Here is a 144,179-nt window from a genome sequence, read left to right as displayed (position 1 = left end):
CCATTCTTGCCTCCCTCCCACCCCCCATTATGTATCATCATCTGCTTATCAGAGAGATTATTTGGCCTTTGGTTTTGTGGGATTGGCTTATCTCACTTATCATGATATTCTCCAACTTCATCCATTTGCCTGCAAATGCCATAATTTTATTATTTTTTATGGCTGAGTAATATTCCATTGTATTTATATATACCACAGTTTCTTTATCCATTCATCAATTGAAGGGCATCTAGGTTGGTTACACAATCTAGCTATTGTGAATTGAGCAGCTATGAACATTGATGTGACTGCATCACTATAGTATGCTGATTTTAAGTCTTCTGGGTATAGGCCAAGGCGTGAGATAGCTGGGTCAAATGGTGGTTCCATTCCAAGTTTTCTAAGGAATCTCCACACTGCTTTCCAGAGTGGCTGCACTAATTTGCAACCCCACCAGCAATGTATGAGTGTACCTTTTCCCCCACATCCTTACCAACACCTATGGTTGCTTGTATTCTTGATAATTGCCATTCTAATTGGGGTGAGATGGAATCTTAGGGTAGTTTTGATTTGCATTTCTCTTATTACTAGAGATGGTAAACATTTTTTCATATATCTGTTGATTGCTTGTAGATCTTCTTCTGTAAACTGTCTGCTCATTTCCTTAGCCCATTTGTTGATTGGGTTATTTGTATTCTTGGTGTAAAGTTTTTTGAATTCTTTATAGATTCTGGAGATTAGTGATCTATCTGAAGTATGTGTGGCAACGATTTTCTCCCACTCTGTAGGCTCTCTTCATATTGCTGATAGTTTCCATTGCTGGGGAAAAGCTATTTAGTTTGAATTTATACCAATTATTGATTCCTGCTTTTATTTCTTGTACTTTGGGAGTCATGTTAAGGAAGTCTGATCCTAAGCTGACACGATGAAGAGTTGGACCTACTTTTTCTTGTATAAGGTGCAGGATCTCTGGTCTGATTCCAAGGTACTTGATTCATTTTGAGTTGAGTTTTGTGCAGGATGAGAGATAGTGGTTTAGTTTCATTCTGCTGCATATGGATTTCCAGTTTTCCCAGCACTATTTGTTGAACAGGCTATCTTTTTCTCCATTATATGTTTTTGGCACCTTTGTCTAGTATGAGAAAACTGTATTTATTTGGGTTTGTCTCTGTCCTTTATTCTGTACCATTGATCTGTCTATTTTGGTGCCAATACCATGCCATTTTGTTACTATTGCTCTGTAGTATAGTTGAAGTTGTGGTATTGTGATATCCCCTGCTTCACTCTTCCTGCTAAGGATTGCTTTAGTTATTCTGGTTCTCTTATTTTTCCAAATGAATTTCATTATTGCTTGCTCTATTTATATGAGGTATGTCATTGAGATTTTAATTGGAATTGCATTGAATTTGTATAGCACTTTTGGTAATATGGCCATTTTGACAATATTAATTTTTCCTATTCAAGAACATGGGAGATCTTTCCATCTTCTAAGGTTTTCTTTAATTTCTTTCTTTAGTGTTCTGTAGTTCTCATTGTAGAGGTTTTTCACCTCTTTTGTTAGATTGATTCCCAAGTTTTTTTTTTTTTTTGAGGCTATTGTGAATGGGGTAGTTTTCCAAAATTCTCTTTCAGAGGATTCATCACTTATGAATAAAAATGCATTAGATTTATGAGCATTGATTTTATATCCTGCTACTTTACTGAATTCATTTATGAGTTCTGGAAGTTTTCTGGTGGAATTTTTTGGTTCCTCTAAATATAGAATCATGTCATTGGCAAATAGGGATAGTTCGAGTTCTTCTCTTCCTATTCGTATCCCTTTAATTTCTTTGATCTATCTAATTGCTCTGGCTAGAGTTTCAAGGATGATATTGAATAGAAGTGGTGAAAGAGGGCATCCCTGCCTTGTTCTAGTTTTTAGGGGGAATGTTTTCAGTTTTTCTCCATTTAGAATGATATTGGCTGTGGGATTAGCATAGACAGCCTTTACAATGTTGAGGAATGTTCCTACTATCCCTAATTTTTCTAGGATTTTGAGCATGAAGTGGTGCTGTATTTTATCAAATGCTTTTTCTGCATCTATTGAAATAATCATGTGATTCTTGACTTTAAGTCTGTTGATATGATGAATTACATTTATTGATTTCTGGACGTCGAACCAACCTTGCATCCCTGGGATAAAACCCACTTGATCATGGTGCACTATTTTTTAATATGTTTTTGTACACAATTTGCTAAAGTTTTGTTAAGAATTTTTGCATCTGTGTTCATTAGTGGGAATTGTTTTAACTGAACAAATTTGGGAGCTGTGGTGGACATTACTGAGGCCAATGTTGCAGGTTAGTCTTACCTTGATATGAAAGGTCCTAGTGATAATAATTTTGTCATGAAGACACCTTAGCCAAAGAGTCAAATGGGAGGGCAGAAAAAAAATTGATATTGTAGGCCTAGGACTGCTGTCCTTAGAAAGGCCTATTTGCATGGTTGACCCTTGGCTGGCATTTGGAACTTGGATTTGGAGAATGTTCCCATCATCTCCTAACTGATAAGGGTAACTTACTATGCCTAAACTATATATACAACATGAATTCTACTGAACACCTACTTTCCTTCTGGGAGTCTGCAATTTTACTACATACTGGGCATCTGTGTGATCAGTCAATAAAAACCCTGGATTCTTAGGCTCGGGAAGGCTTCCATGGTAGTTAAGGCTTCACATGTGTTTTTACAATCTGATACAACAGGAATTAAGCATATCATGTGTAACTCCAACAGGAGAGGACTCCTGGAAGCTTATGCATGACTTCTTCTGGACCATCAAATGCATTTTTCCCTGTTCAGATTTTACCGTGTTTTCTTTATTGTTATAAATCATGACATGAGTATAACTATATGGTGAATCCTGTGAGTCATTTTCGTGAATCACCAAACCTTATAACAACCCTCTCATCTCTGCCCTATCATCTCTGCTCTCAGCACCCTCAGCTTTTAATTAAGGAGATACTAGATGGGGTGTGATGGGATGGAGAAAAGACAGATAGACACACATAGGGGAAAAAAGGCAGGGGCCTGGTGGAAAGTCAAGACTTGACTCACCCCAGAGCTAGTTCAGCAAGTTTATTGTCAAAGGTCAATTGTGGGAAAGTTTTAGCAAAGCAGGCAATCTGAAGGATGCAGGACTGGTGAAACATTTGGGGTCATCTTGTTTTGCTCAGAGTCCTCGATCCCTGGGATAAAGTACTAACCTCAAGGCCTCAACTGATAGAACCATGCACCTTTCACAAGTAGCCACCCCTGGCCAGCATTACCATAGCAGCTGGGGCATTTTGACCTGCACCTTTGCACAGGCAGCTCCCAGCAAAAATGCAGCCATGAGAGTCAGACAGGCCATGATTTATATCACCACTCTCCACAAAACCTGGAGGTGATTTTATAGACCAGAACTATTTATTTGTTCCCTGACCTGAGAGATAAGATACATTATAGTAGAAACCCTGAAATTTCTCTCTGCCTAATCAAGATAATAAATCATAAGTTATACAGCATCCTAAGAGGGATTTTAGAGATTAGTACTCCTAAAACTTAATATATGCAGGAGAGATAGTCCCCATTATATCCTAATTCACTTGCCTACCCCCTGAAGAAAAAAACAGATGGATCGTAGTGATGACACAGGACTGCAATATACTGAACTGAGTGTTAGCTCCAATTGCAACTGCTGTGCCAAATGTGCTATTTTTATTGAAGCAGATGAATTTTACTTCAGTACTTGCTTGGTGGCTATTTTCTGGGGAATGTGTTTGTCCATTTCCTTAAACTCTATTAATGAATAAAATCAAAAGCAATTCATCTACTCATCCCAGGATAGTGGAACTTTTTTCACTGTCTTGATCCAGACCTATGCTAACTCTCTTGTTTTCTTTCCTATTTCACAACAACTTCAAAATTGAACACTAGCATATGATAGATCACTATATTGGTGAGATCATGTTAATTGGACCTAGTGAGTAGTAGTAGGTGGAAAGAACCCTATATAGCCTAATAGGATACATGAAAGTCAAATAGTAACAGATTAGTCCTATTAATATTCAGGGACCTAGCACATTAGTAATACTTACAGCACTCTGGGAAATGCCAAGAAAGGCCATCTGAGATAAAATATAAGTTGTTGTCCCTTACATCTCTTGCCACTAAGAAAGAGGCACAGTCTTTTGGGCTTATTTGGGATTTAGAGGTAGAATATACCATGCCAGAAACTCAAAAATGCTATCAGACTGGAGTAGGAACTAGAGTAAGTAAAGTATATGCAGCAGATACAGATGATGGTACCAGTCAATTTGATGGGATCCAGCAAAACTCATGTTAACAGAAATGTCTACAATGGATAAGGATGCTACGTGGAGTTTCTGGCAAGACATAATAAGAAGGTTAAAGTATAAATATTACAGTACAGACCCATACCATCTATACTATAAACCAACTGCATTTATAAACAGATCATATTCCTGGACCCTAGATGAGACTATGGGACATCAGGTGATTATGCCATCAGAGATGCCCATCATGGGCTCTATATCATTAGCTCCATTCAGTCATAAGGTTGGGTAGGTGCAGGAGAAATCCTTTATGTAACAGAAACAGTATATTCAAAATTGACTCCAGGTTGGTCCAGAATGAATTCTATGAACAGATGACACAGACTCCCATTTTACCAACCTCTATGGCACCAGTGCATCTCCCAATTCACATCTACACTTTCACAGGAAGATTTCCTATGACCAACTGACAGAGTAGAAAAGATCTTTGCCCCAGTTACAGATGGTTGATATACATGTTGACACAAACCAAAAATGCTTAAGTGCCAAATTATAGGACTACTGAAGGTTATCTCCAAAGGTCAATGGTGAAGGGGACTCTTCTAAGTAAGCAGAGATGTAAGCAGTACACTTCATAACCCACTTTGAATGAAAAGAGAAACAGGGTGCAATATGGCTATACATAGACAGTTGAGCAGGGGCACATGATTGGCTCATTGGTCCAGCATCTGAAAGAAACATTATGTTAAAGACGAGAAAACTGGGAAATAAATATATGGAAGGCCCATAAAGTGGGCAAAAAATCACATCTCACATCAATGCTTACAGAGACTTCTATCAAAGGAGAGGGCTTCAACAACAGGTGGAGTGAATGACTTATTCCATCAATATCAGCAAGACTCTCTCTTCAACTGACTCACTGATAGGGCAATGTTAGTCTGTAAGCAGAGATACCATGGAGATGAAGATGGATGCAAAAGCATGGGCACAACAGCATGGACTCCCTCTCTTACCAGTTCTGGGGTGAATGCCAGCAGAAAAAAACTGACTCCACAATATCAATTTTTGAGGAAACCAGGTCGACAGGTTGATTACATCATATTCCTCCCATTCTGGATATAAGTCATGCATCCTTACTAGTATAATATCTGCTCTAGAAAGAGTTTTTCTCCCTCTCATTGTGATGCCTCTGACAGCAATTTCATCCCAAAACTTAAAGAATGTATAATCTGTCAACATGATATCCTATAAAACATTGATTAAGACTGAGGGATCCATTTTGGGAAAATAAATAAACAATTAAATGAGGCAACAGATACATGACCAAGAGATTCACAAATTTTCCATGTATACCATTACCTCCAGAAATAACCAACCTAATAAATTATGACATGGTCTATCAAATAAGCATTAACCCTGAAAAGTCAGGCTGCTGTCTTCTAAGATGTAGCACATAAGCTGAACAAATAACTCTGCCCAAAGAAGCTAGAATCCATGTGTCCATAAATCAAACAATAGGATTAACCCCTCTCACCAATGCTTCCACTGACATGAATGTGACATTTTTGCTTCCCATTCAAAAAATCTTTAGACCTTGGTGCATTTCAGTTGGATTTATATGGCTACCACCTGGTCACATTGGTCTGTTCATATCAACTATGCAAGCAGGCAGTGAGATGAACCATTGAGATTACAGAGGAAATTGACTATGGAAGATATTGGGTGAATAATGATATAATTGGTACAAGCAGAAATATGTCTGGAACTAGAAGATTCACTAAGGTATCTCTGGGTGTTTCCACTGTTGATGATAAATGGGCAACTGCAGCAATCACAGTCTGGCAAGGACCAGACAAGTAAGGTTTTTAATCCCTCAAGGATGAATCTCTTGCCCTTCCATTAAGCAAGAACATTGCACTTGGCAAAATTAGAAATTCAAAATGGATGGTTCAGTAGGAAGATGATGACTATTGATTAAGGTCTCAGGTCCAAATGATGTAGCAATTACCACTGCTTATCTCACCAACCCTCTTACATTAAGCCATTTCAGAAATTGTATTTGGTTGATTATACCATAGAGGAAATGTTTTCATGGATTGTATTTCTTCTTATGGCAACTTTTCTCATATACACACACAAAAAATGGAAGCACATGTTGCAGTATGAAAGCCGGACACAACAGGGAGCATGAACTGGGCCTTCAATGATGCAGTGGGTGCATTATATCAGATACCTCTTATACTCCATTTTGAACCCCCTCATCCTTACCCATATTTCAGGTGTGGCTGGTGGCAGCCAGCTCCATGTGGGCACTAACAAATTTCATCAGGTGCAACCTGGGAGCACTTTGTCTTCATAACTGGGCTTTATGTCTTTTGACCCACCCCAAATTCTTTCTGTTGAAAATAATAGATGTATCCCTGTTCAGCACCCACACACACAAATTAGAGTGAAGTAGTTAATGCCTGTAAACTGAAATTTTGACCAGTAAAAGGTGAAGATAAAAAATAAAAGTTTCCCCATCTTCTCTTCCCCAACCAACTTTCCTCAAATGACATACATAGTCTTCTTGGAGAATTTGAATTAAGAAATCAGTTGCAATTGATAATAGCCAATTCAACACTGGATCTTCAAATTGGCTCTTCCCCTTTTCCTGTCCCACTTTCCTGGTCCCTAACATGTTTCTACAAATGCACTCCCTAATAAATTAGCAGCACATAAACCTTTTGCTTTATCCTTTCTTTGGGGATGAACTTAGCCTAAAACAGATTTTCTATAATAAAAAGAGATATACAACATATTCATACTTATATATGCATAAAATAACTGTAATGATAAACAAAAATTAATTTTAAAAATGGTTATCTGTAGAAGATGAAGTATCTGGTTTTGGTGCAGAGAGACAGAAAATATGCCTGATGTTTATATTAGAGAGGTCAACAAAACATATTTGAATATTATACAAATGGCAAGTCAGACTGTCTAATTCTGCTCAGGATGCTATAACAAAACACCACAGACTGGATGGCTTGAACAACAAAAGTCTATTTCTCACAATTCTGGAAATTGGAAGTCCAAGATCAACGTGCCAGTAGATTCAGGTCTTCCAGACTTGCAGAGGATGACCTCCTCACTGGCTGCATCCTCCAGAAAGAAAAGGAAGCTCTGGTGTCCCTTCCTCTTTTTGTAAGGGCACTAATTTCTCATGGGGGCTACACCCTTATGACTCTTCTAAACCTAATTACCGGAAGGTAATTGGTAATGACCCCAATCTCCTAATGCCATCACATTGGAATTGAAGGTGTCAAAATATAAATATTTAGCCCATACAGATCAATGGCAGGGAAAGGAAACATTCAATTAAAATGGTTATCCAAACAAAAAGATTCAACTGGATCACCACTTCACATCATCATTTAGAAATAATTTCTAATAAGATTTAAATGTCCAAAAACCAATTTAAAGCTCTTAATGGGAAAGGGGGGTAAACATATTTTATGCTTTGAGGTAAAAATATATTTTTATCAGAGACAAAGACTACATAATAAAGAATTGATAAATGTGATTACATTAAAATCAAGGACTTTGATTTATCAATAAATATCTTAAAGAAGAAAAAGATAAGGTACAAACCAGGAAAAGATACAACAAACACACACACACACACACACACACACACACACAGACAAGAATTAATACCAAGAATACAACAAGAACTCATTCTAATGTCATGTACAACTAATTAGAACAAACAAAAAAATTTAAAAATAGATTAATAAATGTCAATTAGAACTAAAAAAGAATATAACAAGGACTCTAAGCCTATGTAAACAAAAATAATAGAAATATGATAAAATTATGAATAGATATTTCAGAGAAAAAATGCATATAATCAATAAGAATTTGAAGAGATGTTCAACATTTTTTGCTGTAATCAAAAAAACAATTCCAAATCAGGACAATATACACAGTCATTTGGAAAATAATTAAAAGTCTGACAATACCAAATATTGAAAAGAGATTCAAGGTGTTTATATTGCAAATAAGAGTGATAATCAGGTTGCTGAGAGTGGTGGTGCATGCCTGTAATCCCAGAGGCTTGGGAGGCTGAGGAAGAGGATCACAAGTTCAAAGCCAGTCTCGGCAACATATCGAGGCCTTAAGCAATTTAGCAAGACCCTGACTCAAAATAAAAACTAAAAAAGGGTAGGATGTGGCTAGTGGTTAAGTGCCCCTGGTTTCAATTCCTGTTACCAAAAAAGAAAAGTGATAATCAGGGCAAGTACTCTATAAAATAGTTGCTTGGTCATTATCTTTTATGTTCAGATTAAGTTTAACCCTAGATAAATACTGAGGAGCTCCAGAATTTCTACTCTTAGTTATATACATACCCAAAAGAAACTCTTGGACATTTACATCAGAAGACACATATACTTAAGAATAGTTATATTGACAGTATATACAGAGAAAAAATTCAAAAATAATTGAAATATTCATCAACTGAATGAATAATTGTAATATTCCTTAAGACACACTACTTTATGGCAGTAAAAGTAAATGAACTATAAAGACATCACAAGATTATTGAATTTTAACAATAAAATATGATGTGAAGAAAAAGTACCAAAAAATTACCTAAGATATTTTACCATTACTATAAAGTTTTGATCCACAAAATATATATATGTATACATATATTTAACTAGATAGATATATTCACAGAGAAATGATATTAGATAAGTAATAAATTTTTTAAATGTCATATATCAATGAATGATCAGTGTCTATCAAATCAATTCTTGAACCTGAGATCCAGCAAGATTAAAAATTAAAAAGAGTACATGTTGTAAGCATAAAGCACACAGAATCACCAAAGAACTATTCTTGCAAAAATGCTTACCCTCAACCAAGACTAAAGACCTTTTCTCACAAAAAGCCCAGAACCCAGGAGCCTTCCTGCCTAGTTTGGCTGCCTGAACTGAACAGAAACAACCCCAGGGTTTGGATGTAGAGTGGGGGTCTTATCAGGGCAGATGCAGTTCACTTTGACACATGATGGCAAAGTAAACAGGGGAAGCCAATATAAAAATAAGTGAATAGAAAATAAGGACTGTGTTCTAAAATTCCCTAGGTCACTTATCTTAAGTCAGAAATGGGCTCAGATGTATCCAGACTTGGAACTGATGAATAAGCCTGCTGTGCGGCCTCTTCCTGCCTAAATGGGTACCTAAGTCCAAGAAAGAACCCATGTGTGGTGCTGATATGGGAAAGGGTTTTGTAGATATCACTATGAAGCTACTTCAGGAATCCCTAACACTGAAAAGAAAAATACACCACTTCTCCAAAGTATGAAAGGTGCCTTTCCTCATGAGCACAAACGTGTCAATTGTAAATCAATGAGCAAACAGGTATGGAGAGATGCTTTAGCTCAAAGTCAGGGTTGTTGAGAAGAACCCAGTAAAATGTCTCGAGGCTGGTGTTGAAAACTATACACAACTATCTGGTTTCCCAGTAGAAGAAAATACCCATTCTGGAAACATTTTTACACAGAGAATATGTAGGGTTTTAAGAGTCCAATTTCCTTTTTATTTTCTCCCATACTGGGGATTGAATTCAGGGGCATGCTATAATGAGCTAGAATCCCAGCCCTTTTTTTATTTATTTTGAGACTGGGTTTCACTAAATTGCCAAAACTGGCCTGGAACTTGCAATCTTCCTGTCTAAGCCTCCCCCATAGCTGGGACTACAGGTGCTACCATGCCAACAAAGAAACCAATATTCTGTAAAACCACTTAAGTACCTGTGAAATTTTGTATTTCAGTGGGCAGACTAATGTCAGTAATACAAAGCCATCGAGACTGGTGTAGTAAACAGAGAACATCAGTACTGATGACTTCCGCCAACCTCAAAAAGGTCAGGAAACAGGAAGATTGTCTTTCACCTTTTGAACATTATGGACAAAGGGCCTAAATTTAAGTGCTGTCACTAGGAGGAAGCTGAAAATGCTGTGGACAGTGGAGGTCACAAAGCAAGACAATAAACCTGTGATAATTCCAACACTAAAATAATTTACTTCTTTTGATACCAGGAATAGAACCAAGGAGGGCTTAACCACTGACCCACATCCCTAGTCCTTTCTTATATTTTATTTAGAGACAAGGTTTCACTGAGTTGCTTAGGCCCTCACCAATTTGCTGAGACTGTCTTTGAAATTTGTGGTCCTCCTGCTTCAGCCTCCTGAGCCACTGGGATTACAGGTGTGCACCATGCACTTGGATGAAATAATTTACTTTCTATAATGGTTCTCAGAGAAGACTTGTGGGCCACTCCACATAAATCTGGAGAGATCAGAAAGACCAGAAAATTATGGACTGAAAACAGGGATTTCAAAGTCAGGAACTGATAAGTTAGAAATGCAGGTTCTGGACAGAGATGTAATTGATAAAAAATCTCCAGTGCTGGGAATCTTATCTCAGTGGCAAAGCACTTGCCTAACATGCATGCTCAAAACCCTGAGCTCAATCCCCAGTACCTAAAACAAAATAAAATAAAAATCTCCAGTGACTACTTTATGTACACAACAACTTCCTGGAAGTAATGATCACTCCTCCTTGGAAGTCAGGGTCAGAAGAAAAAGAACCTACTTTTCTTCCAAGTTTAATATCATGATCATAAAGAAAATGAGGTTTACTGCTTCACTGCCATCTATGATACTTCTGAGATATCACACATACTTAATTAGTACAGCTCTGTATCCAGTGAAAGCTGGGACAGAGAATGAACTTTTATGTACAATATTACTATACCACTGGAAGATGAAGGCCATATAGCTCTAACAACAGACCTACTAATAGAAAATATGTTTTTAAAAGTTTAGGGGTAAACTATACTATATGGAAGTAAATTTTAAAATAAGGCTAGGCATCAGAAAAATTGATTTGACCAATTTCAATCTAGAAACAAATATGGCACCAATTTAAAGAAACAAAAAGCATAGTATAAAAATAACTAAGGGCTCCTTAAATTCAGAGATTCCATTACTGAGTTTGCATGCATACATACACACACACTTATACACACCACAGTTGGGATCCTAGATATTTTTCTTGTAACTTTTATTTTAGAGTATTACTCTCATAATTATAGAACAAGCTTTTAAGCTATCATCGGATCCGTGAAGTCAGAAAGCAGATATCATTAGTGTCTGAATACCAGGAGCTCAATATAGCATATTATAAATGTTAAGAGTTAAAATTTTTATGTAGATAAGTAACTGAATGACAGAAACTCAAATTTCTTTAAACACACTATTTTTGTTTAACATTCAGATTTGGATTGAGTCAAATATTAAACCACAAATTAAGCAACTAGAATGGGAAAAAAACTTTTCCTGACATAGATTGCCATTCCTCACTCCCAGAGATGTAATTTTTTTATATTATTTCTACTGAATGGATTTGATTAAATTTTTTTTAAAAGGCTATGAAGTTTTTAAATTTTTAAAAATTTATTTATTTATTTTTATATGGTGCGGAGGATCGAACCCAGTGCCTCACAGATGCTAGGCAAGCACTCTAGCAGAGTCACAATCCCAGCCATTGATTAAATCTTTAATGCATGACATGTGAGGTCAGTAGACAGTGATCTAATTTAGGGTAGCTCATGTGTACCAGGCAGGGGGACTGTGGACCCTGAAATGAACAACTTCTTGCAGAAAACCAGTTCTATTTTCTACCTTTAATTCAGGCCTGCTCAGATGAAGCACCACTAAGTAGTTACTTACCTCTTAGGTATAGAATACATAACTTAAATATATGAATAAGGTAAACATTCTGCTGACAATGATTAATGTCCATAGTATGGACTATTGTTGAAACCGGTAACACACTTCCTTTCAGTTATATCAGTGATTAAGACGATTAAAACCTGTGATAATAAGATTATTGAGAGAGAGACTTGGTTTTGGAGTAGCACAAATTGATGAAGCTTACTTCAGTGGTGACAAGAATGACCCTCTTATACCATATGGCCAAAGAACAGTTGTTGAAATCCACGTCTATGGGGATCCAATGAGCTATGATTTTGGGGGTAGTCTGTATTATGTTGGTAGAGGGGTGTTAATTTCTTGTGGGGGATTGTCAGTGCATATATATATATATATGGCATAATTTAATAAGATTTCTTATGTTTCATTACTTATATAGTCATACCCATATACAGTCATTAAAAGTCACTGACCTCAGTACCAAATTTAAATGGCTCTAACACTGACAGTATGACAATGAGTTATGGGTCCCAAGGTAAACTTCAAGAATAGACCATCCCTGACATTACTTACTATGTAATTAAACCACTAAGTTCTCTCTAGTTCTACCTGAAAGGAAATGACTTAACCCAGGAGTACTGTCACTCTTAACACCAAATGGAAAAAAAGTTTCTCTAGATGCCCTTCAATTGATGAATGGATAAAGAAACTGTGGTATATATATACAATGGAATATTACTCAGCTATAAAGAATAATAAAATTATGGCATTTGCAGGCAAATGGATGAAATTGGAGAATATCATGTTAAGTGAGATAAGCCAGTCTCAAAAATCCAAAAGAGGAATGATCTCATTGATGAGCAGATGATGACACTTAATGAGGGGTGGGAGGGGGACAAGAATGAAGGAAGGAGGGACTGTATAGAGGGAAAAGAGAGGTGGGAGGGGTGGGGGGGAGGAAAAAAATAACGGAATGAATCAAACATCATTACTCTATGTAAATATATGAATATGCAAATGGTATGCTGTTACTCCATGTACAAACTGAAACAACATGTATCCCATTTGTTTCCAATAAAAATAAATTTTAAAAAAAAGTTTCTCTTGCTTTGGCATTTTCTGGTCCCTGGAAGAGTTTCTGGCTTGTGGAGGCAGAAAGAACAGTAAATGATCCAAAATGAACCAACCACCCCTAAATGGGTTAACAGAATACCCTGAATTCTACCTAGGCTAGGACCCAGAGACTTACCAGAAGCCAAGAACTGCTTCATTTACATGAATCTTCATCAAATAATAGCAGAACAGTCACATCTTCTCCACTCCTTCCTTAATCTAAAGCCTGGTTTGGGAGAGAACGGAATTGGGTGTAGAGGAAGGTCATGCTGCTTTGCAAAGGCCTACTATTCTAGGCCACACCTAAAAATAGCATCACATTGCAGAGTGTAATCCCACTTTGAAAACAGATGACAGTATTTTGGGAACTGAGGAGAAAATCCAGATGCCTACTCTGAAATTTTAACTCAAGAATATGGAAGCCGGGCTGGGGAGATAGCTCAGTCGGTAGAGTGATTGCCTTGCAAGCACAAGCCCTGGGTTCGATCCCCAGCATTGCAAAAAAAAAAAAAAAAAAAAAAAAAAAAAAAAAAAGAATATGGAAGCCACACCAGTAAGGAGTTACATTGTCCACTTAAAAATCTAAATGGGTGTTTTGGTTCTCAAGTACCATATAATGACTTTCTATAAAAATGAACAGCCTACTGTAGTGGACATGTTAAGCAGATTTTTAAGAACCCCTCCATCTTTAATGGATTAAACAATCATATATACCTATTTTCAAGAAACATGATCAATTCTGGGTGTGCTAGGTGACATCTGAAACTAACTATGGAACCAACTTACATTTCCAAACTGTATGTACATATAAACAGGTTTATGCAAATGTCCTGATGAAAGTATACTTAGTCTTTCAGATGAGGTACATAAAGCTAAGGGCTCAGCCTGAATATCTCACCAAGGGCAAGGGCAGCAACTTTTCTATTTTAATACAATTGTGGGCAGAAATCATGTTATTTAAAATAGAGATCCTTTCATAAAACTTAAGATTTAGAATAGAGAAAGAGAAGACAAAACCAAAATTCCCACACAGTCAAAAATAATTTCATGTTAGTCTTACAGTCTGGGAGAAACCTAAAAAGAATGGTAGTTCCCAAACTCATGTACTAGGATCCAGGTTCACCAAGACTTTTCAGTATGCTTCCAAGTTGCTCATCATCATTTTCCTGCTGTATTCATAGGCCAAAAATAGTGCAGCATTGGCAGGGAATGCTCGAATCATGGTAGCTTTCAGTCCCGAATACAAGGCTAATACTCCCTCATTTCTCACAATATTTAACAAGGTTCCAATAAATCCCGCCTGTTTTCCATACATGGAAAGAACCTGAATTCTGGATTTAATACAATCCACTGGGAAAACAATAAGCCAGAGGCAGAGTCCAGCAACTCCACCACTTAACATCAAAGGGACAGGGCCTAGTTCATTCTTTGGTTTCCCTGATGCAAAAAAAGATCTGCTCAGTTCATACCCACTGAAGAAGAAGAAATAGCCTATTACTTCCTGAAGTAGAGTGCTCGAGAGACCATGGTATAAACCTAAGACGCCATCCTTCCTAAGGATACACTTCACGACAGACCAAATTGTGTTATGGCTTTTTGCTATCTTTCCTGACAACTCCATTTCATACATGGTCTGCAGCCGGCACTTCACAAGCTCAGTGGGGCAGAGGACTAGTGCAGCAAATGCAGAGGCAAGGGAACCGGCAGCTGCAGTCTGCAGATCACTCAGTTCTGCCTGCTCGTCCAATCCAACCAATTTTCGGACAAACTGTTGACTAAAGCCATAGCACATGAAGAGAACTGAGCTCTGGGAAACCTGAGCCATCAGTGCTGGGCAGGTTCCCCTGTAGAAGCCTCGGAAGCCCACTTGGTTGTACGTCTTCAGGAAGCAGTCAGTGAGGCCCTTGTACAGTCCAGGGAATGTCTGCATCTTCACTTTCATTGTGTCAAAGGGCTGCCCCGTCAGTACACACGCTGTACCCCCTGCTGCCCCAGCTGTGAGGTCGATGGCAGCCTGGATGCCCGGGTTCGACTTCATGTTGGCCCACTCGCCTGTGGGTCTCGGTGGAAGGCAACTCTCTGGAACCCAGGACCTGGGGCCTACATCCGCCTGTGCCCAAGGCCTGGGGTGGCTCTGTCTCTGACTGCCGCCGCTCACCCCACACGGGGGCTTGGGGGAGGCCGCTAAACCTCGGCGGTGAGCCGCCACAGCCCCCTCCCCCGTTCCCAAGTAACCCCTGGCCGGTGGCCTCGTGCTGCTCGCGAGCTCACAGCCAGGAGGCGGGGCCCCAGCAGACACTCCATCCATCCTGCACGGCCATCCATCAGGGCTGTGAAAAAGAGGCATTCCCGGCTCTGGAGTAAAGCTCCAGGTAGAGCACGTGCTGAGTTCACACAAGGCTCTGGGTTCAACATGAAGCCTCTCTCAAAAAAAAAAAAAAAAACTTTCCTCTTTAACCAGACTCCCCAGAGTCTTAGTACACAAAAGAAAATTGATGGAGTCTGTATTCAAAGGGGGGCAATTTTAAGAAAAAACTTTAAAGTAAAGACTATTTGGGGCTCCTGGTTCCTGTGTGAAAATAGTGGCGGCTTTTATTGGGAAACCCTCAGCCAGCTGCTCACAGCACTTCACTTGAGGGGGTAGGAGAGGGGTTGGGGTGGTGTGGGAACCTGTGTCCAGCAGATGCAATACTTTACTCTGGAGATAACAAAATCTTAAGGGGCATAAAGTATGTGAAAATGATTCTCTTTTGTTTAGAAAGCCTTCCTTGTCTGATTATCCTTGGCTATCAATTAAGATTTAAAAGTGAAGCACTAAAAAGCAAATTGTCCATGGACAGTTTGTCAACAGGTAGTTTTCATTGTAGTTAATAGTGACCTGGCTTTTTCTCTGAAGAATGCCCAAATGTCGATATTTAGAGTTCTTTTCTCTGGGACCATGTTTCTTCAGAGATAATCTTCCAACCCTGACTGTGTGAGGTAGTGGGGAATTGGGGTGGGTAAATTATATTCCTAGTTGTAACTGTGGTCCACTTTATACTTTGAATATAGCCCCTGCTGCTCTGCCACTGCAACTTATTTTTAAAATGGACATGTTTCTTTTTCTTTCTCCTTCTCTATCTCTCTCCCCATCCCTACTCTCAGGGGAAACAGGATTACCTTTCTTCCCCATTTTAGGCAGATTTATCTATCCTGGAGTAAAGACCCACCATAGGAATGACGTAATCCAGACTTTGGGAAGGTACCAAAACATCTCAGAAATGACTATGTCCCCAATTAGCAAGTGAATTATAGCTGCAACAGAGAACAAATGGAATGCAGAATTTTAATCATCTCTCAAAAGCCCCCTGTTCCTGTTGATGGGTAGAATCATAGCCTTTGGGACAGGAGTACCCTGTGTTTCTCCTTTGCTAGCAAAGCAATAAACCTTCTTTTATCTTTTTATCAAAACCATGTCCTTGTTACTGGATTGGCATCAGGGACAAGGACCCAGCTTTCAGCAACAAACTTGGCACCCCAAATGGGACCCAAGAGCAGCCCCCACTGCAGCTTTCTTGGGCAGGGCTCTCTCTCCAAGGAACCCCACTTCCATGGTGAGGATGCAAGGTGGCTGGGAAAATTGTTGAGAGCTAACTACAGGAGAGTAAGGGGAGGGCGAATCTGCCTTAGGTCAAACCAGAGGAGCTATTCCTGTGAGTAAAGGAAAGGACTAAGGGACTGTCCCAGCAACTTCTGAAGCTCCTTTTGCTTCATGGAACTCCCACCTTCTCTCCCTGAACAGAACATGTTGCTTCATCATGATCCACCTTGAGAAAAAGGAAACTGAACTCAGTTCAGTTAAGAAACTGAACTCACCCCTGGCCATTTGGTAAGTCCCCAGTGTGCACACTGAGACCCTTGATTCCACACACCTGGTTCCTCTTTGTGGGAACATTTGGTCCCTCTTTGTGGGGACATCTGTGGTGCACTGGTGTAGGAGCCATGGTTCAGTGGGACTTGAGAACCTAGGGATATGTACTCCCTTCTGATCTGTTATGCGATTCTCAACTGTCTATTGGCCTTGGGCTTGGGAATTTCCTCTGGTAGTCTGTTTTGTTTGTATCTGTTACTGCCCCTTTTAAAACGTGGCCAGTACTGCATTAATTCTATAGGTAGTGTGAGAAAACCCACAAAAACCACGCCGGACATGAGAATTGACATAAGAGGGTTATTTAAGCAAACAGAGTGTCTCCCTGCAGGGTAAGATAGAAAATGAGAGGAAAAGAGAAAGGTGTGCACTAGAGAGAGTGTGAAAAGTGAGGAGGAGAGAGAAAGAAAGTGAGTAGGAGAGAGAAAGCATGAGAAAAGATGGTGGGGAAGCTATATTTAAGCAGTTGAATTCTGCCAGGCTAACAGGAAACCAATAACAGAGAAGGATACTTGCAAGCTGACTGATGAACCAATAGCTAGCTAGGATGTTCACAGACTGACAAGAAGTTGGGAAGCAGGGAAATGGCTGCAACAGAAAGGGCAGGGGAGCAGCTTTATATTATATTACAGGTAGTCTCTTGGGAAAGATCTTGGGTGGTCAATTTAAAGTTTCCCATCTGTTGGCCATGGTTTTTGGACTCCTCTCAGTTGTCTATCTCCATGTTTCTGTTTCTTTTTTGTACAATCTTGTAGTTGGAGTTGGTCTGTCAAAGGTAAAGTGGAAGAAGTTTGTTTGTGCCGGTCTTTTTGTTTTAAAGGTTCCCATCTGTCATCCCTGGATCCTCTTTTATATGCATGGGGTTTTTTTGTTTGTTTTGTTTTGTTTTGTTTTGTTTGTATCTGTTACTCTGTTATTGGCCCGTGAAGACACAGGCCATACCGTGTTGATCTTACCAGTAGTCTCTCTCTCTTTTTTTAATCCTTTTTTAAAAATTTATTTGTACTGTAAACAAATGGGATACATCGTGTTTGTCTATTTGTACATGAAGTAGAGGCATACCATTTGTGTAATCATACATTTACCTAGGGTAATAATTTTTGATTCATTCTGTTAATTTTTTTCCTTCCCCCCACCCCTCCCACCCCTCTTTTCCCTCTATACAATCCCTCCTTCCTCCATTCTTGCCCCCCTCCAACCCCCCATTATGTGTCATCATCTGCTTATCAGCGAGATCATTCATCCTTCGGTTTTTGAGATTGGCTTATTTCACTTAGCATGATAGTCTCCAATTTCATCCATTTTCCTGCAAATGCCATAATTTTATTCTCCTTTATGGCTGAGTAATATTCCATGGTATATATATACCACAGTTTCTTTATCCATTCATACCAGTAGTCTCTTAAGCAGAGAGATCTTGGTTAAATAGGCCACCTATAGGTATAAGCCTGTTTACTGTAACATAATCTGGCCTTTGAATGGTTTTTCTGGATGATTATTGAATCTTTATGTTGAAGTTGATCTGTCAGGGGTAAAGTATGTGAAAGATATTCTGTATGTACAGATTTTTATGCCATTGCATGATAAGGGGTCTGATTAATAAGGCAATAAGTTGAGGGTACCAAAAGACACTGTCTCTGGTGTGCAATGATGGGAGGACACCAGAAGAAAAGGTTTTAAAAGGATTTCAATCTTTTAAGCCCAAAGCTGGCACTCTTAACACTGTTCCTCAACCTGGCACCAGGCAGCTGCAGATCATCTCACTGTGGGTCAAGGATACAAGCACTAAACTGGGGGTAAAAATCCCAGGAAAGCTGCCTGTGCTGTAGAGAAAATGGCCAAAAAGAACCTGGTCTCTGCCCTGTCTTCAGTCCCTTTCCCCCTGGGGGGTGGAGTCTGCTGGTCACAAAGGATGTTCTAGCACTGTCAGTTTATGAGCTGGGGACAGGAATAGTCTCCCCCTTTAAGATATGAGAGGACACCCTATTTGGCCAGGGGATATCCATCACTGGAATATAATAGTATACCATAAAACTAAATGCCTGGGAAGACTGGAAGAATAAATAACTGCACTCAGAAAATAAAAAGAAACTAAGGCCAACCTGTGTTTTAGAGGCACCTCTGAAAAGAGATCTTCAAGGAAGTCTAAAGAAAAGGATGGGAAGGACCTCCTCCATTGCATATCAATATGCCTAGTATAAGAAAAGGGTCTAAACAAAGTCTTGGGTACAATTGACAGTGGGGGACTCACTGAAAGTTGATGTCATCATGATAATGATAAGGCTGATAGGTCAGGCTCAAAAATATCCTGTGCTCCAACCCTTTGAATGCCACCTGGGAGAGAAAAGATGAAGCTGCAGTTTTTGTATATGCCAGATTGTCTGATTCCTCTCCTGGGATGAAATTTATTGTATAAATTACATGCACATATAACATTCATAAGGATCATTTCAGAATATAAATTTAAGAAGCAGTCTGAAACTAAAAAAGATAAAAGAAAGTTATAGATATGGAAATATTTTTATAAAAAATTATAAGTTAAAAGAAATGTTTCTGGATAAGAAAGTATTTTTTCAGGCAAAGTAATATCCTTGGGCTAAAGGTCAAAATGAAAGAGAAAAAAAACTAAGGATTTAAAGTTGTGAATATCTAAGTAAGTCAAAGCAGGTTTGTGGAAAGTAATCTCAAAAGTTGGTGTTTGTGGTTAAGTTGGCCATAATTAGCACAGTTGAAAGTTATTTGAAATTTAATGTACTGTTACAAAAAAGTCTGAAACTTGTCTGCTCCTATCTATTTAGTTAATTTTCTTGTATCTGTTAGGTTTTATTACTTGGGGAAACTAAGTCTTAAAGGAATTGTGATTTGTACCCCATTTTAAAGTTTTAAATGATTACTTTGTCACTGTTTAAGCAAAAACTTGTTATTTAGATTATGATAATATAGTTAATACCCTAAATATATGTGATTAGGTATATGTATGCATCTTAGAACTATATCTAAGACTTATCTAAGTTTTCTGTAAAATTCAAAAAGTGAAGGTTTAGGAAAATTTATAAGCAAGATAACCAATAAGTGCTCTTTTTAATGCATTATATGTGACATAGAAGGGCCACAGTTCTTTGAAGACCTGTCTTATTTCTGTTTGCCTGAAGTTAATCAAAATTTCTGATCATTAACATTGTTTCATAAATGTATAAGAGATTTAAAGCTATCCTCTGATTTTTGCTGGTACTGCTAACTCATGCAGACCTATGATTATTGTTACCACACACTCTGAATTCTAAATTTTACTTTAAAAGTTAAATTTAGTTAAATGTGAAGCTTAGAGGAGAGCACTTTGCCACGTTGGTATTCTCCAAACTAATATTGTCTGTAGCAAAATTGTCACATTTGTATAGAAATATTATCTATAGCAAAATTGTGAAATTTGTATAGAAATATGAAATTTTGTTGGTATTTATTCATGTCATTTGATGTTTTATAGCTGTACAAAGTAACCTGTTGTCAATACGTTATATACAATTTTGCATTACTCTTCACACTGGAATTGGAATCGAAATGCATTTTTGGAGGATAATAAAGAAAGCCTGAACTGTTTAAAGGTGACATTGTAAAACATGAAAACATTCTGCCAGCTTTTCCACAAAAAGAAAGTTAAAAGTTCTCTTAGCCTTTGTTTGGTTCATGTTTCAGATGCAATGTTGAATTGTGTTATTTGTGAAGAGTCCCACCTTACCTGGGATAAGGCTATGCCTCCCACCCTACTCCATGTTAGAATGGCTCCAAAATAGACTAGACTTCAGCTCATTTAAAGTTGTGTTCAAAAGATTGATTTTCGTTGTAAAGATTACTGTGATCTCAAACAGGGAATATAAGTGAAGGTTCAAGATTATAAAAAATCATTTTTCTTGGTTCATAGCTATTAGACAAACAATGTGTTTTTGCTCTGTAATTTAATTTTTTATTTTCCTTGTAAACTTTGTAACTGTTGCCTGTTAGTATTTTGTGTAGGTACAACCTACAGGGTAGATAGTATAGAATGCCAAATTCCAATACTAATACACACCCAAATTAAATGAAAGTGGTAACTGTAAAATTATGGATGTTCATGTTATAACCTTTTACTACCTCCTTAAGACTGGTGAAACTGGCTTGCTAGGTGTCTAAAACCCAAAACTTCAAGACTCAAGTCAAGGAAGTAAAAGGGCCAAAGAAAAGGCAACCAACATTTTGGCCCTTGCCCTCTAAGGTCACCCAGGACATAGAGAATAATGGGACCCGTCTGTGATCAACCAATCTGAAGATCAGAGAGATCAAGGGGGATCCTAGAGGATAGGAAGCCAAACAGTGCACATTCTGCAAAGAGGCGGGTCAATGGAGATATCCCTGATACTTCCAAAAGAAGCCATATATGGTCATCCAGACCCCAACCCATCCTGACAGGTGGCACCACTTGTAAAGAAGAGCTAAAGGAGCCAAGAGACTTCACACACATCCCCAAGAGTGATCTCTGAGGAATCTCAGCTGACTTTTAAAGAGTAAGTAGGAAAAAGGTCGGTTTTTATGAACTTGGTCTTAAACACCTGGCAGAAGAGTATAGCCTAAGTACAGTATTACATGGACATTTAAAAGGACCAACAATGGTTTATTTTAGTGAAACTTAAGATATACACTTTTGTCAGCCCTACCAAAAGTAAGTACGGATGGAGGCTATAAAAGAAGGATTCTTATGACAGTGCCTGATAATGATGACCATAAAGGTCTCTAGAGTCACAGGTTTGTCCTGAGTTAATTTGAGCCTGTTCTCATAGACTTACAAATCTTCCTAACTTTCTATATTGATAAAGTAGATCTGTTTTTAACTGATATGATTACTGTCTTTGTGGTTTTCAGAGACTAGCTGAAATATGAATGGCTTTTGTACTAATTATTTACAAAAATAGTAATGCTTTGCTATCTTGTTTATTGTTATCTTAGCATGATCCCTGCCCTACGTATGCCTTGTCCAGTCACCTGCCATCTGCCACTGTGGACCACTGGACTGCTCTCATGCTGAATACCCTTAACTGTCCACCACCTACCTGATAGAGAATAAGGACTTTGGGTTACTTTCCCCAACTTCACCCCCTTTCAGCAGGAAGTAGTTTGGAGATGCCGTCACCCATTTTTCCATAGAAACGGAATGTAGAAATTGACAGTGGGGAAGTGTAACAGTGATCTACTTTATGCTTTAAATATAACCCTTGCTACTCTGCCACTGCAACTGATTTTTAAAACTGACATGTTCCTTTCTCTTCCTCTCTCTCTCCCTCCCTACTCTCAGGGGAAATAGCATTACCTTTCTTCCCCATCCCAGGCAGAGTTATCTGTCCTGGAGTACACACCCACCATAGGAATGAAGTAATCCAGAATTTGGGGATGGTACCAGAAGACCTCAAAAATGACTATCTCCCAAATTAACAAGTGAATTATAACAAACAGAACAAGTGGAATGTAGCCTTTGAATCATCTCTTTAAAAGCCCCCTCTTCCTGCTGATGGGCAGAATCACAGCCTTTGGAACAGAAGTCCCCTGTGTTTCTCCTTTGTTAGCAAAGTAATAAACTTTCTTTTTCCTTTTTCTCAAACTTGTGTTCTTATTATTGGATCAGCATTAGGGGCAAAGACTGAGCTTTTGGCAACATAAGAAGAAAATAAGTGTAATATCCCTGCAGTAATTATATAGACTTCGATTTAATTCCCTTTTCAGATGCTTGTGTACCCCAGTCTTCATCTGTGCCCATGTTTTCTGAGTTTGGGCTTTACTAGATTTGATTTTTTTCAGAAAACAAACCTTCCATCCTCTGTGGAATGCAGAAGAGTTATCTGGCTTCATAGGGTGAGATAGGAATCCTGGATCTGCACCAACTTCGAACATAGACTTCATTGAATCTCATGTCCCTAGTCCCCATCTTCATAATTTCCCTGAATCTTATGCTTGCAAAAATGTTGCCTCTCAGAGGTGCTATATAAAATGGATTTTTCTCTGACATCTGAAATCATTTAACTTTTCTCCATCAGTTTTGGCATTCTTAAAATGTGTTAACATCTCTCATTTGCTGTTGTTTCATCTCCTGTTCTCTTTGTCCTTGTGTTACTAAAAGTTTGGTTCTTGTCCCCAGTGCCATTCTAATAATGAGAACATGGTTTTGAGCAAAAAGAAAGTTTATTGCTTTGCCAGCAAAGGAGAAACACAGGGAACTCATGCCCCAGAGACTGTGGTTCTGCCCATCAGCAGGGACAGGGAGGGGACTTTTAAAGAGTTGACTCAAAGACTACATTCCAGGTGTTTTCTGTTGGAATTGTAATTCACTTACTAATTTGGGAGATAGACATTTCTGGTCTTCTGGTACCATCCCAAAATCTTCATTCCTATGGTGGGTGTGTACTCCAGGACAGATAAATCTGCCTAAAATGGGGAAGAAAGGTAATCCTGTTTTCCCTGAGATGAAAGAGGGGAGAGATTAGGGAGGAACAGGGAGAGAGGAAGAGAAAGAAACATGTCCATTTTAAAATTAAGTTTCAGAACTGTGGATATAGCTTAGTTGGAAGAGTGTGCTTGCATACACAGGGCCCTGGGTTCAATCCCCAACACTACAAAACAAATAAATAAGTTGCAGTGGCAGAGCAGCAAGGGCTACCTTCAAAGAATAAAGTGGACCACTGTTACACTAGGGGTTAGTATCTTTTTAAGACATTCTTAGTTATTTTAACAGCCCTTTTGACAGAGAAAAGAGATTTGTGACAAACTGCCTTTTTAAACTAGAAAATTTTAAGAGGTTTAAGTCCTTTATGTCATACTTAAAGTATTTTTCCTATGTTTTGATTTCATCCTCAGGAACATTGAATGGGAAAAAGCATATTTTAACACTTATTGTGGAAACCCTGATTATCTAGATGTGCATTTAGCATTTTAATGACTACTCATTAAATGTCCATTAATTATATCTGGTGCATTGCTTAATTTTTAAAGCACACACTAGATCTATAAAGAAGTGCAATATAAGTAATAAACTGGTTTTTTGTTATGTTTGTTTATATATTTTTGAGACACCAAATTAGTAATCATCTCAGGAATTAGGCTAGGAGTTTTAAACTTTCCTCTCTGGGGAATTAAAAAATTTTTACTATGTAATGCTAAGTAGTTACACATATTAGCCATTTTAAAGACTGAAACAAATAATCTAAATTTTGGGATTGAACATGCATTTAAACCATTAGAAACATACAAAACATTTAAATAGTTATTGAGTACTGACTACATTCAAGGCACTGTGTTAGGCTTTGTATTATTGCAGTAAGTACCAAATAGTAGCAGAAAATCTCCCTTTAAAGCCTCCCAAAAAATAAAAGTAGAAAAATAAACAATATGAATGCCCAAAGAAATGAACAACTATATATTCACTGAGTAATTTAGAAATATTTTTGGCCTCTAGGGGTATGCCTTAAAACAAAGGGAGACCATTATCATGTCTGTAATAAATATAAGAAAGTCCAAGGCATTCTGAGTCCAGTGACATGCCGTATGTTTTGCATTACCACCTCATTATGGAAAGAGCCTAAAACATACAATTAAATTAGTTGCTGTAGAAGTGTTAGTTAATCTCAGTGGCATTTCTTGGGGGAGGGTACTAGGGATTGAACTCAGTGTTGCTTAACTCCACATTCCCAACCCATTTTATTTTTTATTTTGAGAAAACGTTCACTAAATTGCTTAGGACCTCACTAAATTGCTGACTTGGCTTAAATTTTTTTTTTTACTTGTAGATGGACACAATATCTACTATTTATTTATTTTATTTTATTTTTATGCAGTGCTGAGGATCAAATCCAGTGCCTCACATGTGCTAGACAAGTACTTTCCCACTGAGCTACTACCCTAGCCTTGAGGCTGGCTTTGAACTTAAAATCCTCTCTTAGCCTTCTGAGTCACTAGAATTATAGGCATGCACCACCACATCTGGGATCTTGGTGGCATTTTAAAAATATTTTACATCTTTTCTTTTCCATGCAAATAAAAGCAAATAAGTATCGTGTTGATTTTTTTTTTTTTTTTTTACTTAGAGACAGGGTCTGGCTGAGTTGCTTAGGACCTTGCTAATTTGCTGAGGCTAGCTTTGCACTTGCAATCCTCCTGCCTCAGCCTCCCAAGTTGCTGGGACTACCAGCATGTGCCACTATGACTGGCTATGTTGGTATTTCATCTACATTGGCCATATGAAAAGTTATTTACCATCTCTACATTGGATCCCCATGAGATACAGCTCAGGATGCATACATATCACCAATCTCTAAACACCATTTTCCACTATGTCTCTCTAATCAAGAACACACAGATGCTCCAAGTGATTCCAATATCAATTATTACATCTTGAACTGAAGAGTTGAAGGCTTTCCATCTATCCATTTCACCTACATTTTCTCTTTAACTTAACTTTTTAAAATAACCTTTATGTACATGTATTACTTATGTATTTATATATAATTAATCACTCCCAAACTCAATGGCATTAAAAACAATAAACATCTATTATATCACATAGTTTCTGTGGGTCCAAAATTCCAGAACAGTTTCTCTTGAATGGAAAACTTGATTTTAAACCACTCTTACACTTTAGATTTTGATAGAAGCATCACACTTCAAGGCAGCAAAATATCTTGTGTCAGTTATCTCCTACCAAATAAGAATATACTCCAAAATGGAGTTTATAAAATAACAACCATTTAGATCTTACAATATCTGTGGGTTGGGAATTCAGGAGTATCTTATCTAGGTATTTCTCTTTTTTATTAGTTCTTTTTAGTTATACATAATGTCAGAATTCATTTTGATGTAATTATAAAAGCATGGAATATAACTTGCTCTATTTCAGTCCCCTTCTACTTCTCCCCTCCTCTTTCTCCTGTTCCCTGCCCTCTACTTTATTGATTTTTCTGCTATTTACTTTTTTTAAATCAGTGCCTTGCAAATATATATAAAATTGTGATTCACCATGTATATTCATGTATGCACATAAGAAAGTTAGGTTAGGTTCATCCCTCTGTGCCTCCCTTTTCTTGACCCTCCTTCCTGCCCATCAATCCCCTTCCTTTATTCTACTGATCTGTCTCTATTTTGATGAAATTACCCCACCCTTTTTATTTTCTTTCTTTCTTTCCCTTTTTTTCCTCCTTATTTTGGATTAGTTTTCACAAAGCAAACATTCAACATTTTACTTCCTGGACCTGGTTTATTTCACTTAGTATGACAGTCTCCAATTCCATCCATTTACTGACAAATGCCATAATTTCATTCTTCTTTATTGCTGAGTATATATATACCACAATTTCTTTATCTATTCATCTATTAATGGGCACCTAGGTTTGTCGCATAGCTTTACTGTGAATTGTGCTGCCATAATATTAATGTGGATTCATCCCTATAGTATGTTAATTTTAGATCTTTGGGATTTATACCAGGAGTGAGATCTTAGCTAGGTATTTCTGACCTGGGGTTCTTTGATGAGGTTTCAGTCAAGATGTCAAATAGGGTTGCAGTCATCCAAAGTCTTGACCAGGGCTGGACAATCTGATTCTAAGATGGCTCACTCTCATAACTGGAAAGTTCTAAAGGTTAGCAAGGAGGCCTCAGTTTGTCACCACTGGGGCCTCTCTATAGGATCACTTGAGTATCCCCATGACATTGTGACTGATGTCCCCTGGAGTGAGTGATCAAAAAGACAGCAAGGCAAAAGTCACATGTTCATGACCTAGCCTTGCAAGTTACACATCACTCTTCCTACATCTTACTGGATACTCAGGACATTGATATTAAATGTAGGAGATAACACAAGGATATTAATACAAGGAGGCAAGACTCAATAGGAGCCATCTTGGAGACTAGCTATCACTATATCTATGAAGAATCAAAAGGAAACAAATTGAAAGAGAAGACAATAGAATGTGGGAAGAGAAAAATCTTCATGAGAAGGTCACTCTCAGGTTTAAGTTGACTAAGGAGAATGGGCATTCAGAGGAAGCACTATGGAATGCTGAAGTAAATTCAGGAAATGTTACTCTCTCCACCAAAAATGTATGATCCCGATTTTAAGAACATCTGTGACAAGTTATTTTTTATGGTTAGGAATGTTTTCTAAGATGCATAGGAAAAACCATGCTAAGATAATATATTATAAATAGATAAGAAGGGGACATGGACAGGGCCCAAGTGAACAAATATATGAAGAACAGGAAATATGCAAGAGAAGAGCATGTACATGGTAGAATGATAGATTGCAAAAGTGTGTATATTCCAATTTAATACTGGACCCCCCACCCCCCTTTTTTTCTTTTGAGTACTGGAGATTGAACCCAGGACCTTGTACATGCTTGGGCAAGCACTCTACCAGTGAGTTACATCTCCCAGTCCTTGGTTTTCATTCTTCTCAAATTAGTACAATATCTTACTTTGTTATCTGAATTAGCTGTTTATCTATTGAGAGAAAAGAGAGACATCTAAATTTTCCCCTTTGGTTCTTCTAAGAAACAACACTATAGAGATATTACTCATATCCGGAGCAAGGGAAAGAAGAGGATTTTAAAAATTAATATCCTACATCTAATAATGGGATTTAAGACACAAGCTACAATAGGAAAAAGAAACTGAAGTAGAGATGATAGGGAAATCTGAAAGAAAAAAGAATTGAAACTGACTGAGTTGATACTGACCTTGCTGTAGGCTTATTCTGCTGAGCATTTTTTCTGGGATCTGTGTGTACCTATGAGACAAGTCTTTCTCATGGAAAACAATGAAGGATTGCAGAATAGCTCTCTCAGGACATGTCTCTTAAAGTAGAATATATTTAATTTGAAGGTTAGTGAGTGGGATCATATGCTTCAAAGGCATTGCTAGTTATGTAGCAATATATGATAAGAAAAGGCAAGGCCTTTTAAATTTTAAATAATTGTCCAAAACTTATATAGGATACCATACAGCTGATTTTACAGAAATAATTTAGAAAAAGAGCAATATTTTCATCATTTTGTGATCTCCAGAGATGAAACAATGAAACTTTCAGATCTAAAGAAGCCCATATACCCATAATTACAGATAAATGTAAAGGACAATGTGTCCCAGTTCCATTACACAAATCTATATTGAAGAAAAATATTACATTGGAAACTATGCTACAATAGCCAAGGTCAGGGATCAGTATGAGGGTATTATTAGGGAAACAGTCTTTACTTTCATTGAATTGTCATACTTGGTTATACAAATAGTAGAGATAGAGGTCAAGTTCCATGATAAACATTTGACTAAACAGTTAGGCCTGGGGAGAACAGATCTCAGTATATGCTATAACATTACCCAAGGCAATAGGAAATCTTAAGCTATTGAAACCACTTTTCCCTGAATGTATTCCAAAGCATACCTACCAGAAAATAATGGCAAAGTAGTTTCCAACTTTTTAGTGAATACCACCACCTCTACAAGATGAAACATCCAAATCACATGCTCTTAGTAATTAGATTGAGTGGTCAGATAAGGTTAACAGAGCAAGTAAGGTTTGAGCTGAGACCAATGTCAGAAAGCTATCCATAACTATGTGTATATTGTACCAGGAAAAAGGAACTCTGAATGCTAAAACTCTGGCAGGAAAGAGATTGGCATTTGAAATATAGAAGGTTATTGTGGTTGCTGTGCAGTGAACAATCATTCTAGTCCATGTTTCCACTTAAAATTCTTATTGGAGGCATATATGTGAATGAATAATTATTGCAGCATTCTGTGTACTAGCAAATTTAAAAATGAATGACATAACTATCAATAGGGAGTGGATAACAGTAAGAAAAACTATTGTGAAAAACAGAATTATATATGTTGGTAAGAATATTTTATATATAGAATATATTAAGTTGCAGAATAAGGCATATCACAATGTTTGCATTACAAAAGTATACATATGTAATTGATTGTATACATCAGATAAAGGCATGGAATAACATATACCAAAATGTTAAGAATAGTTTACCCTATAAAGCTTATATGAGAAAAATGTTACTGATTTTTTGTAGAATCTATTTAAAATTTTTAAACTCTTTATTTCTTTAGTATTTTAAAAGAATAATTTTTAAAACATCCTTCAAAACTTCTGTTCATAAACCCAGGAATACTGAAAACTATAGTCCTAGTGTATACCATACTCATAAGCCAAGTGATTTGTGAGTAAAGTTGATCTTTTACAGTAACTCAATATTTACTTGGTTCCCAGTCTTCAATTAAGTCTTTCTCTTTTGAATTTTTTGTAACAGATAATTACTCCTTATGGAGGTTTTTATTTAAATGCTAATGCAAAGCTGTCTAAAATAAACTAAATAAACAATAGTTATAGTAGTAAGCTGAGTCAGTGTATTTTTAATTCAGATATATTTGAGGGAAACTTCACTTCTACTATAGTAACTTATAAGCTTTGATTTAGAAAAATGTCCTAAATTTGAAACCAATTGAGTTCATTTAAATAGCTGTTTCTTCAAACACTTTTCTACTGTTTATGTCACTCCTTAATTCAAAAATAATTATTAAATTCCTGTTATGGTTCATACCATAGTGAATAGGCAATGAAGTTTGCTCTTATCTTCCACTTACTATATTCCAAGCATTACCTTATTGCCCACTTACCATATTCCAGGTATTATTCTAGGTCCTTTATGTGATTAACAGCCAATGAGCCTATGGCCCTATGAGGTACATAATATTATCATCTCCATTTTAGACATGAGAAAACTGAGATGAATAGATTAAGTTACCCAAGATCACACAACTAATAGGTCACTGAGCTAGGATATAAAGATGTAAGTACAACATCTCTTAAGGTTTTAATCTCTATACCTTACTTTAGTAAGTTAACTGTGACAACAGGTTATTTTAGGGAAGATAAAGCATGTGTTAAAACAGAATGACTTTGACATTTGCCAGTCAATGAATGGATCTGGAGACTATCATACTAAGTGAAATAAGCCAAAAAACCAAAGGTCAAATGTTTTCACTAATATGTGAAAGCTAAAACACAATAAAAGTAAAAAGAGGAAGAAATTTGGTAGAATAAAGGAGAACAAAAGGAAGGGAGGGGAGTAGGAAAGAGTAGAATAAATCTAACAAATTTTCTATGTACACATATGAATGTATCCAAGTGAATTCCACCATCGTGTCCACCCACAAGGATAGGATCCTAATTAGAATAATATATATTCCATGCTTGTATAATTTTATCAAAATGGATACTACTGCCATGTATAACTAAACCAATAAAAATAATCATTGAAATGTAGATAAAAAAATTAAAGCATGTCTCTCAGTGAATTTATACAGTACTGGGGGATATGAGCAACAAGTAATTTATATTTTACTATGATAAATGCATACTAGAGTATGCATGGAATTATAGACACTAAGCGCTTAGTGCAGTACCTCATACCTAGGGTTTGCTACTGTTTAACACAATAAATATTTGTGCAATGACTGAAAGAGGGAAGCATAGAGTACAGGCAAAGCCACAATAGTCACTTTTAGATATGAGGTCAAGAAAGATTTCCTGTAGTGGTAGTTGAGACTCAAAAAGGAGTCTTCTAGATGGAATGAATAACGTTGTTAAAAGGCAATCAGGCCCAGGGAAGGAAGAATAAAAACTCCTTGAAAAAATGTAAATAGGTTCAGGATGTATTAACCATATAGTGAGGGGATGCAGTGAACTTAGGCTGAAGATGTATGTGGAAAGTTCATAATCTTTCATAATCTTGTGCATCTTTTTTTTAACTTGTTTTTTTTAATTGTTAACAAATGGGGCACAACTTGTTTCTGTTTGTATGTGAAGTAAAGGCATACCATTTGTGTAACCATACATTTACATAGGGTAATGGTGTTTGATTGTTACTTTTTCCTCCCCACCACCCCTCTTTTCCCTCTATACAGTCCCTCCTTCCTCCATTCTTGCCTCCCTCCCACCCCCTGTGCATCTTCTTAAGAAAATAAACTTAACCCAGAGCGCAATGATGTACCACTGAAGAATTTCAGGCATGGAAGTGGTATGATTAAACATGTTAGAAAGATCACTTTGGGCCAAGGGTGTACAATGGTGTAAGCCTGTAATCCCAGCTACTCAGGATGTTCACCAGTTGGACTCCAGCCTGGGAATCTTAGCAAGATTCTGACTCAAAGGCTGGGAGCATAGCTCAGTGGCAGATAGTCCCCAGGTTCAATTCCCAGTATGGGGCAAGGGTTAAAAACAAAAGATCACTTTGGTAGCAGTTAAAAAAAAAAAAAAAACAGCTGGGTGTGGTGGTGCACACCTGCAATCTGTTATTGGGGAGGCTGAGGCAGGATCCCAATTTTGAGATCAATAATTTTGTGAGATCCTCTCAAAATAAAAAAAGCCTGGGGATGAGACATAGCTTAGTAGTAGAGTGCCTGCCTAGCATATGTGAGGTCCTGGGTTCAATCCCTAGTACTAGGGGGAAAAAAGCAGATGCTAAAATGTTCATACACACACACCAGTTAGGAAGCTATTGCCATTTGCTAGGCAAGAGACAAAATGGCTTGAACTAGGACAATGGCAGTGTGGTTGAGTGACTGAAATGCTCTTTAGAAGTAGTGAGGGAAAGACAGAAGTTAAGTTATAGTCCAAATTTCTAGATTCAACAGCTGGGGTGGATGGCAGTGACACTTATTTTCAATGAAATACAGATTAAGTTTTCAGGAAAAGATTGAGTTCTGTTTTGAATATGTAGAGTTGTAGTACCTGACTGATACTCTTTCACGTTTCCCAGTTGAATACACTAAATCTAATGCTCAGGTCAGGCTGAGAAATGTGGATTTGAGAATCAGTTAATAATTGAACCAGTGAGATCAACAGGCTATTCTGTTACTGTATCCAGCATCTTCTTCATTTTGACCACTGTACTTACTTCTTTGTGGGCACTTTTGATTAAATGACATGGATCACTTGTCATATTAAGTAACTGAAGAATTAAATTGAAAAGAACTAGAAATAGGATCTTAGTCAACACCAATGGAATCATTCATTAGACTATTTGTCATTGCTTTATTTCCAGTATTATACGGAGATAAGCTTAAGTTTAGTGCTTTTTGAGAAGGGCAGAAATAAATCCTCATCTACTAAAATTAGGATCATTTAGGAAGGCTCATTACCCAATGTTCCCAAACTCCACATAGTGCAGGTGTACTGAAACCTTATTATAAGATAAAGATGGTATTTCCTAATTTCTTTGCCCCTACAACATTCCCTTTTCTGAAAACCCCAAAGAACTGCTTCTTTACCTGCAAAATAAGATACTATTCATTAAACTCCACCAAGAACCTACCTGAAGCCCCACTACCCATGAAAGAACAAGATACAGTATAACATGAAAATTAGATGCTTTTATTTACTGTTAGAAACAATTTTATGAAAATGATTTGTATCCCTTCATGTGGGGAACTGCTTTAAGAAAATAAGAAAATAACTAATGAATGAAAAACATGTAAACAGCTTCACTGCCTACAGACTTGTTTCTTTCTATTGATCTCAGGTGACGAGAAAAGCAAAACAGCTTCTGTAAAATAAACAGGAGCAAAGTTCTACAATGAAACTGATAAAGCTAAATTGTTCAATTCACTCATTTTACAACTTTCCAAAATCATTTTTATGTCTATGCAATTCTACTTCCTAAAGAATAAACACATAGCAAAGTGGTTCTAAAAAAAAAACATACTGAGATAATTCAACAGAAATTCTAGCATTAGAAGCAATGGGAAGTCTTACTGTCCAAATGATGAAACCAAGACTTTCCAGTGTCAGGACTGAAATTAAGTATCAACATTCTTATCACTTCTCTAAAAGTGATTCTAGTTCTTCTTGCAAAGAACTAAGCTGCTCCTTTTCTCGGTCTTCCTTTTGTTTGAGTTCATCTAACACGGCCTGGAACCTGTTCTTGAGAGCCAGGTTTTCCACTTTCATAATAAGATCCTCTTGTCGTTTTGCTCTGTCCTGGGTCTCCTGCAGCTTCCCTTTCATGTTATCAATCTGTTTCTGAATTCCCATAACCAGTTGGTTGGTTCCTTCATTTTCTGGATGTTGTTCATCTGATTCATTTAGCTTGTCCTGCAGCTGTCTCTCCAGATCTTCTTCAGTGTCAATGATGTTTATATCATCTTCATCTTGATGTTGTGTCTCATCTTCATCTTCACTGCTGCTGCTGAGATCATTGAATATCTCTCGAAGCTCATCATGTTCCAATGAGTCATGGCCCTGTCTGTGGCCAGACATTCCCGGAGATGAGATATCAAGACCTTGATTTTCTGTCTCTTTTGTTTCATCTTCAGCAATTATTTCCCAACGAGTACTGACAGCTTCAGCATCTGTACTCAGCAACCGCTTCACTTCTTTCTCTACATCTGGAGATTCAATATATTTCTTCTTTGCTGTCTTCCGGAATCTTCTCTTTCTGACATTTTTCAGTGGCAGGGTAATCCCATGGTTCCAGACAAACTTTTTCTCTTTGTCCTTATCTTTTTTCTTGTTTGCTTTGGGATCAGTAGTAGCAACTGGTTCTTCCACAGGAGGATAGAGGTCACCATCAACTGTGGATACAAGCATCTGACAGATATCAGCTGTCTTGTAAAAGGTTTTTTTGTCAATGGTCTTCAAGCTTTCCATAACACATGGCAGATCTACCAATTTTGAGGCTAATGGAACCCGGTCCACTCTGACAATTCCATGACGGCCATCAGGGTGTAACTCAATTGTCAGTCTGTCTTTCAGGTTGACATGACCAGACTGTACTGCCCTCCTCACTGTAGAGGCATATTCTGGAGGTAGGCGTAATATAAACTGGCTCTCCAGTTCATGAGGAGCATCATCTTTGCTCTTACTCATCTTTACTTCTTTGTAACTCACTTCTCTAATAAACACTTGTTGCACTAAAAAGTTCCAGCTACTGCAACAGTTAAAAAGACCAGTGCGTTATGAACTGAAATCTTTAATTACAAGAGCAGCTAAGCAGAAAGCGGGTAAGCTTTTAATTTTTAATTAAGCCACAAGTCTTTTCTCTACAGTGATGGAACACCGGTTGTTACACATAGGCTTATTCACAAAAGTTCTTAAGTCTATTAGATGCAATGCCAAGTTCCAACCTCTAGGTGCCGCTGCCGGACAAAGCAGACGGAGCTGGCAAGCCAGCGAGCAGAAAGCAAATGGCGGCTCCTGCGCAGTGATTTTCCGCACAGAAAGTAAGGCCCAGCAAACAATCCCAATCCACAAACTCTCCCGGAACAAAAATATTCAAAAAGCGGGGCGCAGTGAGCTCTCTTCGCCTCGGATACTTACAATCCACTGCTGATTACACATTCAGTTTCTCTGGCCGGAGCGAAGCGAAAGAGAAAGCAGATGGAAGCAAAGCGGCGGCGGCTCTGAGCAGCAAAGCGTCCGGGAGCCAAGCGTCTCCCTTTAGATTTCTTTTTTCTTCCTGCTGCTTGGCAAAGTGATCCACTACAGATTACCGGTGAAAGGAGCTCGGACAGGCGGCGCGAGATCTCGCCGAGAGCCTCTGCTCTGAGCACCACCTCAGCAGCTCAACAACCCCACGATACCGAGCGGCGGCGAACTGGCAGAGAAGGAAGCGCTACGTCACGGCGCGGGGCGGGAGGCGGCTGTGAGTGACAGCTCAGCCTGGGCGGAAGTATAAGCTGCCTCAGCGGGCGCAGACGCAATGACGCTGTTCTGCGCAGTCTCTTTTCGCGAGAAACTTAAGGACTGAAAAATGACAAGTTTTCATAAGAGGCTTGAGTTAGAAAATAAAAGATGTCGATTCCAAGAAAGACATAGATTCGCTCCCCGCTAAGTCAGCACTTTTACCGAATCGCCGTGGGGCGGGATAACTTCTAGTCTTCCGGTTGATTACCGGAGATAGGGGATCCTTGCAGAAAGCATCTTTGCTCTGGAAACATCTCAGATCCTCCCTTGGGTATATCCAATCTGGTGCGGCCACAAGAATTTGTAACTAACCACAAAATGAATTTTAAAGCGTTCGAACCAATGGAGTGAAGAGAAGTTGCTACCTACTATATAATTCTATATGTCTTTTTTTTTTTTTTTTCGTGATTATGAATTTGCCTGGAGGGGAACTATGCCTCTGGGTTTATTTACGCTTTGGAGGACTCTAAAGGACCAGAGGTGATTTTTCTTTTTAATGTGCTCGATAGAGATATAAATGTAAACAGAGAAGTAAGTGTTCTTTGGGAAGCAGAGGTTCATTTAGGACAGAATTGTCTGATAGAAGATCTAATTAAAGTATTGTATATAATTGAAATATTATGTCTTGTCTCTCATGTGCCAATAATTTTTAAGTTACTGTTGAATCTTTTTCACTTCACCTTTATGATTTTGCTGTTTTCTTCTCACTGTTCTATATGGATGTTAGGTTTTCATTAACATGTATTTATAATACTTTGGCATAACTGTAACAGTCTCCACTTATTTACATCCATTTTCACTTATTTTTTAGTAAGATTTTTTTGTTAGATCATTGAGGGCATTTACATTTTCTTCCCCAGTATGGTTAAAAATATCATTTCTAGTCTCTAAAATATTAACATCTGCACCTAAATTAAGGTGACTCTTTTTAAATGTGATTAAGAGTTTCAATATTCACTTTCTTTATGTACTTACTTTTCTTCCTTACACTAGATTCATATCTTGGTTTTAGTAAATTTTTCTGCATTGCTCATGGTGTCATAGTACCTAGTATGATAATATAGGAGATAAACAGAAAAAAAAATTTTTGCTAATAGAATGAAATATCTAATCCATCTAGAAAAAACATAAATATAATTTAAATCCTACAATAATTTTAAGGGGAAATTGTTTCAATGTCACCATAAAGTGACATAGATCCACTTCATATGTTTCCTTTCTATTCAAGCAGGTAATTACAGTATTTCTTTTTGTTTCACAAAGTGTTGAAGAATGTCATCTACCTGCTTCATCTAAAATTTCCAGGATGATCTATTTCTTCTTTTTTGAAGGTGAACATTTTCAATTGTACTTAACTATGCCTGATTTTACTTATTCTATAGATATGAGAGTTTTAACATACTAACCTCTGCATAGCTCTTAACCATATTAAATGTGAAACATGCTTATACATGAAAATAATTCAAGTATTTGCATTTTCATTTCCTATGAGTTTTATGATGCTCAAATATTTTTGTCACAGAAGGTAACTTGAAATAAGTTCTATGCAATTCAGATAGGCCAAAATTATGGTGTATTTTAGTTAATAAATCTTTGAGATGGCTGATTGTCAGAGATAATTAAAATGGCTAACTAATGTTTTCCTAAAATATCTACCTCCTTCACTCCTGAAATGTTATCTGCTTTTGAACTTTATACATTTTCTAAATGCTGTATTTTGAGGGAATTATATTTACCCTAAAACTAAAGCCTCTGCCATGTTATCATTATCTTAAAATACAGTTTTTCTTTCCCCAAACCCATTAGACATACAGAAAAACTCTGAATTGATGAAATAATTACTCTACTGTGTTTGTTTTGTGAATATCTGTAATATGAGGGAAACAAAGATTTGGAGAGAGCAATAAATTTCCCAGTGTGGTAACAAGTCTTCCAAAGACTGCTTTTGTTTTATTAAGGAGTATGGCAGGCCACTGCTAATCCTTTTTGTTTGAAAATTCTTTTTAATAAACTTTCAAGTTCCTTGAAGGACTGCTTGTCCTTTGGAGGTGATAGGAGAAGTACTGCTTATATTTGGGGGGGGGGGTAGAAATTAGAGGTGAAAAAATAGCAAACACCCCTCAGAAAACAAACTTCTGTACTGCTATATTACCATATATTTTAAAAGTAAAAAACAGATTAACTAAAAATGTGTAACAGTTCCTATATCAAGTAGATGCTTCTATAAAAAAAAAATAAAAACCAACACTGGTTTAAACAATAATAAAATTTGTTGTTTCAAAAATCAAGTAGACTAGAATATTTCTGTCCTGTAAAAATATAATGTGGGCTCCAGATGTGAGCCACAGATATGATTTAAAATTAGGGGCCCGGGATGTGACTAAGTGGTAGAGCACTCTCCAAAAATGCAAGAGGCCCTGGTTTTGAACTGCTGCATCAAAATTTATCAATCAATTAATTGTTCAGTAGGCACATTAAAGTGGCAAAAAGAAACAAGTGAAATTAATTTCAATAACTATAATTCAATATATATAAAATACTGGTATGACAAAATTAATGTAAAAATTGATACATTTTACATTCTTATTTTGTAATAAATCTATTTTAGTGTGCATTTTACACTTATATCTCAGTTGAACTAGCCATATTTCAAGTGTTCAATGACCACTTGTGGCTGATGATAACTATATTTGACAGTGTAGGTCTTGGACATGATACAATCATGACTAGCACAAATTGGTTTTCTTTTCAAATTTTGAAGAATGTATTTCTATTTATACTTTTTCTATTATGCTTTCAACTCTGTTCACCTCTCCTTGTAAATTTCCAAAGGCTGTGGTACAAGAAACATGTTGGGAGTGACTGAAAAACTTTCTTATTATCCATGACAAGAGTAGCTCTCCCCAAACCAGTTTTTTGATCTGATTGTACTAACTTGGTCATGAACCTATCTCTGACTCAATAATACCTACTAGTAAATATACTATGACTGTTTCTCAAAGCTGTTGGTAAGAGGTTATATTTGGTAATATTGAAAGACATTTTTGGCTGTCACAACTAACTATGGGAATAGAGTCTACTGACATCTATTAGGCAGAGGTCGAGGATACTGATAAACATCCTAAAGGGCACAGAATAGTTCCCACAACACAACAAAAAATTAGCCATCTCAAAATATTACCAGAGTTGAGAGAGCCTACATAAAGCTCATTATTTAAGCCTGTATCCCTAAGTGCTATCAAGAGGGATTATTGGTTTAGATTGATCAGAATCTATTACAGCTGCAAATAGGTTAATCTTCTCTTTGGATACATGGAGGGTGGACACCAAAATTAAAAGGACATATTAGAAGAAAGGAAAGGGCACAGACAAACCAATAATATCCATGAAAGAAGTTATTTTTGGAATTTAAAAAGTATATATGTATTGAAAACTATTAATAGGCATCAAATGTAAATTTTATATCTAATTATACAATGCAGTTACTGATGATTTTAGTTTTATAAGTATTTTCTATCTTTTTATAGAGCAAATTAATTTTGTTGAATTTACAGTAAAATTTTCTTTTTATAATGTAGAATTCTTTTTTCAGTGAATAGTTTCTCCAATAACCCTCCTATTTTTAAGAAGAAGTTGTTTCAGTATTATACAGTCTTCATCAAAAGAAGAATGTCAGGGGCCGGTGGTGTAGCTTAGTGATAGAGTGCTTGCCTAGTATGCATGAGAGGATGGTTTGATCCCCAGCACAGAGAAGGGGAAAAGGACTAGGGAAAAAAATTCTGCAAGAATCCTTAAGTCAACATTTAATATGCTAAAACGTTTGGTTTAAATTTTGTGGAAAGACTTTTATTAATATTTTGTCCAAATTAAATCGTGCTTTGCACCCTCTCATACTAGAGCAGTTAGTAATCTACAAGTCCCTGAAATGAAGCAAATAAAATCTCCGAAGACTTGCGGAAATAACCTGCGGGACATTTCATGCTGGGCCTCTGGGTGCCGCTGCCAGCCAGCCAGTGGCTAAAGTGAAGCAAAGCAATCCACTGGCGATTCTGACACAGCAGACTCGCAGGGTTTCGGGAAATACATCAGGAGAAGACTGCAGCTCTCTCCCCACTAGTCTGTTCCAAATATCTTGGTCCTGAATGAGCCGCTGCCTTCCCCCACCCCCGCCCCCAGAGCGCCCTTGTAATCCGGAAACCGAGCAACCGCAGCGAGGGTATTCGGATCTGAACAGCGCAATAAAGAAAAGAGAGGAAGAAGCCCCCATACACGAGTGGCTCAAAGCGCACAGGAAGCGTGGTTTCCTTGCCTGTTGTCTTTGTTCTGCCTAGAAAACTTCGTAGCAGATGCGCTATGAGACTCCTGGAAAGAAAACTGCGGTTTTAAATATGGGGAATCTGCAGTCTCAGTGACCAGAAACTACTGGTAAGTACTGAGAACCAACTCAATTACCTAAGAAAGTGGAGATCATCTTGAGAATACCAGGATGGATGTGGCAGATTTGCCTAAGCAAGTTTCTAAACCTCTCGAATTTGAAAATCAAATTCACTGAAAATCGAATGAAAGTCCTTCATCATGGACATATTCATCCTGGATATAATTGATTACATGATGGCTTTTGGTACAGACATTTTGTTTTGGAAATTCTGGAAAACTCTTAATTGGTTCATTGTTTAAAGTCATCAGATTTGGATGCTGGCGGTAACTGTAAACTTATCAGATTAGGTTCAGTAACCTTCTCCTCCAACTCCCAGAACTAAAGGAGTGGCACTCAAGCAATAAATATTCTGAATTGCTATTGAAGACACCTTGGACCAGAGCAGCAGAGCTGCTATTCCTTAGTGGTAAACATGGGACAGAACAGCTATGGGCAAGATAGAGCACTGGATGCAAATGCCAGTCCTTGCATACTGAACCACAATATACACAGTAGAGCCTGCCTGCAGAACACACCTTCACCTCCTTGAATTCTTCAGGTGATCCTCATTGACCTGATGACATCTTTAAGGTAGAGTTCTCCTATATTTTCTGCACAGTCTCACAGAGCATACAGAATATACTTGCTGCCCCAAAATTACAGTTAGCTTGATTTTGAAAAATGTCAGGAACAGCATGATATAGAAAATAAGAGTGGAAGCAGCTTGGGAGCTATGTCAGAGTCCTAGTTGAAATGAAGGACCAGAACCGTAATGCAGTGCAGGTGACTGTCAGCCAGTGTCCAATCCTATTAGAGATATGCTTGCTTAACCAGAACAACAGACCACCCTGCTTAAATGAAGAGGTGGAAATTATTGTAGGGAGGAATAATTCCATTGGCAAACAATTCACCTCCAAGAATTAGTACATAATTATTTGCTACCTACTGGTGGAAATCTAAGCTGGGAGACAACTAATCTACAATGTATCAAAGCCCCACACTCAGACACAAAATATAAGTAAGCTATCACTTTCCTCTAGCACAAGCCTCACCCTGCATGTCATTTGCTTCAACAAAAAAATGCTCTGGTTTTCTAAAGACCTCCTTTTTTGATCCAGGTGGCCAGGAATACCCACATAGACCTCCACCAAACAATTTAACACTTCTAACTAGGTCTCCATACCTCCTACTTCTTCCTGACCAGTGACTTGGTACTGAGAGGCACTGTTGTCCTATGTCAGTGAGTGCAGAATGCAGTGGTTTTCATGGATACAACCTTTGAACTGATTCAAGGATAGTGATTCAGTGTCATATTGAGTCTGCCTGTGATGGTGAATATCTGCTTGAAAGTGCAAGGAGGATACAACACTAAGAGCTACAATTAGATGATGCCCTCTTTGACACTGCACTGTATACTACAGTCCTAGTTATTCAGTTACCAGAGTGGACACCAACTGGGGCACAAGGGTTGACTGTCCTACCACATATTTCAGGCCAGCTAACTTAGTTATTCAGCCAAGGGATTCACACAAGTTACATGTGTACTTTGCTGGTAACAGTGACAGAGACATCAGAGTTCTCTGGTCATTTCCCACAATGGCAAGTCATCACATTCTATCTTGTATTTGTCAAAAATTAGCAGGAGTTGCTGCCAGACCTCACCAAACACCAGAAATCACTGCCAGCCAGGCAGAGCTGCAGTTGTATCTGGTGATAATCTTTGCCTTGGTCTTGGTACTCTTCTTCACAAGGACTCTGATTATCACCCTACACCAGCAACACTCCTCTAGCCCTGACACTGGGGGCTGCTTTCAGCCTGCCTTCTGGTCCAAGCTTGGATTTGGAGTTGCCCCCAATTTAAAAGAAGTTTGCCCTTTTTCTGCAATCTGTGCATGACTTCAAATATCACAAAATTTTCATTTCTTCAAACCAATTCAAGAAACATCTTTGAACTGGATATTCTCTGTAGTGTCAGCAATGAAGCCTTAAATGTTACAGTGGATTCAAATGTATTCATGTGAGTTTTAATATACTTATTTAGTACATCCTTTTGTAAATCATCACTGCTTGTCCTCTGTTGTTTGATGTAGGGGGCTCTTCAAGTTTACTTGCTAGTTTTTATGTGTGTTTTCATTTGCCTTATTTGCTCACAATTCATTTGGAGAAAAATTTTGTGAGAAATTAATGTATGTTGTATAAAGTGATGTGGTACCTCTCAAAGATTTCCTTCCTTGCAATATTGAAGGAGGTTTATTGCATCTTTAAATTACTATTACCCTTGGGCTCCATATACTTATTTTTTAAAGCTGATAAACTGTACATTTTGTTTTACAAGAACAGAAATTCTCTTTCCAATAATTATTCTTGTGGCCTTTGATTCTGTCTTTCCCCACGTTTTGAATATTTCTCTGAAATGATGTCTAAGGGTTGGCTGCCAGTATCTGGCTCAAGTTATTCCCAAAAATGTTCCCCAAAACTCTGGAATGCAGACAGTATATTTCTCTAATGGTTGGATAAAGATAAACAACTCACTCTAACCATGAGACATTTTAGATAGTAACCTTTTACTAATACTGCAATGAATAGAAGAAAGAAGCCAACGTACTCATTTTCTTAATTTAAAAAATGCTGCTATTTAAGAAGACCAACTTCTCTTGGAGAAAATATTTTGTGATTGTTGGAGAATAACATTATCCTTATAGACTGCTTAAAAATAAAGATGGCAGCCTTTTTTCTTTTCACTTATGGAGAATAATTCATAACCTGTCTTAAATTTGAGTTCTAAATTATATATTCATGTAAAGTTTTAAAAATGAAATTCCAAGAGCCCAATGTTATTTTATTCAAAATATATCAGCTTTGGGTGAATTTAATTTAAAACACACACAATACATAGACACTTTAGAAAAAGAAGAAAAATGTAGATAGGGTTATAACATCATCTTCAAAATCCAAGGATTCTGGTAAATACTCAAAGCACAATGGAAAGGAAACACTGATCCAATTTTTGAAGGTCTAGCTTACATTCTAAAAGCTTTTCTCCCTCCAATTTTTTTCATCCTTGAAAGAGCAACTGCTTTGTGTGACCTGATGAACTATCACATAGTCAAGATATACAACAGAGCTGGACCAGTGCCACAGGACTCTAATCCCAGTGACTCAGGAGGCTGAGGAAGAAGGATCTCAAGTTCAAAGCCAGCCTCAGCAAAAGTGAGGCACTAATCAACCCAGTGAGACCCTGTCTCTATATAAAATACAAAATAGGGCTGGGGATGTGGCTCATTGGTGGAGTGCTCCGAGTTCAATCCAGGGTATCACCCCCCACAAAAAGAGATACACAACAGAAAAAGTGGAGGGATGCTTTTCTTCTTTGTGGTATTAGAAAATTCTTCACTCTTATTCTCTGAATAACAAACAGGGAAAGCATATAACTTGGAAATACTGACATTCTTCCACATATTGCAATTGAGTGACCTTTACATACATTTAAGTGAACTTAGCTTCTCCTTTTCGTACATATATGGTAGATGACTAATTATTCCCTGGACAGTAAACTAAGATTTAAGAAAGCATGTATCAGGTGAAGGAAAAAGCTTTTCTAGGAGTGTAGTAACTGGTCAGAACTCTGGGCGCCGCTGTTCACCAATCTGGACGATACCAGCACTACAAGCATGCCCTATTTGAAAATAAAAAAAAAAAAAAAAAAAAAAAAAAAAACTTGTTCCTTTTTAGGACCTTCATCACTGCCGCGGAATGAGAAATGTCTATGTGAGGTTGCCGAAACCCTCTTTCTGGACGACTCTGTACTCGGAATCATCTTAAAAACTGAGTTAATTTAGGCTTTTGAAAAGCAGAGAAATGATACCCTTTGATGCTACACTGTAAGAAAATACGAAGCCCGAGAGCAATGGCGATTCCTCTGAAGCTGACCCGCTGCAGAGGGCTGATGATGCTGTGCCTTTTTCTGGAGCTGCTGTTGGCAGCCAGGGCCAAAAATATCTTCTACTCAGTGCCAGAAGAGACAGACAAAGGTTCCTTCGTGGGCAACATTGCCAGAGACCTGGGGTTGGAGCCCCATGAGCTGGCGGAGCGCGGAGTCCGCATCGTCTCCAGAGGTAGGACGCAGCTTTTCTCTTTGAACCTTCGAAGTGGCAGCTTGGTCACAGCAGGCAGGATAGACCGGGAGGAGCTCTGCGCACAGAGCGCGCAGTGTCTGGTGAGTTTTAACATCCTTGTTGAGGATGAAATGAAACTTTTCCCTATTGAAGTGGAAATAATTGATATTAATGACAACACACCGCAATTCCAGTTTGAAGAACTGGAATTTAAAATGAATGAAATAACGACTCCAGGTACTAGGATCCCTCTGCCTTTTGGGCAAGACCCTGATGTGGGTATCAACTCACTCCAGAGCTACCAGCTCAGTTACAACCCTCATTTCTCCCTGGATGTGCAACATGGACCTGATGGGTCCCAACATCCAGAGATGGTGCTGCAGAGTCCTCTAGACAGAGAAGAAGAAGCTGTTCACTACCTTGTCCTCACTGCCTCTGATGGTGGCAACCCAGTCCATTCAGGGACCCTCCACATTCGTGTTCAAGTGGTGGATGCAAATGATAACCCTCCAGCTTTTACTCAGGCAGAATATCAAATGAGTGTCCCTGAGAATGTTCCACTAGGCACCCAGCTACTCAGGGTAAATGCCACTGATCCTGATGAGGGAGCCAATGGAGAAGTAAGATACTCCTTTCATAATATAGACCACAAAGTGGCCCAAATATTTCAGTTGGATTCATGCACAGGAGAAATATCAAATAAAGAACCACTGGATTTTGAGGAATACAAAATTTATCCAATGGAAATTCAAGCTCAGGATGGCGCTGGGCTCATGGCCAGAGCTAAGGTGCTAATCAAAGTTTTGGATGTGAATGATAATGCCCCAGAAGTGAGCATCACCTCTGTCACCACTGCAGTCCCAGAAAATTTTCCCATGGGGGCCATAATTGCTCTTATCAATGTGCATGACCAGGACTCAGGAGAAAATGGTCATACCACATGTTCCATTCCTGAAAATCTACCCTTTAAATTGGAAAAGTTAGTTGATAATTATTACCGGTTAGTAACAGAAAGAACACTGGACAGAGAACTTACTCCTGAGTACAACATCACAGTTACAGCAACAGATCAGGGAAATCCAATTCTGTCTACCCAAGCTCACATTTTGCTCCTAGTGACAGACATCAATGACAATCCCCCAGTTTTCCATCAGGACTCCTATTCTGTCTACATTCCTGAAAATAACCCCAGAGGGGCCTCTATCTTCTCAGTGAGAGCCCAGGACATCGACAGCAATGAAAATGCTCAAGTCACTTACTCCCTGTTGGAGGAAACCATTCAGGGAGCACCATTGTCCTCCTACCTCTCCATCAACTCTGACACTGGGGTCATCTACACATTAAGATCCTTTGACTATGAGCAGTTCCAGAACTTGCAACTGAGAGTGACAGCCCAAGATAGCGGGAACCCACCACTCAGCAGTAATGTGTCACTGAGCCTGTTTATCCTGGACCAGAATGACAACACTCCAGAGATCCTGTACCCTGTCCTCCCTAAAGATGGTTCCACTGGTGTGGAGCTGGCACCCCGCTCTGCAGAGCCAGGATACCTGGTAACTAAGGTGGTGGCAGTAGACAGAGACTCAGGTCAGAATGCATGGCTGTCCTACCGCCTGATCAAGGCCAGTGAGCCAGGGCTTTTCTTAGTGGGGCTGCATACAGGTGAGGTACGCACAGCACGAGCCCTGTTGGACAGAGATGCTCTCAAGCAGAGTCTTGTGGTAGCTGTCCAGGACCATGGCCAGCCCCCTCTTTCAGCCACTGTCACACTCACCATAGCTGTGGCAGACAGCATCCCTGACATCCTGGCAGACCTGAGCAGCATCAGGACCATGGACAACCCAGAAGACTCAGACCTCACGCTGTACCTAGTGGTGGCAGTGGCTACTGTTTCCTGTGTCTTTCTTGCCTTTGTCACTGTGCTGCTGGCACTCAGACTTCGGCGCTGGCACTCAATGCGCTTGCTCCAGGCAGCAGGCAGTGGATTAGGGGGCATGTCTGCCTCACACTTTGCGGGCATAGAGGGAGTGCACGCTTTCCTGCAGACCTATTCCCATGAGGTCTCCCTCACCTCAGACTCCAGGAAGAGCCACCTGATCTTCCCTCAACCAAACTATGCAGACACACTCATCAGTCAGGAGAGCTGTGAGAAAAAGGATTTTCTATCAGCACCGCAGTCTTTATTTGAAGAAAAAAAGGAAACATTTTCCCAGGTAATCTTTTAGTAACTTTATAAACTATCTATATTTAAATAATTTATTATTTTACTTACTTGTTTTCAATTTTTACTACTATCAGTTTTTTTTCCTGTATACCCTAGTATATCCTATTACAAGGATTGTAGAACCAGGATTAAACAGGATTACAATTTACATGCATTATTTATTATTGTTCTTACATTGAAAAGGTATCTGTAATCATAAGGTAGGAGGTGGAGAAGAAGAGTAGGCATGTAGTGCTGCATGTCCTTTTGGAAAGAACACCACATTAGGAAATAAGGAAATCTAGCATCTAACATTTTCTTGCTTACCTCTGGCCAAATCATTTCATTGTTTTAAGTTTATTGTCCTCTTATCTGAAAGAAATGGAGTTTGATTAGAAAAGGCTGACCAATAGTTAGATGACTAGTACTACTTTCAAGTTTGCTTAAATATCTGCTAATTCATCTCTGAATTTAAAGCAAATGTCATCTGCAGGATGTTGTGATATTTTATTTAGTGACATTTGAAAAATTGAAGATTGTCTAAAGTATTATTTCCAGTTATGTTAATATAAAATTACAGAAATCTATACAAGCTGCAATTTTTAATTGTTGAATATCTTGATTCTTTGTTTAATCTTTTATTATGAGATATTATATGCATGCTGAAGAATACACCTATTTAAGTAATTTCCAAAATGAAGGGATAAAATGAACAACAGAAAATTTACCTTGCAACTTTAGAAGAAGTTTTAAAGCCTCCTTATTTTCCAGTATACCTGTAATGAACATGACTAACAAGAATCAAGTACATATTCCATTTTCAGGTATATTAATGCAACAGAAAGAAATACATTGTAAAGGTATAAGCCCAAAAGAAGTGAGAGCAGGGCCAGGGAGGGATATTTATCTGGATATCCATATTCATAGCAGCATTAGTCACAATAGCAAAAAGGTAGAAGCACTCCCAGTGCCCACTGACAGATGAATGGATAAACAAAAGGTTACACACACACACACACACACACACACACACACACACACACATATACATGTACATATACATATATACAAATATACATACATACATGTATAAATACACCTTAAAAAGGAAGGAAAAAGGGAAATTTTGATATGATAAGACATGGACAAACATTAAAAATACTGTGCTTATTGAAATAATCCGGTTATAGAAGGACAAATATGTATGAGGTTCCTACAGTATTCAAATTCATTGAGACGAAAGTAGAATTATGGTTGCCAAGTGCTGGAGGGAGGGGGACAGGAGTTTGTGTTTAATACAGTGTTTCAATTAGGGAGGATGAAACAGTTCTGGAGGTGAATAGTGGTAATGGTTACACAATAATGTAATATGACTTATTTAATGTCACAAACTGCACACTTAAAATGGTCAAAATGGTAAATTTTGTTACATGTATTTTACCACAAATTTTTAAGAAATGAAGTCCAATTACTCTGCTGGTAAGATCATGGTTTTTTAAACCCACATGTAAAAGCTCTGTGGAGAAGGAGAGGTCATGAGCTTATATAAGTCACTCAGATACCTCAGCACACCAGCTGAGCCCAGTCCTCAGATGATATTTTACAGTAACCACAAGCAACCTAGCAAAAGAAATGAAACAACTGATCCAAACCCAGATGTAAGATTATTGAACAAATGAATCCATTTTGTTTTAAGACACTAAATTTTAGGGGTGGTTTATTATACAGCAAAGATAATTGAAGCAGTATGCATATGATTTGACCCAGGAATGGTTTCTAGTTGAGGTCCTTGGCCTAGAGAAATGTGTACATGTGGAGAGATGTCCAGTTTTTGCCTGTTAGCTGCAATAACAAAGAGGGAAAGGAGGGAGGAAAGCAAAAGAGAAGAAAGTATCAGGAAATAAATAATACCCTAATACAGATATATAGGAATAAATTTTGATGATTTTTCACATTGATGGGGAATTATACAGCAAATAAAAAGGGCATAACATAAATAAATCTCAAAATGCAATGATGAGGAAAATGACTCAGAATAAATGACATTCTACTATTTGAATTTCAAATAGGCAAAAATGTATGGGTGCATATATATGTAGTTAAAAAATAGAAACATGGAGTTGGAGACATAGCTCAGAGGTAGAACACTTTACAAGGTCTTGTGTTCAATTTCCAACACCACAAAATATTATATATATATATGTATATATATACATATATATATATATATATATAATAAAAGCATGGATGGGAATAATAAATGTGATACTGTATCCCAGAAGTTGATTACTTCTACAGAGGGAGAAATGGGGCTGATACTAAAGAAGAGTATAAGAACAACAACAACTCATCTCTTTCCATAGTTTTTAAAGTTTCAGGAAAGAATAATAAATGGTCAGAGCTTTTTTAGAAATGGAATATTTACCTAGTCTCAAAATATCTCTCTACAAGAAAGTTATTTGTTATAAATGGAAATACAATAATTTTACAATAGGGAGAGCTGCAAGTTACAAGAAAGTTACCCTAGTGATCATGGATAATGTTATCAGTATTGGGACAAATATATCATGTACCTCCTGATAAGATGCACTGAGAAGGATACAACATCATTCCTGTAGTATTTATGCCAAAAAACATAATCTGAACTAATCAGTAAAAAGAATCAGGCAAACTTTAATGAAAGACATTTTACAAAATGGCTGACTAGTGTGTTCTTCAAAAGTGTAAAGTCATGAAATATTTTAAAAGCCTGATAAACTGCCTCAGATTAAGTGCTACTAAAAAGACATAAGTAAATGCAGTGTGTGATCTTGGATTAGATCCTAGACCAGACAATTTTTTATTTTGCTACAAAAAGTCATTATTATAACAACTGACAAAAATTTGCTGATTTTATCATATTTTGGTAGTGATAGAATGTTCTTGATTATAAGAAACATTCAGGGAAGTATTTAAAAGTAAAATATCATGTCTGCAACTTACTCTGATCTTGGGGTGGCACAGGAGAACATGACACCAAAATGTTAATATTTGGGGAAATATGAGTGAAGAGCATCATGGGCCCTCCATATCCTCAGATTCCATGTCTGTCAATTCAACTAATCAGAGATTGAAAATATTTGGAAAAAATTATATCTCTACTGAACATGTACAGGCAATCTTGTCATTATTCCCTAAACAATAAAGTATAACAACTATTTACATATCATTTACATTTTATTAAGTATTATTTGCAATTAGAGATGATTTAAAGTATACAGAACGATATACATGGAAATATTATGCCATTATATAAACAGGACTTGAACATCCTCAGATTTTGGTATCTATTAGAATCCTGGAACTAATCCCCCTCAGATACCAAGGGATAACCATACATGGGAATTCTTTGTGCTGTTTTTACCATGTTTCTTCTATAAGTCTGAAATTACTCAAAATAAGGTTTAAAAACTGATCTCATTTAAATATGGCAACATGTTAAGATTTGATAAAGTCAACTAGTATGCACACAGACTTTGGTCATATTACTTTCTATACTGGTCTGTATTTTTGAAAATTTTCAAAATATATTTTTGAAATAAATGTATTAAACAGGGACTGGGATTGTGGCTCATTGGCAGAGCACTTGCCTAGCATGTGTGAGGCACTGGGTCTGATTCTCAACACTGCACACAAATAAATAAATAAAGGTTCATCAATAACTAATAAAAATATTTTAAAGTGTATTATACAGAAGTACATAAAAGTGAAAAAGACACCCACGTATTATATTCTATGCCCTTAGAAAATAATAAATATCAGAAAAAGGATTTGGAAATCTCAAACATCTTTGAGTGACTGATTTCTAGGATATGATGAGAACCCCTTCCTGCTCAAGCTTTATCTAATTAATAGAACCACTTTCAGTTTCCATAATGTTCCATGCTGTCTCTGAGATTCTAGAACATTACTCAATTCTCTTTCTCCATACAATTGCACTGTTTAGGATTCAACTCCAATCATGTCCTGGAAGTCTTTCCTGATCCCTAAATCTAGGCTGGATAGCCTTCCCCTGTATTCTCCCATTGCCCACCTGACATCATAGTCATTATCATACTCTATAATAAGATCTTCTTTACTTTTGCGTGTCCTCTCCAATCTTTTAAGTCTCATGACACTGGGTTCATTGTTTCCATCTCCAGTCTGGATCAAATAAAGTGTGAAGTACATATGCCAAATTAAGTGATGATTCAGTAAATACAGGTTTTGAAGTTAAATGCTAAACCATCAAGCACAGAAATTCAAAACATATAACCTTAGAAGAAAATATAGCTAGTGTTTTTAAATGAATCTTTTGTTTCTGAATGTACAAAAAGAAAGAGGTAGAAAGTATTTGGAACAAGAGTAACTGTAGAGTTAGTTCCTTGAGTATTCAATAATACTTTCCTAGCAACTACTATCAAGGTCACGTACACTTACACCACTATTATTAATTCTGACAAGAAGAGTCCTGCCATCAAAGATTTATTTCTAAAGTGTCTTAGAACTGTAATATTGTTTAAAGCAACCTAAAATTCACAGCCAAACATCAACAGGATATAACGGGGATTTGCCTGAGCGGATGCAGAAACTGTCCAGGCCTCTGAGCGTCGCTGTTTACCACATAAGTAGTAAAAGGCAGCGAGACAACCAACCCAACATTACCGCTTCCACAACACAAAGGACTCGCATTTGGCCCGCAGGCTCCGGGATGGCAAAGAAATTTAGTCCGGCAGTCCGTTAGTTCTCTCCACAGAGACCTGGGTCTTGTGGGTGCTGGTTGTCTCAGACCCTGGGAAATAAAGATCGGTGGAATCCCTCACTGGATGCTTTTAAGTGGACCTTAAAGATAACACCGCGGCTCTGCAAAGGGAAATGGCGGCTCTGCAAAGGTTACTGCAAAGCAGAAGTCTGGTCCTGCTGTGCTTTCTCTTGGCCGACCTTTGGGAGGCAGGAGCTGGGCAAATTCACTATTCTGTGCCAGAAGAGATCGACGAAGGCTCCTTCGTGGGCAACATTGCCAAGGACTTGGGTTGGGAGCCCCTGGCACTGTCAGAGCGGGGAATTCGCATCGTCTCCAGAGGTAGGACGCAGCTCTTTGCTCTGGACCCACGAAGTGGGAGCTTGATCACTGCGGACAGAATAGACCGGGAGGAGCTCTGTGCTCAGAGGGTGCAGTGCTTGGTGAATTTTAACATACTACTGGAAGATAAATTGACAATTTATTCAGTAGAGGTGGAAATAACAGATATTAATGATAATGCCCCTCGCTTTGGAGTAGAGGAACTGGAGCTTAAAATAAGTGAAATGAATACACCAGGATTCAGGATTCCTCTTAAGAGTGCACATGATGTGGATATAGGAGAGAATACCCTGCAGAAGTATGAACTCAACTCAAATGACCATTTTTCTCTGGATGTGCGAAGTGGAACTGATGGGAACAAGTACCCTGAGCTAGTGCTGGAGCATGCTCTGGACCGTGAGGAAGAAGCAGTTCACCATCTCATTCTGGTTGCTTCTGATGGAGGTGACCCAGTCCGATCTGGCACCTGCCGCATTCGCATCAAGGTCCTAGATGCCAACGATAATGCTCCTGTTTTTACACAACCAGAATACCGTGTAAGCGTTCCAGAGAATATGCCTGTAGGCACCCGGATATTCACAGTGACTGCCACTGATTCGGATGAGGGATATAATGCTCAAGTCACATATTTTCGAGAGAAACCTCCTGGAGAAACAGCAGAGATATTTGAGCTTAAATCATCTGGAGATATAACAATCATAAAAAGTCTGGACTATGAGGATGCTAAATTACATGAAATTGATATTGAAGCTCAGGATGGTCCAGGCCTTCTGACCAGAACCAAGGTTATTGTCACAGTTCTGGACGTGAATGACAATGCCCCAGAATTTTACATGACATCTGCTACTAGCTCAGTTCCTGAAGACTGTCCTCCAGGAACCATAATTGCACTTTTCAATGTACATGATAGAGACTCTGGGCAAAATGCTTTTGTGACATGTTCACTTCCAGAGAAACTTCCTTTCAAGTTAGAAAGGTCAGTGGACAATTACCACCGACTGGTTACAACCAGAGCCCTTGACAGGGAACAGTTTTCCTTTTACAACATCACTCTAACTGCTAAGGATGGTGGGAACCCGCCTCTGTCCACAGATGCTCATGTTTTGCTGCAGGTGGCAGACATCAATGACAACCCACCCACCTTCCGCAGCAGGTCCTATTCTGCCTACATTTTGGAAAACAATCCCAGAGGCACCTCCATCTTTTCAGTGTTGGCTGATGACCCCGACAGTGAAGACAATGCCCAAGTAACTTATTATTTGGCAGAAGATACCTTTCAAGGAGCACCCCTGTCCTCTTACATCTCTATCAACTCTGACACTGGGGTTCTTTATGCTCTGCGCTCCTTTGATTATGAGGAATTCCAAGATATGCAGCTGTGGGTGATAGCACTGGACAGTGGTAACCCTCCACTCAGTAGTAATGTATCCTTGAGCCTGTTCTTGGTGGACCAGAATGACAATGTACCTGAGATCCTGTACCCCACGCTTCCAACTGATGGATCCACTGGTGTGGAGCTGGCACCCCGCTCTGCAGAACCAGGATACCTGGTAACTAAAGTGGTGGCGGTAGACAGAGACTCAGGCCAGAATGCCTGGTTGTCATACCGCCTGCTAAAGGCCAGTGAACCTGGGCTTTTCTCTGTAGGGCTGCACACTGGGGAGGTGCGCACCGCAAGGGCCTTGATAGATAGAGATGCACTCAAACAGAGTCTTGTGATGGCTGTCCAGGACCATGGCCAGCCCCCTCTCTCAGCCACAGTTACGCTCACCATAGCTGTGGCAGACAGCATCCCTGAGGTCCTGGCAGACCTGGGCAGCATTGAAACCCCTGCTAACCCAGATAATTCAGACCTCACACTCTACCTGGTAGTGGCAGTGGCCGCTGTCTCCTGTATTTTCCTGGCCTTTGTCATAATGCTGCTGGCTCTCAGGCTGCGTCACTGGCACTCCTCACGCCTGCTTCAGGCTGCTGGAAACAGGTTGGTGGGTGCACCCACCTCACACTTTGTGGGTGTGGATGGAGTGCACGCTTTCCTGCAGACCTATTCCCATGAGGTCTCCCTCACTTCGGACTCCAGGAAGAGCCACCTGATCTTCCCTCAGCCGAACTATGCAGACACACTCATCAGTCAGGAGAGCTGTGAGAAAAAGGATTTCCTATCAGCACCTCAATCTCTACTTGATGATAAAGGAGATAAAACATTTCAGGTAAACATCTTTTCAGAACTTGCTTAATAGTTATTTTGCTAAAATAAATTTACCTAGTTATTGGGTTGCCTCCACTGTTATTATATCTGTCTTATTCTCCATATTTCCTTGAGGATGTATTTATTTTTTAGTGAATGAGTCCTGGTGAATTATTCTCAGGTAATTTTAAGGGTTCACAAACTGTAAGACAGAGTAGAGCCAATTGTGTAACTGGCGAAAACCAGACGTTAAGAGGTGAAGATGATATTTAGATAATCAAAAGATCACTGTCTCAGGAACTGGAATAGCTTATTTCTTGCACTTTTCTAATGCTGGGCAAATCATCTTATCTGCATGAATCAACAATTCTTTTTCTTAAAAATGTGGAAGTTAGAAATCATGTTGACTCAAACCCCTTCTTTAAAACATAAGACTTTTGTCTCATATTTGACTTTGTGTATGAAAAATGAACACCTTGATTAGTTCTTTCTCACTTGGTCTTAATATTTTTTTAGTTTGTCAGTGAAGTTCTTTATTTTCCTAATTTGAATGTCCTTACCTATTAAAATGGAAATTTAGAAATATAGTTTTATTTTCTTTTGGTGCTACAGATTGAACACATGGACTGCTTAGCATTCTCTCTTTCACTGGGTACACGCCTAGCTCAGAAATAAACATTCTTTGTAGTGTTTCATGAAGATGTATCATGGTATTCTGCTAAGTATAAATTACATTGGCCTCTAAAGCAGCTATCCGTTCCTTGAAGAACTAACTGGCTTACCATTCGCTCTATAATAAATTTGTAAAGTAATATAATAAACAGATTTCCCTTTGTTAACACTTAATTCTTCTTCTATCTAGAAACCATATTGCCTTTTTATCTTTAAAAATAGTTTTTATTTTCAATATAACTTTGCTTAAAGAAGGGATTCAGAGCCATATAATACAATTGCCCTGAAAGATTCTCTTTGTACATCTGCCTTCTCAAAGTTTCCTACTTATAGTAGCTGCTAAAAAATGTTCCTAATCTCTCACCCAATCAAAGATCTTCTCACAAATACAGTTTTTCTTCTATGTTCTCCTTCCTCTGTTGGATTTTAGTATGTGGGTCATATTTTAATAACAGAGGACAATGAACATACTAATATTCTGTGTGCTGGGGTCATTTCTTATTTTGATCTGGAAGTAATCATGTACTAATGGAGTCTCGTGTTTAATAGTTTCACATATGTTAAGTTACGGTGGTTCCTTTTTATACTTAAGAGAATCTGATAAGGGAAATTCTGAGGAAATGTATTCCATTGTGCTGATTACTATTACAAAACTCTTTGTGAGGTAAAATTGGAATATACTGTAGAATAGCATATTATAATATATTTACTTATAATAAATAATAAATTATGAACAGAGGAAAATTAAAGGCACAATGCCTGCCAGGCATGGTGGTGCATACCTGTACTCTCAGCCTCTCAGGAGGTTGAAACAGGAGGATCACAAGTTCAAGAACAGCCTAGGTAAGACCCAGGCTAAAATACATAAATAAATGAAAATCATTGGGAATATAGTCCAGTGATTGAGTCCAGGCCTAGCTTATATGAGACCCTGAGTTCAATACCCAGTACTGCAAAACACACACACACACACACACACAGAGAGTTCTTTTTAGCACGTGCGGTGACTCCATAAGAATAAATATCTAATGGATAGACATTCAATGCACCATGCTTGAAATGATACGTTATATTTCTACTGTGCTTGAAGAGAAAACATATAGGGAAAGAAATTGTAGAAAATAAAACAAAAGTTGATATCTATCAGCTTCAGTTGTGGTTTTTTAAAAAAAATCCTCAAATTCTAGACATAGGCAAAGTGAACTTCTTTCAGTACCCTGAAGGTCTGTGATTTCTCTCTAAAATCTAGACACTGCCATGTTATTCTTTCACATCCAGGTCTTTTCCCTGATCCACTCCTCTTATGTTTCCTGAGAAGTTTGCTAACTTCCAAAGCCATCTCATCCCCTTGACTTTTCCCATCATAGTAGTTATCTCAGTGCACTGTGATTCCCTGTTTGCTTTTACATCCTCAAATTCTGTGATGGAAGTGGTTGTATCTATATTGTTCACCTTCAATTCCTCAACAATTATATTGTCTGACACCCCATTGTGTGTGTGTTCAATGAATGGGTTAAATAACAAATATTAAAACTAATATGTTGGGCTGTTGACAAACTTCAGGAAATATAATCTGTAAATATGACTCATTTACTGTGATTCTTAAACTGAATATTTGGAATCAGTAACTCCACCAAGTTTGAAACAATATGTATGGAGTTAAGGTTAATGCGTAGCTTCCCCAAGAAGTTATCTTGAACCTTTAATACATGTCAGTTCAATTATATGAAGTCAACACCAGTCCCATTCCATCTGACTTCAACTGGGAAACAAAAATAATAACCCGTTCGTCTGAGAGTGTGCACTAAACGGTAAGGCCTCTGGGTGTCGCTGTTGACTACTCAAGAAGGAAAAACTAACTGGAGAGCTAGTCCACCATTTCCTTTGCTAAAACGCAAAGACCCAGCAAATCAGACTGAGAAGATTAGGAGCTCCTACCAAGTTCATGCCATTTATCAACCAGCTCTATGGCCTATGAATTAAGCCCATGAAAGACTTACTTCCCTGAGGAAATAAGACTGGAGTTCATCGAGGGAAACTGGAACAGAATTCAGAGAAAAAATATTCACCAAAAAGGAAATGAACGATTGCCTGAGATTTCGCAACGGCAGAGAATTGGCTCTGCTGTGCGTGCTCCTGTGGATTCTGTGTGAGACAGGGTCCGGGCAGATCCGCTACACGGTGCCGGAAGAGCTGGAAAAGGGCTCCTTCGTGGGCAACATCGCCAAAGACCTGGGACTGGAGCCCCAGGAGCTGGCGGAGCGCGGAGTTCGTATCGTCTCCAGAGGTAGGACGCAGCTTTTCTCTCTGAACCTGCGAAACGGCACGTTGGTCACAAGGGGAAGGATAGATCGGGAGGAGCTCTGCGCTCAGAGCGCGCGGTGTGTGGTAAAATTTAACATCCTGATTGAGGATAAATTGAAAATTTTTGAAATACAAGTAGAAATTAAAGATATTAATGATAATGCTCCTAATTTTCTAACAGAGGAATTGGAAATAAAAATTGGTGAATTAACAGTTCCTGGAACCCGATTTCCACTTAAAACTGCATTTGACCCAGATGTAGGCATTAATTCTTTGCAGAACTACAAGCTCAGCCCCAATGACTTCTTCTCTCTGGTTGTGAATAGCGTCTCTGATGGGACCAAGTATCCAGAGTTGGTGCTGGATCGGGCACTGGACCGTGAGAAAAAGGAAGTACACAAGCTTGAACTCTTTGCCTCTGATGGTGGTGACCCTGTCCATTCAGGCAACTTGTGCATCCAAGTGATAGTTTTGGATGCAAATGACAACCCACCCGTATTTACTCAGTCAGAGTACCATGTTAGTGTCCAGGAGAATGTGCCGGTGGGAACCCAGCTGGTCACAGTGAGTGCCACAGACCCTGATGAAGGATTCAATGCTCAAGTGTCCTATATTCTAGATAAAATGCCTGGCAAAATCACTCAGGTTTTTTATCTCAACTCAGTCACTGGAGACGTATCAATATTAAAAAGTCTGGACTATGAGGACGCCATGTTTTATGAAATTAAAATTGAAGCACAAGATGGACCAGGTCTTGTTTCAAGAACCAAGATTCTAGTCACAGTTCTAGATGTGAATGACAATGCCCCAGAATTTACGATCACTTCCCTAACAGACTCAGTCCCAGAAGAGGCTACTGCTGGAAGAGAAATTGCTCTTATCAATGTGCATGACCGAGATTCTGGGCAGAATGGACAAGTCACAGTTTTTGTCTTGGGAAATCTGCCATTTAATTTAGAAAAATCAATAGACCAATATTACCGCTTAGTGACAGTCACATCTCTGGATCGTGAACAACTGTCTGAATATAATATCACTTTGAGAGCCACAGATGGAGGAATTCCACCTTTGTCCACAGACGTTCACCTAACTCTGCGTGTGGCAGACATCAATGACAATCCACCTATCTTCACTCATACTTCCTTTTCTGCCTACATTCCCGAAAACAACCTTAGAGGAGCCTCCATCTTCTCTGTTACTGCCCAGGACCCAGACAGTGACAACAATGCCCGCATCACTTATTCATTGACTGAGGATACCCTCCAAGGGTCACCACTGTCCTCCTATATCACCATCAACTCTAACACTGGTGTCCTGTATGCACTGCGTTCCTTCGACTATGAAGAATTTAGAGATATACAGCTACTGGTGACAGCCAGTGATAGTGGGGATCCTCCACTCAGTAGCAATGTATCCCTGAATCTGTTTGTGCTGGACCAGAATGACAACATCCCTGAAATTCTGTACCCCACCATCCCCACAGATAGCTCCACTGGTGTGGAGCTGGCACCCCGCTCTGCAGAGCCTGGATACCTGGTGACCAAGGTGGTGGCAATAGACAGAGATTCAGGCCAGAATGCGTGGCTGTCCTACCGTCTGCTCAAGGCCAGTGAGCCAGGACTCTTTGTGGTGGGGCTGCATACCGGTGAGGTACGCACAGCAAGGGCCCTACTGGACAGGGATGCTCTCAAGCAGAACCTTGTGGTGGCTGTGCAGGATCACGGCCAGCCCTCTCTTTCAGCCACAGTCACACTCACCATAGTAGTAGCAGACAGCATCTCTGATGTCCTAGCAGACCTGGGAAGCATCAGGACTGCCACCAATCCTGATGATTCAGATCTCACACTCTACCTGGTGGTGGCAGTGGCTACTGTCTCCTGTGTCTTTCTTGCCTTTGTCATCGTGCTGCTGGTGCTCAGACTTTGGCGCTGGCACTCATCGCGCCAACTCCAGGCTTCAGGAGATGGGTTGGTGAGCATGCCTACCTCACACTTTGTGGGTGTGGATAGAGTGCACGCTTTACTGCAGACATATACCCAAGAGGTCTCTCTCACCACGGACTCAAGGAAGAGTCAACTTATTTTCCCTCAACCCAACTATGCAGACACACTCATCAGCCAGGAGAGCTGTGAGAAAAGCGAGTCTTTCCTGGTATCTCAAGATTTGCTTGAAACCAAAGGAGACTCCAAGCTACTTGTGGTGAGTTATTTCTTTCTTTGAATAATATGAAGAACAGTTATGCCATTGTTATTTAAAAAGCTTTAACACATTTATTTGAGAAATAAAGCAATGAGGTAGTCATTAGTTCTGTTGTCTAAATATTTGTCCTTTTCTTCTTCTGGGTCTATGGGAGGGGTATGGTAGAATTATGACTGAGTAGGTCTAGGTGGTTAATTTTGACCAAAATGGAAATAGCATATGTCTCTTCTCAGAGGAAGCTCTAATTGCCATTGTCAGAATATCCAGATCACTAAGCTATACTTTGAAACTACAACTTCAAGGAGTGAAACTCAGTGGGAGAATGTTCATCTAGTATGCCCTAAGCCCTGGGTTCAATTCCCAGCTCTGGAAGAAGAAAAAGAAAAGAAAAAGGAAGGACAGGGATGGAAGGAAGGAAGGAAGCAAAGGAAACGAAATTGTGGCTGATCCTTCTACCTGTGTGCTATCATTGATTTACTTGTGATAAATAGGATTTAAAATGGAAATAAAATTCAGGACTTTGCTCCATCCAAAGCATGTACTCTACTACTGAATTATACCCCAGTACTGTCTTTTTATATTTTATATTACCATTTATTTATTGCTGTACTGAGAATTAAACCCAGGGCCTTTTACATACTAGGCAAGTGCTCTACCACTGAGCTACACCTCAGTGTTACCTGGGCTGGCCTTGAACTTGATATCCTTCTGCCTTAGCCTCATGAGTAACTGGCCACCCTTTACATTTTAAATCACTGTGATATGAAGTTTGTCATTCCTACCTATAAAACCTATCCTGACTGACACAAACAAGTTAAAACTATATAATAAATACAAATAAGTTAAAATATGTATATATAAAACTTAAAATTATGTTTGACTTCTTCCAAGCTGTACCACACTCTTTTCATCTCAACGATATATATGCATATGTGTGTGTATATTATACCATGATATATATCATCATCTCAAGGAGATATATCTATTTATATATATGACTATGAAGAGTAGCCAAATGCTTTAATCTTAAGTGCCTAAAATTCGTGTGGAGGGGTTTGTTTTGATTCTAGTCTTTTGCTTGTATGTGAAAATCTCACTTGCCTCAATCGTTATGCACCTCAGAGTAGTATTTATTCCTCATTGGGAAGGGCTTTAAAGAGTAGAGATATGTTTCAGTCTCTGCAAGAGATTTCCAGACCATCCATTTCAATAATGGAATAGGAGTTCTAATCATGCTCTACAACTTTCTTGAGCCAGAAATTATTGACCATTTTGAAATTTATGAATTTCATCATAAGTGGTCATTCAAAATTGGACCAAAATATATTTAATTAGATCTCAAAGGAAAAAATTCTTTCCCTTAGCATATTAGGAAATGATACATTCAAATGTGTGAGATGTTGAGCCTGAAGAAAATATCATAAGCAGAGAAAGATATATTCTCATTCAGATGTTCAAACACATCACAGAATTAACAAGTCACATAACCTCTGGCATATCTTTTTGGGGAACATCTTTATAGTATTGGTATCACTTTCTTCATAAAGAGAAAAAATATTTAGTGGTTATTTCCAGGGGAATATACTCAAGGAGAATTTTCTGCAAATCCCATATGAAACATAGACTACATGTGTATCCTGAAAAGACACTGAGCATTTAAATTTCTCTACTTGTGTGGACAATGAAAAAGTCTCAGACACACTATTTTCACTAAAAATGATTTTTTGAAGGATGGGAAAAATTTTACTAGAAAGAAAATGAGGAGAATACATAATAAAAGGAACAGATTATATAAAGGCATGAACTAAAGAAAACCAAAGAAAGCATGTCTTAGGAAAGTAGATAATAGTCTATTTTGAGTGGTGTGTGAGATGAGTATGAGTCAGCACTGCAAAATAGTAGAATAATTGTTCAGTTGGCATCTTAGTCCATTTTTTGTTGCTGTAACAAAATATCTGAGACTGGGAAATTTATAAAGAACAGATACTTGTTTATCTGATGGTTCCAGAGTCTGGGATGTCCCAGGGAATGGTGCCATCATCTGCTTAGCATCTGATGAGGGTCTTTTTATAGGGTAATGATATGGAGAACATCACTTCACAATACAGAGTCAGAGGTGGCTGCTTTTTTCATAAAGTCACTCATGTAATAACCTATTAATACATTCATAGATTAATTCATGACTCAATCACCACTCAGAAGTCCAACCTCCAAATACAGTTAACAAATTGGGAATTACATTTCCAACACATAAAATTTGGGGGACATGTTTAAACTATAGCAGCATCTAAGTGGATAATGTATTTGAAATAAAGGGATTTGCTTCTCTAAATTATGCAGGACCTGGATAAATTATAAAATAGAGTGTCTAAGAATCCTCAGTATCTCTCCAGGAATTACCATTATATTCATTAATGGTATAAACTGATAAGCTGAGAATTGCAGTTGCAGAGTATTGCACATGCATTCATAAAACAAATATGGTCTATACAATAAAACAAAATGGTTTCATAAAAACAAATATGGCTTATACAGTATTAATCATTATAAAAGCATGTGTGTGCCCAAATACTAAATTGGTCCCTTTAATAAGATATCAGACTCTTGTCTACTTAACTAGACATATTATATTTTATAAAGAAGAACAATACATTAAAATAATTCTAGGGCCTTTAACTCCCTCTTTTACACAGACTGTATCTTTGAAAAGTGTTAGTGGACTGATGAAATATATATGGAGAAATTAAAATACTAAATAATGGAAGTTATTCCTATGAATTTGAAGAAAGGTAAGAATCATAGTCCACTAAAAATGCAGATTAAATCCATTAACATTTTTTGAAACACCAGTCATGTCTGAGTTCATAAATACCATATAGTAAAATCACTGAAGATATATTTGCCCCCAAAACTGGAAAAAAATGATTTATGCCTTGTGAAGTGAAAAAAGAAGACTGCAAAATGATGAAGATATTTGTGAGATGATGATAAACAGGAAAATATCAAATTTAAAGGAAAATATGAATATTTGGTTCTTTCAAGCAAATTAAAAGACAAGGCATATAGGAAAAAAAGTTTGCACTCTGAGGATAAATAGCTGGGTAATACGCAGTTATTCAAAACAACCTCCAGGCGCCGCTGTCGACCAAAGGGAAGAGAACAGTTCTCATTTCTGCAGGAGAGTCAAGCCAGTGATCTCCTGTTTTTCAGCATATATCAGAAAGCAGTCGCTGGCTGCTGTGGTGCACCCTCAATAGCCCAGTAAATAGTCTTACCTTGGAATCACAAAAGTCTAGGGTACTGTCATTGATTTTTTTTAAAAAAATATCCCAGAGAAACCTTGAAAAGAAGCTTCCTGGACAGATCAAGAAAAGCAGAAGAGCATCAGAGAAGCTGTTACAATGCAAAGTCAGGTACTGTTTCCCTTCTTCCTGTCTTTGTTCTATGGGGCCATCTCCCAGCCCATTCAATACTCAATTCCAGAGGAGCTGGCCAAGGGCTCTCTGGTGGGGAACCTTGCCAAAGATCTGGGGCTCAGTGTCCAGGAGTTGCCAGCTCGAAAACTGCGAATTAGTGCAGAGGATTATTTCAATGTTAGTGCGGAGAGTGGGGACTTGTTAGTGAGCGGCAGGATAGATCGAGAGAAGATTTGCGGGAGAAAATCTGAGTGTGCGCTGGAATTTGAATCGGTCACTGAGAACCCAATGAATATTTTTCACGTGATTGTTGCAATCCAAGATATTAATGATAATGCACCACATTTCATTGCAAAAGAGTTTGAATTAGAAATCTGTGAGTCAGCCTTACCAGGGGTAAAATTCCCTCTGGATTCTGCACAAGATGCAGATGTAGCAAGTAACTCACTGAAGATATATACTGTCAGCCCCAATGAACACTTCTCTCTGTTGACAAAGGAAAGCCCAGATGAAAGTAAATACCCAGAATTACTGCTGGAGAAACCTCTAGACAGGGAACATCAGAGTTCCCATCACTTAATCCTAACCGCCATGGATGGTGGGGAACCACCTCTAAGTAGTACCACCCACATCAGGATCAAAGTCACTGACGCCAACGATAATGCTCCAGTGTTCAGCCAGGACATATACAGAGTTAGTCTCAAAGAAAACATGCCCCAGGGAACCTCTGTGCTTCGGGTGATGGCCACAGACCAGGATGAAGGCATTAATGCAGAGATCACCTATGCTTTCCTCAATGCCCCCACCAGTACTAGCCTCATTTTCCATCTCAATCCAAATACTGGCATTATCACAACTACTGGCACTTTGGACTTTGAAGAAAGGAATAGATATGTGTTGGGTGTGGAAGCCAAGGATGGAGGGGTACACACAGCTCACTGTAATGTTCAGATTGAAGTTGTTGATGAAAATGACAATGCCCCAGAGGTGACATTCATGTCCTTTTCTAACCAGATTCCAGAGGACTCAAACCTTGGAACCGTAATAGCCCTCATTAAAGTGCGAGATCAGGATTCTGGGCAAAATGGTCTGGTGACCTGCTATATTCAGGAAGAGGTTCCCTTTAAATTAGAATCGACTTCCAAGAATTATTACAAGCTGGTGATTGACAGGGCCCTAAACCGGGAACAGACTGCAGAGTACAACGTTACTATCACAGCCACCGACAGGGGAAAGCCACCCCTTTTCTCCACAGCAAGCATCACCCTCTACATTACTGACATCAACGACAATGCACCGGTTTTCCAACAGGCTTCTTACACCGTTCATGTAGCTGAGAACAACCCTCCAGGTGCCTCCATCACTCAGGTCAGTGCGTATGACCCCGACTTGGGCCCCAACGGCCAAGTCTCCTACTCCATCGTGGCCAGCGACCTGGAGCCTCAGGTGCTGTCGTCCTATGTGTCGGTGAGCGCACACAGTGGGGTGGTGTTTGCCCAGAGAGCCTTCGACCACGAGCAGCTACGCGTCTTCCAGCTGACGCTGCAGGCGCGCGACCACGGCTCACCAGCGCTCAGCGCCAACGTCAGTCTGCGAGTGTTGGTGGGAGACCGCAACGACAATGCCCCGCGGGTGCTGTACCCAGCGCTGGCACCCGATGGTTCAGCGCTCTTCGACACTGTGCCGCGAGCGGCGGAACCCGGCTACCTGGTCACCAAGGTGGTAGCGGTGGACGCTGACTCAGGACACAATGCCTGGCTATCCTACCACGTGCTGCAGGCCAGCGATCCCGGCCTCTTCAGCCTAGGGCTGCGCACCGGCGAGGTGCGCACAGCGCGTGCCTTGGGCGACAGGGATGCGACTCGCCAGCGCCTACTAGTCGCTGTGCGAGACGGTGGACAGCCACCCCTTTCAGCCACCGCCACGCTGCACCTGATCTTCGCGGATAGCCTGCAAGAGGTGTTGCCAGATCTCAGCGACGACCCTCTGCCCACTGACCCCCAGACTGAGCTGCAGTTTTACCTGGTGTTGGCCTTGGCCTTGATTTCTGTGCTGTTCCTTCTGGCGGTGATTCTAGCTATTGCCCTGCGCCTGAGACACTCCTTCAGTTCTGCCGCCTGGGGTTGCTTTCAGTCTAGTCTCAGTTCCAAGTCTGAACCTGTGGGTCCCTTCAACTATGGCGAGGGGACTATGCCCTATTCCCACAATCTATGCGTTGCTTCACATTCTGCAAAGACAGCGTTTAATTTTCTCAACATAGCCCCGGAAGTGGCTCCCCCTCAGGATCTCCTGTGTGATGACCCTTCTGTAGCTGATTGTGCCAATAATGAAGATCTTAACCTCTCTTGCGATTCTTCTTTTTCTTCACACGTAAGTTTTCATAAGCCTATTTACATTTTATGTATTGTAGTCACTTCTCAATTGTGCATAATTAATTTTGGCCAATTTTCATGGTTCTTAAAGGAAGGTTGTCTGCAGAATGTGAGGCAAGGAATAGGTGTAAAGGTGGAGATGAGTTCTTTGATTGCTCAATCAAAATTACCTGAGTACTAATTTTCAGTCTTTACTTTTGGCATTTCTCTACAGTTGGCAACTCTTGCTAGGGAGCTGTTTCCTAGACATCAACACCCTTAGTAATAGCAATGCCCTTTCTTAGTTGATGTGTGAAACTATTTTTAAGTTTATACTTAACCCTTTATTAATGTGTCCACAGCATCTTTCTGCCCAAGTTAAAGCTCATGTTCGTTTTCATCAGCTGCATTATAGTTGTTTACCTTTTTGCTGAAACATATTTGTTTAATGCAGCCTTCCAATAATTAAGCTTCTTAGCACTTGTATTATCTCAAGTAGCAAAGACTGTCACATTTGAATCACTAACTTTGGATCAATATTATTCTCACTAACACTTTCACTTAAGGATATTTCATAATTTTCTTGACTTTCTTACTTTTGTGCTGTTTTTACTTTATTATTATTATAAGAAGGAATGAGATTAACATTTTTATTTATAAAGCATTTTATCTGTCTTATTATTCCTTTACTATTTCTGAGAATTGAGTCAAATAAACAAGCATTTAGAGATTTTTATGCATATCACCAAATTTATTTCCAAAACATCTCATTTTAATCTCATACTCCCCATCAATTTAAGGACTGTGAAAATACCTTTAATGTACTCTCTCAAAGTTTGAAGACTTTAGAATTCTGTATAGTAAGTAGACTTTTGTATCTCATTACAATATAAGCCATTCCTCTTTTTTTCTGGTGCTGGGGATCAAACCCAGAATTCCATTCATTCTAGGCAAGTACTCAACCACAGAGCTACATCTCCAAATGCCCTCCAAAATTTGAGTCTTTTTTATGTGCTAATTGTGAAATGAGGAATCATCTCAAGAACTGATGACTTCCTATTTTATCTCAAGTTACTTAGTAAAGCTATGAAACATGCAATAGTAATTCATATATAACTACTAAAATATTACCTTTACTGGTTATTTTTAAAATCAAGGCTATAGGAAACTTAGAAATAATGGTCAAATAATACCATTTGTAATGATAAAATAAGATCACTGGTGTCTTATATGAAAAAAAAGCACTGAAATATTATCTGTTCTTTACAGTGCAGTTTAACTTTTCTTTTTATCCTGAATTTTTTTTCTAACATCAGAGTTACTTACTGCTTATATGAGGCTTTACATTTTCATGGGAAATTCATTCACTAAACATTGAAAAATATTTGTTGAGTGCCCACTACATATGCAAGTTGCTGTTATGAAGGTTGAGTACACTGCTGTGAACAGCACAGTCAGAGGTATACGTGTGGCCTAGAAGCTCCTGTATACAAAATTACAAGCAAATTCTATTTCAAAACATAGAATCTTTTTTGACCAGTCCCTTTGCACAGGAATAAGACTGTCTCCTGAACAACAGGAATTTTCTTGTAATGGAATTGAAAATTTGCCCCAGGTTTGAAAGGTTGAACTCAAATGAGGAAACTTGGTTCTGCATAGTTAGGGACTAGAGCTGGGTCTCCAAGTTCTATGGCCACTGTCTTTTCATCTATAGTTTTCCTCCACTTTTCAAATTCACCCTCGTTCATGGGAGGAATTAACGTGTCCGTAACACAATACACTGTACCGAAAATGGGCTATGGGGATGAAGAATGCAAAAACTGAAGAGAGGTAAAAGCGTTCTTTGCCCCCAAATTCACCACATTATTTCTCTAAGAAAATTAATAACTTTATAATAAAGTTTATTGTAGAGGAAGCTTTGGGTCATTCCTGTATTTTCATTGCAAATTAAACAACAAGAATTTGGCTTTTATTCTCCCTGGGAGAAATAAGATTAGGAATGGAAAAGGTGTAGAAAAGTGGGTACTTTATTATCTAGAATAAATTGCAATAACAGGTTAGGACTCTGAGTGTCGCTGTTCACCAATCGGGGGGGAAAAGAATCAGAAATTGAATTCGAACAAGATTTCCGCAGCACAAAGAACTGGTTCTGAGGCTTTAGGAAAGCTTCAGACTGGACCCCCGAGAGCTCCAGCATCCATTGATGAAGGTACATTATCTTAGAACCAACAGATCGTAGGACTCCTCGGGCCTCCACAGAGAGAACACCCAAGCCCGGGCTATTCCGGAGAGGGGCTATAATGGCGGCTAATCTTTATTCACCAGACTTCAGCGGACTGATCTGTATCTGCATTCTCCTGGGGGCCCTGTGGGAAACACAGGCGGAACAGATCCGCTATTCCGTGCCTGAGGAGCTGGAGAAAGGCTCTGCAGTGGGCAACATTGCCAAGGACCTGGGGCTGGAGCCCCGGAAGCTCTCGGAGCGCGGAGTCCGCATCGTCTCCAGAGGTAAAACACAGCTCTTTGCTCTGAACCCGAGAAGCGGCAGCTTGGTCACCGCTGGCAGGATAGACCGGGAGCAGCTCTGTGACAGATCTCCAAAGTGCCTAGCAAACCTGGAAATTTTCCTAGAGGACAAAGTGAAGATTTTTGGAATAGAGGTGGAAATAATCGATGTTAATGATAACTCACCCACCTTTGGAATAGAGCAGAGGGAAATAAAAGTTGCTGAAAATGAAAGTCCTGGAACACGATTTCCTCTGCCTGAAGCTTTTGATCCGGATGTAGGGGTAAATTCTCTGCAAGGTTACCAGCTCAGCTCAAATGTTCACTTCTCACTGGATGTGCAAAGCGGGGCAGATGGAATTAAATACCCAGAGTTGGTGCTGGAGCGGGCCCTAGATCGAGAAGAAGAGGCGGTTCACCACCTGATCCTCACTGCCTTTGATGGAGGTGACCCAGTTCGTTCTGGCAGTACCAAGATTCAGGTAACACTTCTGGACACCAATGATAATGCTCCTGTATTCACTCAACCAGAGTACCACGTAAGTGTTCAGGAGAACTTGCCTGTGGGCACCCGTCTACTCACCATAAAAGCCACTGATCCTGATGAAGGAACCAACGGAGAAGTGACTTATTCTTTCCGAAAAGTGAGAGACAAAATATCCCAGCTATTCCAGTTGAATTCTCTAACTGGGGATATAACAATATTGGGGGATCTAGATTATGAGGACTCTGAATTTTATAACATAGATGTAGAAGCTCATGATGGACCAGGTCTCCGAGCCAGAAGTAAGGTACTGGTGACTGTTCTGGATGTAAATGACAATGCTCCAGAAGTCACAGTTACATCTCTCTCCAGCTCAATCCAAGAAACCTCTTCTCTAGGTACAGTAATTGCACTTTTCAATGTGCATGATAGTGACTCAGGAGAGAATGGACTCGTCACTTGTTCTATTCTGGATAATCTGCCATTCAGGCTTGAAAAGACCTATGGAAATTATCATCGACTCTTGATACACAGAACTCTTGACAGGGAAGAAGTTTCAGAATATAACATCACAGTAACTGCCACTGACCATGGAACTCCACCTCTGTCTACAGAGACTTATATCTCACTGCAGGTGGTAGACATCAATGATAATCCACCCACTTTCACTCATGCATCCTATTCTGCCTACATTCTGGAAAACAACCCCAGAGGAGCCTCCATCTTATCCATGACAGCCCAGGACCCTGACAGTGGTGAGAATGCCCAAGTCACCTACTCTCTGACAGAGGACACTGTCCAGGGGACACCTTTGTCCTCCTATGTCTCCATCAACTCTAACACTGGTGTTCTGTATGCACTGTGTTCATTTGATTATGAGCAGCTCCAACATTTGAAGCTACTGGTGACAGCCAGGGACAGTGGGAACCCTCCACTCAGCAGCAATGCATCCCTGAGCCTGTTTGTGCTGGATCAGAATGACAACATCCCTGAAATCCTGTATCCCACCCTCCCCACTGATGGTTCTACTGGTGTGGAGCTGACACCTCGTTCTGCAGAGTCTGGCTATCTGGTGACCAAGGTGGTGGCAGTGGACAGAGACTCAGGACAGAATGCATGGCTGTCCTACCGCCTGATCAAGGCAAGTGAGCCAGGACTCTTCTCAGTAGGACTGCATACCGGTGAGGTGCGCACAGCACGGGCCCTACTGGATAGAGATGTGCTGAAGCAGAGTCTTGTGGTGGCTGTCCAGGACCATGGCCAGCCCCCTCTCTCAGCCACTGTCACACTCACCATAGCTGTGGCAGACAGCATTCCTGATATTCTGGCAGATCTGGGCAGCATCAGGACCACCAACCCTGATGATTCAGACCTCACCCTCTACTTGGTAGTAGCAGTGGCTGCTGTGTCCTGTGTCTTCCTTGCCTTTGTCATCTTGCTATTGGCGCTCAGGCTACGACGCTGGCACATGACTCGTCTACTTCATGCTGCAAGTAGTGGGTTTACTGGCATGTCTGCCCCGCAATTTGTAGGCATGGATGGGATGCAGGCTTTCCTGCAGACCTATTCCCATGAGGTCTCCCTCACTGCAGACTCCAGGAAGAGCCACCTGATCTTCCCTCAGCCCAACTATGCAGACACGCTCATCAGCCAGGAGAGCTGTGAGAAAAATGAGCCTCTTCTGGTATCTCAGGATTTAGTTGAAACTAAAGGAGACCCCAACCCTCAGGTGAGTCAATCCTGTAATAGATCCTACCATACTAAAACATAGGCACAGTTTTGTAAATGTCGCCAATTGTGTTAAGATATGTAGTATACCAAATAAAAGCACCTCTTTATTAATATTTTGTTGCTTTAATGGGGAGGAATAATAATTATAAATAACATATATTAAACAAAAGAAGTTATTCATTCATTTATCTTTCTTTTCTTTTTGGAAATGGTGAGAATTTAATCCAGGTCCTTGGGTATGCTAGGCAAGCACTACATTATGAGCTATCTCCCCAGTGGTGATCATTTATTATTTTCTTTAGTCTTCATTCAGTTTACTTTCAGTAGGAATGTCTTAATTTTATGCCTATAAGTCACTTTATTTATTTATTTATTTATTTATTTATTTATTTATTTATTTATTTATTTTGATACCAAGAATTGAACTCAGGGGCATTTAACCACTGAGCCATATACCTAGTCTTTTTTTTTTTTTTTTTTTTTTTAGCAACAGAGTCTCACTGAGTTGCTAAGTGCCTTGCTAAGTTGCTGAGGCTGGCTTTGAACTCTCCATCCTCCTGCCTCAGCCTCCCAAGCTGCTGGCACGCACCACTGAGCCTGAGCCTAGCTCCACTCACTCTTTTAAATGCTGATTTCTCATATATATTGCTAAAAGGTTAGATAAGACTTGTGAAATAGAAGGCAATTGTATACATTTATGTTTATAGCATTCTTTCTCATGATGCTAATGTTGAATGTGGACTGCATATTTTAAAAATTTCCTCATTTTACACTCTACCATGCTTTACTTGAGGCTTACTTTTCTTTCCTTTTTCATTTAAATCAGACAGTGAAATTTATAATAATGGAGAAAATGTTTAACTTTTAGAAATAATTTTAATAAGGTTATTATCGCAATGGAATGGTATATTTCAAATTTTGCTGTTACTGATCTGAGATACACCAGCAATGAATTTGTGTGATTCCTTTGGTGCAATTCCATGATTACCAAAAATATTGCCCATTCTGTTTCACTCATATTTAAGTAAATTGCAGGAGAACATTTTTTTTGTGGTGCTGTGTATGAAACTCAGGGCCTTGAGCATGCTAGGCAAGTGCTTAACTACTGAGTTACGTATACCACCAACCCTGTAGGAGTTTTTAACAGCTTCTAAATTACATATCACAGCATCACTGCTGAGTCCCACCTTGATTTCTAAGGAAAGCATAACTTTTTGAAGTCTTTTTTTTTTTCATCAGCTAACCCTCTTACAAAGACTGTGACTTGGATTCTGAATTTGTATAATTCATGATGCTTAGTAAATTGACTTCATCCCTATCCATCCCTATTCCTACAAATAGTTCTCAAATAGTTCTATCACTGTGTGGCACCAAAATGAACTGATACAGGATAAAATGTTTTGTGTGTAAGGGATATATAAAAGTTTTGTTCCTTTTGATTTCATATAGTTCTGTAGGTTTGTTCACAATTCCTGAATGCCCATGCCTGAGCAATTTAGGACTTTTTTGATATTTGGAAGATGTAGCAAGATTATGGATTATGGCTCATCCCAATTTCAGAAGGAGAGTTGTAATTTCTACATGGTTTTGTATTCATGGGAAGGTGTGGTGCAAATGAATAAGTTCAAATGAGATATGATGTAATATGCTAAGTTGAGGGGAAGAAAGAGGAAATAAGTGAATATTTCACATATAATTTCATAATGCTCAGTTTATCTACAACTGAATCAAATATATTCAGATGTTGGCATTAAGAGTATGTTCCAGAATCAAACGGGTACATGTTTTAATGCCTAGAAAAACCATAGATAATTTATAACCTAATATCAATGGGAAATATGTTTTTGTTTGAATGGGCACTATGTTTCTCTTAGAAAATAATATTTCTGATTTTAAAATTATTGTATATCACATGGTGGACAACTAGATAGCTATAAGAAAGAAATGAGGAACCTCTTTGTGTAGTGGTATGAGATAACCTTCAAGATATGCTGAGTCCCCCACACTATACGTATTTAAATATATAAATATAAATAGGTATATATAAACAAGGTGAAAAGCATGGTATGTTGTATGCTCGCATTTGTGTAAAAGGGAGATAACATTTATTAAAATCTGCATTATATAACACATGTCTCTGAAAGAATACACATGACACCACATAACACTTATTTCACTTGAGAGTAAATGTTTTACACGATACAGAGATCAGATTAAAAATATGCAATATGTATCTTCAGAATTTGGAACAATATCATTATACAGTCTATTTAAATACAAATAAATACTCTATGATTTAAAAAAAAAAAGAGGGAAGTAAACTTCAAACGTTTACAAGCCATTAGTGCAGTTCCCTGGGAAAACCTCTGGGCGTCGCTGTAAGTCAAAAGAAAAGAGTATGGGAAGACGCGTTTGGGAGACTCAGAGGACAACTTCCTGCTCAAACCACACACATAGAAGAGGTCAGTACAAATTCAGATACGGAAAACAAAAGCAGGAAAAGTGACCCTACCTGGGATTCTGTCATCCAGAGGAGGGCTTATTCCTTCTACCAGCACAGAATCAGGGCAGCGGACAGAGACAGACGATGACGCCAAGCGCTGGGAGGAGCAGGCGGGGACTGTGGCTGCAGGTACTGTTGCCCTTCTTGCTGTCTTTGTTCTGCCCGGCTCTCCCAGACCAAATCCACTACCCGATTCCAGAAGAGCTGGATAAGAACACAGTGGTAGGAAACCTCGCCAAGGATCTGGGGCTCAGTGTCCTGGATTTGCCAGCCCGGAAACTGCGGATTAGCGCAGAAAAGGAGTATTTCACTGTAAATCCAGTGAACGGGGACTTATCTGTGGCTGACAGAATAGACCGAGAGCAAATTTGCGGGAAGCAGCTTCAGTGTATTCTGGATTTCGATATTGTCGCTGAAAATCCATTTAATATTTACCATGTAGCAGTAATTGTGCAGGATATAAATGACAACACTCCGTTATTCAAACAGAGTAAAATTGATTTAAAAATTGGAGAATCCACTAAACCAGGTACAACATTTCCATTAGACCCAGCTCTGGACTCAGATGCTGGTCCTAATTCACTGCAAAGATACCACCTTAATGACAATGAGTACTTTGATCTAACAGAGAAACAGGCTCCAGATGGACGTAAATATCCTGAGTTGATTTTGAAACATTCTCTGGACAGAGAGGAGTACAATTTTCATCAGTTGGTTCTAACAGCTATGGATGGGGGGGACCCACCTCAAAGTGGCACTACCCAGATCCAAATTCAAGTCACCGATGCCAATGATAACCCTCCAGTGTTCAGCCAGGATGTATACAGGGTCACCCTGCAAGAGAACGTCCCCCCAGGCTTCTCAGTGCTTCGGGTGACTGCCACTGACCAGGATGAGGGTGTCAATGCAGAAGTCACCTATTCCTTTCATAATGTGGATGAACAAGTGGAACATTTTTTCAACTTAGACAAAAGAACAGGAGAAATCACAACAAAGGATAATTTGGATTTCGAAATTGCTAACAGTTACACTCTGAGTATAGAAGCAAAAGATCCTGGAGATCTAGCATCCCATTGTAGTATCCAAGTTGAAATTATCGATGAGAATGATTGTGCACCTGAAGTGATTGTGACTTCAGTATTTGCTCCCCTACCAGAAGATTCACCGCCAGGAACAGTGATCGCATTGATAAAAACAAGAGACAGAGACTCAGGAAAAAATGGAGAAGTTTACTGCGAAATCCGTGGTCGTGAAGAGTTTATATTGAAGCCTTCCTTGAAGAACTACTACAAGCTAGTGACAGACAGAGTTCTAGACCGCGAGGAGATCCCAGAATACAACATCACCATCACAGCCATTGACAGGGGAAAGCCACCCCTCTCCTCCACCATAAGCATCACCCTGCACATCTCGGATGTCAATGACAATGCACCGGTTTTCCAACAGGCTTCTTACACCGTTCATGTAGCTGAGAACAACCCTCCAGGTGCCTCCATCACTCAGGTCAGTGCGTATGACCCCGACTTGGGCCCCAACGGCCAAGTCTCCTACTCCATCGTGGCCAGCGACCTGGAGCCTCAGGTGCTGTCGTCCTATGTGTCGGTGAGCGCACACAGTGGGGTGGTGTTTGCCCAGAGAGCCTTCGACCACGAGCAGCTACGCGTCTTCCAGCTGACGCTGCAGGCGCGCGACCACGGCTCACCAGCGCTCAGCGCCAACGTCAGTCTGCGAGTGTTGGTGGGAGACCGCAACGACAATGCCCCGCGGGTGCTGTACCCAGCGCTGGCACCCGATGGTTCAGCGCTCTTCGACACTGTGCCGCGAGCGGCGGAACCCGGCTACCTGGTCACCAAGGTGGTAGCGGTGGACGCTGACTCAGGACACAATGCCTGGCTATCCTACCACGTGCTGCAGGCCAGCGATCCCGGCCTCTTCAGCCTAGGGCTGCGCACCGGCGAGGTGCGCACAGCGCGTGCCTTGGGCGACAGGGATGCGACTCGCCAGCGCCTACTAGTCGCTGTGCGAGACGGTGGACAGCCACCCCTTTCAGCCACCGCCACGCTGCACCTGATCTTCGCGGATAGCCTGCAAGAGGTGTTGCCAGATCTCAGCGACGACCCTCTGCCCACTGACCCCCAGACTGAGCTGCAGTTTTACCTGGTGTTGGCCTTGGCCTTGATTTCTGTGCTGTTCCTTCTGGCGGTGATTCTAGCTATTGCCCAGCGCCTGAGACACGCCTTCAGTTCTGCTGCCTGGGGTTGCTTTGAACCAGGCTTGAGTTTCAAGTCTGGACCTGGGGTTCTCCCCAGTCACAGTGAGGGAACATTGCCCTATTCTTATAATGTGTGTGTTGCCTCACAATCAGCTAAAACAGAGTTTAATTTTCTCAACGTGACACCAAAAATGGCTCCTCCTAAGGATCTCCTCTGTGAAGATGCTTCTTGGGTACCACAAATGAATCATGATCACACTGATGTTCCCTTTGTCTCAGATACTATTTCGAAGGTGAGTTTTAATTTATTTATTTTCACTTGTGGTCTCCATATTTCTTTTAAAATCATGTAACTGGGATGGACACTCCATTGCATATTTCATTGTCTTGTAAGTCAGACTTGGTTAATGTTCTGCCTTAATTATCTTAATCTTTTCTAACCAAACCTTAAATATTGGTTTTCTATCTGAAGTATGAAGTTTATTTGTCCATAAGGGTTTACCACAAGAAATACTTTTTCTTCCTTATCTTTATATTCCTTTCATCTGAAAGTTGATTACAGCGGAGAATTTAAGCAATTCCTTTAACCTGCAGGGTAAATTTTAACTTTACTTCCTCTTGAACTCATAACACTTCAGACTTAAGAGATTATTCATCTTAACAGTTTGTGGAAATGGTGGGGTGAGCTATCCAGGATAATGACTTGCTAACAACAGAACATGGGTAAGACATTGTTCACTGATTTGAAGATCAACACTCTTTAAATGTCAGCAAGCTGAGTGTCCTGGGATCCCAGAATTTTTTTTTTCAGTGCTGGGGATCAAACCCAGGGCCAATATGTTAGGCAAATGCTCCACCACTGAGCTACATCCTTAAACCCCAGATGTATTTTTAAAAAAGGATGAACAGGGTTGAGGTATCTGTTACTAAGAGAGCATTTCAATAAATGTGAGAAATCATTCCCTTTCCTGCATATTAATAAACTGTTCCTGAGAAAAATTGCACATTGAAGAAAATTCTGCAACCTATGTTTATGTCATTTCTACTAAACATTACTTAAAACTTTATGGCTTTTAATTTTAACAATATAGATGTTGAACATCTTCATTTAAATTTTTTTTCTATCAAGGTATCATTAAGTAAAAATTGCTTTTCTCTCTTGATTGACTCTTTGAAATGTCTGTTTTTCCAGCCATAATGTTTTTCTTTATCTATTATCATGGAAAGGTAACAACACTAAATATCTGTCTCAACATGAAAACACTCAATCTCTACTCAGTAAATATCTAGGTACACTTTCCTATATAGATGATAAACTAAAGCCCAGTCCTCCACAGTCATTATTAATTTCTACCAAAAGCTTGTCTAACTATACATATTTGAATAAGGTAATAGGAAAATATAATTAATGTGCAGTTAACCCAACTCAAACTCAGTGCAGCTGCCATATCCTTAGATTAAAAATCTAGAAACTTTCTCAAAGACTTCACAAGTAACAGAGACTTATACTTTTCTGCATGTGACAGCTAATAGAATTTTCAAGTCAGTAGGCCTTTTTGAGAAGGTGTAAGAACTGGATTTGACTCCTTGGCATTCTTATGTACAAATGCGAAGGTTTTCCTAAATGTATGCTAATATAAAAAAGATGCAATCTTGAAGCTGACAGAGGTAAAAATTTAGGTATCCTAATTAAATTCAATATGAGTAAGAGGTAAATAAAGGATCTAGGTTCAATGGCACATATAATAAAACTTCTAAGAAAGTAAAAAAGAATATAATAATTGGACTTAGGAAGTTGTGAAAGTATTTCATAATTTAAACTTGATTAAATATAAACAATGTCAACAATACATTAAGTATATACAAAAATTGTTGGAAATAAAATATAGCTAAACTTATGGAAAATAAAAATAGAATCGGTGTAGTAACTGATTAGGACTCTGAGCGTCGCTGTTCACCAAAGTGGGAAAGAAGCTGTCACAGAAGCAACCCGACTCTCGGCTTCTTCCATACTAAACACGACTAGACAAGCTTCTGGGGAAAGTCGCCCATTCCAATTCCGCCAAAAAATATATGCTGTCCTCGGTTTTAAAGAAATAAGGAAAGAGCAGGCTGAACCCGGTCTAAGAAAAATTGAGGGAAGAGAAAGCAATGGCGGATCGTCCGAGGTGCTGGGGCTGCGGAGACCTGCTTTTGTCCTTCATGCTTCTGGGAACGCTGTGCCAGTCAGGATCCGGGCAGATCCGCTATTCGGTGGCTGAGGAGTTAAAGAAAGGCTCCTTCGTGGGCGATATCGCCAAGGACCTGGGGTTACAACCCCAGGAGCTGGCGGAGCGCGGAGTCCGCATCGTCTCCAGAGGTAGGACGCAGCTTTTCTCTCTGAACCCTCGAAGCGGCTGCTTGGTCACAGGGGAAAGGATAGATCGGGAGGAGCTCTGCGCTCAGAGCGCACGATGTGTGATTAATTTTAACATCTTGGTTGAGAATAAAATGAAAATTTATGGAGTAGAAGTGGAAATAATTGATATTAATGACAACTTTCCGAGATTCCGGGACGAGGAATTAAAAGTAAAAGTTAACGAAAACGCAGCTGTAGGAACTCGCTCTTAGTGCTTCCCTTTCGCAAGAGATGCGGATGTGGGTGTGAACTCCCTCCAAAGTTACCAGCTCAGCACCAATCTCACTTCTCCCTGGAGTGAAGAGCGGATCTGATGGGGCAAAATTACCCTGAGTTGGTGTTGGAACGGCCCCCTGGACGCGAGAAAGAGGCCACTCACGACCTCCTTCTCACAGCCTTAGATGGTGGAGACCCAGTACTCTCTAGACCACGCGGATCCGTGTGACAGTCCTGGACGCAAATGATAACGCGCCCCTCTTACCCAATCCGAATACAGAGTGAGTGTTCCAGAGAGCATACCTGTGGGAACCCGGCTACTCACTCTAACCGCCACAGATGCAGATGAGGGAATCAATGGGAAAGTGACCTACTCTTTTCGCAATGAAGAAGACAAAATTTCAAAGACTTTCCAACTCGATTCCTCTCTTGGGGAAATCTCAACTATTCAATCGCTGGACTATGAAGAATCCAGATTCTATCTCATGGAAGTGGTAGCTCAAGATGGGGGTGCTCTTCTTGCTAGTGCTAAGGTGCTGGTCACAGTACAGGATGTGAATGACAATGCCCCAGAAGTGATACTCACTACTTCCAGCAGTTCTGTCTCTGAAGACTGTCTTCCTGGGACCATAATTGCACTGTTTAGCATACACGATGGTGATTCTGGGGAGAATGGTGAGACTTCATGTTCTATTCCAAGGAACTTGCCTTTCAAATTAGAAAGGTCAGTTGATAATTACTATCACCTATTAACAACAAGAGCTCTGGACAGAGAAGAGACTTCAGATTATAACATCACAGTAACAGTTACTGACCATGGAACCCCACCCCTGTCTACAGAAAACCAAATCTCCCTGAAAGTAGTGGATATCAATGACAACCCACCTACCTTCTCTCAGACCTCCTACTCTACTTCTATCCCTGAAAATAACCCCAGAGGTGTCTCCATCTTCTCTGTGACAGCCCATGACCCTGACAGTGGTGACAATTCTAGGATCACTTACTCACTGGCAGAATATACATTAGAGGGAGTGCCTCTATCCTCTTATGTCTCCATAAACTCAGACACTGGTGTCCTGTATGCACTATGCTCCTTTGACTATGAGCAGTTAAGAGACCTGCAGCTACTGGTGAAAGCCAGTGACAGTGGGAACCCTCCACTCAGCAGCAACGTGTCACTGAACTTGTTTGTGCTGGATCAGAATGACAACATCCCTGAGATCCTGTATCCCACCCTTCCTACTGACGGTTCTACTGGTGTAGAGCTGGCACCCCGCTCTGCAGAGCCTGGATACCTGGTGACCAAGGTGGTGGCAGTGGACAGGGACTCTGGTCAGAATGCATGGCTGTCCTACCGCCTGCTCAAGGCCAGTGAACCTGGGCTTTTCTCGGTAGGGCTGCACAATGGCGAGGTGCGCACAGCACGGGTGCTACTGGATAGAGATGCGCTCAAGCAGAACCTCCTGGTGGCTGTTCAGGACCATGGCCAGCCACCTCTCTCAGCCACCGTCACGCTCACAGTAGCTATGGCTGACAGCATCCCCGATGTTCTGGCCAATCTGGGTAGCATCAAGCCCCCCTCCTACTCTGACGATTCAGATCTTACACTCTACCTCGTGGTAGCAGTGGCTGCAGTCTCTTGTGTCTTCCTGGCCTTTGTCATTGTGATGCTGGCACTTAGACTACGACGTTGGCACTCCTCACGCCTGCTCCAGGTTTCCAGAGGCAGGTTGACTGGCATGCCCACCTCCCACATTGTGGGTGTGGATGGGATGCAGGCTTTCCTGCAGACCTATTCCCATGAGATCTCCCTCACTGCGGACTCCCGAAAGAGTCATCTGATCTTTCCCCAACCCAACTATGCGGATACTCTCATTAGTGAAGAGAGTTGTGAGAAAAGTGAACCTCTTCTGGTGTCTGATAAGGTAAATGCAAACAAAGAAGAACCAAGAATTGATAAGGTTAGTTCTTTCTTATAGTAAGAATTACTGGAGCATTTTTTTCCTTTGTTTCCTCAGTTTTCCGACACATTAAAAATCAGCTAATTAGGGCTGGGGATATAGCTCAGTTGGTGAAATGCTTGCCTAGCATGCACAGGCCCTGGGTTCAATCCCCAGCACCACCAAACCAAAAAAAATCAACTAATTATTAGTGAATCTTTATTTGCCTTATTGCAGAGTAACTTTATTTTGATTGATAAGTGATGCTTTTTCCATTTGTTTTCAATTGTTTTGAACTTGCTATGTTTTCTCAATCTGTACTCATTTTGGAATATCTGATAACAGTAGACTTAAGTACATATCTTCAAATGGTAAACATAATCCTTTACTCAAAGATTTTGTTAGTTCAGAACAACTATTCTGTTAATAGAAGAGTTATTCTGTGAATTCAAGTTGTTAGACATATGAACTCTTTTGAATATTTGCCTAGACACCATTAGTGAACATGTTTTGGAAAGATATTTGCAGGATTTGTATTTTAGTATACTTGAAGTTTTCATAAGGAAATCATTTATAGTACTCACATAAACCAGTGGACAAGTACAGAAACCTGTGCAAAATCAGAAATGTAGAATTAACTTATAGTGATGATAATGTCTGTAGCATTCTGAAACCAGAAAAGTTTGGGTTAACCCATATAATTATTGCCTATTTGTTGAGGAAAGAAATCAGTGAGAAGAAACTTTAGAATTGTGTTTCATTCTGTGATATAGGTTATAGTCTCAAAAGAGATAATGCTACATTCAATAAGTGTAACTATGTCATACGCTTGGCATCACTGGTTATGGGTAGCCACTTATCAGAATCAATATCTGCTAATATGCTTGCATTTCCATATGTGTTGGCACAATTCTGCTTTATTACAAGAGTCTAAGGTTTCTATTTGAAAAATCAATGCAACTTAACGATACCTTGAAATTATAAAATTCATTTCTGAGGAATGTATTCATCTTAATAGATTTTTCTTAGTGAAAATGCTAGTCTATGAGCTTCAAGTTCATGAGCATGGATCATATAAGGGAAGAAATACAACTGCTTGATTTGATTCATTTTCTGCCATTTCTTTGCTGAAAATGATTTTCAGGTACTTCTTACTGGAAGATTGTAAATCTTTCAAATTTTATACATTCCACACTTTGCACATCAGTGGCAAATTATTAAAAAATGGAAGAAAATTAGTAGGTGAATATTAGAGGGTGAATATAGATTATGTTACTCAACATTGGAAAAATTTATTGACACATTTAGAAAACTAGAACCACTTGATTTTTATTTTTAAGCCTTTATTTAAATGACATCCAATTATATGTATATATGGACAATCCTAACCTCAATGTAAAATGTGCAGAATCACTGAATAGTTAATGCATCCAAAAAATAACAAAAGGTCTGTATGGTAGATGCTGACATCAATTGCTCCTACATGGAAACTCATTTTTCCATTACTTTTTAAAGAAAAAGTTATAGATTTGGGTATATATCCTGAGTCAACTTTTGTGTGCAATAAACAAACGTCTTTTAAATCTCACTAACCTACCAATAGTCTTTGCATTATAAAATGCTTGCTGCAACACTCAGTATATGTATTGTGTGTGTGTGTGTGTATATATATATATATATACATATATATATATTCAAATATTTGAATCTTTAATTTTATATGTGCTCTGAAAAGATAAATTTCCAGTGCTAATTGAAGTGTTCATACAATGGTGGAAAGTCATTTTGCTTGGCTGTTTTGAAGCAGGCTGTTTTTATTCAGTATATATTTTTAGTGGTTTGGGGATCAAATGCAAAGCCTTCCTCATGCTAGGCAAGTACTCTACCACGGAGCTACATCTCTAGTAATGTTTTTATGTTTGCATAAAGGTGCCAGTGAATGGCTGTACAATGAGAAGTTGAACATGCTTTAAAGTTTTTCCCTTATAAAATGACTTCATATTGCTACACATCTGACAAGTTTTAGAGTAACAGTATAGTATGTAGGTTAGATACTTTATGAGGACTTTCTAGTTTTGAATGGAGTTAAAACTGTAAGACACATGTCAGAACCCAGAAAATTAGCATTCTTATTGACAAAGAAAGAATGTCAATGAAAAATGTTGAGATCATCATATAATAACCTGGAGAACAAAGGAAAAATAGACAACATAAATGTCTTTCCTTGGATTATACTTGAGAAAAGTATAAGGACTCATACTTCACCCTCCCCCAAATCCAAGCAACTCACCATTTTTAAACTCACCATTTGGAAAGAAACAGTACAATTGAGGACAATTATAATGTAGTATTGAAAAACATCACTTATGAGTTTTTCAATCATACTCTTTTAATTAAAAGTAGACACTTTAACACTAAGAAAAGAGACTCTTGCTTCTTACTCTATTTCTACTTTATAAAAATTATCAGCCTCTTGCTTACCTATCAATTCTTTTGGGGGTAAAATAATAAAGGTAATATTTTCAGAAAGTGAAATATAGTACAAAACTAAGAGCTACAAGATTTAGTACTTGAAATAACAATACACATCATGTTGATGCTTCAACAGTTTTTATACTACATCTTCTGCAGTCACCAACATTTCCTTTTGTTTGCTTTTCTATTTGCTATTTTATTGAGTCCTCAGTTCTACTAAGGTAAACAGGGAAGACATTATTGTGACCATTTTATGAATATGGAAGCTAAAATTATGATGATGCTAATAAACAACTTGAGCAAGTTTATCTCTGTTCTCTGATGAGTAAAACACATTTCATTTGGATGGATAAAGTTCAAGTTCAAAGGAATGACAGCACATTTAATATTTCAAATGTTCAAGTGTAGTCTCTCATCAACTTCCTGCTGTGAAGATATCCATCAGAGAACCTGCCTACTGGCTTCTCCTTGTTGGCCACTGATTCAGATGAGAGTGACAATGCCAAGATCACCTACTCCTTTATCAATATTGGTAAAGCAGTGAGACAAGTTAAATGGCAAAATAGGGGAACTCACCACTGCTGGAAGACTGGACTTTGAAGAGGGAGCTACCCGCTTGGGGTAGAAACAAAAGATGGTGGGAGTCACACTGCACACTGTAAATTACAAATAGATATTTTGGATGAAAATGACAATGCCCTGGAGATTACTCTGGCTTCTGAATCCTAACATATAGAAAAAAGATGCTGGGCTGGGGACCACTGTTGCTGTGCTCATTGTTGTAGTGATCTAGATTCTGGATTTAATGAGAAAATCCTCCGCCAACTAAAAGGGAAATTTCCATTAGTTTAAGATACAAAACACATATATAGGTTGTGACAGATAGTTCCCTGGACAGGGAGGAGATCCCAGAATACAATGTCATTATTGTAGCCACCTACAAAGGCAATCTGCCTCTCTCCTCCAGCACAAGTTTTACCCTATACATCACTGACATCAACAATAATGCTCTAGTTCTCTACCAGGTCTCCTAGTTAGTCTATATAGTCTAAAACAACCCTCCTGGGGCCTCCATTGCTCAAGTTAGTGCCTTCAACCCAGACCTAGAGCCCAATGGCCAAGTCTTCTACTCCATCATGGCCAGTGACTTGGAGCCTTGAGCATTGTTATCCTACATGTCTGTGAGTGAACAGAGGCCAGTGGTGTTCACACAGTGAGCCTTCAACCATGAGCAGCTATGCTCCTTTGAGCTGACTCTGCAGGCTCATGATCATAGCTTACCCACACTCACCACCAACATGAGCCTGAGTGTATTGACTACCACAATGCTCCATGGGTACTGTACCTGGCACTAGTGCCTGACAGCTCAGCACTCTTCAACACTGTGCTGCAAGCCACGAAGGTCTGCTACCTGGTCACCAAGGAAGACACTGACTCAGGACACAATGCCTGGCTGTACTACCATGTGCCACAGGCCACACGGGTGAGGTGTACACAGTGTGTGCCTTCAGCGACAAGGATGTGACTCGCCAGCACCTACTAGTCGCTGTGCTTGATGGTGGTTAATCACCTCTTTTGGCCACTGCCACCCTGCTCCTGACCTTTGCTGACAGCCTACAGGAGGCACTACCAGAACTCAGTGACCATCCTGTGCCCTCTGACTCCCAGGGTGAGCTGCAGTTCTACCTGGTGGTGGCATTGGCCTTGATCTCAATGCTCTTTCTCCTGATAGTGATTCTGGACATCACCTTGCAACTACTACCCTCCGCCAACCCTACTGGTGAGGGCTGCTTTCAACCTGGTCTCTGCTCAAAGGCTGTACTGGAGATTCTCCCCACCTACAAGAAAGGGACTTTGCCTTATTTCTACAATCTCTGTGCTGCCCACAGTCTTCAAAGACTGAGCTTAAATTAGTCAATATAAAACTTGAAAATACTATACCATAAGAGCTGTGTGACAAAAAGGCTCTTGGTTTGACAGTTCCAATAATGACAATCCCAACATGATTTCCAGTTTGATCCATTTGCAACAGGTGAGTTTCTTCAGTCTTTCATCCATCTGTGACTATAATTAAGTTTCAACTTATTAGAGATAAAAGGTATAAAGGTTAAATGTACCCTGATTTTGTTGGGTTTTATTAATTTTTCTAGACATGGAGCTAGGAAATTCTTTGTAGGCTTATCTGTGCTGCAGTTGTTCTTTCCTGGAAAGTCTCCCTAAGCTCTGGGCATGGTGGCATATACCTGTAATTCCAACTACTAGAAGGCTGAGGCAGGAAGATCTCAAGTTTAAGGCCAACCTGGGCAATGTAGTAAAACTGCATCTCAAACATTTAAAAACAAATTTAAATGACTGGGGATGTAGGTCAGTGGTAGAGCAGCCTGTGTTCAATTCCTAGTACCAGGAAAAAAAGTATCTTTGTTGTGGTCTTAAAATTTTGAATTCTAAAACAATATAATCAGAAACAGTTTTAATAAAGTAGTGTCTCACACTGTCATTATGAGACATTATCTTTAAATAAACATAACTCTACACAGTTAAGTGACTTACTTCCCATAAGTAATCCTAAAATATATGTAATATAATAAACATATTAAAATGTATTTTAGGTAGCATTGATATTTTGCTTACTTTGCATGTTTTTAAAGGCATACACAGATGCATCCTATATCAGTTCACAACCTATATGTTAGTAGAAACTGCTAATGAGCCAAATGTGGTGGTGCATGCCTGTAATCCCAGCTACTTGGGAGGCTGAAGCAGAAGAATTGCAAATTAGAAGCCAACCTCAGCAATTTAGCAAGACCCTGTCTCAAAATTAAAAAGAAAATGGTCTGGGAATATAGTTCAGTGGTAAATCATAGCCCCCAGTTCAGTCTCCACTACAAAAAAGAAAAAAAAAAGACAATTATATCTAAAAATGGCAACCAAGAGCTGGGTTGTTGCTCAGGGTTAGATGAGGGGCCCTGAGTTCACCCCAACATTGGAAACAAAAAATTAAAATAAGGTTGGATGCAGTGGCCATGTATGTTATCTCAAGAACCTGGTAAACTGATATAGGAGAATGGAAAGTTCAAAGCCAGTCCCAGCAACTTTCCAGACCCCTGTATCAAAATATAATAATAATAATAATAATAATAATAATAATGGGACTGGGGATGTAGCTCAGTGGTAAAATGCCCCTGGGTTCAATCCCCAGTACTACAAATAAATAAACAATTAGTTAACACTGACAATTCTGTAATTGCTGCTATAGTAGATTGTTTCAAAAATGTGTTTATGATTTTTGGTGTTTTTATTGAAACTGAAGACAAATGAAAATGGTGGTGTAGTGCAATAATTCAAAGGTTACAGAAAAGTGCAATATTTCTGTTCTCCAAGCTCCTAAGAGATATTTTCACAAAAATGAATAACACATTCCAGAAAACATTTAAAATCATTCAAAATCAAATCTTTTATTCTTCTAAATGCTTCACTCTCATGGAGAGAGTAATATGAATGTCATCTCCACAGATTTAATATAAATAAAATCCTTGGTATGGTAGTTTCACAAAACAGTGTGATATTAAGTTGGGACTCACTGTCGCTGTTCACCAACCTGGACAAGAAAATCAATGCGAACTCGGGTTATATCCTCCAACCACAAAACAGATCAGACACCAAAAGTGTGCAGAAATTCTGTCTTAAATGGTTCGCTAGTGGTCATGGCTTGTGTAAGAACCTTGACCTCTGTTTCTGAGGAACGCTCTTCTTCCTACTCATAATCCCAGAGAAGTCCATAGAGCTAGTCATAGCAGCTCTGCAGAGGTGCCAACACTGTGACCTGCTGCTCCTGCTCCTGCTCTTCACTTTCCTGTGGTTGCTCTGTGGAGCTGGGACTCCACAGATCCACTACTCTATTCCCAAGGAGCTAGATAAAGGTTCCTTCGTTGGCAATGTCACCAAGGACCTGAAATTGGAGCCCCAAGAGCTCATGGAGCATGGAGTCAGCATTGTCTCCAGAGGTAGGATGCAGCTTTTCTCTCTGAACCCACGAAGGGGCAGCTTGGTCACAAGGGAAGGATACATCGGGAGGAGCTCTGTGCTCAGAGCACGTGGTGTCTGATAAAGTTTAACATCCTTATCCAGGATAAACTGAATCTTTATTCGTGGAAGTGAAAATAGTGGACATTAATGATAATGCACCCTGATTCTTAAGGGAAGAATTGGAAGTGAAAATTCTTGAAAACATAGTTCCATCTTCTCACTCTTTACTAATGGAGGTCTATGATCCTGATGTGGGAATAAACTTACTTCAGAACTTCAAGCTCAGCAGCAACAGACACTTTTCAGTGGATGTGCAAAGCCAAGCCCAAGGGCCCAAGTACCCAGAGCTGGTGCTGGAGTATGCCCTGGACGGAGAGAGAAGGCGTTCACCACCTGATCCTTACTGCCATGGATGGTGGTAACCCTGTCCCATCAGGTATGGCACCAATTGTGGTAACCATCCTAGATGTGAATGACAATGCTCCAGTGTTTACTCAACCCATCTACTACATAAGTGTTCCTGAAAATCTTGCCTGTAGGCACACCAGTGTTGTTGGTAAATGCCACTGATCGGGATGAAGGAGTCCATGCCCAAATTACATATTCCTTGTGAAGATCACAGAGAAGATCACACGGATTTTCTGCTTGAATGTTTTAACTGGAGAAATTTCAACTTCTGCAACTCATGACTATGAGGATTCTAGCTTTTATGAACTGAATGTTGAAGCCCGGGATCAGCCAGGTCTTCAAGACAGAGCAAAAGTCTTAATAACCATCTTGAATGTGAATGATAATGTACCAGAAGTGGTTATTACATCTGGAAGCAGAACAATCACTGAAAATGTACCTCCAGGAACAGTAATTGCTCTTTTTCAAGTGTGTGATCGAGATTCTGTACTGAATGGCCTGGTAACATGTTCCATTGTTAAAAGTCTCCCATTTGAATTGGAAAAATCAGTAGATGATTATATTGATTAGTGACAAATGCAGTTCTAGATGGGGAACAGATGTCCTTGTACAACAACACTGTGATAGCTACAGACAAAAGAATACCTCCTCTGTCTACAGAAAAGCTCATCTCCCTACAAGTGGCAGACAATAATGATAACCCACCCATTTTCTCCCATTCATCCTACTCTATGTCACTGAGAACAATTCCAGAGGTGCTTCCATCTTCTCTGTGAATTCACTGGACCCTGACAGTGAAGAGAATGCCCAAGCTGCCTACTCCCTGACTGAGGACATCCTCAAGGGGCATTTCTGTCTTCCTACCCCTCCATCAACTCTAGCACTGGTGTCCTGTATGCACGGTGCTCCTTTGTGAACATGTTAGAGACATCCAGGTACTGGTGATAGCCAGCAACAATGGGAACCCACCACCACTCATAGCAATGCATCATTGAACCTGCTGGTGCTGGATTAGAATGACAATGTGCCTGAGATCTCATATCCTCTCCTCCCCACTGATGGCTCCACTGGGCTAGAACTGACTCCCCTCTCTGCAAAGCCTGGTTATCTGGTGACCAAAGTGGTGGCAGTGGACAGAGATTCAGTTCAGAATGCGTGGCTGTCTTACTGCCAGCTCAAGGCCAGTGAGCCAGGACTCTTCTCAGTGGGACTGCACACAGGCGAGGTGTGAACAGCAGGGGCCCTGCTAGACAGAGATTCACTCAAGCAGAGTCTTGTGGTGGCAGTCCAGGACCATGGTCATCCCCCTCTTTGGCCTCAGTCACACTCACTGTGGTGGTGGCCAACAGCATCCCTGATTTGAGCCATTTCAAGCCCCTGCATGACTCTGAAATCTCTGTCCTCACGCTCTACCTAATAGTGGCAGTAACTGCTGTTTCCTGCATCTTCTTTGCCTTTGTTACGGTGCTCCTGGTGCTCAGACTGCGAAACTGGCACAAATCAAGCTTTCTGAAGTCTGCAAATGGGGGTTTGTCAAGTCCACCTCGCACTTTGTGGGTATGGACAGGGTACAAACTTTCCTGCAGACATATTCTAATGAGATCTCACTCACCTTGGACTCAAGGAGCCACATCATCTTCCCCCAACCCAACTATGCTCACATGCTCATGAGTCAGGAGAGTTTTGTGGAAAATGAACTTCTTTTGATACAGAAAGATTCAGGATTTTGTAAAGAGGAGGATCCCCTTGTTCAGGTGAGGTTATGGTTTTTATTCTTTTTTATTTAACAGAAAATTTTAAAATGCTTTGATCCATGCTGTTCTCTTAGTCTTTTGCAGCAAATCATGTAATTCTGATGTTTTTCTTTTATATAAATCAATCTTTTCAATCTTGGTTTTCTTGAATTTGATTTTAAAAACTTAATGCACACTTTAGTTTGTTTTTTAACCCTTCTTTTTTAGGAAAGCTGTGCCTTTGATTTCGTACATCTCACATCTTAGTTTTGTTCCTATTATGTGACATTTGTGAAATCCTTTCTTCTTCTGATATTAAAAAAACTGAATTACAGCCTCTGTTAAATAAGATTAAGATCTTAGTAGCCAGGAGCAATAGAGCACACCTATAATTCCAGCAACTCAGGAGGCTGAGGCAAGAAGATCACAAGTTCTAGACCAGCCTCAACAACTTAAGAAGGCTCTAAGAAACCTAGTGAGACCCTGTTACAAAATAAAAAAATAAAAAGGGCTGGGGATGTAGCTCACTAATAAAGTGTCCCAGGTTCAATCCCCAGTATCCCCCCAAAAAAGGTCTTTGTGTTTCCTCAATGTTACTAAATAATTGTAAGTGTTTTCTAAAATGATGGCAATTTCATCGTATGAAAGATTTTCTGTTTTACTCCTTAGGAATTAAAAATTATTCTTTAAAAAAAATAAGAATCACCAATGCCTGTAGCAAAGAATTCCTGCTCTTTGGTTTTAAAAGACGTGAATAATAGTCCTAGACTATATCTCCCATTCATTTTGTCCAGTCAAAATCTCTATAGTCTTAATGTTTAACACTAAAATTTAATTAAACTAAAATTTAAAAATTAAAAATTTATGAAAAATTTCAAACTATGAAGCAGAATATTGAACAAGTATTTATTGACATCTCCATTTTTATAATTATTGGATTATTAAAAATAAGCACTGGTGCTGTGCAACTACCACAATGTTTTCTGCATATTGTGTGTTTAATAATATTTAATAGTGAAAATGATTTTTAGTGGAGGCTCTGTAGTGACCACTTATAGGAAATATCTGTAAAGATAGAGGACTGACTGGTGAATGGAAGAATGAAGGATTAATAAGGATCAAATAAAAAATTTATATTATAGCTTTTTAAACCCAAATATAAAACAGAACTTCTGTTATATAGGAACTCATATTTGAAGGAAAGGGGATTATCATGTAGAGGAATGATTAGTCTTATTCATTATGACCAAAATATGCCAGTGAAATTATGGTGTGGTAATAACATAGCAAAGTTTTTTTGTCAGAGTTGTTCTAACAGGAAAAGGATTGTTAAGGAGATAGGAGATTCTATTTTTGGCAGTCTTCAAAAATAAATTGATGGTCCTGGAATTAATGAAGTATAAGGAATTCTATAATTTGGTGAATTGTAGAATTACATTACAGCAAAGTTTTTTTTTACAATCTTGAGTTACATGATTCTATGATCTGATAATAGAGAGAATTGACCACATATGCATCTAAATTTGGAATACAGAGAAAAATAATCAAGAAGTTAATTGAAAATCTGTAAGAACTTCATTTGTAGTCTGAGTTTGCTGATCTTCATAAAGATAACATTGGAGACTTGAAGTTATAGGTCAGTGACAGAGTACTTGCCTAACATGTACAAGGCCCTAGGTTCAAATTCCACAATTGCAAAACACACACACACACACACACACACATTGAGTTGGTCTTTTAAATAAAATGATAAAAGTAATACATCTTTTTTAAATCAATATTGTGATATTTGCATTTCTGCAATTATTTTACAATTGTTTATTTCAAGTTTCCAAATGTATATGGCTAACCAAGAGATTCCATACATTTTCAAATCTGATTTGTTGGACATTTGTGATATGATCCTTTGATGTGTTTGATCAGAATTTAAGAGTAAAGTTGGCCAGGTATATCCTGTAGTCCCAGTGACTCATGAGTTCAAAGCCAGCCTCAGCAACTTAAGAAGGCAATTGTGAGACCCTGTGTCTAAATAAAATATATAAAGGGCTGGGGATGTGGCTCAGTGGTTAAGCCCCTCAGAGTTCAATCCCTGGTGCCAAATAAATTAAGAGTAAATTGTAATTTTAAACAAATGGAATCTTGGGTATTAGTCATGTGGAGTCAGATGATCTTATACAAATTTGATGATTTGGTTTTTTAATACCCTGAGAATATGAATGATGTTTTACTGTATCACCAGTTTTGGGTGATTTAACTACATCTTGACCATCTGTCATTATAGGTAAAGTTAGCTGAGTTACATGGGTAGTAGACTGACTTATTTTTTTTTACCTGAGTTACCTGTTATCATTTCATTTAAACAAAACATTTCAGTAATCAAAAAAAATTAGATTCTACTCTTACAATAGTTATTCATTCATTTAGTCATTCATGGGTCACATATAAAGTGATCAATTGCTAAACATTCTGGAAACCATGAAATTTACTAATTAAGACTATTTGAACTACCCACCAAACAGATCATCACTACTAAGATAGGCTGTCAGAGATTTTCAGCATATACTGAATTTTCAAGCTTGGGGGGATATGTCTATCAAATTATTGATCTCTTTTATCATCTGTGGAAAAATATTCCAGTCTGATAAAACTTATGTTGAGATGACATTTTTTTAAAGGGAGGAAGTAAAACTCAGAAAGAATCATGAGAAAATACATCTTTGCTTGGCAATAAACTAATCAGAATTCTAACTAAACTAAACAAACAGTCTTCAATAGAAAAAGTCTCATAAAGAAAAGAAAGAAGATAATTCCATGTCTGGAAAAATCTGTAGACTTTCCATAGAAATTTTAAATACAAGTAAAAAAAAATGAAGGTCAGATTCTTCCCAATAACTTTATCTATAACATAGTGTCTTTAAAACTATAAAATTATCTTGATTTGATCTATTTAGCTTATGTTATATTTATTAAATGTATTTTGATTGTCCAGAAGAGATCTTTAATGTTTAATTTTATGTTGTGGAATAACTTAGAAATCTTGAACACTAGAGTTAATGAAGCCTTTTTAGGAAATATACATACACATATATAGATAAATATATTGAATATACACAAATATTATATCAAACGTTTACTTTTTTAACTGCAATGGTTGAATTTTTTCTATGTGCAATAAAGTGTGAGTGCCAATAAGTAACTTCAAAAGTTGGAAGACAAAAGAGGTTCAAAAAATGTATCTGTAATTAACAAATACCCATTCGTGAACACTGTTGCATTAATCAGTGTCTTAAAATGGATTTTTAAAGTATATCAGAGGTATTCGGAGTGAAGATACAAGTAAAAAGGGAAATTTTGAGGGATGAAACTTACTTTCTGTAAAACCAGTTTATTTTGCTTCAATATGATGCAATAACATAGTAAGGACTCTGAGCGCCGCTGTTCACCAACCAGGAGAAAGGGGTGCGATGAAATCCGACAGGCAACACCGAGTTTTACAGCACATCCACAAAAATCCGTCAGATTAAAACAAGCCCTCTTTCAAGCTGCGCCAAAGTCAAGCCTCTCTGCAGCTGGGTTCTGGGCCTCCCTTCGGAATACAGAGGGGTCCGAGCAGGAACACCTGCACTCAGCAGCTCATTCCGAGACACCCCAGGGTCTAAGCAAGATCAGCAGGACGACATGGCGGCTCCGCAGAGGGGCGAGAACTACAGAGGATTCGTCCTTCTTTTCATATTTTTGGGGACCTGGTGGGAAGCCTGGGCAGGACAAATTCTCTATTCCGTGACAGAGGAGACAGATGAAGGGTCTTTCGTGGGTCATATTGCAAAGGACCTGGGTCTGGAACCCCAGGAGCTGGCGGAGCGAGGAGTCCGAATCGTTTCCAAAGGTAAGACGCAGCTTTTCTCTCTGAACCCGCGAAGCGGCAGCTTGGTCACCGCAGGCAGGATAGACCGGGAGGAGCTCTGCGCCCAGAGCGCGCGGTGTCTGGTGAGTTTTAACGTTCTGATGGAGGACAAAATGAATCTTTACCCTATAGAAGTGGAAATATTGGATGTTAATGACAATGCTCCCAGATTCTTGACGAAAGAAATAAACGTAAAAATAATGGAGAATACAGTTCCTGGAATGCGGTTTCCACTAAACGAGGCTGGAGATCCAGATGTGGGCACGAACTCCCTCCAGAAATACCAGCTTAGCCCCAATCGCCACTTCTCCCTGGTTGTGCAAAATGGAGACGATGGAATTAAGTACCCAGAACTGGTGCTGGAACAGGTGCTGGACAGAGAGGAAGAGATGATTCACCATCTGGTCCTCACAGCCTATGATGGTGGAGACCCACCTTTATCTGGCATCCTGCATATCCAAGTGACAGTAGTTGATGTGAATGATCACACACCAGTCTTCTCTCTACCCCAGTACCAAGTGGCTGTACCTGAGAACATGCCAGTGGGCACAACACTTCTCACCGTAAATGCAGTCGACCCAGATGAGGGGGTCAATGGAGAAGTGACATATTCTTTTCGAAAAATAACTCCAAAACTTCTACAAATATTCCATCTGAACTCCCTTACAGGAGAATTATCAACTTTAGAAAGCCTGGATTATGAAGAATCTAGCTTCTATGAAATTGAAGTTCAGGCTCAGGATGGTCCTGGTAGTCTGACAAAGGCAAAAGTATTAATCACAATTTTAGATGTGAATGACAATGCTCCAGAAGTGACTGTGATGTCCATAAGCAACTCAATCCCTGAAGACACACCTCCCAGGACAGTAATTGCTCTTTTCTACCTTCAAGACAGAGATTCTGGGGAAAATGGAGAGGTGACTTGCACTCTTCCAGAAAATCTGCCTTTTAAATTAGAAATATCAATAGATAATTATTATAGATTGATCACAGCAGAAAACCTGGACCGGGAAAAACTCTCTGTGTACAACATCACACTGAAAGCTACAGATGGTGGAACTCCTCCTCTGTCCACAGAAACTCACATCTCCATACATGTGGCAGACACCAATGACAACCCACCCACATTCCCTCACTCTTCTTACTCTATCTACATCCCTGAGAACAACCCCAGAGGTGCTTCCATCTTCTCAGTGACTGCATATGACCCTGACAGTGACAAGAATGCCCAGATCACTTATTCCTTAGATGAGGATGCCACCCAGGAGACATCACTGTCCTCCTATATCTCCATCAACTCTGACACTGGTGTTCTGTATGCACTTCAATCCTTTGACTATGAGCAGTTTCGTAACCTACAACTGAGAGTGACTGCACATGACAGTGGGGACCCACCTCTCAGCAGCAAGGTCTCATTGAACTTGTTTGTCTTGGACCAGAACGACAATGTGCCTGAGATTCTGTATCCCACTCTCCCCACAGATGGGTCCACTGGGGTGGAGTTGGCACCCCGCTCTGCAGAGCCTGGTTATTTAGTGACCAAGGTGGTGGCAGTAGACAAAGACTCAGGCCAGAATGCTTGGCTGTCCTACCACCTGCTCAAGGCCAATGACCCAGGGCTTTTCTCTGTGGGGCTGCATACTGGTGAGGTACGCACAGCACGGGCCCTTCTGGACAGAGACACACTCAGACAGAGCCTGGTGGTGGCTGTCCAGGACCATGGCCAACCCCCTCTCTCAGCCACTGTCACATTCACTGTGGCTGTGGCTGATAGCATACCAGATGTCCTGGCAGAATTTGGCAGCAACGGGATGCCTGTGGACCCCAATGATTCAGACCTCACACTCTACTTGGTGGTAGCAGTGGCCACTGTCTCCTGTGTTTTCCTTGTCTTCGTTATTGTGCTGCTTCTACTCAGACTACAGCACTGGCATAAGTCACGCTTGCTCCGGGGCACAGGTGGTGGGTTGGAGGATGTGCCTGCCTCACACTTCGTGGGCATGGATGGGGTGCGCACCTTTCTGCAGACCTATTCCCACGAGATCTCCCTCACGTCAGATTCTCGGAAGAGCCACATTATCTTCCCCCAGCCCAACTATGTGGACACACTCATCAGCCAGGAAAGCTGTGAGAAAAATGATTCTTTGTTAACATCCATAGATTTTCATGAATGTAAGGGTGAAGTCCCAAGGAATCAGGTGAGTTCAGTTCTTTATTTTTATTTCCATGAGGATTACATTTTGCAAGAGATGTTCCTATTTTTCAAAACAAGTATTTTGGAGATAAGGGTTAAGAAAACTTTAGGAGGCAAAAAGTTTATACTGGTTTATTTCACTGGTGATAATTTAATGTAGAACACATAGATTATGGTACCTATTTGAAGCATAGTGAAAACTTTGTACAGGATTGTGAATAAATAAGCTATCATATTTTTTACCTTCCACCTAATTTCCACTTGGTTTTCTTGCAAGCATATTTCTTTTTTTTTTTTTTTTTTTTTTTTTTTTTTTTTTTTTTTTCAGTGCTGGGGATCGAATCCTTGCTCATGTTAAGCAAGTGCTGTACTACTGAGCTACATCCCCAGCATCAACACTTGGCTTTTTTTCCCCTTGCTTCTTTGTAATACAAAATTTTTGTTTACTGGTTCTTTTTAGTTATACATGAAAGCAGAATCCTTTTTATATAATTATGCAAGCATGAAATCTATCTTATTCTAGTTGTAATCCGATTCTTATAGATGTACATGATGTACATGATGGTGGGATTCACTGTTATCTTCCTATATTACATGGGAAAATAATGTCAGATTCATTCTACTGTCTTTCCTTTTTCTATCCCCCTGCCTTCCTCTGTCCCCCACTGTCTAATCTACTGAATTTCTTTTCTTCCCCTCGCCCCCTTCTTATGGTGGGTTAGCTTCTATATATCAGAGAAAACATTCAACCTTTGGTTTTTTGGGGACTGGATTATTTCGCTTAGCATGATAGTCTCCAGATTCATCCATTTGCTGGCAAATGTCATAAATCATTCTTCTTTATGACTAAATAATACTCCATTGTGAATATATACCACATTTTCTTTATTCATTCATTTGTCGAAGGGCACCTAGGTTGTTTCTATAGCTTAGCTATTGTGAATTTAGTTTCTATAAACATTGATGTGGCTGTGTCACTGAGGTATGCTGATTTTAAATACTTTGAAAATAAATCAAGGGGTGAGATAACTGGGTCAAATGGTGGTTCCATTCCAAGTTTTCTGAGGAATCTCAATACTGCATTCTAGAGTGGTTACACCAATTTGCAGTCCCGCCAGCTTCTTAACTCATGTGCTTTATAAAAGAGAATGAATTATTGAGTCTTTCTCTGCATGCTAGGTTAGGAAGAGTACAACACATTTCAGTTGCCTTTTAAGGATTCTCTTTATGATTCAAGTCTCTAAAAAGTTCTCAAGGATTTTCCAGTCTGAAACATTTTTCTGTGTCCTGCTTCTGCTTGGTGGCACTGAAAATTGTGATTGCTTCCTCAACTATTTAAAATATAATAATCTAACAGTGTGGATGCTACTAGAAAGGGAGATTGACACCTAAATGATAAAATGTGTCAATCTTCATTAACATCTAATATAAGACAGACACAGTGTCTAATGCCAAACCAAAGGTCATTGACCAAAACTGATAAAATGTCAAATGAAATTTCATTTAAATCTTATAACTGGCATTTATGAAGTAGGCAATTACAAACTTTAACATAGAATTCCAACGTGCCATTTTAGTGGTATATCCATGTGAAGTATGTCTGTGGGCTCTCCAAGTGGGAGATTGGAGAAGCTGGCTCCACAAAACAACCATCTCATGCACTCAAACTGTAGAATGGTAGTCAATTTTATATATTGGGTCTGCTGAAAATTGCAGCTAGAAACAACTCAATCTGGGGCTACTTCCATATTCTTTAGTATAGCATTTTCATAAAGTTTAATACTTCAGATAGTTATCATCTGTAAGAGGTGAATAACAAGATAATCTTGATTCCAGGGATCTTCTGAATGTTCATTTAAAGGATTTTTCTAGTGTTGTATGTTGTACCTTGTAGTATTTTGCATATAAGAGACTTGCAACAGAATGAAAGAATATTTCATTTATTCTGTGGAGTTCAATGTATCACTTACAAAGGAACATACTGATATTGTGTGAGGAAATGTTCTCTGGCAGAAATATAGGTATCATGCATTTTGAAAAGAAAATTTCCTGATCAAAATTAGATGCTTAAAAATGGTTTTTAATAAAGGGGAGAAATCATCACTAAATTCACAGAGCTATTGCAAGCAAACTTTTCAGACTGTTTCCTTCAAATTCTGAGGTCATCATCAGTAGTAAAATAAGTTCAGATGTGGAGATCAGTGCTGGAGTATAATAGACCTCAGTAATTTCATGTCACAAAGCAAAATATTATCTCCGAGGTCTGGGAATGTATCTCAGTGGTAAAGTGCTTGCCTAGCACTGGGTCAATCCCCAGTGCTACAAAAATATCGATATATTATTTCCCTGGTATCTTTGAATATTGATACTATATTTTTTGACAAGGAGAATGATTGTATAATAGAAAAGAATAGGCTAACATTTAGACAACCTCCATTTCTTTTCTTGAGATAGTAGAAATGAGAATCAGGTAATATTACTCTAAAGGAAATCACTGAAACTCCTTTAGATGTATTGGAAGATAAATACAAATATCCTCTTCTTTAAAACAAATTTCAACATTATTAATGTTCTTTGAAAAAAAACTAACTAACCATCTTGAAGTAACTAGAAAAGTGGATTAAAACCTTAGGAGCAAAGAAAAGGAGAACATTATCCACTACGTTACTGCTGAATAAGTATGTAAAACAACTTTACTCTGTGATGGTTTATGCCAAGTCTGTTGCAGTCATCTTTAATATCATTAAACGCATATTTGAATATTGGGGAATAGTTATATCCACAGATAAATATTTATGTACTAGATCTACGTGATTTTCCTAAAACCCTGAAAATATGAGATAAAGCATGTCTGAGATTATCGTTTAAAACATTGTGTTAAATATATACACCAACCTAAGGAGTGTCAGTTAGACACACAATTATCCTACTGGTTAAAGTGAAAACAGCAAAGGCTGCAGTTAACTACTGTGGGCTCTGGGCGCCGCTGTTGTCCAAAGAGGAGAGCTTGGAGCTCACGATCTTCTCGCGCAACCGCAACGCGCTTTCCAGAACAGCCCTATGTGACTCCAGTGTGAGCCATTACACCGCTGCTTCCTACGGAAAAGAAGAATCTTTTCCTGGATTGGAACTGGAATTAAGAGTCCTTTCGGAGCTCCGAATATCTGCAGTACGGAGATCATTCGTAATCCCGAGTCTCCTGACTGGTGAGCAAGCTGAGGGGAACAAGAGGGATGGGGAGCAGCGCTGCGGAGAGGGGACAGACTGACAGGCGGCCAGTGCTTCTTCCCTTCCTACTGTCTTTGTTCTGCCGGGCGCTCTCTGAGCAGATCCGCTACAGGATTCCCGAGGAAATGCCCATGGGCTCGGTCGTGGGGAATCTCGCCAAGGACCTGGGGTTCCGTGTTCTGGAGTTACCGACTCGAAAACTGCGTATCAGTTCGGAGAAGTCTTACTTCAGTGTGAGCTCAGAGACCGGGGAGTTGCTTGTGAGCGGCAGGCTAGACAGGGAGCAGATATGTGGGAAGCAGCCAGCTTGTGCTCTGGATTTTGAGGCTGTTGCTGAAAATCCATTGAACTTTTACCACGTGAGTGTGGAGATCGAGGACATCAATGACCACGCGCCAAAATTTGCACACGATATCTTTGATCTGCAAATAAGTGAGTCTGCTCAGCCAGGCACACGATATATTTTAGGATCTGCTCATGATGCAGACATTGGTACCAATGCACTACAGAATTACCAACTTAGTCCCAATGATTATTTCTCACTCGTGAGTAAAGAGAAATCAGATGGCAGTAAATACCCTGAGATGATATTGAAGACACCTTTAGACCGCGAAAAGCAGAAATCCTACCACTTGACCTTGACTGCCTTGGATCTCGGGGATCCAGCCCTCAGCAGCACTGCACAGATACAGATCCTAGTGACTGATGCCAATGATAACCCTCCGGTGTTCAGCCAAGAGATATATAGGGTGAGCCTCCCAGAAAACGTTCGCCCAGGAACCACTGTGCTTCGGGTGACTGCTACTGACCAGGATGAAGGTGTCAATGCTGAGATCACTTTCTCTTTCAGCGAAGCTGGCCTGATCCCTGAGTTTGACCTGAATTCGAATACTGGGGAAATTATTATTCTAAATACATTAGATTTTGAAGTGATCAAAGAATATTCCTTTGTTTTGGAAGCAAAGGATGGTGGAGGAATGATTGCACAATCTACAGTGGAGATAGAAGTTCTAGATGAAAACGACAACATCCCAGAAGTGATATTCCAATCTCTACACAACCTGATTATGGAGGACTCTAAGTTAGGAACACTCGTTGCTTTGCTAAAAATCCGTGACAAGGATTCTGGTCACAATGGAGAAGTTATTTGTAAATTAGAAGGTGATACTCCATTTAAAATACTCACTTCTTCAAGAAACACGTATAAATTAGTGACGGACAGGGTTCTAGACCGGGAGAAGAACCCAGAATACAACATAACCGTCACAGCCACTGACCGGGGTAAGCCACCTCTCTCTTCCAGCTCAAGTGTCACCCTGCACATTGGTGATGTAAACGACAATGCTCCAGTTTTCCACCAGGACTCCTATGTAGTCTATATAGCCGAAAACAACCCTCCTGGAGCCTCCATCGCTCAAGTTAGCGCCTCCGACCCAGACTTGGGGCCCAACGGACAAATCTCCTACTCCATCGTGGCAAGCGACATCGAGCCTCGAACGCTGTCGTCCTACGTGTCTGTGAGCGAACAGAGCGGCGTGGTGTTCGCGCAGCGAGCCTTCGACCACGAGCAGCTACGTTCCTTTGAGCTGACTCTGCAGGCTCGTGACCACGGCTCGCCCGCGCTCACCTCCAACGTGAGCCTGCGCGTGTTGGTAGGCGACCGCAACGACAATGCCCCGCGGGTGCTGTACCCCGCGCTGGCGCCCGACGGCTCAGCGCTCTTCGACACTGTACCGCGAGCCGCGGAGCCCGGCTACCTGGTCACCAAGGTGGTGGCGGTGGACGCTGACTCGGGACACAATGCCTGGTTGTCCTACCATGTGCTGCAAGCCAGCGATCCCGGGCTCTTCAGCCTGGGGCTGCGCACAGGCGAGGTGCGCACGGCTCGCTCCTTGGGCGACAGGGACGCGGCCCGCCAGCGCCTGCTGGTCGCTGTGCGTGATGGTGGCCAACCGCCTCTCTCGGCCACCGCCACGCTGCACCTGGTCTTTGCGGACAGCCTGCAGGAGGCACTGCCTGACCTCAGTGACCGCCCTGTGCCCTCTGACCCCCAGGCGGAGCTGCAGTTCTACCTGGTGGTGGCCTTGGCCTTGATCTCAGTGCTCTTCCTACTGGCAGTGATTCTGGCAATTGCCTTGCGACTGAGACACTCCTCCAGCAACAGGGCCTGGGACTGCTTTCAACCTGGTCTTTGCGCCAAGTCTGGACCTGTGGTTCAGCCCAACTACAGCGAGGGAACTCTGCCTTATTCCTATAATCTCTGCGTTGCACATACGGGAAAGACAGAGTTTAATTTCCTACAATGCAGTGATCCTCTGAGTTCAGGACAAGACATACTCTGCAGTGAGTCACCGGGAACCTTGTTTCCACTTTGTAATCCCAGTGAGTCAACCACACATCAGGTAAGCTTCCATCAGTCATGTCCTTGTTCTCATTTTCTACCACTTCTCCATGTTCACAGGAAAATACACAGTTTTCATATCTTGTGAGAAGTTGTAGTGAGAGGCAGGGGTGAAGCTAATTAGTATAACATTTGCCTAACATTGAGGTCCTGGGTTCAATCTCTAGAACAGTCCCCTCCCCCCAAAAAAAGAAAAAGTTGTGTGGTCAGTTACAAAGTTCTCATTCAGTTCTTGAAAGAATAAATGAAGCAGGAGCAATCATGTGGCTTAAAGGTGTCTTACCAAGCTCAGATTTACAAAGCAGTGAGTTGTGGTTTTAACTACCAAGTGAAAACCTTAGACACTTTATTAGCTGTCTCCTAAGAAGTTAATGGGATTTCTCCATAAGTTTTTCTTCCTCTAGGTTAATATTGTATACATGAATACATTTTAACTCGAACATACTGTAAATATAAAAATAGTCATTTTAATAAACCTTTAAAACAAAAGAATTTCAGAAAAATATTTTATTCGCTACTTTATATTTTCCTTTCCTATGGTATTTGCTGTTTTATTTCTTTTGTTTACTTTCTCCTAGAATAAGGTGTCAAACGGCTTTTATTCCAAAGACCCCTTTTAATTTTATGTAGTGTGTATGTGTGGTTTGTGTGTGTGTATGTATAATCGTTTACTTAGCAGGAGGTCCATTATGCTTATCAAAAGCAGATTCTCTGTACCTGCAGCATAGGGATGTCAGGGCCAATCTATACTGAAGCACATTCAGTAGTTTCCATCAAAGAAAAGACAGTGTTCTGCCTCTGTTGTTCCTCTCTCATACACTCCTGTTATATAATGCTTAACTGTCATTTTTGCAGCCCTAAACTAATATTCCAGTGATCTTCTGATCATTCTAATACATTTTGAATATGAGTGCCTTTGAATTCTTCAAATTTTTAGACAGTAAGCCAATCTGATGTGAATATAAAACATATATGAATGATCATAGTGCATTGTCTCAACTATTTGTTAAGTATCCTTTAGCAACAACATTAGTTAATAGTCACTTTAAAAACTACTAAAGGAAAGAGAATTTTTGTAGTGGCACTTTTTGTTCGACTTCATAGGGATGATTATATGTTCCTTACTTTCTATTGTTGTTTTTATAATATAAGGTTAAACCAACTTTGGAATATTTGTCTATCTTAAAAATTAGTCTGCTTTAAAACAATCATCTCTCTGGTGAAAGAGGTGGAATGGAGATTTGGTTTTGGTTGTATATTCATTTGTACTTTTCAAGTATTTTTTTCAATTAAATTATAAATTTTAAAGATTAAAAATAAATAATTTAAATGAAACAGTAAGACAATATAATCTCTGATAAAACATGAATTGTAAAAATATTTCCTGATAAAGTTTCACAGTGTAAATTTGAAAACAGTATCAATGTATAATTAAAATAGCATTTAGAAAAAAAACTTTAAAGCAACAACTGGATAGGAATACACTATAATAATTAATTTGTTTATCCCAAATAAAACAACTTCTGAATCAATCTTCAATAGGTCTGTTTGAGCCTAAAAATTAAGTCATTCTCGAACAACTTGGTACTTATTGGATAACATATATTGAAGACAATTTCAGTAAAGCTTAAGACACAATGCGAACAATTGTTGTATTTTTTAGATGAGCGAATGTTTTCCGCAAACGTGATTTAACATAATGCTAATCAAAAATATCGATCATTAAATAATTTCTAAAACCTTCACCCCCACTTTAGCCTACATTGTTTGACAATCTCTTTTAAAATATGCATTTAGAGACAAATTAACTAAATTCAAAACAAAGTAATAAAGAGCAACTAGTATTTTTTCTCCTTATTACACATCTAAGTAATATGTATCTAAGTGCAGTAATTGCTTAGGACTCCAAGCGCCGCTGTTCACTTACTGGGAGAGAAATGCAACGGAAAGACCATCTCATGCTCCGTGCTCACACATCACAGACTGGCAGCTCCCCAAAACAACTGCTGGATTGCAGTGAAATTCGGTCCCTAAATTTAGGGCTTACCTAAATTTTCTGTAGCATTATGATCTCCACAACTTCGCCCAAAAGGTAAACAAGATACATATGCCCTGTGAATATTGTGAAAGGATCCTGTAGCGAAAGAAAAATGGCGATTCCAAAGAATCACCAAGGACAGGGCGAGCTGGTCCTGCTGTGCACGCTCCTAGCGATATTGTGGGAGCTCGGGACAGGACTGATTAGCTACTCGGTTCCAGAAGAGATGGACAAAGGCACTTTTGTGGGCAACATCTCCAAGGACCTGGGACTGGAACCCCGGGAGCTGGCAGAACGCGGAGTCCGAATCGTCTCCAGAGGTAGGACGCAGCTTTTCTCTCTGAATCCACAAAGCGGCAGCTTAGTCACCGCGGGTAGGGTAGACCGGGAGGAGCTCTGCGCCCAGAGCGCGCGGTGTCTGGTAAATATTAACATCCTCATTGAGGATGGGGGGAAACTCTTTGGGATAGAAATAGAAATAACTGATATTAACGATAATAACCCGAAATTCCACGTTGACGATCTGGAAGTAAAAATTAATGAAATCGCTGCTCCCGGAGCTCGTTATCCACTCCCAGAAGCCATTGACCCGGATGTGGGCGTGAACTCCCTACAGAGCTACCAGCTCAGCTCCAATCACCACTTCTCCCTGGATGTGCAGACGCGAAATGATGGAACCTTAAACCCAGAGCTGGTGCTGGAGCACGCCCTGGATCGGGAGGAAGAGGCTGTTCACCACCTGGTCCTCACCGCCTTAGATGGTGGAGACCCACGTCGCTCTAGCACAGTGCACATCCAGGTGACAGTGTTGGATACAAACGACAATGCCCCGGTGTTTGCTCAACCGATTTACAAAGTGAAAGTCCTTGAGAACGTGCCACCAGGCACTCTGTTGCTTTCAGTAAGAGCTAGTGACCCGGATGAGGGAGCCAACGGAAAAGTGGCATATAAGTTCCGGAAAATTAATGAAAAACAATCTCCTATATTCCAGCTTAATGAAAATACTGGGGAAATATCAGTAGCCAAAAGTCTAGATTATGAAGAATGTTCATTTTATGAAATGGAAATACAGGCTGAAGATGTGGGAGCACTTCTGGGGAGGACAAAAGTGCTAATTATGGTGGAAGATGTAAATGACAATAGACCTGAAGTGACCATTACTTCTTTGCTTAACCCAGTATTGGAAAACTCTCTTCCTGGTACAGTAATTGCCTTCTTGAATGTGCATGACCAAGACTCTGGCAAGAATGGTCAAGTTGTTTGTTACACACATGATAGTTTACCTTTTAAATTAGAAAAGTCAATAGATAATTATTATAGATTAGTTACATGGGAGTATTTGGACCGAGAAAAAGATTCTACCTACAATATCACAGTGATAGCATCAGACCTAGGATCCCCACCTCTGTCTACTGAAACTTACATCACCCTGATTGTGGCAGACACCAATGACAATGCACCCATTTTCCCTCATGCCTCCTATTCAGCTTATATTCCAGAGAACAACCTGAAAGGAGCCTCCATTTTCTCATTGACTGCACACGACCCTGACAGCCAGGAAAATGCACAGGTCACTTACTCGGTGACTGAAGACACCATCCAGGGAGCACCCTTGTCCTCCTATGTCTCCATCAACTCCAACACTGGAGTCCTGTATGCACTGCGCTCCTTTGATTATGAGCAGATCCAAGACTTGCAGATACTGGTGATTGCCAGTGACAGTGGAGACCCATCACTTAGCAGCAATGTGTCCCTGAGCTTATATGTGCTGGACCAGAATGACAATGTGCCTGAGATCTTGTACCCAACCCTTCCCACAGATGGCTCCACTGGTGTAGAGCTGGCTCCCCGTTCAGCAGAGCCTGGATACCTGGTGACCAAAGTGGTAGCAGTGGACAGAGACTCAGGACAGAATGCCTGGCTGTCCTACCGCCTGCTCAAGGCCAGTGAGCCAGGGCTCTTCTCGGTGGGGCTTCATACAGGTGAGGTGCGCACAGCAAGGGCCCTGCTGGATAGAGATGCATTCAAGCAGAGTCTCATAGTAACTGTCCAGGACCATGGCCAGCCTCCCCTCTCAGCCACAGTCACACTCACTGTGGCAGTGGCCAACAGTATCCCTGAAGTCTTGGCAGACTTGAGCAGCATCAGGACCCCTGGGGTCTCAGATAATTCAGACCTCACACTTCACCTGGTGGTGGCAGTGGCTGTTGTCTCCTGTGTCTTCCTCGCTTTTGTCATTGTGCTGCTGGCACTCAGACTTCATCGTTGGCAAAAGTCTCGCATGCTCCAGGCCTCTGGAGGTGCACTGACAGGTGTGCACCCCTCACAGTTTGTGGGCATTGATGGGATACAAGCTTTTCTTCAGACCTATTCCCATGAAGTCTCCCTCACTGCAGGCTCTCAAACAAGCCATGTTATCTTTCCTCAGCCAAACTATGCAGATATGCTCATTAGCCAAGAGAGCTATGAGAAAAATGATTCTTCATTAACATCCACAGATTTTCATGAGTGTAAAGATGAAGCTGCTTTTACTCAGGTGAGTTCAGTTCTTTTTTTACTTTTATGTCTCAAAGGAATTTTATTTGATTCAAATATAAGCATTTTGAAACATTTTGAAGATGGTTGAAAATAATTTTTAAGGCATGCCACCAAGTTTTGTGTATGTTAGCAGTGATACTATAAAATTGAACTCTGGGGCTGGGGATATGGTTTAGTGGTAGAGTATTTGTCTAGCCTGTATGAGGCCTCAGGTTTTTTTTTATCCCCAACACCACAAAAAAAGTGAACTTGAATGGTCAAAGGTTGTTGTTTCATTTGCTTTCAAAAGACTTTCACAAATTGTTCGACCTTTTTAAATCTTCTAACTATACTACACCTATTATTACTCATTCAGTTAAGAATTAGCCACATACACAGTTTTCTATTATATATAGCATGTAGATGTATGTATGTATGTGTGTATGTATATCCTAAGTTAGAGCTGCAGAAAAATAATTGAGATAGACTCCCAACTCCTTTCATTACCTTAGTAAAAGTAAGATTCATGTCAGAACTTTAAGGTTGTCTTTAGCCTATACCTAGACTCTTGAAGATTTCTTCACTTTAAATATCTTTTGAACCCTGCTTCTGCATCAGTGCCCATCAAAGCTTTACTATATCTTACTGTATTTCAAAGCGTAAACACATCTTAGAGGGTAGGTCTTGGAGGGAGGTGAGACTGCTTCATAAATGTTAAGTGTGTGGTAATAGTCACCCCCTCATTGGGTCTATACTAATGAATGAATAAGCAATTTATAAGGAATCTAAAGCTTAGGATGAGCCTTGCCCCCCCCAAAAAAAACAAAACCAAAAATAACAAAGTCAAAGCTGAAATAAAAACATCCCTTTAAACTATAGAAAGTGACTTTTGTAAAATACAGAACATATTTCAGCAGAGTTCCAATGAGATTTTTTGGTTGCGTATCTATACGAAATGATGACAGCTTGAGAATGTTAATTTTAGAAACAAAAGTTTCTTGTACACAAATTTTAAACAAGCTGATAAATTCAATTAAAATTATTCTATCTGGAGTACACATCTTCTATATTCCTTCTTATCGCATCCAAATAAAAGCTAACCCCTGATTTGATTAGATGTAGATATGATGAATATTTTTTGCAGTGCTAGAGATTAAACTCAGATCCTTGTACATGCTACAAAAGAGCTCTATCACTAAGCTACACCCCCAGCCCATGATAAATCTTTTGTTGTTGTTATAGAAAAGGATATTTCCCAATGAATGTGCAGTGTTCCATCCTGTATCACATATATAGCAAGGTGGGTGTTCACTTACTACTTTCCATAGCATCTGGATGCACAGTAATTTGAAGGGACAACTATATTACTGACCCTTTGTAATTTAATAAAGGGTAAAGAAAGTTGTTTCTCTAGAGAAGAAAATCCTTGCTTTCCTTAAAAGATGTTGTTTTGAAAAACTGAACAAAGGGAGTAAAAGATTAGAAACATGTCACTATATTCAGTAAATTTATGTAAATAAACTAACCATGAATTCAATTCCTCCAATTCTGAAATCATTAGTTCAGTATAATGTAGGTACATAGATAGGGAAATAATGCAATCTGTTAGAATATCCTTTTGTGACTTTATATTACAGAATAGATAGTCATCTCCCCAGTAAATTTGAAGAATGAATTAATGGCCAGGCCCAGTAGTGCATGCCTGCAACCAGTTGCTCAGGAGGCTGAGGCAAGTGGATCACAAGTTCGAGGCCAGCCTCAGCAAATTAGTGAGACCTTGTCTCAAAATAAAAAATAAAAAGAGCTGGATGTAGCTCAGTGGTAGAGCACCCCTGGATTTAATACCTAGTGCCCCCACAACAAATGAATCACAACTTTGTAAAATTAGTTTTCAACAGTATTGCTATTCCCTAATATATGTGATAGGAAACGAGTATCAAAAGCCTAAAATGGAGAATCATGGGTTTCAATGCAAGAAGAAGAAAAATAGTTTCAACAAATCATACCTAATAAAGAGAAATGAATTTCTAAAATCAGTAGACTATGAAGTCTCTGAGGGCAAGATCTCTGCCTTATTCATTATTGTATAACTCACAAGGGCAATACTTGGCTTTAGATAAGAACTCTATGTAGACTGATCAAAGAATGGAGATAGATATACAATGTGCTGCTTCTAATCATTCACATCATATACAGTGTGCTGCTTCTAATCAAGGGAAAAGATACCTGAAAAAGGGCCTTACAATTTGTTATAAAAATATTGCTTCTTTAGTTAGACAACTATAATTATCTACTGGTTAAAGTGAAAACAGCAGAGGCTGCAGTTAACTACTGTGGGCTCTGGGCGCCGCTGTTGTCCAAAGAGGAGAGCTTGGAGCTCACGATCTTCTCGCGCAACTGCAGCGCGCTTTCCAGAACAGCCCTATGTGACTCTCCAGTGTGAGCCATTACACCGCTGCTTCCTACGGAAAAGAAGAATCTTTTCCTGGACTGGAACTGGAATTAAGAGTCCTTTCGGAGCTCCGAATATCTGCAGTACGGAGATCATTCGTAATCCCGAGTCTCCTGACTGGTGAGCAAGCTGAGGGGAACAAGAGGGATGGGGAGCAGCGCTGCGGAGAGGGGACAGACTGACAGGCGGCCAGTGCTTCTTCCCTTCCTACTGTCTTTGTTCTGCCGGGCGCTCTCTGAGCAGATCCGCTACAGGATTCCCGAGGAAATGCCCATGGGCTCGGTCGTGGGGAATCTCGCCAAGGACCTGGGGTTCCGTGTTCTGGAGTTACCGACTCGAAAACTGCGTATCAGTTCGGAGAAGTCTTACTTCAGTGTGAGCTCAGAGACCGGGGAGTTGCTTGTGAGCGGCAGGCTAGACAGGGAGCAGATATGTGGGAAGCAGCCAGCTTGTGCTCTGGATTTTGAGGCTGTTGCTGAAAATCCATTGAACTTTTACCACGTGAGTGTGGAGATCGAGGACATCAATGACCACGCGCCAAAATTTGCACACGATATCTTTGATCTGCAAATAAGTGAGTCTGCTCAGCCAGGCACACGATTTATATTAGAAGTAGCAGAAGATGCGGATATTGCATTAAATTCTCTACAGAATTATAAACTCTCTTTAAGTCCTAGTTTCTCCCTGATAAATAAGGAGAAACAAGATGGTAGTAAATACCCGGAAATGATATTGGAGAAAAACTTAGACCGGGAACAAGAGAGTTACTACCGTTTAGTCTTGACTGCCTTGGACGGTGGAAATCCACCTCTAAGTGGCACTACTGAATTACGGATTCAGGTCACAGATGCCAATGATAATCCCCCTGTATTCAACCAAGAAGTGTACAGAGTCAGCCTTCGGGAAAACATGCCACCAGGCACCGCTGTGCTGCAGGTGTCAGCCACCGACCAGGATGAGGGAATCAACTCAGAAATTACTTATTCCTTCTACAGAACCGGACAAGTTTTTAGTATGAATTCAAAGAGTGGAGAAATTAGGACTCAAAAGGCACTGGATTTTGAAGACACTAAGGAATATTCTCTCTTAGTAGAAGGGCGGGATGGTGGAGGACTGGTCTCACAATGTACAGTTGAAATTAAAATTCAAGATGAAAATGACAATAGCCCAGAAGTTATATTTCATTCTCTACTTGAAATGATTTTGGAAAATGCAGAGCCTGGAACACTAATTGCTTTGATCAAAATCCATGATCAAGATTCTGGGGAAAATGGGGAGGTTAACTGTCGATTAGAAGGTGAAGTCCCATTTAAAATCATCTCCTCATCCAAAAATTCGTATAAATTGGTAACGACCAGGAACTTGGACCGAGAGCTGACCCCAGAGTACAATGTCACCATCACTGCCACTGACAGGGGCAAACCGCCCCTTTCCTCCAGCATAAAGGTAACCTTAAACATAGGTGATGTAAACGACAATGCTCCAGTTTTCCACCAGGACTCCTATGTAGTCTATATAGCCGAAAACAACCCTCCTGGAGCCTCCATCGCTCAAGTTAGCGCCTCCGACCCAGACTTGGGGTCCAACGGACAAATCTCCTACTCCATCGTGGCAAGCGACATCGAGCCTCGAGCGCTGTCGTCCTACGTGTCTGTGAGCGAACAGAGCGGCGTGGTGTTCGCGCAGCGAGCCTTCGACCACGAGCAGCTACGTTCCTTTGAGCTGACTCTGCAGGCTCGTGACCACGGCTCGCCCGCGCTCACCTCCAACGTGAGCCTGCGCGTGTTGGTAGGCGACCGCAACGACAATGCCCCGCGGGTGCTGTACCCCGCGCTGGCGCCCGACGGCTCAGCGCTCTTCGACACTGTACCGCGAGCCGCGGAGCCCGGCTACCTGGTCACCAAGGTGGTGGCGGTGGACGCTGACTCAGGACACAATGCCTGGTTGTCCTACCATGTGCTGCAAGCCAGCGATCCCGGGCTCTTCAGCCTGGGGCTGCGCACAGGCGAGGTGCGCACGGCTCGCTCCTTGGGCGATAGGGACGCGGCCCGCCAGCGCCTGCTGGTCGCTGTGCGTGATGGTGGCCAACCGCCTCTCTCGGCCACCGCCACGCTGCACCTGGTCTTTGCGGACAGCCTGCAGGAGGCACTGCCTGACCTCAGTGACCGCCCTGTGCCCTCTGACCCCCAGGCGGAGCTGCAGTTCTACCTGGTGGTGGCCTTGGCCTTGATCTCAGTGCTCTTCCTACTGGCAGTGATTCTGGCAATTGCCTTGCGACTGAGACACTCCTCCAGCAACAGGGCCTGGGACTGCTTTCAACCTGGTCTTTGCGCCAAGTCTGGACCTGTGGTTCAGCCCAACTACAGCGAGGGAACTCTGCCTTATTCCTATAATCTCTGCGTTGCACATACGGGAAAGACAGAGTTTAATTTCCTACAATGCAGTGATCCTCTGAGTTCAGGACAAGACATACTCTGCAGTGAGTCACCGGGAACCTTGTTTCCACTTTGTAATTCCAGTGAGTCATCTTGCCATCCCGAGTCTCTAGTACCGGTGAGTTCCATTTAAGTGTTTAAAACTTTTCATCATTCACCCAATTGTCTATATTAACATGGAGATAATGTATATTTTCAGATCTATTGATAACTTCCATTTTTCATGGGAACAATGAAGAATTGAATTATGGATGGTTGAATTAAAAGTGGTTATGAAATATAATATAGATTCCAGGGAATATTAAGAAGTTGCAGATTTACAAAGTTTGAGAGTGAGCTCTTAGTGATTCGGCAAAAGGATTGGACACAGTTTCTCTCTTGTATCAAAGCTAATGATATTTACACACTGATTGCCTCATTTTTAGCATATATTTAAATATTATATAAGTATAAAATTTACAGTAGAAAATCATTTAATTCATTCTTTAAAGAAAATACACAGGTAGTGGTATCTTCCTTTACCAAGTTTACTGACAGATTCCTTTCCTTTCTATTGTTTCTCATGTCTAGTTCCTTATAGTTACCTAATATATTTATGTTCTTTGACTTCACATTAAATGCATGAAAAATATTACATGTGTTTGTGTGTATCAAAGACAATCACTAAAATCATCAGCTTCAAATAATCAAATTTTGCCCCTACAAATCAAATTTTGTTAGGTGCAAAATCCTAAAGAAAAAATGTTTCTCAGTGTTTACTTGCCTAGCATGCATGAGGCCCTGGATTTGATTCCCAGTACCACAAAAAGAGAAAGAAAAAAAGCATAATGTCTTGTTGGAGGAGGGAAATGGAAACTTGCTTTATCCTGTACCTTCATTTGAATCTTCCAAATGCCTTATCTGTACATGTATCATGTATTCATGTAGAAAGCTAAACTCTTTTTGAAATAGCATAAATTTGAACAATCACAAACATGTGGATCTTTAAAACCACAATCCTGTTAAACTTTAGCAATATTAGGTAAGAAAATCTAAAACTATTGCCTAGTGAAAATTATTTTTATGCTGTACATGGTTTTTGATGCCTACAATCCCAGGTATTCAGAAAGCTGAGCCATAGAATCACAAGTTCAAGGTCAGCCTTAACAATTTATCACTATCTTGTTGAAAATAATAAAAAGGGTAAATAAATGATTTGATGTGGAAAAAAAGAACTGGGTATGTAGCTCAGTGGTAAAGCACCTCTGGGTTCAGTCCTCAGTACCACATTTTTAAAAAATGTTTTCAAGACACAAGATTAAGAAGCAGCTTTTCTCCAGGAATTTTACCAGCAACATAAATTAACCTTGTAAAATAATTTCAGCATGAATAATCTGTTATATTCATTCAATATAATGATGGTGCTATACACCTATAATGATGGTGCTATACATCTGTAAATAGATGATACAAGTATCAAAATTAAGAAAAATATGAATACGTGAACATATTTCCAAAAAGGATTACACATCATGATCACTTCTGAAAACTAACAGGCATATAAAAATAAATTAAGAACCCTAAAAAATAAACTGAAACAATTTACACATCTAGAGAATGGAGAATTCTACCAAAAACAAAGTAGGTCAAGTTGATATTAAGCAAATATATATGTATATATTATGATTTAATACTTAATCAAATTTCATTCCATTTACAACTCAGATAATACAAATGTTAATTGCTTTTCAAATGTGAATGCCAGAAACAATTAGAAAAGTCCAAAATCATAATGAGAAAAAAGAGTATTCCTTGAGTCACCATCTATGATCAAATATTGCAAACCTTGCGGTGCACAGCAACACGTGCCTGCAGTCCCAGCTATTCGGGAAGCTGAGGCAGCAGAATCGCATGAGCACAAAAGGAGTTCAAGACCAACCTGAGTAACGTGACGAGAACAGGTCTCAAAAATAAAGGGATTTTTAAAGTTGAATATCTCGGTGTAGTAACGAGTTAGGACTCTGAGCGCCGCTGTTCACCAACTTTGGAGACTCCGCTCCTTTTAGATCTTCTCACAAAGCCCCTCATATTCCCACAAACTGGCTCCCGAGCTGCAACCGCTTAATTTCAAATTAAGAGCTCAGCCTCTTAATTTGGGGCACTCCGTCTTTCTCCTGAGGAAAAAGATCACTAGACTGTGGAGGAGAAAAAGAAGATCTAATGCGTCAGCGTTCAAGGTAAGCAGAATTCAGTAGCAGGGCAACAATGGCAGCTCCAACCAAACGCCAGCACTGCAAAAGACTGATCCTGCTGTGCGCGCTCCTGGGGACGCTGTGGGAGGCCAGGGCCAGTCAGATCCGCTACTCAGTGCCAGAAGAAAGAGAAAAAGGCTATAACGTGGGGAACATCTCCAGGGACCTGGGACTGGAACCCCGGGAGCTGGCAGAACGCGGAGTCCGAATTGTCTCCAGAGGTAGGACGCAGCTTTTCTCTCTGAATCCACAAAGCGGCAGCTTAGTCACCGCCGGCAGGGTAGACCGGGAGGAGCTCTGCGCCCAGAGCGCGCGGTGTCTGGTAAACTTTAAAGTCTTGGTTGAAGACAGAGTGAAACTTTACGGAATAGAAATAGAAGTAAGTGATATCAACGACAATGCGCCAAAATTTGAGGCTGAAAATCTGGAAGTAAAAATTAATGAACTTGCTGCTCCCGGAGCTCGTTATCCACTCCCAGAAGCCATTGACCCGGATGTGGGCGTGAACTCCCTACAGAGCTACAAGCTCAGCTCCAATCACCACTTCTCCCTGGATGTGCAAACTCGGGATGATGGAACCTTAAACCCAGAGCTGGTGCTGGAGCACGCCCTGGATCGAGAGGAAGAGGCTGTTCACCACCTGGTCCTCACCGCCTTAGATGGTGGAGACCCACGTCGCTCTAGCACAGTGCACATCCAGGTGACAGTGTTGGATACAAACGACAATGCCCCAGTGTTTGCTCAACCGATTTACCGAGCGAAAGCCCTTGAGAACGTGCCACCAGGCACTCTGTTGCTTACAGTAAGAGCTAGTGACCCGGATGAGGGAGCCAACGGAAAAGTGGCATATAAATTCCGGAAAATTAATGAAAAACAATCTCCTATTTTCCAGCTTAATGAAAATACTGGGGAAATATCAGTAGCCAAAAGTCTGGATTATGAAGAATGCTCCTTTTACGAGATGGAAATACAGGCTGAAGATGGTGGGGGATTGAAAGGGCGGACAAAAGTGTTAATTATGGTGGAAGATGTAAATGACAATAGACCCGAAGTGACCATTACATCTCTATTTAGTCCAGTGAGGGAAGATGCTCCTCAGGGAACAGTAATCGTTCTTTTCAATGCACATGACCAAGATTCAGGGAAGAATGGTCAGGTTTTCTGTTCCATTCCAGAGAATCTGCCTTTTAAATTAGAAAATTCAGTAGAAGATTATTACAGATTGTTGACAGCCCAAATTCTTGATAGAGAAAAGGTCTCTGAGTATAACATTACAGTGACAACCACAGACAGAGGAATACCACCCCTATCTACGGAAATTCACATCACCCTGTATGTGACTGACATCAATGACAATCCACCTGCCTTCTCTCAAGCCTCCTATTCCATCTACCTTCCAGAAAACAACCTCAGAGGCACCTCCATCTTTGGGGTAAATGCCCATGACCCTGATAATAATGAAAATGCTAGGGTTACGTACTCCTTGGTGGAGGATACCATCCAGGGAGCTCCTCTCTCTTCTTATGTATCCATTAACTCTGAAACTGGCGTGTTGTATGCGCTGCGATCCTTCGACTACGAGCAGTTTCGCAATCTTCAAATGCAGGTGAGGGCAAGTGACAATGGGAACCCGCCACTCAGCAGTAATGTGTCACTGAACCTTTTTGTACTGGACCAGAATGACAACACCCCTGAGATCCTATATCCCACCCTCCCCACTGATGGCTCCACTGGTGTGGAGTTGGCACCCCGCTCAGCAGAGCCTGGATACCTGGTGACCAAGGTGGTGGCAGTAGACAGAGATGCAGGACAGAATGCTTGGCTGTCTTACCACCTGCTCAAAGCTAGTGAGGCAGGGCTCTTCTCTGTGGGGCTACACACAGGTGAGGTGCGTACAGCAAGGGTTCTTCTGGATAGAGATGCTCTAAAGCAGAGCCTTGTGGTGGCTGTGCGGGACCATGGCCAGCCACCTCTCTCAGCCACTGTGACATTCACTGTGGCTGTGGCTGAGAGTATCCCCAACATCCTGGCTGACCTGGGCAGCATCAAAACCCCTGCAGATCCCAGAGATTCTGACCTCACACTCTACCTGGTAGTGGCAGTGGCTGCTGTCTCCTGTGTCTTCCTCACCTTTGTCCTTGTTCTGCTGGGGCTCAAGTTTCGGCGGTGGCATTCCTTGCATCTGCTGCAGGCTGAAAATGGTGGGCTGACTGGTCTACCCACCTCGCACTTCATGGACATGGAGGGGGTGCAGGCTTTCCTGCAGACTTGTTCCCAGGAGTTTTCTCTCACAGCTGACTCGAGAAAGAGCCACATTGTCTTTCCCCAACCCAACTATGCAGACATGCTCATCAGCCAGGACAGCAGTGAGAAAAAGGAGCCTTTATGCCATTCACTTGATTCCAAGTTTCCTGTAGAAGACACTCCTTTGGTTCCTGTGAGTTGGATTTTTTTTTTCTTTACTATCTATAACTACTTTCTCATTAAATGTTCTTATTTGAGGAAGCACACATTGATATTAATGTTTTTCACCTTTTATGTTTTCACTGAGCATGGTTTTGCACCAACATATAAAGGGGGCATTTATTGTTGCATCACTGATGTAACTTTAACTTTTTCATAATAATTAACCTAGTGTCAAAGAAAAGGAGCAGCTCTTATTATCCTCCATGGGTGTTGGCTATTGAGGTGATGTTGCTTGAATGGTTTCAGTGGTTCACTACTAACTCCCAAGCTGGATTTCTCTTCCTGAAATTTATTAATTATTCTATCTCCAGTGCTCCCATTGTGAAAATCTTACCTCTAAAACCATTTCTACTGTGATACTGTGTTCTCAGGGTAAATTAATAAGAAAGCAAATGCCTTTTTCTTAAACAGCTGAAATTCCAAGTTCACTGCTTCCACTCTTTTGTTTCTATGATAGGAAAACACCCAACTGAGTTGATGCTTTTTAGATCATAAGTGCTTAGTCAATATATTTAAAGATCTTTTCTGAGGAAGAGCCAAACTTCAGTTATTCATTTCCAAACCCTAGCAAAGCATTTTTTTTATTCCTTTAATGGGAAAAGTTGTGTCATCCTTTATTCTATATGCTCAAGTAATTTCCTAATGCTTAGTGTCAAATTATGAAGAGTAGCTTGACACTCTTCTTTCCTATAATATGTGCTTGCTCAAGAGAAGTTTCTAAAACTGAACACTGTGAAACGACCAAATAAAAGGAATTAAAAAGTATTATTAGGCTCTTTCTTACTTCTGGCTTAATTCTCCAACCTTTGAGGCTAGAAGTGAACCTGGATAGGGGATATAAGTTAGAAAAATATTCTCAGGAAATGCTAAGAAGCTTCTAGAAATATTTTACTGAGTTTTAACTATAAGGAAAATAATGTATTATTTAGTATAATTTTAAACATAATGTCAGTTTTCAAGTAGTACATCACATTCAGGAGACTATTTGAAAATGAGCTTTGAATTTGACTGAAAATTCTATTCTAAATATGTGATCCATAGATATAAAGATAACTACTACTGTTTCTGTAGACTTAGAAAATCATTCTGACTCTAATTTTTCCAATTTCCATTGTTTTACTAATAACAAAATAAGTACTAATGTATCTGGAAATTCATAACAACATATAGACATTTTAATTATTTCAAGCATCTTTTTTCTTAAGCTGCTAAATAAAAAGTAAAACATCATTCAGGTCACATTTTTAACCATGGGGTAGGAAAATCATCCTCTTAAATTTCTGTCTGATAAGCCACAGAACAACTCTTAGCAAATTAAAATAATTCCTTGCATCTTAAATCATAATGGAATGAAATTAGAAATCAACACAACAAAACCCTACAGAAACTATATAAACCCATGGGAATTGAACAATACACTTTTTATTGGTAAGTGAGTGACAGAAGTCAAAGGAGAAATTAAATTTCTCTCTGGAGGTAGCCTTGATACCAAGTGCTCATAAATATTTTACATTGTGTGTTGCCAGTGTGATGATACAGACCTATAATCCTAGTGACTTAGGAGGCTGAGGCAAAAGGATCACAAATTCGGGACCAGCATCAGCAATTTAGTGAGACTGTGTCTCAAAATAAAAAATAAAAAGGTCTGGATTGTAGCTCAGTACTAGAGCACCCCTGGGTTCAATCCTCAATACAAAAAATAATAATAATAAAGTAAAAAATAAAGTGCATATTAGCTTGGCAAAATACAATAACAGATATTGATATACGTCATGGTAGATAGCTACTATTCTGTGCTACAAATATCTCACCTGCCTTTAAAATCAGAAGACAGGGCTGGAGATGTAGCTTAGTTGGTAGAGTGCCTGCCTCCGAGCACAAGGCCCTGGGTTCAATCCCCAGCACCGCAAAAATAAATAAATAAAATAAAGTCGGAAGACAAGGCTCACTAGATAGATGACTACTAGGCAGAGAATGGAAAATGCTGAATTCTAGTTTTCTTAAACTAGACTAGTTACTTACACTAGACTAGTTTTCTTGAACTGGACTAATTTACTTGAGGTTTATTTGCATCTATAATCTGGTAACAGCTTGAGAACATAAGCTGAAAGATACAATTCTCAAACTTAATGCGTTGTCTAGAAGCATTAATGAAATGAAGTTTGGGATTTACTTTAGAGTAATTGGGGAGTGCAGTATATATTAGACAAAGATTGGCCTCAATGTTAATCATTGTTGAAGCTGGATGATGGGTGTGTATGAAAGTCCACATATAATACATAATACTACCTGTTGTAAAAATTAAAAAGCATTAGGAATCAATTTATTTAAAACACCAAATATGTAAGTATCCAATGTAATACTGTGGTTAGACTAAAATTTGCGACTAATGTATAGCTGCGTTTTCAAAAAACAGCATGTATATATTTTGGCAATAAAGAATTCAAAAGCCAGGCTGCAGTTCCACACGGAGCCTCTGGGCGCCGCTGTCGGCCAGTGCAGAGCAAGCACCAACGCCCGGGATCCCTCAGCCTCTAGCCTGGGATTTCCTGCGCAGCCACCAACACGCACAGAAGGAAACCCTCTCACTCCTGGAGAGTACACACACAGATTCCCATCCCCGAAACTGGGCTCCGCCTGTCCTGAACTGAATACTCTTCCTGCGTGGTAGATTACTTTTTCTTCCAACTGAGAAGAGGAGGACCCAGAGAAAACCCGAGCGAGTGATGGGAGGGAGCTGCGCGCAGAGGCGACGCGCCGGCCGCGGGCAGGTACTGTTTCTCTGGCTGTTGCCTTTGTTCTATTCGGCGCTCTGCGAGCCGATCCGCTACTCGATTCCCGAGGAGCTAGCCAAGGGCTCGGTGGTGGGGAACCTCGCCAAGGATCTGGGGCTCAATATCCTGGATGTGTCGGCTCGGAAGCTGCGAGTTAGCGCAGAGAAGCTGCACTTCAACGTAGACGCGCAGACTGGGGACTTACTTGTGAAGGACCGAATAGACCGGGAGCAGATATGCAAAGAGAGGAGAAGATGTGAGTTGCAGTTGGAAGCTGTGGTGGAAAATCCTTTAAATATTTTTCATATCGTTGTGATGATTGAGGATATTAATGACAATGCCCCTCAATTCGATAAAAAGAAAATACACTTAGAAATTATTGAGTCTGTGTCCCCTGGTGCAAGGATATCCCTTGACCCTGCTACTGACCCTGATATAAACCTAAACTCAATTAAAGATTATCAGATAAGCCCTAATCCTTATTTTTCATTAATAGTTAGAGTTAATTCTGATGGTGGCAAATATCCAGAATTATCTTTGGAGAAACTCCTAGACAGGGAAGAGCAGAGATCACATCGCTTGATATTGACTGCCTTGGATGGAGGGGACCCGCCACGAAGTGCCACCGCTCAAATAGAAATCTTTGTAAAGGACATTAATGATAACCCACCCGTGTTCAGCAAAGACGAATATAGAATCAGTCTTAGTGAAAATCTGCCTCCGGGGTCCCCCGTGTTGCAAGTGACAGCCACGGATGTGGATGAGGGCATAAATGCAGAGATAAACTACTACTTCCGGAGCACTGCCCAGAGCACAAGGCGCATGTTCTCATTGGATGAGAAAACAGGTATGATTAAGAATAACCAATCATTGGATTTTGAAGATGCAGAAAGATACACCATGGAAGTGGAAGCAAAGGATGGCGGTGGCCTCTCTACCCAATGTAAAGTAATCATAGAAATCCTAGACGAAAACGACAACAGTCCGGAAATTATCATCACTTCTCTGTCTGATCAAATTTTGGAGGATTCCCCTCCAGGAATGGTTATTGCCCTTATCAAAACACGGGACCTGGATTTTGGGGGAAATGGAGAAGTAAAATGTGATATAGAAAGAGACCTTCCTTTCAAGATCTATTCTTCTTCTAACAACTATTACAAACTGGTGACTGATGCAGTCCTAGATAGAGAGAAGAACCCAGAGTACAATGTCACCATCGTCGCCACCGATGGTGGCAAGCCGCCCCTTTCTTCAAGTGTAAATATCACCCTGCACATCACTGACGTCAACGACAACGTTCCGGTTTTCCAGCAGGCCTCTTACATGGTTCACGTGGCTGAGAACAACCCACCCGGAGCCTCAATAGCTCAAGTCAGCGCCTTGGATCCAGACTTAGGGCCCAACGGCCAAGTCTCCTACTCCATCGTGGCAAGCGACATCGAGCCTCGAGCGCTGTCGTCCTACGTGTCTGTGAGCGAACAGAGCGGCGTGGTGTTCGCGCAGCGAGCCTTCGACCACGAGCAGCTACGTTCCTTTGAGCTGACTCTGCAGGCTCGTGACCACGGCTCGCCCGCGCTCACCTCCAACGTGAGCCTGCGCGTGTTGGTAGGAGACCGCAACGACAATGCCCCGCGGGTGCTGTACCCCGCGCTGGCGCCCGACGGCTCAGCGCTCTTCGACACTGTACCGCGAGCCGCGGAGCCCGGCTACCTGGTCACCAAGGTGGTGGCGGTGGACGCTGACTCGGGACACAATGCCTGGTTGTCCTACTAATGTGCTGCCAAGCCAGCGATCCCGGGCTCTTCAGCCTGGGGCTGCGCACAGGCGAGGTGCGCACGGCTCGCTCCTTGGGCGATAGGGACGCGGCCCGCCAGCGCCTGCTGGTCGCTGTGCGTGATGGTGGCCAACCGCCTCTCTCGGCCACCACCACGCTGCACCTGGTCTTTGCGGACAGCCTGCAGGAGGCACTGCCTGACCTCAGTGACCGCCCTGTGCCCTCTGACCCCCAGGCGGAGCTGCAGTTCTACCTGGTGGTGGCCTTGGCCTTGATCTCAGTGCTCTTCCTACTGGCTGTGATTGTGGCCATCGCCTTGCGCCTGCGATCTTCTTTCAGCCGGTCTGCATGGAGTTGTTTTCAGCAAGGTCTCTGTTCCAAATCTGAACCTAGAGTTCCCTTCAACTACAATGAAGGGACTTTGCCTTATTCCTACAATCTGTGTGTTGCACATATGGGAAAGGCAGAGTTTAATATCCTAAAAAGTACTGCACCCTTGCATTCCACTCAAGATGTAGTTGACAGTAATTCCTCTGGGACCTTATTTCCACTTCACGTTGAGGATAATTTGACTTCATATTCTGAGACCCTAACAGCGGTGAGTTTCACTTTTGTGTCTTTAATATCCTAATGTTTTCATATTTCAGTCATACTACTTCATTTTCACATCTAGGATCATATTTGAAAAATCTATAACTCGGTACCATCTTGTCTTCTCTGTTTACCTTTTGACGATTATATCTTTCAAGATTTATTTCATTTTTAAGTTATTCTATCATTTGGTGAAAAAAAAAAGTCACCAAACTGGAGATAATCTCATCAAACTCTAATTAGCAAGCAGAAGCAGTACTCTTGGTTTCTAACCAAATAAATAACCTATCTATTCAAATTTGCTACTATTTAAAAGTGAATTTTTCCATATTTGTTGTTTCAATGCTTGAAAATATTCAGGTATGCATTAAATTTCAAAACAGGTGCTGCTTTCCAGGAAACGTTTATTGCAAATAATCTTGTAGGTGACTTTTGGTGTCTCACTTCATTTATTTAAGTAATTTTTTCCAACTGTAGGCATCTAAGTGACAATACCCAGCATATCTCTGAATTCTCTGAAGTATATGCAAAGTTATAGATGTATTCATTTTTCTTGGGAGAAGATTCAAAGCTTTGTTCATATTTCCAAGATTTCTGTGGTCCCCAAAACTTAATACTAACTATTGTAGAGGGTTTTTTCTCTCTTACTTCTGGTCCTGCTGGATTTCTTCCATAATTATGGTCTTCAACCTGTCTTGGAGCTCAAATTGTACTCCTTCTCAATCTCTTCGTTGCATTGCAAGATAAAGAAATTTCCAAGGAAGAGCTGAACATAGTGAGGAATCCTTGTAATCCTAGCCACTCAGGAGGCTGAGGCAGGAGGATCATAAATATGAGGTTGGCCTGGGCAACTTGCAAGAGCTTTATTAAAATTAAAAATAAGAAAAAAGGACTAGGGATGTAGCTCACTGGTGAAGATCCTTCAGTTCAATCCCCAGTACTGAAAAAGAATGAGAAGGAGAAGAAAAAGAAAACATAGAAAGAAATTTCTAAGAAAGCAAATGAAATGCTATTACCTTTTGGTCTCAGTTTCTGTCTCTGAATTTAAGAACTTTGCTGGGATGGGAGTGGGGAGATAAAATCTATTCTGTAGAGTTCCACACTTGAGGATGCAGTAACATAAATAACATAAATACCTTTGAACAACTTGTTTTCTGTATGAAAGAAGTGAGTCTCTAAGTCCTTCACATTTGAGGAAAGAACTGCTGCTGGGTTTGGGGGCATGCACAATTGATAATGTGTGAATCACTTTCTTTGGGATTTCATATGAACTGTCTGAGAGAAGAGATTATTTATACTGACATCAATGCCCTGATGATAAGGCATGGTCATTTAAGGTAAATATTTATTTGTTAAAAAAATCTACATCAACGTGTAGATGTTGTTAAAAAAATCTACATCAATGTGCCTGCACATCTACGTGTGCATGCAGTGGCACACGCCTGTGATCCCAGTGGCTCAGGAGGCTGAGGCAGAAGGATAAGAGTTCAAAGCCAGCCTCAACAAAAGTGAGGTGCTAAGCAACTCAGTGAGACCTGGTCTCTAAATAAAATACAAAATAGGGCTGGGGATGTGGTTCAATCCCTAGTACCCCCCCACAAAAAAAAAAAAAATCCTACATCAGAGCTGAGCATGTTGACTTGCACCTGTAACTCCAATGACTTGGGAGGCTTAGGTAAAAGGATTTCAAGTTTGGAGAGCCTGGGCAACTTACAACTTAGTAAGACCCTGTCTCAAAATAAAATAAAGAGGACTGTTGGTGTGACTAAGTGGTTGAGACTCTCTGAGTTAAATTCCCAGTATCACACACACACACACACACACACACACACACACACACACACACACAAAGGAGAAAAAAAAGAAAAGGAAGAAAGAGAAAAAAGAAAAGAATTTTTGGCGACCTCTCATGCAGTCTTAAGCTAAACGAATTAAAATTTTAAAACTTCCAAAGTCAATTATCTCACAAGAAGTATAATGCAGTCTTTATATGAAATGTGTACTAAACATAATTGAACCATTTAAGTCACAATTTCAAGTAAAATTGTAAGATTTTTGTGAATGTAACTAGATTTTCATAAGACATAAGAAAGCATTATTTAACGGTTTGAAGTGGGTACATGCCTTACATTTTAAAGTGGGATAATGTGTTGCAATTATATATTTAGCCAAACATCGTGTAATATGCTATGGTATTTTCATTCTAATTTATCTCACCCCCCAGTAAGAAACCTACAAATAGAGATTGATTAAAGATATAAGCAGAGTTTAAGTAGAGAGCACTTGCCTCGTACGTGTGTCCTGCGTTCGAGTCCATGAACGGGGAAGAGGGAACAATAGAAACCAGAGAATCAACCAATATATCCAACAGAGAGAGAGTAGCGGTCGCTAGCATGCACAGTAATGGGTGCAGTAACTTATTAGGACTCTGAGCGCCGCTGTTCACCTACTTGGAGAGAAACGCAGCAAGCGCTCAGTCGGTATTCTCAGGTCCAGCTGCACAAAGCCTCACAGTTCCTTCAAACTGGCTCCTGGGCTGCAACGAGAAACTCACTCCGGAATTTAAGGTACGCAAGCTACAGAGACTCCCCCAAGTCACAGAAAGAACAAGGAACCAGTTGAAACATACAGTGTTGGGGGAGGACTTCAGGAGAATTCCGTAACCAGACAACAATGGCCGCTCAGAGGAATCTCTCCGACTGCACCAAGCTGGTCCTCCTCTGCCTTTACCTGCAGATGCCCTGGGAGTCCGGAGCTCGGCAGATCCGCTATTCGGTTCCTGAGGAGTTAGAGAAAGGCTCTTTCGTGGGTAATATCTCCAAGGACCTGGGACTGGAGCCCCGGGAGCTGGCGGAGCGCGGAGTCCGCATTGTCTCCAGAGGTAGGACGCAGCTTTTCTCTCTGAACCCGCGAAGCGGCAGCTTGGTCACCGCAGGCAGGATAGACCGGGAGGAGCTCTGCGCCCAGAGCGCGCGGTGTCTGGTGAATTTTAACATCCTTTTGGAAGATAGGGTGAAACTTTTCGGGATAGAAATAGAAGTAACTGATATCAATGATAATGCCCCAAAGTTCCAAGCAGAAAATCTAGACGTAAAGATTAATGAAAACGTTGCTCCAGGAATGCGTTTTCCTCTCCCGGAAGCTATTGATCCGGATGTGGGCGTGAACTCCCTACAGAGCTACCAGCTCAGCCCCAATAGGCACTTCTCACTAGGAGTTCAGAATCGTGCCAATGGCGTCAAGTACCCGGAGCTGGTGCTAGAGCACGCCCTAGATAGAGAAGAAGAGGCCGTTCACCATTTGGTTCTCACCGCTTCTGACGGAGGTAACCCTCTCAGATCAGGCACTGTTCTCGTTACTGTGACTGTCTTCGACACAAACGACAACGCGCCTGTATTCACTTTGCCTGAGTATCGCCTAAATGTTCCAGAGAACTTGCCTGTAGGCACTCAGTTGCTAACGGTCACCGCCACCGACAAGGATGAAGGAGCCAATGGAGAAGTGACCTATTCCTTCCGAAAATTACCTGACACACAATTGTCGAAATTCCAACTAAACAAAAATACTGGGGAAATTAAAATATCCGAAATTCTAGATTATGAAGAAATAAGCTTCTATGAACTAGAAATACAAGCAGAAGATGGAGGAGCATACCTTGCAACTGCAAAAGTGTTGATCACAGTAGAAGATATAAATGACAACAGTCCAGAGGTGACCATCACATCTCTGTTTAGTCCAGTGACTGAAGATTCACCTCTGGGAACTGTCATAGCCCTTTTAAATGTGCATGATTTAGACTCTGGACAGAATGGAGAGGTGACCTGTTCCATCTCAAGTAATTTACCATTTAAGTTAGAAAAGTCCATTGACAGTTATTACAGACTGGTGACACACAGAGCCCTTGACAGGGAACAGGTATCCTTTTACAACATCACAGTAACAGCCACAGATGGTGGGAGTCCACCTCTGTCAACTGAAACTCACTTTACCCTGCAAGTGGCAGATATCAATGACAACCCACCAACCTTCTCTCACATTTCCTACTTTACCTATATCCCAGAGAACAACCCCAGGGGTGCCTCCATCTTTTCAGTGACAGCCCTTGATCCAGACAGCAAAGAGAATGCCCAGGTCATTTACTCCCTGGCTGAAGACACCATCCAAGGGGCACCCCTATCCTCCTATGTATCTATCAACTCAGACACTGGCATCCTGTATGCACTCCGATCCTTTGACTATGAGCAATTTCGTGAGCTGAAGATGCAAGTGACTGCAAGTGACAGCGGGAACCCACCACTCAGCAGCAATGTGTCTCTTAGCCTGTTTGTGCTGGATGTGAATGACAACACTCCTGAGATCCTGTACCCTGCCCTCCCCACTGATGGCTCCACTGGGGTAGAGCTGGCACCCCGCTCTGCAGAGCCTGGATACCTGGTGACTAAGGTGGTGGCAGTGGACAGAGACTCAGGACAGAATGCTTGGCTGTCTTACCGCCTGCTGAAGGCCAGCGAGCCAGGGCTTTTCTCTGTGGGGTTACACACGGGCGAGGTGCGCACTGCAAGGAGCCTACTGGACAGAGATGCTCTCAAGCAGAGCCTTGTGGTGGCTGTGCAGGACCATGGCCAGCCACCTCTCTCATCCACCATCACTCTCACTGTGGCTATAGCTGACAGCATTCCGGATGTTCTGGCTGACTTAGGCAGCCTGGAACCCCAACATGACTCTGATACTTCAGGCCTTACTCTCTACCTGGTGGTGGCCTTAGCTGCTGTCTCCTGTGTCTTCCTCACCTTCGTCATTCTGCTGCTGGCACTCAGACTTCGGCGTTGGCACAAGTCTCACCTACTTCAGGCATCAGGCGGAGGGTTAGCAAGTGTGCCTGCCTCTCACTTTGTGGGTGTGGACGGGGTGCGTGCCTTCCTGCAGACCTATTCCCACGAGGTCTCCCTCACTGCGGACTCACGGAAGAGCCACATTATCTTCCCCCAGCCCAACTATGCGGACACGCTTATCAGCCAGGAGAGCTGTGAGAAAAAGGATCCTTTGTCTTTGTTAGATGATTCAAAGTTTCCTATAGAAGATACTCCTTTGGTTCCAGTGAGTTCTATTTTTACTTTTTCTTTCCTTTAAACAATTATAATTGGTTGTACCTTTAGGTTTGCAGCACAGTGATGGAAAATTTAAATCCTTATTTTTAATTACTTTTCTCTCAGATTCAGTGACACTGGTCTCTTGCTAAAACATTAAAAGTAGAATTTGATGAATAAGACTCATCAGTGAAGACCTGTTGTCATAAGTTTGTTATGATTAGCTTTTCAGAACCTTATATTTTATAGTTTTGTTGAGTATAAAACTGAAAATTCCTAAGACAGACTTTCATACACAGTGATTTTCAATTTGTGTGTTTTCCTCAGTGGCCACATGCTGAAACCCTAGCTCTTTAGACAACCCACACTCTTGATTTGAATGCAGGTCTGGTAAGAATAGGTAAATGTTAGAAACAAATGCATTACCCTAACTAGAAACACGGACCAAACCCAAGGTTACTCAGCATTGTTTTTCCCAAGGAGAAGGATGATAGGCCTTTGCAGGTATGTTTTCCAAACTATTCCTGGAAGTAACAGTTGCAATTGAATACATTTCTTTAAGATTTGAAGTTTTCTTAACATTCAATTAAAATTCATATGTGCTTAGGTTTTTCCAACTATAATCAGACCTATTAATACTTGGCATCTTTTTGCATATGATTCTCTAATTTCGTGCTGCTATGTGGGAGACATACCTTTTAATTTTACTCTCCTTGCTCAAGAGGGATTCCAAAGAGTCTATAGAAGGTTAAATAGAGGAGATTTGTGGTTCTGCTCTCTTTATTTTTTAAATCAAACCCACCAATCATTAAGGGTAAAAAGAAATATGGATTGGGAGACATAAATTTGTACACATTCCCAAGAACAGGATTAAAGACTGTGTGGCAAGGGTATTTCAGTGACTTGTTAATGCAGAGGAAGTAAAACATACCTGAAACTCTGAAACTGAAATTCAGAGTCAAAATAAAAGTGAAGAAAGAAATGTCAATTCTTGAGACCAGAATATAAGCAAAGAAGTATACAAAATTCTTCCAAATAAATGATCAGTGGAGAAATTAATTAGCACATTTAGGTCAGTGAAAACAGTGATGTGAACTGGGTGTGGTAGTACATGCTTCTAATCCCAGTGACTCGGGAACTGAGGGATAAAGATCACAAGTTCAAGACCAGCCTCAACAATTTAGTTAGACCCTCAGCAATTTAGACCCTATCTCAAAAATAAATAAGTAGGACTAGGGATGTAGCTCAGGGTACAGCACTCCTGGTTTCAATCTCCAGTACAAAAAAATAAAAATAAAAACAAAGATATTGATGTATTTTGTTTGTTCTCTTAGTTACTAATACTTTGATAACTTGGTGTTATAAAATCAGAGTATTCTAAAGTGTCTCAAAATATTTTTGAGACCCATGAATTTTTTGTCATTCAACATTTGATTAATTATAGGTCTGTGGAAGGTGAGCATACTCTCTAGGGTAAATAGTCATTAACTGTGAAATCATTGAAACTATTAAGTTTCTGTCCATGGGAGTCAAATTATTATGCATCCATCTCAGTAATTCTATCATTTTTTTAAAAAATACAGTTTGAAAAATACTCTTTTGGCATTGTAGTTATTATTAGCAAAAGTTTTAAATATAATTATTTTGAAAGCAAAATACAGAATATCCTAGATGATAGCCATGGTTACATTCTAATATCTAAATGTGGAAGGGTTATTAGTTTCTGCTGAATGAAGGCTAGAATTAAAGACAAAAACCTTTTGCTTATCTCCAGTATTTCCCATTTGTCGATAATTATTCTTAAAAGGAGTAACAGTAATTGTCTCTGAAAGGAGGAATTCAGTGACAATGGACCATGGGATAGGAGACCTGTAGACCTTCACTCTATAGTCTTTTAAAACTCAATATAAACTTTTAATATATAAAGAGACATATGATGACGTAAAAATGTTTCGTGATGAAAACAGAATAACCAAGGTATGAGATTCAAATATTTTGGTTATGAACTTATACTGTGGAAAATCGAAGATTCCCTAGTTGAAAAGCCAGGCTGCAGTTCCACACGGAGCCTCTGGGCGCCGCTGTCGGCCAGTGCAGAGCAAGCACCAACGCCCGGGATCCCTCAGCCTCTAGCCTGGGATTTCCTGCGCAGCCACCAACACGCACAGAAGGAAACCCTCTCACTCCTGGAGAGTACACACACAGATTCCCATCCCCGAAACTGGGCTCCGCCTGTCCTGGACTAAATACTCTTCCTGCGTGGTAAATTACTTTTTCTCCCAACTGAGAAGAGGAGGACCCAGTGAAAACCCGAGCGAGTGATGGGAGGGAGCTGCGCGCAGAGGCGACGCGCCGGCCGCGGGCAGGTACTGTTTCTCTGGCTGTTGCCTTTGTTCTATTCGGCGCTCTGCGAGCCGATCCGCTACTCGATTCCCGAGGAGCTGGCCAAGGGTTCGGTGGTGGGGAACCTCGCCAAGGATCTGGGGCTCAATATCTTTGATGTGTCGGCTCGGAAGCTGCGAGTTAGCGCAGAGAAGCTGCACTTCAACGTAGACGCGCAGACTGGGGACTTACTTGTGAAGGACCGAATAGACCGGGAGCAGATATGCAAAGAGAGGAGAAGATGTGAGTTGCAGTTGGAAGCTGTGGTGGAAAATCCTTTAAATATTTTTCATATCGTTGTGATGATTGAGGATATTAATGACAATGCTCCTCAATTCCCAAAAGATGAAATAATCTTAGAAATAAGTGAATCCGTCAACCCGGGAATAGGAACAATTCTTGAATCTGCAAAAGATCCCGATATTGGTCTGAATTCACTGAGCAAATACCAACTAGGTCCGAATGAATATTTCTCATTAGTGGTGAAAGATAATCCTGATGGCGACAAATATCCAGAATTATTATTGCAGAAGCCCCTGGACCGAGAAACACAGAGCACTCACCACCTGGTCCTGACAGCCTTAGACAGTGGACACCCACCCCGAAGCGGTTCCATTAAGATTGGAATTATAGTAGTGGATGCCAATGATAACCCTCCAGTGTTTAGTCAGGACGTATACAGGGTCAGCCTCCGGGAAGACGTGCCTCCAGGCACCTCAGTCCTAAGGGTGATGGCCACTGATCAGGATGAGGGCATCAATGCAGAGTTCACCTACTCTTTCCTTGGAGTGGCTGACAAAGCCCAACGTGTGTTCTATCTGGATCCAAATACAGGAAACATTATAACTCACCAGTCCTTGGATTTTGAAGAAGTAGAAAGATACACAATGAAAGTAGAAGTAAAGGACCGTGGATCTCTCTCTACACAGTGTAAAATAATCATAGAGGTTCTAGATGAAAATGACAACAGCCCAGAAATAATAATCACTTCTTTCTCTGATCAGATTTTGGAGGACTCCCCTTATGGAATGGTTGTGGCCCTCTTTAAAACACGGGACCGAGATTCGGGGGAAAATGCAGAGGTCACATGTAGTTTAAGTAGAGACGGTCCATTTAAGATTCATTCTTCTTCCAGTAATTACTACAAGTTAGTAACAGATGGGGCCCTGGACCGGGAGCAGACCCCAGCATACAACCTTACTATCACAGCCACTGACAGAGGCAAGCCACCCCTCTCCTCCAGCACAACCGTCACCCTGCACATCATTGATGTGAATGACAACGCGCCCATTTTCCAACAGTCCGCCTACCTGGTCCACATACCAGAAAACAACCAGCCCGGTGCCTCCATAACCCAGATCCGAGCATGGGATCCAGATCTGGGACCCAATGGCCAAGTCTCCTACTCTATTGTTGCCAGCGATCTGGAACCCAAAGCACTGTTTTCCTATGTGTCGGTGAATGCGCAGAGCGGGGTGGTGTTTGCGCAGCGCGCCTTTGACCATGAGCAGCTGAGAGACTTCGAGCTGACGCTACAGGCTCGCGACCAGGGCTTGCCGGTTCTCAGCGCCAACGTGAGTCTGCGCGTGTTGGTGGATGACCGCAATGACAACGCTCCACGAGTGTTGTACCCCACTCTGGGTCCCGACGGCTCAGCGCTCTTCGACACAGTGCCACGAGCCGCACAACCCGGTTACTTGATCACCAAAGTGGTGGCGGTGGATGCTGACGCAGGTCACAACGCCTGGCTCTCTTACCACTTACTGCAGGCGACGGATCCCGGGCTCTTCAACCTGGGCCTGCGCACGGGCGAGGTACGCACAGTGCGTCCCTTGAACGACAGAGATGCATCCCGCCACCGCCTGCTAGTCACTGTGCGTGATGGTGGACAGCCACCCCTCTCAGCGACAGCCACGCTGCTCCTAATCTTCGCCGATAGCCTACAGGAGGTTCTGCCGGATATCGCAGATCGTCCTGTTCCCTCTGATCCTCAGGCAGAGCTTCAGTTTTACCTGGTTGTGGCTTTGGCCTTGATCTCGGTGCTTTTCCTTCTCGCAGTGATTCTGGCTATTACTTTGCGCTTGAGACAGTACTCCAACCCTGTAGCCAGAAGCTGCTTTGGGTCAGTTTTTTGCCCAAAATCTGGACCCGTGCTGCCCCCCAATTACAGTGATGGAACGTTACCCTATGCCTATAATATGCCTGTGCCCAGGGATCAAACTAATACAGAATTTAATTTTCTTACTTCTGTTGATCATTGTCCTTCGGTACAAGACATTCTCAACAAAGACAGCTCTTCAGTGCTATTGGCTAGCATTTTACCTCCTAGTGCTGAAGCAGAGAAGAACACATTTGACCAGGTATTTAAAATGATGTTTTTATATTTCAATATGCCATTGTAGCCCACATAGCACTATTTCAAGATTTTAGATAATATTTTGGTGAAGTTCCTAAGATAAATCTAGGTCAAACCTTTGGGTATCACAGGTAAGACAAAAGTTTTCAATGCTTCAAAATCCTCCTACCATACAAAGGTATTTTAGAATAAAATTTTTGAGGTTTGGGGGTATAGCTCCCTATGTTCCATTCCCAACACCCCCCCCCCACACTCACACAAACATGAAATCTCAGGGAAAATATTCATGAAAATGCCTTTTAGTTAAGGATATGAAATAGTTATATTTTATCTTGGTATTTTAAATTTCAACCCTAATATTTAAATTTTATCAAAAGTTTTATTATTCTCATTTAAAAATTGGTAAGATGGGCTGGGGAAATAGCTCAGCTGGTAGAGTGCTTGCCTTGCAAGCACAAGGCCCTGAGTTCAATCCCCAGTACCGCTAAATAAATAAATAAAAATTGGTAAGAATTAGTCACTCATCTTACCTGATAATTTTATCGGGACCATGCTATCTCCATACCCACAAATGCCTGTTCCCTTCAGTCAGTGAAATCAATTAGAACCAAGTTTTCAGTCCCAGTAGTAGTTGAAATTTTTAAAAAATTAAACAAGTCCTTTTAATAATCATTAATTTCATAAGTGCTCTTGGTAAACATTTAGTATCTCATTACATAACTGTTGTTCGCGATTTTAAGCTTTACAAATACGTGTGATTCACAGAGGTAAGTGTTAATTTCTTCCGGAACCAACCCATCAGTTTTTCTTAGTGCTTGCAATAATAAGATTGGGCTCTAGGCGCCGCTGTTCACCAATCAGGGAATGGGAGGCTGCGAGCTATTGAGCCCCTTCCCCGACCTCTACTACACAAAGCAGAATAAGATGGATACTCACAGATCCTGATGCTGGAAACTTAAAAGCACTTTCCTTCGCTTTCTAATATATTTTGGATGCGGACGGCCTGAAACCTCGTGGACAGACACGTAAACTGATTCAGAACAAACACGCTCTACACACTACGGATTATCGGCTCGGTCCCGGCCATGGCGAATCCGCCACAGCGCCTGGACCGCAGCGCGCCGCTGCTGCTCTGTATTTTCCTGGGGATGCTGCCCGAGTCTGGAGCCGGGCAGATCCGATACTCCGTGCTAGAAGAGGTGGACAAAGGCTTCTTCGTGGGAAACATCTCCAAGGACTTGGGGTTGGAGCCCCGGGAGCTGACCGACCGCGGAGTCCGCATTGTCTCCAGGGGAAAAACGCAGCTTTTCGCTTTAACTCCGCGAGGTGGCAGCTTGATCACCGCGGGTAGGATAGACCGGGAGGAGCTCTGTGAGACGGTTTCCTCCTGCTTTTTAAATATAGAGATTCTTGTGGAGGATACCTTGAAGATTTATGGAGTGGAGGTAGAAATAATGGATGTCAATGATAACGCTCCCAGTTTCCGGGAAGAGGAAATAGAGATAAAAGTCAATGAGCACGCAACTCCTGGACTGAGATTTCCTCTACCTAACGCTAGGGATCCAGATGTGGGAGTGAACTCTCTCCAGAGCTACCAGCTCAGCCCTAATAGTTACTTTTCCTTGCAAGTGAGAGGCGGAACTGATGGGGCCAAGAATCCAGAGCTAGTACTGGAGGGGGGCCTGGACCGGGAGAAAGAGGCGGCTCACCTTCTCCTCCTCACAGCCCTAGATGGAGGAGATCCCATCCGCAAGGGCTCTGTTCCCATTCGTGTGGTGGTCCTCGATGTAAATGATCACATCCCAAAGTTTACACAATCTGTGTATCAAGTGAGTGTTCCTGAAAACCTCAGCTCTGGGACTCGAGTGCTCAAGGTAAATGCAACGGATCCAGATGAGGGTATCAACGGGGAAGTGATGTATTCATTCCAGAATACAGAGAGCAAAGCTTCTGAAATATTCCAGTTGAATTCTCAAACTGGTGAAATTCTAGTACAAGGACATCTGGATTTTGAAAAATATAGATTCTATGAGTTGGAAATTCAAGGCCAAGATGGTGGAGGTCTTTTTACCACTGCTAAGATGTTGGTTACAGTTTTGGATGTGAATGATAATGCCCCAGAAATAACTGTCACCTCTTCTATTGATTCAGTGCTGGAAAATTCTCCTCCAGGTACAGTAATTGCTCTTCTAAATATGCAAGATCAAGATTCTGGAGAAAATGGTCAAGTCTCCTGTTTCATTCCTAACAATCTTCCTTTTAAACTAGAAAAGACTTATGGAAATTATTACAAGTTAATAACAAACATGGAGCTGGACAGAGAGCAGGTCCAGAGCTATAACATAACACTGACAGCCAAAGACCAAGGAAGTCCACCCTTGTCTACAGAAATTCACCTCCTACTGAATGTGGGAGACAAAAATGATAACGCTCCAGTCTTCACTCACTCTTCGTACTCGACCTATGTCTCTGAAAACAATCCCAGAGGATCCTCCATTTTCTCAGTGACTGCTCTTGACCCAGATAGCAAAGAGAATGCCCAGGTCACTTACTCTCTCACAGAGGACATGATCCAGGGGGCACCTCAGTCCTCCTATGTGTCTATCAACTCTGATACTGGGGTGCTGTATGCATTGCGCTCTTTTGACTATGAGCAGTTCCAAAACCTACAACTGAGAGTGACTGCCTGTGACAGCGGGAACCCACCACTCAGCAGCAATGTGTCAGTGAGTCTGTTCATACTGGACCAGAATGACAACATCCCTGAGATCTTATATCCCATTCTCCCCACTGATGGTTCCACTGGGGTGGAGTTAGCACCCCGCTCTGCAGAGCCAGGTTATCTGGTGACCAAAGTGGTGGCAGTGGACAGAGACTCAGGACAGAATGCCTGGCTGTCCTACCGCCTGCTCAAAACCAGTGAGCCAGGTCTCTTCACCGTGGGAATGCACACGGGTGAGGTGCGTACTGCCAGGACCCTACTGGACAAAGATGCACTCAAGCAGAGCCTTGTGGTTGCCGTCCAGGATCATGGTCAGCCTCCCCTCTCAGTCACCATCACGCTCACAGTGGCAGTGGCTGACAGCATCCCAGAAGTCCTGGCTGACTTGGGCAGTCTGGAGTCTTCCGCCAACCCAGATGAGTCAGGCCTCACGCTCTACCTAGTTGTGGCCATCACAGCGGTCTCTTGTATCTTCCTCATCTTCGTCATTGTGCTGCTGGCACTCAGAGTGAGGCGCTGGCATTCCTCACGTTTGCTCCAGGAAGCAGGCAGCGGGTTAGGGGGCATTCCTGCCTCTCACTTTGTGGGTGTCGAGGGTGTGCGTGCCTTCCTACAGACCTATTCCCACGAGGTCTCCCTCACCGCTGACTCACGGAAGAGCCACTTGATCTTTCCCCAACCCAACTATGCAGACACGCTCATCAGCCAGGAGAGCTGTGAGAAAAGCGAGCCTCTCTTGATAACTGAAGACTCAGCTACGACTTTAGGCAAATGTGACCCAACATGCAATCAGGTGAGATTTATTTCTCTGCCCAATTGTTAATGTCTTGGTGCAAGTGTTTTAAGGGAATTTTTGGAGTGCCTGTTATGTAAACTGGGTTTAAGACAGTCAAAAGTTCATACATATTTAGAGCAATATATGTGAGTTCTTGTACTTTACCCTTAATCACATTCCCATCATTTTTCAAAAATCTTTGTGAATGTCAGTTTTTTCTTTAGTACTGGCATATTTCCTTTTGACTTCAAAGGTCTATTTCATCTTGGCTTACTTTGTAGTAAGTTGAATTTTAGTATTCTTTTTCTATCATCATTGTCTGTGGCTATCAGTGTTAAACTGATTAATTCAAATTACTGATTCAGTTTTTATTTTAAATTCACAACCTTTCAATTTGACCATGCCTCCATTGATTTATAGTTACATTCTACCATTATTTGCTATTACTTCTAATGTTCAAATTTAACCATATTGATTCAGTAGCTTGTTTCTTCTGCTCTACCTATTCATACTCACACTTATACATTTAATCATTTTTCTAAGCATAAAGCAATTCTATTTTGCTCTTTGATGATTGATGATATATTTAGATTGTAGAGACTATTTCAACTTTGCCTCATTGCTTCATCCTATCAGAGTAGATTTATTGAGTAGGTTTATTGAGTATATTTATTTACTGAACTTGCTTGGGAGAGGAAATGTAGAACATTTTTTCCTTAAGTTCCAGATATCTTTTCTATTACTATGGTGAAGTCAATAGATTGTTCTCAAGATATAATCCAATCATTGAGTGGTATTATTTCCCTTTGTTCTTTACTGTCTGGGTAGAAGACTTTTTGATGTAGCATATTCACATATAGATAAAAATTTGACCCAGTGCTTCTCAAAAAGTTATTTTCAAATCTTTTAAAGATTTATTTTCAGATTTGTTCATGTAGAATAGTTTCTGAATTATGTAAGAGATGGAGTAGGTATTTAGACTTCATAAGACATTGATTTAGGGGTTAAGCTCAGTGGTTTAGCTCAGTGTTAGGGTATGTGCTTAGCATGCCTAAGACCCTGGATACAATCTCTAGCATCAACACCCACAAAGAGACTGATTTAACTGGTATTCTTCTGGATATTTTTGATTGATTTTCAAACTACCTAGGAATCATGAGTTCTTGCTTTCTTTCCTTTATAAATTCATTTTGTATTCTATATAGGTATACTCAATTATTGTTTGAGAAACAACTTATTGAAACTTTGATAGTTATTTAGTGATATACATGTAATCTGAAGCTAGGTCTAGAAAAGCCAAGTATGAAAAAGGAGGCTTACTTAGGGTATCTGATCACAGGAATTATTTTCATCATTGGATAAAGTTAGCATTCTCACATCACTTCTAGATATTTCTGCATTAATGTTTCTTTCAAGTTTATGTTTTCCATTTGGGAGTTGACCTTAATATAATTAACTGTTAATTGAGTACCTAGCGTTGGGAGAGGATCAACTGTAGGAAATGAAAGTCTTCCAACAGATGCCTAAATTTGTCTTGAAGTCAAGAGAAATGCTGGAGTGTTGTATCTAGGTTGTTTGTTCATTTGAGGAAAAGACTTTGCCTGGTTCTTCCAACGTGTGCATTTCCTCTTATTAGAAAAAGAGCAACTGTTAACCTCTTATTACTGAGTTAAAGGCTCTCCTGAATGAGCCCTATCTCCAAGGAACCTTCTTTGATAATAAATACTGGAAAATAAACACATCCAAAACTCATAAACTGTGGAGTTTCCTATATATCAATCCAATTTTTATGTCGGAATAAATCCCATTAAATTTGCAAAGGCTTCTGACTGCTGTTTTCTAAATAGACTCTGAGTGTCGCTGTTGGCCAATTCGCTGCAAGAGCTAGATCCTGTGATCCACCCAGAGTGATATTATTCGTAGTCACAGAAGCAAGGGTGAAAGGATAGTGGCCCAGATTTGTGTTTTCTGTTTCGCAAGAATCCGTTGGGATTGGAACTAGGAGCATTGGATTTTCTCTGCAGTGGAAATAAATATTTTAAAAGCAATTGTGAAGCATCTTGTCTTAACATCGGAGGCTGCAACAACGCACAAAGAAGGATGGAATATAGGGCGAAGAAAAGGAGCAGGACCCTGTGTCGGCAAGTACTCTTTCCCTTCCTGCTGCCTTTGTTCTCTGCAGCTCTTGGGAAGCAGATCCACTATTCTATTCCAGAAGAAATGGCCAGGGGCTCGGTGGTGGGGAACCTTACTGAGGACCTGGGGCTGCATGTTCAGGATTTACTGACCCGCAACCTTAGAATTAGTGCAGAGAAAAAATACTTTACTATAAACACTGAGGATGGGAACATACTTGTGAATGAAAGAATAGATCGAGAGTTGCTGTGCCCCCAAAACTCTCTGTGTTTTATGCCTTTAGAGATTGTAGCAGAAAACCCTCTAAATGTTTTTCACATAAATGTGATGATAGAAGATATAAATGATAATCCACCTAATTTCCCCCGGAGCAGCATTCTTCTACAAATCAATGAACTTGCAATTCTGGGCACTCGGTTTGGCCTGGAATCCGCTATAGATGCAGATGTAGGACCTCACTCTCTCCAGGATTACCAGCTCAGTTCTAATGAGTATTTCTCTTTGATGGTGAAGGGCAAGACTGAAGGCAAAATTGCCCCAGAATTAGTGTTGGAGAAGCCACTGGACCGGGAACAACAGAGCTTCCATCTCCTGGTCCTGACAGCACTGGATGGGGGAGACCCAGTCCTGACTGGCACAACTCAAATTCAAATCAAGGTCACTGATGCCAATGATAACCCACCAGTGTTCAGCCAGGATATGTACAAAGTCAGCCTTAGAGAGAACATGCCTCCGGGCACCTCTGTGTTGAAGGTGACAGCCACCGACCAAGATGAGGGCATCAATGCAGAGATCACCTATTCCTTCAAATCACTAGGAGATGATATTAGAAATAAGTTTATGCTAGACCATCAAAATGGAGAGATTATATCAAAAGACCCTATAGACTTTGAAATCAGTAGCAGTTATACCATAAGCATAGAAGCCAAGGATGGTGGAGGCATGGCTACTGAATGTAAAATTATGCTAGAAATTCTAGATGAGAATGACAATGCTCCAGATGTGGTTTTTACTTCAGTGTCCAGTTCCATAACCGAGGACACAGAGCCAGGTACTGTGATTGCTCTGTTTAAAACACATGACAAAGATTCAGGAGAAAATGGGGAAGTCACATGTCTCATAAAAGAAAAACTTCCTTTTAGAATTGAATCTTCCGCCAATAATTACTACAAACTTATAATAGATGGGACCCTGGACCGGGAGAACACCCCAGAGTACAATGTCACCATTACCGCTACCGACAGAGGCAAACCGCCCTTAACCTCCAGCACAAGCGTCACCCTACACATTGGCGACGTCAATGACAATGCTCCGGTTTTTAAGCAGGCCGCCTACATGGTGCACTTGGCTGAAAACAACCCTCCAGGATCTTCCATCGCTCAAGTCAATGCCTCTGACCCTGATTTGGGGCCCAACGGCCAAGTCTCCTACTCTATCGTGGCAAGCGACCTCGAGCCTCGAGCGCTGTCGTCCTACGTGTCTGTGAGCGAACAGAGCGGCGTGGTGTTCGCGCAGCGAGCCTTCGACCACGAGCAGCTACGTTCCTTTGAGCTGACTCTGCAGGCTCGTGACCACGGCTCGCCCGCGCTCACCTCCAACGTGAGCCTGCGCGTGTTGGTAGGAGACCGCAACGACAATGCCCCGCGGGTGCTGTACCCCGCGCTGGCGCCCGACGGCTCAGCGCTCTTCGACACTGTACCGCGAGCCGCGGAGCCCGGCTACCTGGTCACCAAGGTGGTGGCGGTGGACGCTGACTCGGGACACAATGCCTGGTTGTCCTACCATGTGCTGCAAGCCAGCGATCCCGGGCTCTTCAGCCTGGGGCTGCGCACAGGCGAGGTGCGCACGGCTCGCTCCTTGGGCGACAGGGACGCGGCCCGCCAGCGCCTGCTGGTCGCTGTGCGTGATGGTGGCCAACCGCCTCTCTCGGCCACCGCCACGCTGCACCTGGTCTTTGCCGACAGCCTGCAGGAAGCACTGCCAGACCTCAACGACCATCCTGTGCCCTCTGACCCCCAGGCGGAGCTGCAGTTCTACCTGGTGGTGGCCTTGGCCTTGATCTCAGTGCTCTTCCTCCTGGCACTGATTTTGGCTATTGCCTTGCGCCTGAGACACTCCTTCAATTCTGCTTCCTGGGGCTGCTTTCAGTATGATCTTTGTTCTCAGACTGGACCAAGGGTTTCTCTCAACTACAATGAGGGAATTTTGCCTTATTCATACAATATGTGTGTTGCTTTGGATTCTGGAAAAACACAGTTTAATTTTCTCACCATGACGCCAGACCTCTCTAATGAAGCTTCTTTGGCAGTAAGTGTCACTGAAGAGAACAAGATAAGTTTTGACTCTCTTGCTTCTACTCACGTGAGTTTCAACGAGTCTTTTATTTGCAAATGGTTTGATTTAATTTTCAATCCAATATTTTGGCAAGAAAATCTTAAGCAGTTTATTGCTTCAACTTTGTTTACTCATTCTCAATATTTTTGATTACTTTACCATCCAGCATTTTGAAATGTTTTATTCACACACACCAAAAATAGCCAAAACAAACTCTGTGAGAAGTAGGTATTATGATGCTTATTGCCATGCAACTATTTTAAATTGATCTATAATTATTTTTCTTTCTGGTGTTTTTGTTTGTTTGCTGCTGGTAATTTAACCCAGGGGTGCTTTACCACTGAGCTACATCTCTGGCCCTTTTAAAAATTTTGAGACAGCGTCTCCCTAAATTGCCTAGGATTTGGTTAAGTTGCAGAGGTTTACCCAAAAACAAAACAAACGAACAAAAAAAGCGATCCTCCTGCCTCAGCCTCCCAAGTCACTGGAATTACAGGCATATGCCATTGTAGAGATCAATATCTTGAGAATATAAGGTTTTTTCTTTATTAACTATAAATTGAGAAGAAACACATAAGTTTTTTTTAAGAAATAGATGTGATAATTTGATAATAATATTTAGGTATATTAGGAGTTCTGGAATTTCACTAAGTAGTTCATTTTATATCTGATCTTTTACAGGTAACTCTAAATTCCCTCCCAACATTTATTTATTTAGAGGTTCTGGGGATTGAACCTAGGGCCTCACACATGTTGGGCAAAGTGCCCTACCACAGAGCTACATTCCCCAACCCTCCAATTTTTAAGATATTATTTTGTGACTACCAAAGACTGGATTGTAGTTCAGTTGTAGAGTGCCTGAGGCCCAGGGTTCAATCCCAGCACCCTCCCCAAAGTGTTTATCCTTATACATTCATGAAAGCATAGTAGCCAGTTATTTCTTAGGGGAAATTTTTTCCTGTACTTCGAAGTGCTTCCAAATATTATGTTAGTAATTCTCAATACTTAGGATTAGGTCAGTTACCCAGTAAAAGGTAAGTTTATAATATTCTTTGGATTAGTAATTTTCTTTTAGTAAGTCTTTCTCAACACTAAACATGCTTTTGAAATATAATGTATTATTAGAATTGTAGGGTACTAACCTTATTTCCAGTTAATGCAAGTTGAAATGCTTCCATTTAATTCTTAAATTGTTGGTACATCTTCTTCTCCTGACTTCTTCCACATAAGATTTTGATAATGTGCACATTTTCTCATGATCTATGTTCTATTATCACAAAAATTTGATTTTAAGTGTTACATGTCTGTTAAAGTAGTTCTTCCATTTAGGCAAACAAAAAAAATCTATGGAAAAATTTGCCCCAAATTATAGTTGAATCTGAAAGTTTAGGTTACTTTATTATATAAATTCTCAAAACAGGAAATTCCTATGAAACCTCCTCCCATAATAGTTGTGTTTCGGGGAGTGGATTTCAAAGTAGATGCTCTCAAATCATAAAATTAAAATTATTTTTGTTATGGAAACTTAAAATTCTCTTAAAAGTTCATTGGAAAAATCGGAAGACACAGTTACAGAAAACAACCTTAAAGTGGTTCTGTATGAAAAATTTTAAGGAAATTAAAAAGAAGTTCACTGAAGTTTCTACTTAAAGAAACACTGTTGGTTTAGAAGGCTCCATTTCTATCCTTATTTGAAGAACAGTAGGTGGAGCTATTTAAGGTATAAAAATAAAAAACCTTTCCCGGGAATTCAAGATTGTGCAGTAATTGGTTAGGACTCTGAGCGCCGCTGTTCACCAATCAGGGAGAGAAAAGCAGAGATCCAGTTCGCCTTGCGTGCGCCAAAAACAAAAGCACAGATTCAGACAAACCATCTCTGTGAAGAAATCGAACGGAGGAGCTCGCACCACCCCCACTGCCTCAACTGCCCAATTCCAGGGACCGGAGAGCTGATCCTGACTTCGGTGTCAAGCGTAGAATTAGAAATAATCCTAGAGGGAAGTGACACAATGATTCCTGGAAGATTTCATGGAGACAGCAAGGGGCTGGTCCTGCTGGGAGTTCTCCTGGGGATGCTACGGGAAGCCGGATGCACCCTGATACGCTATTCAGTTTTTGAAGAGCTGGAGAAAGGCTCTAAGGTGGGCAACATCTCCAAGGACCTGGGACTGGAGCCCTGGGAGCTAGCAGAGGGAAGAATCCGCATCGTCTCTAGAGGTAGGACTCAACTTTTCGCTCTGAACCCGCGAAGCGGCAGCTTGGTCACGGCAGGCAGGATAGACCGCGAAGAACTCTGTATGGGGGCCATTAAGTGTCAATTAAATCTAGAGATTCTCATAGAGGATAAAGTGAAAATATACGGGGTGGAAGTAGAAGTAAGGGACATTAACGATAACGCTCCCTACTTCCGTGAAAGTGAATTAGAAATAAAAATGAGTGAAAACGCAGCCATTGGAATGCGGTTTCCCCTTCCCCACGCTTGGGATCCAGATATCGGGAAGAACTCTCTGCAGAGCTACAAGCTCAGCCCGAGTCCTCACTTCTCCCTGGAGGAGCACAACGGAGCAGATGGTAACAAGTATCCGGAACTGGTGTTGGAACGCGCCCTGGACCGCGAAGAAAAGGCAGTACACTCCCTGGTTCTCACGGCTTTGGACGGGGGCGATCCGGTCCGCACCAGCACCGCGCACATCCGCGTGGTGGTTGTTGATGTGAACGACAATGCACCAGAGTTTGCTCAGTCCGAATATCACGTGAGTGTTCCAGAGAATGTATCGGTGGGCACTCAGCTGCTTCTAGTAAATGCCACTGACCCAGACGAAGGAGCCAATGGGAAAGTGATGTATTCCTTTCGGTACGTTGACAACAAGGCGGCCCAAGTTTTCAAACTAGATAGTGATTTAGGGACAATATCAACAATAGGGGAGTTGAACCACGAGGAATCAGGTGTCTACGAGATGGAAGTGCAAGCAATGGATAATGCAGGATATTCTGCACGAACCAAGGTCCTGATCACAGTTCTGGACGTAAATGACAACTCCCCTGAAGTAATCGTCACCTCTCTCGCCAGCTCAGTTCCAGAAAATTCTCCCAGAGGGACATTAATTGCCCTTCTAAATGTAAATGACCAAGACTCTGGGGAAAATGGACAAGTAGTCTGTTTTATCCAAGGGAAGTTGCCCTTTAAATTAGAAAAATCTTACGGGAATTACTACAGTTTGGTCACAGACACAGTTTTAGACCGGGAACGGGTTCCTGGCTACAACATCACGGTGACCGCCACTGACAGGGGAAGTCCACCTCTATCAACCGATACTCATATCTCGTTGAAGGTAACAGACACCAACGATAACTCGCCAGTATTCCCTCAGTCCTCCTACTCCGCCTATCTCCTAGAGAATAATCCTAGAGGCGCCTCCATCATCTGCCTGACCGCCCAGGACCCCGACTGTGATGAGAATGCCCAGGTCACTTATTCCCTGGCTGAGGACACCCTCCAAGGGGCACCCCTGTCCTCCTATGTTTCCATTAACTCCGACACCGGTGTCCTGTACGCATTGCACTCCTTTGACTACGAGCAGTTCCAAGACCTACAGCTGAAAGTTATAGCACGTGACAATGGGGACCCCCCTCTCAGCAGCAACGTGTCACTGAGCCTCTTCATTCTGGACCAGAATGACAACACTCCTGAGATCCTGTACCCTGCCCTTCCCACCGATGGTTCCACTGGCGTGGAGTTGGCACCCCGCTCTGCAGAGCCTGGGTACCTAGTGACCAAGGTAGTGGCAGTGGACAAGGATTCAGGCCAGAATGCTTGGCTGTCTTACCGCCTGCTGAAGGCCAGCGAGCCAGGGCTTTTCTCTGTGGGGTTACACACGGGCGAGGTGCGCACTGCAAGGACCCTACTGGACAGAGATGCTCTCAAGCAGAGCCTTGTGGTAGCTGTGCAGGACCATGGCCGACCCCCTCTCTCAGCCACTGTCACGCTCACTGTGGCGGTAGCCGACAGCATCCCCGACGTCCTGGCAGAATTGGACAGTCTAGAGTCTCCTGCCAACTCTGAAACCTCAGGTCTCACACTTTACCTGGTGGTGGCGGTGGCTGCCGTGTCCTGCGTCTTCCTGGTCTTTGTCATTGTGTTGCTGGCGCTCAGACTGAGGCACTGGCACTCCCTGCGCCAGCTCCAGGCTGCCAGAAATGGATTGGCTGGAGTACCCGCCTCTCACTTTGTGGGCGTGGACGGGGTGCGCGCTTTTCTGCAGACCTATTCGCATGAGGTCTCCCTCACTGCAGACTCCCGGAAGAGCCACTTGATCTTCCCGCAACCCAACTATGCAGACACGCTCATCAGCCAGGAGAGCTGTGAGAAAAGTGAGCCTCTTTTGCTGGCAGGTGATTTGGTCTTCTCTAAAGACAATCATGCACTGATTCAGGTGAGTCCGTATCATATATTCTCTGAGAATGGATCAAAATACCTTTTAGTATAGCTCATTCCTGTGTATTTAGAATTGATAAAGCAGATGCCAATAAATTTGCGTGTACATGGCAGATACCCACAACCCAGTCATTCTGTTTCCTCATGCTTTGTTTATAATGTGTGTGTATATATATATGATATATATGTATGTACATGTACATATATACCATATATGTAAATGTGTTTATATAAACAATGACAATATTAACATACTGTTATAAGCAACTTATAAAGTACTTTGTTAATACTCTATATAGTTTTATAGTTTAATTTATCAACTATAATACTCTTCCTGCTTTTACTCTTTTTTCCTATTAGCCATGCAGCAGCTTTGTGTCAAACATTTAAAGTGAATTTATCTATTAAGAACACAGATTCTTGCTGGGCTTGGTAGCACTTGTCTGTAATCCCAGCTACTTGGGAGGCTGAGGCAGGATGATCTCAAGTTCAATAACAGCTTCCACAGCATAGCTAGACCTGTGTAAAATTTTAAAAAGGGCTGGGGATGTAACTCAGTGGTAGAGTTCTCCCTACATTCAATCCCCAGTACCAGAAACAAAAAGTTTTATGTATGTATGTATGTATGTATTTTTGTGGTGCTGGACCAGGGCGTGCTATGCCCCCTATCACTGAGTTGTATCCCTAGCACCAATATAATAGCTTTTAACTAAACTTGAGATTGCTAACATTTATAAAGTGCATTTAGTTTCTTTTAAAGGACATTAAATCAAGTTTTGCACAGTGGCAGTATCACAACCAGGTTTATCTGAGGTGTGATTATTGCCAGTTAATGCACATAATTTCTGGTCGTCAGAGATACATACATTTATACTTTCTTGCTGTCCTAAGTTATTTCATCTTTTTAATCATTAAATTTCCAAATATGGAAATTATTTCTTATACATTGGAAGTTTTATCAAATATACAATGTAATTGTCATGAGGAAGAACTGTGAAGACTTTTTCACCTCTATTATACATTTCAGTATACTATATATGTGTATTATACATAAAAATAAACACTATAATAAAGTCACACATTTCTTTTGCTCATCTTACCTGCACCAATCAAATTAATGATTTTGTGAAGTAGTCAAAATTAACAAAATGGCTCAGTGATGACTTGAATTATCTTTGCCATATGCCCAGCTGAGAATTTCTTTGAAGAAATTTAGAAAAAAATGTTTTGGTCCCAGCTACTTGGTAGGCTGAGGCAGGAGGATCTCAATTTCCAAGCAAGTCTGAGAAACTTAGTTAAACCCTATCTCAAAATAAAAATTAAGAAAGGTCTGGGGATGTGGCAGAACATTTACCTAGCATATGCATGGTCCTGCATTTGATGACCAGCACCACACACACAAAAAAAAGATAATAAAAATAAATGTGTTTGGGGCATATTTTTGATATGATGGAAAATTTGTAGAAACCCCCTTTCTACATTAAAATTTCCATAACTTTGTAAACATGGAACATTTTCTTGAACGTGCACAGATTCTGTTTCCTGAGAACCTTATTATTACTGTCAAATATTTAACAGAAATTGGAAGCAAAGGTATATTACTCTTGAGAAAGCATTGGCTGGTTTCTTTTTGTACCCCCTTTTAAAGGGGTAGGGAACCAAAACATCCAAATTAACTTTTTTTTCTTTTTATTTGTTACCTGACTACTTTTAAAATACAGTAGTTAAAACCTAATTTTATAAAAGAGATTAGAAACCACTTAGAGAAGGAAAGATAATCAAATGACTCTAAAATGAAGCAGTTGCTGCTACCAAGAGTCATATATAACTTTATGCTTCTTAGCAACCTAGAGCAGCAACAACAACAAAAAGAGGTAATATAGATTATGTGGTTCTACTTCTGCATCTTAAAAATAGGAAGCATTTGAGCCTATACAAAAAATATGAAATTTGTATTTACTTAGTTCCAAATAGAAGTTACTAAGTATAATGTTCTGTAACTAACACTAAAAGAAACAGAGAACAGTGCATCCACTCTTGCAGAAACTATCAAAATGTGTATCACATGACCAGTTCACATATGGTGGGTAACTTAGAATGAAAATTGTAATTAGAAAACAGAAATCATTTAAGAATCTAAGTTAATAAATCATAATTATGCTGATATCTATTCATCTAACTTGATTTAAGGACAAATCATTAAGAGCTAGGGCATGAATATTTATGACTCTTAGACTATCTCAAAAACCAGGTTGAGTGGGAAAACCTTCATTACACAGTTGTTTAATAATGAATGAGCAAATAAATGTGCGTTGAGGATTTCCTAATAGCAGTGTCATGAGTTTTAGGATGTAGTATCATAAAAAATAGCAGCTTTGCAAATAGGTAACTTCTTCACTGAGTCACCTTTGAGAAGTTATTTAATCTCTTTGAGCTTCAGTAAGATTCAGGGATAATAATATCTAATTTGAAAGACTGTGATCAGGACTAGGAATAATATATAATCATCTTGTTCACAACCTATACTTAATTAACTATAGCCATTTTTTTATGGTTGACAGAAAAACCATTCATGCTTTCAATGGCAGCATACTTGACATTCTGTTGAGAAAAATTATAATGAATTATGTGCTCTTCAGGTGGTGCAATGGGATGACTGGAGGGTGGATACAAAAGTTTTCTAAAATTTTTTGAAGCTAACTTAAAAATCTTAAGTTCCTAGGCATTTTCAATTGAGGTGCCACACTTTTAGGTCATAACTAATAGGATAAAGATTGCTTTGGTGTGAGACAACTTTGCGAATCTAAATTTTTCTGTCTGAATAGTGTGATCTAAACAAGGGTCCTATCAAACTTCTTATTTAAAAAAAAACAGTTTACTCAAGTACAACACCAGCCTTGGCAACTTTGTAAGACCCTGTTTCAAAAATTAAAAGAACAGAGAAAAGCCAGCATGGTGACACAGCCTGTAATCCCAGGAATCCAGGCTGAGGCAGAAGGAACACAAATTTGAGACTAGCTTTTGTAACTTAGTGAGACCCTAAACAACTTAGTGAGAACCTGTCTCAAATAAAAAATAAAAAGGGCTGGGGATGTGGTACAGTGGTAAAGGACCTTGGACTCAATTCCCAATACCCTCCACCAAACAAACAAACAAACAAACAAACAAAAACAAGAGCTGGTGATATAGATAAAGCTCAGTGGTAGATCACCCCTGGGTTCAATCCAGTACTGGGGAAACAAAAAGCAGTTTAACTGGAAAACAGATCATCACAACCTAAAGTTTGGAGTTATTTAGTTTTGGCTGTGAAGACTGAAGTGAATGGATCTTAATTTTAGATCATTTAGGATAGCTATTGATAATTGATAACTAAAATATTTGTTGATTACTTTCTGAGACCAAGTAATGGGTTTGGATGTTTACACTTCTTCTGGTTCCAATAATGAAAGTATGTCAAGGACTTTGCTTGTCTTCCTATGTGTTCTGGCAAGAGACATGCATTCATTACATCTAATAAGTTAACTGAAGTGCTCAACTATAACTTAAAAGTCATGGCTCTACAGGATATTGAAATGTAATCTGTCAGCAGACATTCTTCCACCATTTTCATCCTAAAAGAAATCTTGACTCAGTGACAGCCTAAGAACCTTGCCGAAATTATATGTTTCATAGATCATTTTTCAATGATGTGGGACTCTAATGATCAAGGACAAAATTGTATGCAATTTTGTGAATGTGTCAATTTTGTTAAATTGTGATACAGTATTTTGGTGCTATGTAACACCTTAACTCTGATCTGGAATTGAATAGTTCTGGTGGGAATTCTACTTTTTCCTCATACAAGATACCAGTTTCAAAAAAAAGAAAACATAGTTGTGAAGAGATGTTAGTCAAGCTTAATGAGTCTGTATCTTAGGAAAGAGACAGATTCTCTAGTGTTACACTTTGAGTTCATCTTTGGGAACTATACCTAATGGAAAGTTACCAATCACAGAGCATACTGTTTAAGACACATTTTAAAAATACTGATAGCAAATGTTAGCCTAGGACAAAAGTAACTTGAAAATGTTTTATAGAGGGTAATGTTTCTGGATATTATATGGAAAGGGCTTTGGTCAGGAAATGTGAAGAAATTTTCACAAGACAGAGCAAACAAAATAATCTATGTGAAGAGAAGTTGGTGCTGACATAATATTTCTCAGAGAAGTCCTACAAAGATCTATTATGTATAATACCATCAAGGATAGGTATGATTTCTTAGCCCATCATTAAGTCTCTGAAGCATTTCACACTGTGCTTTGCACACTTAATTACTCAAAAAACATGAGCTGAATGATTTTTTATACATGCTTTTCCTCTACATCAAACTTCTGGTAAGAGTCAACTTTCTGATTCATCTTAGAAAACTAAAGACCAAGACAGTTGTCAATTTTTTGAAATAAATACCTCAATCCATAAGATTTCTGTATTGTGAAACCTCTTAGAAAGTTTTTTCATATTTTTAGC

General features: G+C 40.5%; 14 protein-coding genes and 2 pseudogenes across 17 annotated transcripts; 14 read left to right on the top strand and 2 right to left on the bottom strand.

Annotated features, from left to right (window-relative positions):
• Positions 1–14,305: 14,305 nt before the first annotated feature.
• LOC306663819 (mitochondrial ornithine transporter 2-like) lies at positions 14,306–15,118 on the bottom strand (the record flags this gene model as incomplete). The annotated part of the gene is made up of 1 exon (XM_079144394.1): positions 14,306–15,118. The coding sequence occupies exon 1, from the start codon at positions 15,113–15,115 to the stop codon at positions 14,306–14,308; it is 810 nt and encodes a 269-aa protein (XP_079000520.1). The 5' UTR covers positions 15,116–15,118.
• Positions 15,119–32,513: 17,395 nt separating this feature from the next.
• On the bottom strand, positions 32,514–34,772 carry TAF7 (TATA-box binding protein associated factor 7). The gene is made up of 2 exons (XM_079144391.1): positions 34,652–34,772; positions 32,514–34,089 (listed from the first exon to the last, which is right to left on the bottom strand). The coding sequence occupies exon 2, from the start codon at positions 34,026–34,028 to the stop codon at positions 32,979–32,981; it is 1,050 nt and encodes a 349-aa protein (XP_079000517.1). The 5' UTR covers positions 34,029–34,089; positions 34,652–34,772; the 3' UTR covers positions 32,514–32,978.
• Positions 34,773–34,937: 165 nt separating this feature from the next.
• LOC306663795 (protocadherin gamma-A1-like) lies at positions 34,938–50,221 on the top strand. Of its 2 annotated transcripts, XM_079144366.1 has the most exons (5): positions 34,938–35,324; positions 36,108–36,175; positions 38,742–39,269; positions 42,330–45,589; positions 50,154–50,221. In XM_079144366.1, the coding sequence occupies exons 4-5, from the start codon at positions 43,133–43,135 to the stop codon at positions 50,202–50,204; spliced, it is 2,508 nt and encodes an 835-aa protein (XP_079000492.1). In that variant the 5' UTR covers positions 34,938–35,324; positions 36,108–36,175; positions 38,742–39,269; positions 42,330–43,132; the 3' UTR covers positions 50,205–50,221. The 2 variants fall into 2 exon arrangements, with proteins under 2 accessions (XP_079000492.1, XP_079000493.1); XM_079144367.1 differs by lacking the exons at positions 34,938–35,324; positions 36,108–36,175; positions 38,742–39,269 and having other exon boundaries at positions 42,140–45,589.
• On the top strand, positions 49,947–55,064 carry LOC306663802 (protocadherin gamma-A2-like). The gene is made up of 2 exons (XM_079144378.1): positions 49,947–52,890; positions 54,819–55,064. Exons 1-2 carry the CDS (start codon positions 50,473–50,475, stop codon positions 54,852–54,854), a joined length of 2,454 nt encoding a protein of 817 aa, XP_079000504.1. The 5' UTR covers positions 49,947–50,472; the 3' UTR covers positions 54,855–55,064.
• An 86-nt stretch (positions 55,065–55,150) lies between these two features.
• LOC306663797 (protocadherin gamma-A3-like) lies at positions 55,151–61,449 on the top strand. Its single transcript, XM_079144368.1, has 2 exons — positions 55,151–58,043; positions 60,737–61,449. Exons 1-2 carry the CDS (start codon positions 55,620–55,622, stop codon positions 60,788–60,790), a joined length of 2,478 nt encoding a protein of 825 aa, XP_079000494.1. The 5' UTR covers positions 55,151–55,619; the 3' UTR covers positions 60,791–61,449.
• LOC306664312 (protocadherin gamma-B1-like) lies at positions 61,445–64,012 on the top strand (the record flags this gene model as incomplete). Its single annotated transcript, XM_079145145.1, has 2 exons — positions 61,445–63,829; positions 63,923–64,012. 2 exons carry the CDS (start codon positions 61,445–61,447, stop codon positions 64,010–64,012), a joined length of 2,475 nt encoding a protein of 824 aa, XP_079001271.1.
• Positions 64,013–73,544: 9,532 nt separating this feature from the next.
• Positions 73,545–76,249, top strand: LOC306663820 (protocadherin gamma-A5-like; annotated as a pseudogene). The gene has a single exon. The product of its transcript is annotated as a protocadherin gamma-A5-like (transcript).
• A 95-nt stretch (positions 76,250–76,344) lies between these two features.
• LOC306664311 (protocadherin gamma-A6-like) lies at positions 76,345–90,123 on the top strand (annotated as a pseudogene). The gene is made up of 4 exons: positions 76,345–77,820; positions 81,551–81,757; positions 81,943–82,054; positions 84,015–90,123. The product of its transcript is annotated as a protocadherin gamma-A6-like (transcript).
• On the top strand, positions 90,120–95,807 carry LOC306664310 (protocadherin gamma-A7-like; the record flags this gene model as incomplete). Its single annotated transcript, XM_079145144.1, has 2 exons — positions 90,120–92,517; positions 95,479–95,807. 2 exons carry the CDS (start codon positions 90,120–90,122, stop codon positions 95,805–95,807), a joined length of 2,727 nt encoding a protein of 908 aa, XP_079001270.1.
• Positions 95,808–95,892: 85 nt separating this feature from the next.
• On the top strand, positions 95,893–100,308 carry LOC306664309 (protocadherin gamma-B4-like; the record flags this gene model as incomplete). The annotated part of the gene is made up of 2 exons (XM_079145143.1): positions 95,893–98,169; positions 100,231–100,308. The coding sequence occupies 2 exons, from the start codon at positions 95,893–95,895 to the stop codon at positions 100,306–100,308; spliced, it is 2,355 nt and encodes a 784-aa protein (XP_079001269.1).
• Positions 100,309–100,318: 10 nt separating this feature from the next.
• On the top strand, positions 100,319–105,166 carry LOC306664308 (protocadherin gamma-A8-like; the record flags this gene model as incomplete). The annotated part of the gene is made up of 2 exons (XM_079145142.1): positions 100,319–102,742; positions 104,996–105,166. 2 exons carry the CDS (start codon positions 100,319–100,321, stop codon positions 105,164–105,166), a joined length of 2,595 nt encoding a protein of 864 aa, XP_079001268.1.
• Positions 105,167–105,322: 156 nt separating this feature from the next.
• On the top strand, positions 105,323–107,743 carry LOC306664307 (protocadherin gamma-B5; the record flags this gene model as incomplete). The annotated part of the gene is made up of 1 exon (XM_079145141.1): positions 105,323–107,743. The coding sequence occupies one exon, from the start codon at positions 105,323–105,325 to the stop codon at positions 107,741–107,743; it is 2,421 nt and encodes an 806-aa protein (XP_079001267.1).
• Positions 107,744–109,854: 2,111 nt separating this feature from the next.
• Positions 109,855–114,978, top strand: LOC306664306 (protocadherin gamma-A9-like; the record flags this gene model as incomplete). Its single annotated transcript, XM_079145140.1, has 2 exons — positions 109,855–112,278; positions 114,724–114,978. The coding sequence occupies 2 exons, from the start codon at positions 109,855–109,857 to the stop codon at positions 114,976–114,978; spliced, it is 2,679 nt and encodes an 892-aa protein (XP_079001266.1).
• Positions 114,256–116,958, top strand: LOC306663814 (protocadherin gamma-B6). The gene has a single exon (XM_079144389.1). The coding sequence runs from the start codon at positions 115,034–115,036 to the stop codon at positions 116,852–116,854; it is 1,821 nt and encodes a 606-aa protein (XP_079000515.1). The 5' UTR covers positions 114,256–115,033; the 3' UTR covers positions 116,855–116,958.
• Positions 116,959–118,874: 1,916 nt separating this feature from the next.
• On the top strand, positions 118,875–124,859 carry LOC306663800 (protocadherin gamma-A10). The gene has a single exon (XM_079144376.1). It carries the CDS (start codon positions 120,120–120,122, stop codon positions 122,574–122,576), a length of 2,457 nt encoding a protein of 818 aa, XP_079000502.1. The 5' UTR covers positions 118,875–120,119; the 3' UTR covers positions 122,577–124,859.
• LOC306664305 (protocadherin gamma-B7-like) lies at positions 124,855–127,317 on the top strand (the record flags this gene model as incomplete). The annotated part of the gene is made up of 1 exon (XM_079145139.1): positions 124,855–127,317. The coding sequence occupies one exon, from the start codon at positions 124,855–124,857 to the stop codon at positions 127,315–127,317; it is 2,463 nt and encodes an 820-aa protein (XP_079001265.1).
• Positions 127,318–144,179: the final 16,862 nt, after the last annotated feature.

The sequence above is a fragment of the Sciurus vulgaris genome, assembly GCF_902686455.1.
Source record: "Sciurus vulgaris genome assembly, chromosome: 6".
NCBI classification, from domain to species: Eukaryota; Metazoa; Chordata; class Mammalia; order Rodentia; family Sciuridae; genus Sciurus; species Sciurus vulgaris.
The sequence above is the reverse complement of the archived record's forward strand: the minus strand, read 5'-3'. Positions and strand labels throughout refer to the sequence as shown.

Coding starts and splice junctions, on each gene's coding strand:
- TAF7 (XM_079144391.1), bottom strand. CDS start 34,028: ATGAGTAAGAGCAAAGATGATGCTCCTCATGAACTGGAGAGCCAGTTT.
- LOC306663795 (XM_079144366.1), top strand. CDS start 43,133: ATGCTACACTGTAAGAAAATACGAAGCCCGAGAGCAATGGCGATTCCT. Junction 45,590..50,153: donor AAAAGGAAACATTTTCCCAG/GTAATCTTTTAG, acceptor AAACATCAACAG/GATATAACGGGGATTTGCCT.
- LOC306663802 (XM_079144378.1), top strand. CDS start 50,473: ATGGCGGCTCTGCAAAGGTTACTGCAAAGCAGAAGTCTGGTCCTGCTG. Junction 52,891..54,818: donor AAGGAGATAAAACATTTCAG/GTAAACATCTTT, acceptor TTTCACATCCAG/GTCTTTTCCCTGATCCACTC.
- LOC306663797 (XM_079144368.1), top strand. CDS start 55,620: ATGAACGATTGCCTGAGATTTCGCAACGGCAGAGAATTGGCTCTGCTG. Junction 58,044..60,736: donor GAGACTCCAAGCTACTTGTG/GTGAGTTATTTC, acceptor TCTTTTACACAG/ACTGTATCTTTGAAAAGTGT.
- LOC306663814 (XM_079144389.1), top strand. CDS start 115,034: ATGGGAGGGAGCTGCGCGCAGAGGCGACGCGCCGGCCGCGGGCAGGTA.
- LOC306663800 (XM_079144376.1), top strand. CDS start 120,120: ATGGCCGCTCAGAGGAATCTCTCCGACTGCACCAAGCTGGTCCTCCTC.